The sequence below is a fragment of the Ursus americanus genome, chromosome 33, assembly GCF_024610735.1.
Source record: "Ursus americanus isolate L20-20 chromosome 33, mUrsAme1.1.p, whole genome shotgun sequence".
NCBI classification, from domain to species: domain Eukaryota; kingdom Metazoa; phylum Chordata; class Mammalia; order Carnivora; family Ursidae; genus Ursus; species Ursus americanus.
This window is the reverse complement of record NC_142159.1, coordinates 31748274-31885643: the sequence shown is the minus strand read 5'-3', so window position 1 is coordinate 31885643 and position 137370 is coordinate 31748274. Positions and strand designations below refer to the sequence as shown.

The following is a 137370-nucleotide window of genomic DNA, read 5'->3' as shown; positions in this document are numbered from 1 at the left end:
TGAGATTGGCTCTGTCACTATTTTTAGGGGATACTGAAGTTACCACGTAGTGTGATCTGAGATGTCTTCAGGCCTAGTTTGCTCTAAAAATTATTAACACCTTTCAATGGTTTAAACCACCTCTTGAAACTTTGAACTCTTCATCGTTTGCAGCACTTCTGCCGAGGCTACCAAGCTCTGTATATATTCAGTATATTTTGATGGTAACAACAGTTTGAAAAGAAAAATATGGAAAATAACTACATATATTTGGGTGAGAAAGATAACTCCAAGTTTAGACATATGAGACAGGCCTACGTTTCTCACCAATAGCATTTCATGATTGTCTACAGTTCCTGCCTGGCTTGAAGTCCCTTAATGTAAAATACTTATTTGGTTAGACAGTAGTGAGGCTCTTGCCTCCAGACTTATTTAGCAACTACCATAACTTTTACTCTCTTAGCATCATATTAGATTCTATGAGTGGTATAAAAAGTGCATAATGCAGTCTGTTTTTATGACGATCACAATTTTGTTTTCTGCAAGGAAAAAATAGAGATATCTGCATTTGCTTGAACATGTATTAGAAATTCTGAAACCTCATATTAGAAGTCTGAAACTTCATAGTGGGATTATATATTTGAGATCTAAATCTTGACTTAACTTTCCTAAAGATATCCATGGTTGGCAAAGCTGGGAAGTTGTGTTATGTAAAACCTTCCTGGTCTACTACTTTTGGGTTAAATTGAGAGTGTTATCACCCATCCTTGGAAAGAGAAAAGTTTCCTCCCCCCCCCCAGAAAAACCTGATTACTTTAACCTTTACAAATGTAAAATAATGCCACCTAAAGGAGCTTCACTGATACAAAACAGAGTTTAGCATGCAGAATCTACTTTCATGTGAAAAACAGAGCAAAGAAACTATAGTCTGAGTCCTTCACCACTACTTCCGTGGAATAATGGAAAGATCATAGGATTTTGAATGAGATAAATCTGCATTTGAGTCATGTTTGTGAATTAGCACAGGTTTCTTAGTTTCTCACCTACAGAATGGCCTTAATAATGTCTCCACAGAGCATTCTTGTGAAGATTAAATAAGAGGATGCATGTGAAAGCTCTCAGCAATTAGATTTTCAGTAAAAATGAAGTCTAGTCTTCTGTTGTTCTTATAGTTGTTTCCACAGAGTTTAACAGAAATTGTCTTTCATTTCATACATTAGCTTTGTCTTTCTATTGGGTTAACATATAATTGAGGAAATGGCCAAGAGTTACGTGGAAAAAAATCACTAACCATCAGGGAAATGCAAATCAAAACCACAATGAGATATTACTTCACATCTGTTAGAATGGCTGTCATCAAAAAGAAAAGAGGTAACAAGTGTTGGTGAGGATGTGGAGGAAAGGGAAGCCCCCCATACACTGTTGGCAGGAATGTAAATCGGTTCAAACACTATGGGAAACAGTTCAGAGTTTCCTCAAAAAACTAGAAATAGAACTACCATATGATCCAGCAATTCCACTTCTGGCATGCAGCCAAAGGAAATGAAATCTCTATCTTAAAGAGATATTTGCACCCTGTGTTCATAGCATCCTTATTTACAATAACCAAGATATAGAAACAGCCTAAGCAATGAGAGATGAATGGATAGAAAAATAGCAAATATACATATATATATTTATAGATTCCATATATATATTCCATATAAATAGATGAATGGATAGAAAAATAGCAAATATTCCATATATATGGAATATATATATACATATATATGGAATATATATATATATATTCCATATAAATTGACCAATGTGGAATATTATGCAAACATAAAAAGGAAAGAAATCTTGCCATGTATGACAACCTATATGGACTTTGAGGACATTATGCTAAGTAAAATAAATCAGACAGGGAAAAACAAATACTCACATGTGTAATCTGAAAAAGCCAAATTCAGAATCAGAGAATAGAATGGTGGTTGCCACAGGATGGGAAATGGGAAGAGTTGGTCAAGGAGTACAGACTTCTAGTTATAAGATTAATAAATTCTGGGCATCTAATGATGATTACAGTTAGCAACACTGTGTTATACACTTCAAAGTTGCTAAGAGAGTAGATCTTAAGTGTTCTCACCAAAAAAACAAAATGGTAATTATGTGAGATAATGGAGGTGTTAACTAACTTTAGTATAGTAGTCATTTCACAAAATATGTGTTCAAACAATCACCTTGTACATCTTAACCTTATACAATGTTATATGTCAATTATATCTCAATACAGTTGGAAAAAATATCCTTGAGGACAATAATAAGGTCTTAGTCTTCTCCTTAGTACCAGTTTTCAGTCAGTTATAACACTGTGGTCTGGAAATACTACTTACCAGTTTGAGAAATAGACTGGTTCTCTCATTGTTTCATTTATGCCTATCTGCCTATCTATCATCTATCTATCCATCCATCCATCCCAGATCTTCTATACCTGATATGGATACAAGTGACTTCAATATTTCTGTATTTATTGTTAAATTTGGTACTTTATTCCTTACATACTTGAACAAAATTATAGTAAGTGCTATATAAATAGTAGATGCCATTATTATAGCTCACTCAGTAAATACTTCATTTTACAATAATTCATTCAAAAAATTATAGGAGAAAAGATATAAATTTCTTCTGAAAACATGGTTAAAATCAAAACTCAAGTTCTAAGCTGATAAAATTCTTAGTAGTAACAATAAAGCTGACAATACTTACTCAACCAGAAAAGTAGTTGACTTATCCCAATCTTACTCAAAGATTTCTGTTAGGTGACTTTAAATATCTCTTCTCATATACAAAAATGTGTACCTCATTTAACTGAGATAAAGATGCTTTCAATTTCCGTTTATAAAATAATGGCCCTAAAGACTTTAAAACAAATAGTTAACACCAGTATGATTTATGGTGGGGATTTCAACAAAACTCCATCACAGATAAAGGTCAAAGTGATAAACTTATGTTCCTAATGACAGAGAGTTCCAGAAACAGAGGTAAATCCAAGGTCTGTATACATAATCATGGAATGATAATGTGCTAGAGAACACCTGCATTATAACTCTGGCAGAAACCCTGCATCCCAAATGGCTAAGCAGGGAGCAGAGAATGAAAAGATGTTGATCACAACATAGTTACCAACACTCCCTTCACTGCCCCCCCCAACAAAAAAAAGGAGTAATCCAGATTTATCAGGCAGTCATGGACATTTTTTTTAAAGGAAGTTTTTTGTTTTTAATTTATTTATATTGCATTTTCTTTTAATTTCTGGAAGGATGAATGCACTTACAATAAGTTTTAGCAAACGTATATGATATTTGTAATGAAATGGAAATAAGTAATCTTGACAGAATTGAGAAGATTTTTAATCAAAACTTCTAAGTTAGAAATAATACGTCTTGTTTCTGTGATAACATAACCTCTACTTATTCTCATTTTCTTTTCTGTCTTCTTTGTGTAGACCACTCATTATACACATTGGCATTAGCCAGGTGTGTCTTCTTCCCTTGACTACTTGTTTTTCCCATTCTGTGGATTTAACACTTTAGCCATGTGTGTGTGTGTGTGTGTGTGTGTGTGTGTGTGTGTATGTCTATACTTACAGATATAGAATATATCAGAATCCAGTGTCTCTGTAAGGTATCATTCACAATGTTGGATATAATCCCATATTATTAGCTATACAAAGAAACCTTAAAATGTAACTAATACTCAGAATAAAAGGCAATCAATGAACAACTCTATAAATATACTAAAAACCACTAAATTATAGACTTTAAATGATAAATTCTATCATATGAGTAATTTCTCAAACTATTTCAGCAATAACAAGCAATCACTGGGGTTTCTGAGATGATGCATATGTAATTAGCAGACAAGATTTTAAAAGCATTTATAATAACTAGGCTCAGTATGTAAATTAAAATACACACATAATGATTAAACACATAAATCTTAGCAGAAAAACTGAAATGTTCATTGAAGAACCAAATGGAAATTCTAGAAAAAAGTATAGATACATAGATCTTATGTATATGTATATTCCATGTACTTATATCTACATTTATAACTATCTCTAGTAAAGTTTTCAACCATAATCATTCTCTACTTGAGACTTCCGTAATAGACACAAGGGTCCAATGGCCATCTTCACTTTGTCTCATATGCACCTTGAAGTCAACACATTTAAAACTGAGCTTAACATCTTGTCTAAAACTCCACCTTCTGTATACCTCCACAGAAACAGCAGATTCCACCCATCCCATCCAATATGGAAACTGAGATTGACCTTTGATCTCACATTTTTCTTCTCCACTCACATCTAAACAATCACCCAGTGCACACAGAGTTTACTTTCTTAGTTTCCCTTTTCTTTCTTCTGCATCACTACTAGATCTATCATGGGTAATTGGGGGGAAATCTCCTTTGTTCTCTTCTGCCTCTGGTCTTATTTCTTTAAATCCATTCTCTAAACAAAGCATAGTTACAAACTGAAATATAACTATACTACGGTTATGATCAGGTATTTTCAATGACTCTACATATCCTTTGAATTAACTCCAATCTTCCTATATTATGTGCAAAAGAGAAGATACTTCCACATCCCCTTCTTCAACTGGAAGAAAAAGACGGGAAAGGGAAATTTTAACTTTAAATCAACTAGGAATCTTGACTATTTTATGGGACTGGGCATTTTAATAATTGACTGAAGGAACTGACTAGAAAAATCATGAGGGAAACTCCATCTGAGTTTCAGCTGGAGAAAAGAGAAATGATTAGCCTCATCAAATGAATATAAAGAATAATAAGAGGAGGATCAGAGTCATGTATACTTTCATTCCAAGGAGGATGGATTTGATACACTAGTTATATGTGCAATTTTTTATACTTGATACAAGCTCTGTACTTCATGTTCAATAAAAAAAAGAGAAAGAAAAGCTTTATCCTCAGTTTAGAATGCCCTATCTCCTCCTTCTGCCTTACTTGAATAATTACTCTTCATTCTTTAAAACACAAGTGGTGATTTTACTTAGCAATTCCTGATTATTCAAATCTTAGTTTGTATTCTGCATCCTTGTTCCCGTCATACCCCTTGATCTACACATGCCATCATCCTTACAGTATTGGATTTTGACCATGTGTTTTGGTTCTGACTATTCCATGAAATCTTTAAAGTCAGAGAATATGGCCCATTCATCTTTGTGTTTTCAAAACTGCAAACTGGACCTGAAATATTAGGTTATCGATAAATAAATGAAATGATGTTGCAGAGAAGGAGAGACAAACGGAACTATCAACAACAATAGAGAAGTAGGTATGATTATTTTTCAGAGGGGATGAAGAACTCCATCTGGGGAAGTTCATACTGGAATGGCAAAAGATCGTTTTTAAAAATAGAGCTTCCTACAGACCTAATAAGCACTAGTTGAAGTTAAAACAGCACAAAAAGCTAGTTAGCACAATATCATTGGGATGCTTTGAAATTGCACTCTCTTTAGATACAGGAATCTGAACTGGAAAGTCTGGGAGTTACAAAAAATAGAAGGTATGGTCCCTTCACTCCTTAACATCTCTGTAACCATGCACCACCTTTGGGGAATAATCCTCTTCTGAGAAGATCCATCTGATGACTGAGATACAGAGAATACAAGTGATACTCTCAATTGCTTAATAATGAAACTAAGACAAAACAAAAAACCTATCTTCTCTAAGGAAAATAACCCAATGCTTTGTGTGAGAGAATATAGAACTAAGGAATGATTTAGCTATAGAAAATGCAAGTATGATGATTAATTCAGTTCCTCTCAGAAGAAAGGAATGTCTTATGATACCACATACAGAAAACCCAAAAGACTACCAAAAATCTATTGGACTAATAAAGGAATTCAGTAAGATCACAGGATATAAAAATCAATATACAAAAATCCATTACATTTCTATACACAATAAAGCAGCAGAAAGAGAGATTGAGAAAATAATCCCATTTACAATTGCACCAAAAATAATAAAATATCTAGGACTAGGGACCCCTGGGTGACTCAGTCAGTTAAGCGTCTGTCTTTGGCTCAGGTCATGATCCCAGGGTCCTGAGATGGAGGCCCATATCGGGCTTCTTGCTCAGTGAGGAGCCTGCTTCTCCCTCTACCTCTGCTCCTCCCCCTTGTTTGTGCGCTCTCTCTGGCAAATAAATAAGTAAATCTTTAAAAAATATATCTAGGAAAAAACTTAACCAAAGTGATGAAAGTCTATACTCTGAAAACTAGAAAACATTGATAAAAGATATCAAAGACAACACAAACGGAAAGATATTCCATGCTCATGAATTGGAAGGACAAATATTGTTTAAATGTCCATACTACCCAAAGAAATCTACACATTAAGTGCAAACCCTATCAAAATACCAACAGCATTTTTTACAGAAGTAGAACAAACCAACCTAAAATTTGTATGGAACCACAAAAGACCCTGAATAGCCAAAGCAATCATGAAAAAGAAAAACAAAGAGGAAGTATCACAATCCCAGATTTCAAGTTATACTACGAAATTGTAGTAGTCAAAACAGTATGGTATCAGCATAAAAATAAACACATAGATCAATGGAACAGAATAGAGAGCCCAGAAATAAACCTGTAATTATATGGTCAATTAATCTTTGACAAAGGAGGCAAGAATAAGCAAAGGGGAAAAGAGAGTCTCTTCAACAAATGATGTTGGGAAATCTCTATGCAAAAGAATGAAACTGGACCACTTTTTTACTTGGTACACAAAAATAAACTCAAAATGGGTTAAAGACCTAAATGTGAAACCTGAAACATAAAAATTCTAGAAGAAAGCACAAGCAGTGATTTCTCTAACACTGGCCATAGCAACATTTTCTAGATATTTCTCCTAAGGCAAGGGAAATAAAAGCAAAAATAAACTATTGGAACTACATCAAAATGAAAAGCAAAGGAAATGACCAACAAAACTAAAAGACAACCTAATGACTGGGAGAAGATATTTACAAATGACATAATCAACAAAGGGCTAGAATCCAAGATATATAAAGAACTGATACAACTCAACACCAAAAAAAACAAATAATCCAATTAAAAATGGGCAGAAGACATGGGAGGTTACTCAAAAAATTAAAAATAGAACTACCATATGATGTAGTAATACAAAAACACCAATTCGGCTAGATATATGTACCCCTATGTTTATTGCAGCATTATTTACAATAGCCAAATATCGTCAAGTGTCCAACACTAGATGAATAGATAAAAAAGTGGGATATATATATACAATGGAATATTACTCAGCCATAGAAAAGAATGAAATCTTGCCATTTGCAACATGAATGGATCTAGAGAGTATAATGCTCAGTGCAATAAGTCAGAGAAAGACAAATACCATATGATTTCACTCATATGTGGAATTTAAGAAACAAAACAAAGGAAAAAAGTAACTAACCAAAAACAGACTCTTAACTACAGGGAACAAACTGATGGTTATCAGAAGGGAGTTGGGTGGGGGGATGGGTGAAATAGGTGACAAGGATTAAGAGTACATTTATCACAATGAGCACTGAGTAATGTATGGAATTGCTGAATCACTATATTGTACACCTGAAACTAATATAACACTGTATGTTAACTATATTGAATTAAAATAGAATAAAATAAAAAGTCACTTTCATATTAAAAGAAAGGGGATTTCTTAACATGGGTTTTAACTTTTTTTTACTTTATTTTTATTTTTTTAAAAGATTTTATTTATTTGAGAAAGAATGAGAGAGAGAGAAAGAGAGAATATGAGCAGCGGGAGTGGGAGAGGGTGAAGCAGACTCCCTGATGAGCAGAGAGACTGATGCAGGGCTCGATCCTGGGACTCCAGGATCATGACCTGAGCTTAAAGCAGATGCTTAACCAACTGAGCCACCCAGGTGCCCCTTAACTATTTCTTTTGAAAAAACTCTACAAAAAAACCTATTACCTTTTCGCCTAATATAAAAAAGTGAAAAATTACCATGTAAATAAAATTAGGTGCGTATGCTTCTATTTTCTTTTGAAAATATATCCCAGGCTAGAAAATGTTGCTTTAATAATGTTATGACTATCTATCATCTATCTATCTATCATTTTTGTGTATATATGTACACACATTATAGATCAAGGATTATCCCTTTTTTAAAAATTTTCTTATGCTACCCTTTAGTTACTTATTTTGAACATTAAGATACTAAATTTTGAAGAACTTCTTTTAATGAAAGGTTTCAAGTTTATTAATTTAGTTTTTCTAATAAAAATGAAGAAAACAAGGCATTTTACAGAACTATAATCACTGTTATATAGCCAATGGAAGGGAAAGGGGATAAAAAAAATGGAATTCACAATGGTTAATTAGTATTTCATGTTAAAGTAAAGGCATTGTTTAAAATAATATTAAATGGCTCAAGCAGCATAAAAATGCTACCAAGTTTGAGTAACAAAATCTAACAGATTGATTAGAGTTGGTTTGGGTCTTCAGAGTTCAACTCTAGAGGCCTTGTCTCTGCCACCTTACTTTTACAATGACATTTTCAGTGCACAGTGATTACTCATTGGGTTTTCCTTTCCCTCTGAATGGTTTATGGCAACAGGAGTCATCGGCCATGAAATTGTAGGAGGTCTCCGAATAAATACTATCACTGACTGAAGGGAAACAGCTGCACACATTTGTACAGATTTCTTTAACACCTAATGTAAAACAAGGCATCACACTGGACCTGGTGAGGTGGTTCTCCTCCCCCTCTTCCTCCTCCTCCTTCTTCCCCTCCTCCTTCTTCTTCTAATGGAAATATCCTGATTTAGGTGGGCAAAGGCTGGATATGTTTTCTTAAGTGAAAAGCAATGGAGACATCGTGGAACTGCTGCAAAGATTAAAACCCATTCATATGCACACCCATTTCCTATTCATTAAAGTAAAAAAAAAAAACTATAAATTAACTTACTGAAGAAAACCACAGGCAAGTATATGTATATGCAGATACATATATGCACATATATCTGCATATTTAATTTACCTATTTGAAATCTTTTCCCCCATTTAAATTCAAACAAGTCCCTTAATGAGTCTTCATCTGTCCCTTCATTTGTTCATTTGTCATGAGTCCCCAGAAATGAAAGACTCCATTTTATGAATGAAGGTAAAATGTTCCCTGAATAGTGAATCTTTCTTAATAAAAGGAGAATTCAGGTTAAAGAAAGGGGGATAATCAGTTCTTGAGGGCCTTGGGTTATTTTTTCTAAAGTTTTAATTCATTTATATCTTCACTAAAAAGAAAAATGTAAATTATTCTCTGGGTTTCCATTTAGCACACAAGTGAGTTCTAAGATATTATTTGAGGGAATTAACAGCCGAAATTATCCTAAGAGAAAATCAATAGTATTCAGTAATGTGTAATTGCATTTTATTTTAGTGAATGTTAGAATAACGACATATACGTGTTAAACCACAAGCATCTTACGGGCTTTAAAATATGTGGTTAGGGGATTTTCCAGCTGCCACATATCCTGCCAGATGCTTCGGGTTTTTGGTCTATTCCACAGATTCGGAATGAAGAAACTTGCTCTGCAGAAGTGCCAGGGCCTGCATTCAGATGCTTTCCTTGAAGATTCCTTGAATCTAGTTTCATGGTGTGATGAATAAAGCAGCACTGTCAATGAGATTAAGTCAAGCTGCCCCTAAAAATAACACTGATTGAGCAGTTATTTCATGATTCATCCTTTAGTTTTGTCTTCTTAAAAAATTTGTTATTAACAAGCTAAGTGCTCGTTAATAATAAATAAATGAATAATAATGAATGAATAAATGAAGGAATGTATAGCTCAAATATAATCTTCTCTAAAAAAACTCGGTGACTCTTTCCTAAGAGATTTCCAGAACCATGCACTTCTTGATTTATTCACACTTTCAGTATGGCTTTTCTAACTTTGCTTTAGTATTATGATCATGTGTTTTATTTCTCTGTGACTTTCTGGCGTGCAAAGAGCACATTTTCTGTTTGCCTTTTCATTCTCAACACAAAGTGTGGCATTTTGCATATTAAAGGTGATTAGGGAATGTTTGACAAAAGAATTAAGGAATGAAGCCATAGGCTTCCTAAGCTTAGTCTCACTCCCTTGACAGTATCAATTAGATCATTACAAACTCAAGCCTTTTATTTCATCCCTTCACGAATGTTGGTAGAGTGCTTAATATAAAGTAAATGCATCCATAGCTACCGATCAGCTTTCCATTGAAGATAACATCCATGAACGTAAATAAGGGAGAGGAGGGGAGAAATCCCCAATGGCACACAAAGCCGGAGGCTAAAGCTCTGGGGGCAGGAGATACGAAGTTACTATGGGCTCCAGAAAAAACTAGTTAGGGTGCTGTTGGCTGCTTAACCTTTCTGGTTATTGGTTCCTTCATTTGTATGATGAAGGGATCACCTTAATGATAAAAATTCCCTGTAGGTCTAACGTTTTATTTTTGTGATCGATAGCTGTACTGTTCAGGGACAAGCTCTGTAGGCTCCTCATCACATTGCTTGAAGTACAGGCATCAAATCATTCTAATGGGTATCAACAGGGGGAAACCAGACTTCTAAAATGATTCTATGTGCAAAAAGCAGCACAAACAGAGGCAATGAGAGGTCAAGTCCTGGTGGTGGTGTGTGGTGGGGAGAGAAAGCTTCAAGAGAAGTGTTACCAAAAAACATGGACACTAAACCTAGGCTTTTCAGGGTGAATTTTGCAGGGACACAGCAGGGGACGTAATGGGAATAGTCGTTCCAAATGTCAAAAACAACATGTGCAAAGAATAAAGGTTTGAAGCGGTGGGAACATAAAGGAAATTGAAAGTAGTTTGGTTTTGTTGGAGAATTAATCTGTGTGATGGAGACTGGAGTCACAGGCAATAGTCAGACCTAAAGGATCTTGGATTCCATGTCTAATGGTGTAGACATTCTTATTTGTGCGGTGATGGACCATTTGGAGGCGTTTTAACAACAGAGCGACATGACCGATCATTGTTTGCAAAGCTCATGAGGGCTGCTGTGTAAAGACTAACTCAAGGAAATAAAAGGAAAAGCAGTGGGTCTCTAAGAGGGAAGTGAGGTGAAACTGCAGGGGAGATGGTGAAGGGGTAAACTGGAAGAGGAGCAGTGACCTGGAAAGGGGCGCAGGACAAGAGAGATTTGTGAGGAAGAATCAGCAAATAAGATTTGTTAATAAACTAGATTTGGAATCAGGGAAGAATTACAGGGCAGAGTAGGAGATTCTTTTATTTCGGGCAACTGAGGGGAGATGATGTCATTAAATGAGATGGGCAACGTAGAAGCAGGAACATGCTGGTGGAAGAAAGATGGCGAATTTGGTTTTAAATATGTTAAATCTGAAGTGCCTTTGGAACATTCAGGAAGGAATAGCCTTTTGCAATTAGTCCAACAGTCCTGCCTTGAAAGTCTAACATCATGCTCTCACCCCTTCCTCATTTCCTACCTTTCTCTTCTTTCCTGCTCTAGCCAACACTACCATCTTTAGATTCCTTGAACATGCAACAGTTTTCTGCCCAGAGCTTTTGCATTTATTATTTACTCTACTTAAAATAATTTCTGAGGGGCACCTGGGTGGCTCAGTCGGTTAAGTATCTGCCTTCAGCTCAGGTCATGAATTTGAGGTCCTGGGATCAAGCCCCACGTCAGGCTTCCTGCTCAGCGGGGAGCATGCTTCTTCTTTTCCCTCTGTTTCTCCACCCTGCGGCTCGTGCTTGCTCTCTCTCTCTCAAATAAATAACAAATTATTTAAAAAATAATAATTTCTAAGGTGCCTGGGTGGCTCAGTCTGTTGAGTGTCTGACTCTAGATTTCAGCTCCGGTCATGATCTCAGGATCCTGGGATCCAGTCCCACATAGGGCTCCCAGCTGAGCAGAGAGTCAGCTTGAGATTCTTTCTCGCCCTCTGCCTCGGCCCCTCCTCCCCACTCACATGTGTGCTCACCCTCTCTCTCTAAAATTATTTCTCCTAAAATATTTATAGAAATGGTTTATGTTTATTATTATGTCTCAGAATATTTTCTTCTTAGAATCACCTTCTAGTTCTATCTCAGGTTGCTCATTACCCCAGTCATCTTTATCAATTCCTATTTTATTTCCTGCATTGCTGATATGACTATCTAAAATAGTCTTGGTTATTTATGTATTTACTTGCTAATTGGTTGTTCCCCTCTCCCCACCTGACAAAAAAGCTCTGTGGGAACATGGATTGTTATTCGCTGTTTCTACACCCACATCTAGAACAGAGCCTCATATGTACTAAATGCCCTGCCGAAATTTATTCAATGAATGACTGAACCTATGGCCGTAGAATTATGGAGAAAGGATGGGCTGATACTCAGTGCGGGGCACAAGAAGATTTACTGGGGAGTTTCAATTGTCCAAGCCCCTTCTACAGCTCTGGGAGAGCTGCTAGCAATGGGTTCACACAATCAGATTTTGTGTGTGTGTGAAATTCACAAAATAAGATATTTTAACCATGGTAAAAGTACTATCTTTTTTTAACTCTGACCTTTTCTACTCTACCCTCCTCATGTCAGGTGATGTTGAAAAAGGCATATTTGAAATCTGGCTTGAAAAGTTAAGTTGGGATACATTTAGTTTGGTTTTTAAAGGATGATATTATATAGTTCACAAAATAAAAAAACATAAATGCAGAATTACATACAGACAGGGACATTTACTTAGAATGAGAAAAGAAATAATAAATTACAAATTTTAAAAAACTAATACCTTAAACATCACAAAGTCCAGAGAAATAACGTATTTTTATGCTATTTATTTCTGACGTACTTCTGTAACACTTCTTTTCTGATATTTTTGGCTGGGTACTCTTTGACCTCCTCTTCAAATTCCAGTGCTTTGGTGATATAATTTTCTTTCTTTTCTTTCTTTCTTTCTTTCTTTCTTTCTTTCTTTCTTTCTTTCTTTCTTTCTTTCTTTTTCTTCCTTCCTTCCATCCTTCCTTCCTTCCCTCCTCCCTCCCTCCTTCCCTTCCCTTTTTCCTTCCTTTCCCTTTCCCTTGCCCCTTCCCCTTCCCTTTCCTTCCTTCTTTCCTTCCTCCTTCCCTCCCTCCCTCCCTGCCTTCCTTCTAGACTCCAGCCCAGCTAGAGCACAACACGAGCCTTGAACTCATGACCCTGAGATCAAGATCTGAGCTGAGATCAAAAATCAGACACTTAACCAACTAAGCCACCTTGATGCCTCAGTGTAATTTTCCATACAAATAATAAAAAGAAAATTCTACTTTTCCACTAGCATGGTTGATTTTTTTAAAACATTGGTTGTTTAAAAAAATATTTTTAGCATTATAACTTGTTAATGCAATATCATATAACTTTAAGGATTGTTTTCAAATTTGGGAAAAATCTCAAGTTTCCTTCACACAAGTTGTTACTTTCATACTCACTGACTTCACAGGTTTGTACCCTACAAACACAGGAATTCTGATAAATTCTATTTTGTGTAATTGCCACTAAAAAATAGTGTGCTTATCTTTGCATATACCCAAAAAGAAAGAACTTCTATTACTTGAGAACCAAATTCTCTAATTGCATGTTATTCATTGAACATTAGAAGAATTTTCAGTTATGTACATTTCAAAATTTATTTCTCCTCCATTCTTCATATGCTTCTGGTACTGAGTCACTCGGGGTACATTCACATTTTGATGAAATCTTTGGCCCTGCTGCTCTGTCACGCCATTAGATGAGTCAGTATTTGGGGTTGCCTAGGTGACCTACTAATAACTTAACTATATACCTACACAGCTATACGGACGTAGTTGATATATATACAAGATGGCCTAAGGGAAAGAGGAGATGGACAAGACAGGAATTCTCACATGAATTGTTTAGTAAAGAAGTCAGTAAAAGATTTAGGAAATAAATGGGCAGAGAGGAAGAATTATAACAGGTAAAGGCAAATATCATGGAAGAAAGGCAAGGAAAAATTTCATGTCTATAAATATGTTTAAACAATGTTTATACAGTACTAAACCACTAATCATTATGAACTGATTTTAAAGAATTAAAAATTAAGATAATATAAAATACTGGATTTTAGAATGGAAAGTTTTCATATAAAATTGGAACGAATATACTTGTATTACTTTCCTAAGGCTGTTGTAACAGATTACTGCAAACTGAGTGGGTTAGCCAACAGAAATTTATCTCAAGATAAAGATGTTGGCAAGTTTGGTTCCTTCTGAATGTCATGAGGGAAAGAATTGATCCAGGCCTTTCTTTTTGGCTTATAGACAGTTGTTTTCTCCCTAGGTCTTAATTTTTTCTTTTTCCTACGCATGTTTGTCTCTAGGTCTGAATTTTCCCTTTTTAAAAGGACATCATCGTACTGGATTAGGGACAGCCCTAACGATCTCATTTTAACTTGATTGCCTCTGTAAAGACCCCATCTCCAAATAAGGCTATATTCTGAGACATCAGGGGTTAGGACGAGAACATATCTTTTGGAGAGGACACAATTCAACCTGTAACACATTAAATTTAAAATTATATTTAGTGTTACTAAGTAATGAGTGAAACAATATGATGGTAAGCAAATGTCATGATTAAAAAATTGAGCTACCCTATGACCCAGCCATCGCACTACTGGGTCTTTACCTCAAAGATACAGACATAGTGAAGAGAAGGGCCATATGCACCCTAATGTTCATAGCAGCATTGTCTACAATAGCTAAATCGTGGAAGGAGCCGAGATGCCCTTCAACAGATGACTGGATTAAGAAGCTGTAGTCCATATATACAATAGAATATTACTCAGCTATCAGAAAGAACGAGTTCTCAACATTTGCTGCAACATGGACGGCACTGGAGGAGATAATGCTAAATGAAATAAGTCAAGCAGAGAAAGACAATTAGCATATGATTTCTCTCATCTATGGAACATAAGAAATAAGATGACCAGTAAGGGAAGAAAGGGATAAAGAAAGGGGGTGTAAGCAGAAGGGGGAATGAAACATGAGAGACTATGGACTATAAAAACAAACTTGAGGACCTCAGAGGGGAGGGGGGTGGGGGAATGGGATAGACCGGTGATGGGTAGTAAGGAGGGCACGTATTGCATGGTGCAGTGGGTGTTATACGCAACTAATGAATCATCGAACTTTATATTGGAAACCGGGGATGTACTGTATGGTGACTAACATAATATAATAAAAAATCATTAAAAAAAAAAAGACTGGTATGCAAGATCTACAAAGAACTTCTCAAACTCAATACAAGAGAAACAAATAAACAAATCATAAAATGGGCAGAAGATATGAACAGACACTTTTCTAATGAGGACATACAAATGGCTAACAGACACATGAAAAAATGTTCAAAATCCTTAGCCATCAGGGAAATTCAAATAGAAACCACACTAAGATACCACCTTACACCAGTTAGAATGGCAAAAATCAACAAGGCAGGAAACAGCAATTGCTGGAGAGGATGTGGAGAAAGGGGATCCCTCCTACATTGTTGGTGGGAATGCAAGTTGGTACAGCCACTCTGGAAAACAGTGTGGGGTCCCTTAAAAAGTTAAAAATGGAGCTACCCTATGACCCAGCCATTGCACTACTGGGTCTTTACCCCAAAGATACAGACGTAGTGAAGAGAAGGGCCATATGCACCCCAATGTTCATAGCAGCATTATCCACAATAGCTAAATCGCCGAAGGAACAAAGATGCCCTTCAACAGATGACTTGATTAAGAAGCTGTGGTCCATATATACAATGGAATATTACTCAGCTATCAGAAAGAACGAGTTCTCAACATTTGCTACAACATGGACGGCACTGGAGGAGATAATGCTAAGTGAAATAAGTCAAGCAGAGAAAGACAATTATCATATGATTTCTCTTATCTATGGAACATTAAGAACTAGGAAGATGGGTAGGGGAAGAAAGGGATAAAGAAAGGGGGGTAATCAGAAGGGGGAGTGAAGCATGGGAGACTATGGACTCAGAGAAACAAACTTGAGGGCCTCAGAGGGGAGGGGGGTGGGGGAATGGGATAGACTGGTGATGGGTAGTAAGGAGGGCACATATTGCATGGTGTACTGGGTGTTATACTCAACTAATGAATCATCGAACCTCGCATCAGAAACCAGGGATGTACTGTATGGTGACTAACATAATGTCATAAAAAACATTAAAAAAAATAAAAATAAAAAAATAAAGTCCTGTAGAAGGAAGCACTCTGTCAAAACAATCAGCCTTTGAAAATTATAGGAACATTATAGCTAGAAAACTGACAGCTATGAAGTTTCTAAGTGAACTTCTAAACTCTAAACCACTTTCCCTTGGTTCCGTGAAAGAAAACATTTTATTTCAAAAATTTACTTGACGCTTATTCTGTTGTTGTTGTTGCTGTTGATGACCGCTCTTCAGTTCCACCTGAAAAAGTATATTTCTCATTTTGATAAACCTAGCACATTAGGCATCGGCACCCACTGCCACCACTGCCTTCAAAGCTTCCACTTCAAGCTGCAGTCTCCTTACCAGCCTGCAAGTCTCTATTTCTTCATTCAGCCTAAACTAATTGTGCCCACAACTCTGTCTCTCATTTTCTGCTTCCCTCCTGGAATTCAGCTACCTCATCCTCAGCTTCCTGGAAGCTAATCAGAAATAAAGTGGGAAAGAGAACTATAGTAAAAACAAGGGTCCTCTTGGAGATGATCACAGAGCAACTCAGGAATCGTTGCCTGGGTTCTCTTGCTACTACTGTAAAATCTACTTCACAAACAACAACAAAACCAAATGTGCACGCACACAAAAGAAGGGAAGTCACGGGATCCAGAGAGCCCAGGATCTAAGACCAGGAACGGCTATAGTAACCCACAGGACTGTGGGCCTGAAAGCAGCTAACCCAGACTGGAGCAGTCAAGACTGAAGGAGCAGTACTCTCAAGATGAAATGATAAAGTTCCTGCTGTGCGTGAAGGTCCAGAGAAGAAATTTACACAGCTGGGGAGTATGGAGATAAAGGAGGAGGTAGAAAAATAAGCATTTTAAAAGAAAAAGAAGCATTTGAGCAAAAGAGCAATTAAGGACATCAAGAAAAACAAAACTTTATGCAAGAAATTATAGCAAACTCTGCAGCTACAGATACTTTTTACAAGGTCATAATAATATAAATGTGAACACGGATCTAACAAAATCATATTACTAAACTGGGAGGCTCCCAGGTCCTATATATATAGGCTTTCCATGAAAGAGTCATTCCAACCCCTCAGGAACACTGGTCCCATTAAAACCACGGGAAAGCACGTGTGTCTCCGCACATACCAGTTTGCTTCTCTTAAAGGCGGTTTCTGATGCTCGTGCAGGGGGAGCAGCGAGAAGGGACGCTATTCACGTGCTCCGTAACCTCAGCAAGCGGCCCTACTGGTTCCACTCGGAGTATCTGAAGAGTCCGAAGGCAGTTCACCTCGAGGCTGGCTGGTGGAAGCGATCTTATGCTGGAAGAGAGCACATCCGGCATGTGGAGTGTGTATCACAGACCCTACTTCATGTTAACCAGTGGGACCCTGAGGGCGAAGCTGATATCTTGAATTTGGTCGGCCTTATTACCAGAAAGATGTAGCCAAGACGATCATGAATTTAGCCGACTATCACCACCAACTCCGGGCACAAAGCTCAGAGGAGGTCCCTGCCCAGGACGCATCCACCCAGTGGTCCCCTGAGGCTGCCCGCGAGGCTGCGACCCCGCGGTCCCCTGAAGGCTGCCTGTGAGGCAGCCACCTGTAAGCCCCCCCCCTCACTGCCAGCAAGGCGGCCACTGGGAGCTACCCCCCACCCCCTGCCTGCCAGGAAGCTACCGGGAGCTACACCCTCCCACCCTGCACTGCCCGCCAGGAGGCTACCTGGAGCTCCCCCGCCCCGGCGCTGCCCCGGAGCCTGCGACCCAGAGCTCCCCCGGCGCTGCCCTCGAGGCTCCCCAACCCCACCCCCCACCCCCCCACCCCCCCCCCCCCCGCCAGCGAGGCTGCGACCCAGAGCTCGCCCCCGGCGCTTCCCCCAAGGCGGCCACCCGGAGCTCCCCCCAGCGAAGCCAAGACCCTGAGGCGGCGACCCAGAGTTCCCCCCCGGTGCTGCCTACGAGGCTCCCCTCAGCGCTGCCCCTGAGGCGGCCACCCGGAGCTCCCCCGACGCTGCCCGAGAGGCGGCCATCCAGGGCTACCCCCCCCACCCGCGCTGCCCGCGAGGCGGCCACCCAGAGCTACCCCCTCCCACCCCGCGCTGCCCGCCAGGAGGCTACCGGGAGCTACGCCCTCCCACCCCGTGCTGCCCGCCAGGAGGCTACCCGAAGCTTACCGCCGGCGCAGCCCACGAGGCGGCCACCCGGAGCTCTCCACCCTCCCCCCGCGCAGCTTTCCAGGAGGCTACCCGGAGCTCCCCCAGCCCCGATACTGCCAACGAGGCGGCCACCCGGAGCTCTCCCCCCACCCCCCCCCAGCGCAGCCTGCCAGGAGGCTACCCGGAGCTCCCCCCGCCCCGGCACTGCCCGCGAGGCGGCGACCCGAAAATCCCCCCAGTGAAGCCCGCGAGGCGGCAACCCGAAGCTCCCCCCAGCGAAGCCCGCGAGGCGGCGACCGGAAGCTCCCCCCAGCGAAGCCCGCAAAGAGGCGACCCGGAGTTCCCCCCGGTGCTGCCTGCGAGGCTCCCCTCAGTGCTGCCCGCGAGGCGGCCACCCGGAGCTCCCCCCTCCCACCCCGCGCTGCCCGCCAGGAGGCTACCCGGAGCTACCCCCTCCCACCCCGTGCTGCCCGCCAGGAGGCTACTGGAAGCTTACCGCCGGCGCAGCCCACGAGGCGGCCACCCGGAGCTCTCCCCCCTCCCCCCGCGCAGCCTTCCAGGAGGCTACCCGGAGCTCCCCCCGCCCCAGCGCTGCCCGCGAGGCGGCGACCCGAAGCTCCCCCCAGCGAAGCCCGCGAAGAGGCAACCCGGAGTTCCGCCCGGTGCTGCCTGCGAGGCTCCCCTCAGCGCTGCCCGGGAGGCGGCCACCCGGGGCTACCCCCCCCACCCGCGCTGCCCGCGAGGCAGCCACCCGGAGCTACCCCCTCTCACCCCACGCTGCCCGCCAGGAGGCTACCCGGAGCTTACCGCTGGCGCAGCCCATGAGGCAGCCACCCGGAGCTCTACCCCCTCCCCTCCCCCCCCCCAGAGCGCGCAGCCTGCCAGGAGGCTACCCGGAGCTCCCCCCCGCCCCGGCGCTGCCTGCGAGGCTGCGACCCGAAGCTCCCCCCAGCGAAGCCCGCGAAGAGGCGACCCGGAGTTCCCCCCGGTGCTGCCTAGAGGCTCCCCTCAGCGCTGTCGGGGAGGCGGCGACCCAGAGCTCCCCCCTGGCGCTGCCCAAGAGGCGGCCACCCGAGGCTACCCCCCCCACCTGCGCTGCCCACCAGGAGGCTACCCGGAGCTACCCCCTCCCACCCCGTGCTGCCCGCCAGGAGGCTACCCGAAGCTTACCGCTGGCGCAGCCCACGAGGCGGCCACCCGGAGCTCTCCCCCCTCCCCCCTCCCCCCCCTCACAGCCTGCCAGGAGGCTACCCGGAGCTACCCCCAGCGCAGCCCAAGAGGCGGCCACCCGGAGCTCCCTCCCCCCCCCCCCCCCCCCCCCGCAGCCTGCCAGGAGGCTAACGGGAGCTCCCCCAGGCGCAACCCGCCAGGAGGCTACCCGGAGCTCCCCCTGCCCCGGCGCTGCCCGCAAGTCGGCGACCCTAAGCTCCCCCCAGCGAAGCCCGCAAGGCGGCCACCAGGAGTTCCCCCCCCCCTGCGAGGCTCCCTTCAGCGCTGCCCCGGAGGCGGCAACCCGGAGCTACCCCCCCCCCACCCGTGCTGCCCGCGAGGCGGCCTCCCGGAGCTACCCCCCTCCCACCCCGTGATGCAGGCTACCCGGAGCTTACCGCTGGCGAAGCCCACAAGGCGGCAACCCGGAGCTCCTCCCTGGGCAGCCCACGAGGCGGCCACCCGGAGCTCTCCTCCCTCCCCCCTCCCCCCCTCGCCCCCCCCCCCCCCCCCCCGTGCAGCCCGCCAGGAGGCTACCCCGAGCTCCCCCCTGCACAGCCCGGGAGGCGGCTACCCGGAACTCCCCCCTGTGCAGCCCGCCAGGAGGCTACCCGGAGCTCCCCTGCGGCACAGCCGGCGAGGCGGCCACCTGGAGCTACCCTGCAGCAGCCCTGGAGGCAGCGACCCAGAGGTCCACCAACGCTACCCAGGACCCGGTTACCAGGTCATAAAAGCACTTCAGGCCCGGGAGCAGGAGCTAGGCAATGATAAAGTGGAAGACCTTGCTGCTACTCTATTCATCTAAGTCCCGCTTCTTCAGGCAGAAGCTGGGGAAAGAATGGTGTGGGTAGTTCTCAGTCCCTGTCCCCAGGTAAATGTTTGCAAACACTGATCTAAAGAGTTCTAACAAAGAATTGAATTTCCCTTAAAAATAAAATAGGTGATGGGGATTAAGGAGGACATGTGATGAGCACCAGGTGTTGAATAAGTGTTGAACCACTAAATTCTACACCTGAAACTAATATTACACTATACGTTAACTGAAATTTAAATAAAAACTTTAAAAAAGAGAAAGAAATGAGCTATCAAACAATGAAAAAACATGGAGGAACCTTAAATGCTATTACTAAGTGGAATAAACCAGTCTGGAAAGGCTACAAACCGTATGATTCCAACTATGACATTCTGGAAAGAGCAGAACTATGGAGACAATAAAAAGATTTATACAGGGTAAGAGGTAAAAAACGACCCACATAGAAGCATTTCCACCATGTTTCCCAAGATTCAAACTTTACCGCTTAGGTTTGATACATTCGGCAGGAGAATATCAGGGACAAGAAGGAAACCTTAAAAGTGTTCAAACAGCAAGATTAAAAATTCAAACAGTGAGTTGATGTGGCTGGCCATGCCTCCCTACCTTGGGCTGACCGAGTCTCTCCCTGGAGATTTACTTGGGGCTCAGGAGCCCGGCTCGGCGCTGCAGGACCGGAGGCCATTCCCCACGCCAAAGTGGACTCCAGAGCCAGGCGCCAGGCGGGGGGCGGGGAAGTCTGTGCCTGAGCATGCGCCTTATTGGCTCCTGCCCGGAAGCCGTTGGGGAGAGTGCACCTGCAGCCAGTTAGCTTGCAACCGTTGTGCATGTGCTCTTGGTGCTAGGGAGGCCTGCAGGCGCTGTGCTGCTTCCTTGTTTGTTACTAAGGCACTGTGATTGGCAGCCCTGGAGAGTCTACTTTTTCCAACTGTATTAAGGAGACCCAGGGGAAAAAAAATAACGCTTGCCAGGGGTGGAGGTGGAGGAAAGATTAACAGAGGACACAGGATTTTTAGGGCAGTGAGAATACCCTGTATGCTATTATAAGGATGGCTGGATCATTACATATTTGTCCAAAACCATGGAATGTACTCCAAGAGTGAACTTTAAGGTAAACTGTGGACTTTGGGTGCTTATGATGATGTCAATGTCCACTCATCCTTGGTAACAATGTACCATTCTGGTGAGTGGTCAGTAATGGGGGAGGCAATGGAGGAGTGTGTGTGTGTGTGTGTGTGTGTGTGTGTGTGTGTGTGTGCACTCACACAGGGGATATATGGGAAAATCTCTGTGCCTTCCTCTCAATTTTGTTGTAAACCTGAAACTGCTTTAAAAAAACGGATGTCTTAAAAAAAGAATGCTGTCAGATGTCTGTCAGAAGATATAGTAGGTATAAATACACACCCAAATAAAGTACAAAAAAGCTTAATAAAATATATGACACACCAGCACACTCATCATACATAAGAAACATAATATTGTGAGAAACAACAGATCAGTAAATAAAACTTCAATTTCAGAATAAACATCTTTGAGCATCCCAGAATCGAAAGCAAGAAAGGAAGCTAAATAAATTATAGTGTTCTAATTGTATAATGAGACAATATAAATCAGAGAAGCAAAATTTTACATAGCATGATACTTGGAAAAGAATTGATTCAATTGGGTTCCCCATGGTTTTATTTTAAAAATTATTTTACAACTTTCCTATAAAATACAATATGCAGCATAAAATGCACAAAACATATATGTAAAGTATAATAAATATACAGCAAACATCCAATAGCCACTACCAAAGACAAGTAGGGCATCGCAAGAACTCTGGAAGTCCCTTTGTTTTTATCACCCCTAATTCTCCCCCTAACTTCTCGTGTAAACTTCTTTGCTTTATACTTTTTATTCATCCACTAAAAAATAGATTTACCTGTTTTAAAACTTATGTAAGTGGAATCATCTTTAATATATTCTATTTTAAATGTATTTCTTTTTACTTTATATACAGTAAAATTCACTCTTTGAATTAATTTCACCTTGATCAGATTTTGCTTATCTATTTTGAAGCTCTGTTGTTGGGTACCTCCCACCTTTGGAACTGTTATATCTTCCGCAAGAAATGACCCCTTTTGGAAAAAAAAAAGAAAGAAAGAAAGAAAGAAAAGAAACGACCCCTTTTGAATCATGAGATGTCCTTCTCTCTGGTAATGTTCCTCATTCTGAAGTCTATTTTGTCTAATATAATGTAGCTACTCCAACTTTCTTTTGTTTAATGTTTGAATAGTATGTATTTTACTTTTTTAATTATTTTTTAGATTTTATTTTACTTATAGTCTTTTTTTTTTTTTTTAAGTAGACAGCATATTGTTGGGTCTTCCTTTTAGTTCTAATTTATAATCCCAGTCTCTTGGTTTCTTTAGATCATTTATATTGAATCCAATTTCTGATATGGTTAGATTAAAATTACCATTTTGCTAATTGCATTCTATTTATTCTATCTAATCAGTTCTTTTTCTGCCCCCTTTTGTGTTAGTTTTTATGAATCCATTTTAACTTCATCATTTCCCTATTATTTATATCTTTTTAAAATATTTTAAATTGTTGTTCTAGGATTAAAAACATTTAATCGAAGTCTAACTTCAAATAATTCCACTACCTGATGTGTCGTAAAAGAGATTTACACCAGTATATCCCCAATTCCTCACTCTCATCCTTTGGGTGATTTTTTTTTTGTCATAAATTCTACTTTTACTTATGCCATCAACAAAACATATTGCTACCATGCATATTTCTTTTATTCCATTCCCACTGCTTTTCATTTCTTTGGTGGATCCATGTGTCGGTCTGGTATCACACTACTTCTGCCTGAAAACATTAAACATTATTCATAGTGCAAGTCTACTTGGCAGTGAATTCCCTCGGTTTTGTTTTTATGAGAAAGTATATATTTCTCCTTCATTCTTCTTCCTGCTTTATTGAGGTATGATCGACAATAATTATATGTATTTAAGTTGTACAGTGAGTTTTTTGAAGTTATACAAGTTAATGATGCCTTAATATATGTATACATTGTGAGGAAATGAGTACCACCTCAAGTTGATTAACACATTTATCACCTTTCACAATTACACTTTTTGTGTGGTGAGAACACTTAGGATCTATTCTCTTGGCATATTTTAAGTATGCAATACAATACTATTAATTATAGTCACCATGCTACATATTAAAGCCCCAGAACTTATCATCTTACCAACATCTCCCCATTCAACCACCACCCGCATCCTTGGCCACCAGCCCCTGGCAGTCACCATGTTACTGTCTGGTTTGATGAATTCAACTTTTTTAGATTCCACATGTAAGTGAAATCACACAATATTTCTCTTTCTGTGTTTGGCTTATTTCACTTAGCATAATGTCCTCCAGTTTCATTCATGTTGTCACAAATAGAATTTCCTTCTTTCTTATGGCTGAACGGTATTCCATAGTTTTGGCTATTTGGGTCTTTTGTGGTTTCATACAAAATTCAAGGTTGTTTTATCTACTTCTGTGAAAAATGCCATTGGAATTTTGACAGGGATTGCATTAGATCTATAGATGACTTTTGGTAGTATGGACATTGTAATAATATTAATTCTCCTAATCCAGGAACAAGGTATCTTTCCATTTATTTGTGTCTTCAAGTTCTTTCATCAATGTCCTACAGTTTTCAGTGTACACATCTTTCACCTCCTTGATTCAATTTATTCCTAAGTACTTTTACTTTTTGATGCTTGGCAGCAGGAGTGTTCCCAGCCTGGGACTGAATTAAAGGGCCATATCAGGATCTACAGTTGGACCAAGCTCAGAGGGCCTGCCTCAGGGACATGGACAGATGTGTCTACCACCCGGTCCCTTGGCATACACAACTAGTGGCTAAAAGGGACCAGAATTGAGTCACAGGCCACTTCAAGGTCTGAGGTTCTCAGGACTGCTACCTGTGGCACAGTCGAGTGTGACTCTTAGTGGTCCTGGTGGATAGACGGTGTTGGTGGGGAGACCAAGACCAAATATGGTTTAGCCAAGTCCACAGGGAGACTACAGCCATTTCTGAATCTGTACCCAGACACTAGATCAGTGAGGTCTGCCACCTGGGCATGGGTCTGCCTACTCAAAATGGCCCTCATTGATCATGGGTTACACTGGGATTTTCACAATCTCTTAACTAGATCCCAAATCTCCCACAAAGGCACTATTGTCCATGGTTGGCTGCCAAATTATTGTTACTGAGGGAGGATATGAGGCCAGCATTACCAAAGCCAAAAAACACACCACAAGAAGCACCTGGGTGGCTCAGTCTGATGAGTGTCCAACTCTTGGTTTTGGCTCAAGCATGATCTCAGGGTCTTGGGATAGAGCTATGTGTTGAGCTCTGCGTTCAGTGTGGAGTCTGTTTGTCCTTCTCCTTTCCCCTGTGTCCCTCCCTCTCCTCTCTTCCTCACCCTCTAAAATAAGTAAAATCTTAAAAAAAAAAGACACTACATGAAAAGAAAACTACTGCCAATATCCCTGATGAATATACATGCAAACATTTTCAACAAAATATTAGGAACCAAATTCAACAGGAAATTACAAGGATCATATGTCATGATCAAGTGGGAATCACCCCTAGAATACAAGAAAAGTTCAACATATGTAAATCAATATATGTGAGACACTATATTTAAAAAATGAGGGATAAAAACCATATGATAATCTCAATAGATGTAGAAAAAGCATTTGCAAAATACAACACCCTTTCATGATTAAAAAAAAAAAACTCATAAAATGTGAGTGGAGAAGAAACATACTTCAACATAATAAAAGCCATATATGACAAGCCCACAGCAAACATCATACTCAATGGTAAAAGGTCAAAAGCTTTTCTGCTAAAGTCAGAAGCAAGGTCAGGGTGTCCATGCTTACCATTTCTATCAACATAGTACTGGAAGTCCTAGCCAGAGCAATCAGTCAAGAAAATAAATAAAAGGGATCAAATCAGAAAAAAAAAAAAGATAAATTGCTTTTGCAGATGACATATTCAATAAATGTCAATAAATGGTGCTGGGAAAATTGGACAGCTACATGCAAAAGAATGAAACTTGACCACTCTCTCACACCATACACAAAGATAAACTCCAAATGGATGAAAGACCTCAATGTGAGACAGGAATCCATCAAAATCCTGGAGGAAAACATAGGCAGCAACCTCTACGACATCGGCCAAAGCAACCTTTTTCATGACACATCTCCAAAGGCAAGAGAAACAAAAGATAAAATGAACTTGTGGGACTTCATCAAGATTAAAAGCTTCTGCACAGTCAAGGAAACAGTCAAAAGAACTAAGAGGCAGCCCACGGAATGGGAGAATATATTTGCAAATGATACTACAGATAAAAGACTGGTATCCAAGATCTACAAAGAACTTTTTTTTTTTTGGAAGAATATTTAACTTTTCTTTAAAAAAAAAATCTTAACCATGAGAGAAAGAAAATAAGAGTATACATTATTTTAACAGGAAAACAGTCATTTCCATCTCTATATTTTATATATATATTTATATTTATATATATATATGTATATATACACCTAGCACAGTGTGTCTATTCTGTCGGTCCGCAGGGAGGGGCCTGGCATGGGGTGAGCAACCGATGCTGCCGTGGCCCCTGGCGATGGTCCTGGGTTAATGCGGGGACTCCAGCATTCACACCCCCTGCCCCACCTCCTGGGCCTGGTTTTTAGGGCCGTACTGGATACACTGGTTTTTCTCTAGGGAGAGGGTGGGGAAGGGTGGACAGAGGTGGGGTCAGGAACTCCCGGAAGAGGACAAGTCCTAGGAGCAGGGAGAAGCTCTCTGCTCGGGCCACAGAGACTGGGCTCTCAAGCCACATGGGCTGGGACACCCTCCCACTCACGGGGACCCGGGTGCTCAGGTCTGGCTCCCCCCTCGGCCCTGACCCCGGAGCTGGCCTGTTAACTAGGAGATGCAAGCTGTCCCTCTGGGCCTGCCTCCGCCCCCGAGGAACAGAAACAAAACAGGTCAAAGTTATTTACAAAGCAAGACGCACATACAGCACGTATGTATTTATAGGAAACCGAAGTGACTATGAGGGGAGAAGCAGGGTGCCCACCTCAGCCCCGGGGTCCTGCGAAGAGGGGAGGGAGGAAGAAAGTGCATTTACACAGAGACTCCTCCTTTCACCTGCATGTCTGGGGGGGCCTTTCAGATGCAGTCAGCATGCTCAGGAGAGGCCTTGGGGGGCGGCTGGAGGAAAGGGGAGACTACTGACACTTGACCGGGACCTGAGCAGACCAAGCGACATGCGGGGCGCCCCCGGGGGTCTCAGCTAGACCCGTTCTCCATGGCCTCCACCGCGGGAAGGAGGTCTGGGCTCCCACTGCCCTGTGCCCCTGCCTCGGGCCGGTCCCCAGAGCACGAGTGGGCAGTTACAGTCCTGGGGAAGAGGCCGCAGGCGCCACGCTGTCTTCCGGGGGAGCATTGGAGCCGTCCTCCGAGCACGGCCATGGCTGGTGGCCGTCCCTGGAGTCGCAGGCCAGGGCTTCCCTGGCCGGAGGTGACAGGGAGCCGTCTGTCCATCTAGCCACCTCCGTGTGGAAACTGCCCACGGGTGTGGTGCCGCCCGACACCTCTCCCGCAAGGGACCTGAGCAGCTCTCTGTGGGCCAGCTCCATGTCCCTGAGCCTGTTGAGCTTGACCGTGAGCTGCTCGATGGTGCGGAAGATGCTGCCCACGTCCCTGAGGGCCAGGCTGGGCGGGGAGTGGCGAGGGCGCCTGTGACCTCCACTGGGTCCCCGAAGCCGCCAGGCAGGGATGCTCTCGGGCTGGGAGGGCTCGGTGCTGGAGTCCGGGGTCCGGCCGGCATGCTGACATAGAAGCAGTTCCCTTTTCTCACGACTTTGTAACTTCCTGCCGCCTCGTGCTTAAAGCCTCTTCTTCTGGGTTCCTGTCCAGCTCGGGAGACTCCCAGATCCCGGAATTCCTGGCCTGTGGGGGCAGCTGTTCCAGAGAACAGAGAGCCATGTCCTCCTGCTCTGGCCCTTCACCCCCGGGGGGCCGTGCCCTGGGGCACCAGCTGCTGCTCCTGAGAGAAGGCGCAGGCGTCAGGCCGTCGTCGGGCTCCCTGGCGGGCTGCGCTTCGGGGTGGCGACCGGGCAGCAGGCCACACAGAATCAGGTGCCGCAGGCTCTCCACGTCTTCCTGGGCTGAGTCGGCGAGCCCTTCCATGAACAGAGGACGGGAGATGGGCAGGAGGATAGGGTCTCTCATCCGGCCTCCCCTGTTCTCTCCATCCAGGGATGTGGAGGGGTGAGGCAGGGCACCCAGCTCCCCTTCGATGCTGTCTTCCTGCTCGGGATCGTCTAGGAGGCCCGCGTGCTTCCCCTCAACCCTCTGCTGGGGCCCAGTGCCTGCTCCGGGCAGCTCCCCGGGCTCTGGTTCACTGTGGAACACTTCTGAGCCATCCAGCCGGACCCTGCTGGGGGTGGGGCTCTGCTGCGCTGGCTCCCGGGCGCCCAGGGGTGGGGGATGGGCGAGCACTGGGGCAGCTCCGGGGCGCCGGGTGGCGTTCCAAATGGCCTCGTCCAAGAGCTCCATCCACGTGTTCTTGTCTAACGACGTCAGTGTCACCAGCTCGTAGATCTGGGGGGGGCCCAGCTCCGAGGTGCAGATGATGAAGAAGGCTCGTTTGTCTGTGGCCACGGAGCAGATGAGCACGGCATTGAGCTTGAGGACAGGGCTGAAGGTCTGCTTGCTGTCCGCGGAGCCTGCGGCGGTCTTGCTGTGACACTTGAGCAGCAGCTTCTTGTCCTGCTTCTGCAACAGCACCAGGAGATCCTCCAGCAGCAGCATGCGCTGGTCCAAGCTCTTATCCTTGCTGATCCTCCAGGTCAGGGGCCCCTCGTGGACCATCCTTCTGGCTGTGAGATCTAGGCTCTTGAACTCTGCTGCCAGGGGGTTGCTGGCCCTCTCCAGGGACGTGGTGTCCAGGTGTTTCTGGCAGCCCTCCAGCTGGTGCCGGTTCTCCGTCTGCTTCACCGCCTTGTTCACATACTTAAGGATTTCCCAGCACTGGTCCCATGCCCGGCAGAGCTTCTAGTGCTTGGCGGTGCCACCCTCCGTGTGCTTGAGGACGCTCTCCAGCAGCAGCGGGTACTTGGTGAGCCGTTGCATCTGACACGATGAGATCCCTGAACTGCAGCCGCCGGCACCGGGGGTGACTCTCAGCCTCCTGCATGAAGAGCTGGAAGCAGCTTTCCTTGCACTGCTTGGTCTTGATGAGCCCCAGGGCGATGGACTGATAGGAGCAGAACTGGGCAGCCACCTGCTGGAGCTCCTCCCGGCCAGGGCCGTCAAACCGAGCCAGCATGAGGTCACCGATGTCTCTGATAATGGGGCCCTCCTCTCGGAGCTTCCTCATGGCCTTGCACCAGGAATTACGGATCTCGATGAGCTCAGGCAGGTTGGGGAAGAGCCGGGCCAGCTCCTCCCGGGGCATCAGGTTCTCCTTCTTCATCCGCTGGTAGAAGATCAGGTCCAGGATCCGGAGCATGCGCAGATGGGAGGCTTCCATCACAAACAGCTCATTGATGACCTCCTGCCGGTCAATCTCCCTCTGGCTTAGACCGGCCACCACATCCTTGCCCACCGTGTGCTGCCAGTTCTGGGCGTCCGGCTCTGGCTCCAAGTCCAAGAGCTGGCCCAAATCGTCCTCTAGGAGGTGGGGGAGGAAGGCATCTGTGCAGAACCCCAGGCTGGGGGACTCGATGCTCCTGCAGCCCATTTTGGGGGTAAAGGGAGGGGTTGGGTTCTCCAGAGACCTTGTGGAGAGGCTGGAGGCAGAGGACAAGGCTGACTGGTGGAGGCGGGCAGCCTCCACGGCCGCATCCATGTCCACATCACTGCGAGAGCGGGGCACGTTCTCCACCTTCCGGGACCACTTCAGCTCCTCCCAGCCCTTCAGGCTCTCAGAGCGGCCCAGGCGGATCTCTGAGTGTGAGCTGTAGCTCTCCAGCAGGTCCTTGGGGTAGTTCCTGTGGAGAGCCGCTGCGTCCCAGGCTCCGGGTCGTCATACGGCTGGGTGTTCTCAAAGTGCTGAATGATGTTCCTCACGTTTCCTGGTTTGACTTCCACAGGGGACAAGGGAATATGAAATGTGCTCTGCAAAGAGCTTTTGGGCTTCCTGATATACTTGAGGATAGGGTTTCGCCTCTTGTCCTCCAAGGCATCCTTGTCTTTTTTGGAATTGCTGCTCTTCTTGGTCTTTGGGAAGAAGGGCAGCCACTTGTCCTTGTCAGGAGCTACCTGGGCCTTTTCAGCTGTGCCGGAAGGCCATGCCTCTCGGAGACGGAGCCCAGCGTAGCCCAAATAGGTATCGAGAGCGAAATCCATGGGGGCACTCCTGTCCTCCTCGTACTTGGACAGAATGCCTGCCAGGGCGGCTAGCTGCTTCTCGGCCACTTGGCGCTCTCGGACAGGGTCCCCATCCAGGTCCAGCAGGTCATTCTCACCGTACAGACTACCCAGCCCCAGGGTGTGCTTTGTTCTGTAGTCCTGGATCTGCCCCTGGATCTCGGGCATGGCTGCCTCCTGCACTTCCCAGAGTGTGGTGCGGACGTCCTCACTGCCGCGCAGACGCAAGTCAATTTCAGCCTGTAACACCTCCGGGACTTTCACTCTCAGCGGCGCATTTTTCTCTAAGAAAATATTCCAGATGTCTTTTCCTAAGCTTCAGGAGTCCTTGGGGTTTGTCTGCTGGTAAACTTCTGCACACAGGTAAAAAAGCAGCGGACTGGGGTCAGCCTGAGAGAAGATGTACCGCAGGAAAATGCCCAGGTGAGCGGGCCGTGCCTTCAGCTTCTCAAGGTCCTGGAAGATGATGTCGCCCACGTTGTTGAAATAACCCGGGTCATAATCTTCCTCTGGGCCAATAATTAAAGGCTTCGGGCTCTGGTCTGCGCCCTGCTCGCTGGTGCCAGGCCCTGGTGCGTCCGAGCCCTGCCGCCGGTGGTGCTGGGCCAGCCTGGCCATGATCACAGGTGAGGTTCGGGGACTGCCCAGCCCAGGGTCTGACAGTGCCAAGTTCCAATTCATCAGCGCCTCACTGAGAGAGGGGAAGTGCTCCGTTCCAGCATCCAAGCCGCTGCCCCCCTCCTGGCAGTCCAGAGAGAGCTGGCCTTCTGATGCTTTCTGGCTGTTGTCACCATATGGGGGGGTATGTCCACGAAGCCACCTGTCTCCTGCTGGATCTTCAGCTGGAGCTGAGTGACACGCCTCTGGGCACCTTCGATCTGCTCCTCCAGCAGGCTGGCAGGATTCCGGCTGTATACCTCACAAATACACTGTAACTCCTTTTCCTCCTGCCTCAGCATATTGCAAAGGATCTGGGTGGCATGTTTTTGGAATTCGGGATCCTGCAGTGGTTTGCCCCCCCCATGCGCTGCGGGGGGGGGGGCAGAGGTGGGGGCCGAGGCAGCGGTGGGACCACAGGGGCGACTGGGGGGGCTCCGGCGGGGGCAGGGTCCTGCTGCAGCCCAGAGACACTGATGGACGAGGGGGAAGAGCCCAGGAGGGTCAGTGCGACATAGGCGCCAGATCTGATAAGGTTTACCACCTCCAGGTGTGAGCTGTTGGTCACCATGGTGCCGTTGACTTTGATGATCCGGTCTCCCTCTTTGACACCAGCTCTCATGGCTGCCCCTCCGGGCCACACAGCCTGCACCAGAACGATACGGTCCCCACTGACCGTGAAGCCGAAGCCATGCTGGTCCTTCTGGATGATGACACAGCGCTGAACAAGAACCTGCTGTCTCGGAGGTGTCGGAGGGCTGGCGGAGGTGGGAAGGGGACCTGTGTTCAGACGCCGGAACTCCCAAAGACAGGCCGCTTAACCTGTCTATGATCTGGGGTAACCTCACAGTCATGGTTTCTCAGTGTCTCCGCAGAACAAGGATCCTGCAGTTTTGATGTCTTGATCCGGGCTGAGTCAGCTGCAATTTTTAAGAAAGGTGGGAGGAGGGCCTCCCAACCTCAAGGTCGGATGCTCGGATGCTCAAATGCTCTCTGCTGGCTCTCAGGACCCTGGGAACTGAGGCTCCGCTCTACTTGTACCAGCGAGCATGGTGTCCATTCTCAGCCCCTGGCCCCTCCCCCGTCGGAGAAAAAAACCAAAAGAAAAAGAGGAAAAACTATGACCTTCTTAGAAACCAAAAACCCAACCACAAATCTCTTCAAGGTTAGCGCTATGGGCTAAGACATGAATCACAGAAATAATGTGCCTTCAAAATATCAGTCTTCACTGCAAGATACAGATGAAGCCCATGCTCGAGACGCCGTTCCCGCAGCTGTCCTCCCGCAGGTGGGCGCCCGGTGGCCGGCAGGGCCGTGCTGGGTCCCCCCGCACTCAGCACGAGGGCGACGCTGACACCAGGGCAGGGGTGGCGAAGGGCCGGTCCGAACCGGCACCGGGGCAGGCCCCAGGCCGGCGCGCTAGGCCGGGAAATAAATGAAAGCATACAACAGGACGTGCACCGCCGCAGCCCTTCAAGTCGGGGCAGCCCTGCGACCACGGTTATGGAGCTCATTAAAACACAGCAACAAAAATGGCTTTTACGCGAAAGGTCTGGAAACCCTTCAAGGAGCCGAAGGCACCGAGCAGAAGCGCGGCGCCCCCGCCTCACGCCGGCCAGGCCCTGGCCTCCCCGGGCCCCGAGCTCACCGCCCCGGCCGCCGTCAGCCGCGGACGCTGCTCGCCTCCCCGCGCTGCCCGACCCGCAGCCTCCTCCGCGCTGGCCTGCGGGGGCCCTGCCGCGGCTACCCTCCACCCCGCCCGGCCCGCTCGCCGGCCGCCTCACGCCCGCCAGGCCATGGCCTCCCCGCGCCCCGCACTCACCGTCCCGGCTGCCATCAACGGCGGACGCTGCTCGAGTCCCCGCGCTGCCCGACCCCGGGCCTCCTCTGCGCCGGCCTGCGGGGGCCGGGCCCCAGCTACCCTCCACCCCGCCGGGCCCGCTGGCCCGCTGGCCCGCCGCCGCCTCCGCTCTGGCCCAGCGCGCGGGGCTCCTCCGGTTGCAGGCCTGGCGGGCCACTGGTGCCCGCGCTGCCCCCTCCAGCCCCGCTCCAGCAGCGCGCTACAAAGAACTTCTCAAACTCAATACAAGAGAAACAAACAAATCATAAAATGGGCAGAAGATATGAACAGTTTTCCAATGATGACATACAAATGGCTAACAGACACATGAAAAAATGTTCAAAATCATTAGCCATCAGGGAAATTCAAATAGAAACCACACTAAGATACCACCTTACGCCAGTTAGAATGGCAAAAATTAACAAGGTAGGAAACAGCAATTGCTGGAGAAGATGTGGAGAAAGGGGATCCCTCCTACATTGTTGGTGGGAATGCAGTTTGGTGCAGCCACTCTGGAAAACAGTGTGGAGGTCCCTTAAAAAGTTAAAAATGGAGCTACCCTATGACCCAGCCATTGCACTACTGGATATTTACCCCAAAGATACAGACGCAGTGGAGAGAAGGGCCATATGCACCCCAAAGTTCATAGCAGCATTGTCCACAATAGCTAAATCACGGAAGGAACTGAGATGCCCTTCAACAGATGACTGGATTAAGAAGCTGTGGTCCATATATACAACGGAATATTACTCAGCTATCAGAGAGAACGAGTTCTCAACATTTGCTGCAACATGGACGGCACTGGAGGAGAGAATGCTAAGTGAAATAAGTCAAGCAGAGAAAGACAATTATCATGATTTCTCTCATCTATGGAACATAAGAACTAGGAAGATCGGTAGGGGAAGAAAGGCATAAAGAAACGGGAGGTAATCAGAAGGGGGAATGAAGCATGAGAGACTGTGGACTCTGAGAAACAAACTGAGGGCTTCAGAGGGGAGGGGGGTGGGGGAATGGGATAGACAGGTGATGGGTAGTAAGGAGGGCACGTATTGCATGGTGCACTGGGTGTTATATGCAACTAATGAATCATCGAACTTTACATCAGAAACCAGGGATGTACTGTATGGTGACTAACATAATATAATAAAAAATCATTAAAAAAATAAAAATAAAAAAAATAAAATGGATTGAAAGAAGGATAAATAGGGGTGGATTGATGGTTTGTGGTAAGCAAATCTAGCAAATGCTAATGGTAGAATCTAGGCGGCAGTATATAGGTATTCACTTTAAAGTATTTCTACTTTATTGTATGTGTGAAAATATTTGTAATAAAATTTGGAACAAAAATAAAAAAAAAAAGGAGGGCACGTATCGCATGGTGCACTGGGTATTATACGCAACTAATGAATCATCGAACTTTACATCAAAAAAATAAATAAAAATTAAAAAAAAAGAAAAAAGAAAAAATAGGTCAAAATAACTATTTCCAGACATTATACTACAGGCAGTGCAAGACTGTGATCACTGGGAGAAGCTAAATTCAGCCAGTAGCACCTTCCAGACCATGGAGCATGAAAAGGAGCCTCCGACAGCACTTGCGAGTCTAAGTGAACACAGCAGATAAAGAATGGAGTTTGGAGCTACCACACTGAATCCAATCTGTAAGGCAGCGTTCCAGAGGGAACTGCGGCAGAGAAGGAGCTATAAAAATCTGCAGAGATGAGCCTGGGGTCTTCAGCACCCCCCCCCACATGCACGCACGCACGCACGCACGTGTGCAGGTATTCTGCAGGGCCGAGAACAGGAAGACTATTGGGGAAAACTGCCTGAGCTTGGAGAGGGTTTGGAATGTTAGAATTCTACCCCATCGGAGTGGAAAGATGTCAATGAGCACTCGGAGCTCTCCTAGGAGATCCCAGAAAGACCCTATCTTAAAGTAGGACTAATCTAACCCCAAAGTAAAAGCTATTCTAAACCATATCGTCTAAGAGTTAAAAAGAAGCCTTAAAAGATTAAGCTGATCCACAAAAAAAATAAACCATATCCCAGAACAAAACTCAATACCCTATTAGGGGAAGATAACAAAACTTCCTAACTCAACTCCATAATGTTGAACATATAATCTAAAGTGTTAGAAAAAAAATAGTAAAAAAAATTTTAAAAAGGAATGTATATGTTTCTTACTCTCAAAAACTCTTTAGAGGGTTATCAGTTAGATGAATTAGAGTGAATCCAATTTATATAACTGCCTAACAACAACTAATGGGATATATCAGTTTGCTTCATCACATTACCATACCACTACCATATAGTAGCGCAATTCAGAGAGCAATTACCTAATAATGTGGGTTCAACTAACTTTTTTTGAATTACAAATCAAGCAAATCTTCTACAAGTCATTTAAATTATTGCAGCCCTAGTTTCTTTAGCTGTAGTATGCATAGAATGATGCCTACCTCTCAGTGCCCTGGTGATGGCTAAAAATGGCAAGAGATGGGAATATGTTTAGTTTGGTACTTGACTAATAACAGGACTTCACTATTATTTATTCATTAGATTTTTAATGACAGAAAGATACATATTGTGAAAATTAAAGCTCGCTGATTTCCCTTACTGACAACAGTATGATCTACCATAAAAAGTTTAGGGAAGATGCTAGAAAGTGTAAAGAAATGAGCCATATTTTCATCTTTATCCATCTGGGGCACACTTTATACTACTATCACCATTATCATAAAAAAAAACCCTCTTTGGCATTTGTTATCCTCAGAATTATATTAAGACTAATTCATAGGCTTATGTCCTCCTTATTAAAATTTTATAATCAAAGATAGGAAAATTGAATTGACATTTAAGTTAAGAACTAACTAGATACAAAATATGAACGGGAAAAAAAAGCATTTTTATTTTTACAGCCTTTAATTTTTAATTTTTTAAAACATTTATTTATTTTGAGAGAGAGAGAGTACAGGAGTGAGCAAAAGTGGGGGGGGGCAGAGGGAGTAGGATAGATAATCTCAAGAGGACTCCACACTTGGCACGGAACCCACCGCGGGGCTCCATCTCAGGACCCTGAGATCATCGTCTGAGCAGAAACCAACAGCCAGAGGTTTAACCGACGGCACCACCCAGGTTCCCCTATTTTTACTGATTTTTCAAGTAAGTGAATTACAGAAGCAATTTCAGCAACTAATTGTGTGACAGACACAAAAGCCAAAAATGTTAGGTAAATTCACTGAACACTGAAGTTTTGTCTTTATTATTCTTACATTCCCAAAGCTTTTTCAAAGGCCTAAAATAAAACAGAGACTCAGTAGAAACATGTTTGATAAACGAAGGAGGTTTTTATATGTTCTTTCATCAATGTGGTAAGGATTAAGGAAGAGATATTTCAGAGCTGTTTTCTTTTCCCTTACTTGGAAAGATAACTTGTAAATTTTTCATTGAGAACTAGGAAATACTTTGAGACGTGTCACAAAGGCAATATTTTACGAAAAGAAAAAAAAATAGACACATCACAACACCTATGCCTATACCACTGTTATTGTCAGAGAAGTCAGAAATGTCAAAATTAAGCAGTTAATTAAGTAATCAAATTCACAACACAAACAACTATAAAGCACGTGATTTCTTCTATTGATACTATAGAATCAGAAAAGTCTATATTTGAATTCTTAGTACTTTAATAACAGCATTACGAAGAGAGGAGGTATTTGAGGGTCAAAATTCAGCAAAATTAAGGCAGTATTAAAGACACAATCCAGTTTAGTTTCCACTAGAGATTAATATAGAGAGGCTCTCAGGTGCTGCTAGAAATTTCCTACAAATCAATGATGCATGGAAAAAGTGATGCTTGGGAATTTAAACTATTCAATATTTTGTAGTAGAAGGAGAAGATAAAAATTAATATAAAATCAGTGTTCTGAGAAAATATAAAGAAACAGACAAACTAAATTTTTTTTTAAGATTTTATTTATTTATTTGACAGAGAGAGAGACAGCCAGCGAGAAAGGGAACACAAGCAGGGGGAGTGGGAGAGGAAGAAGCAGGCTCCCAGCAGAGGAGCCCGATGCGGGGCTCGATCCCAGAACGCCGGGATCACGCCCTGAGCCGAAGGCAGACGTTTAACGACTGCGCCACCCAGGCGCCCCCAGACAAACTAAATTCTATAGGATAAATGAAAATATGCATCTAAGTATAAATATAAAACTTTCTAGAAATTCAAGAAAACAGGCATATTAAACAAAAAAAGGATTGCTTCTGTGTATTTTTTTTTTGCTTTTTTTTGCTTCTGTGTATTTAAACAAATACTGAAATTGTTCACAATACTAGCAATTTTAAATTGCTTCTTTTCTTATCCTTTTCAAAGGCTGCTTTCATTTCAACATAACATTAAATTCTATGAGAAACCTACCATGACTGATAATTTGAATCTAAAATCCGGTATCTAACGCTCTTATTCAAATAAAATATGACAGCTCAGATTTGAAACAAAAATTCTTACCCAGTAGTGGATAACATGGTAATTCTATTTTCAATTTTTTGAGGAACCTCCACACTGTTCTCTCCAGTCACTGCACAATCTCATTCCCACCAACAGTGCCTGAGGGTTCCTTTTTGTCCACACCTTCATCAACACCTGTTATTTCTTGTCTTTTGATTTTAACCATTCTGACAGGTATGAGGTGGTATCTCATCCTGGTTTTGACCTGCATTTCCCCAAAAATGGTCCTCTCCCCATTTTTAATGGGAGAATTTGTTTGTTTGTTTTCTGGTGTTGAATTGTGTAAGTTCTTTACATATTTTGGATATTAACTCCTTATCAGATACATCATTCAGAAATGTTTTCTCCCACTGAATAGCTGGCCTTTTGTTTTGTTCGTGGTTTCCTTCACTGTACAAAAAACTTTTTGTTCTGATGTAGTCCTAATAGTTTAATTTTGCTTTTGTTTCCCTTGCCTTTGGAGACATATCTAGAAAAATGTTGCTATAGCCAGTGTCAAAGAAATTACTGCCTATGTTCTCTTCTGGGATTTTTATGGTTTCAGGTCTCACATTTAGGACTTTAATCCACTCTGAGTTTATTTTTGTGTATGGTGTGAGAAAGCAGTCCAATTTCATTTTTTTGCATGGAGCTATTATGGAGCTGTTTAGTTTTCCCAGTACCATTTGTTGAAAAGATGGTCTTTTCCCCATTGTATAGTCTTGCCCTTTTCCTAGATTAATTGACCATAAATGTGTGGGTTTATTTCTGGATTCTTTGTTCTATTCCATTGATTTATATATCTCTTTTTGTGCAAGGCTTATACTGTTTTGATTACTACACCTTTGTGGTATATCCTGAAATCTGGGATTGTGATATGTCCAGCTTCACTCTTCTCTCTCAAAATTGCTTTGGCGATTGAGGGCCTTTTCAGGTTATGCAAAGAAAACAAAAACACAAATTTGAAAATATATATGCACCCATATACGTACTGTAGCATTATTTACAATAGCCAAGATACAGAAGCAACCTAAGCATGTCCATCCATAGATGAATGGATAATGAAGATGTGTTTGTGTGTGTGTGTCTGCATGTACATATTACTCAACCATAAAAGAGAATGAGATCTTGTCATTTGCAACAACATGAATGGATCTAGAGGGTATAATGCTATGTGAAGTGAGTCAGACAAAGACCAATACCACATTTCACTCATATGTGGGATTTAAAAAACAAAACCAAGAAAATAAACACAGACAAAAAAACCAGGCTCTTAAATACAGAAAATAGGTGGTTACCGGAGGGAAGGTGGGTGGGGAATGGTGAAATAGATAAAGGGGATTAAGAGTACATTTATCCTGATGAGCACTGAGTAATGCATACAATTATAGAATTATTCTATTGTAAACCTAAAACCAACACAACACTGTATGTTAAGTATACTTCCATCATAAAAATAATTCTAACCCATGTTGACAGTATTCTTCAGTTCATAATGAAATCACAAATGATCCCTAAAATTTCATTGTCTTAACCCAACAAGTATTTATTCTTCGTTCACACCAAACTACAGATATAGGTGCAGATCAGCAGTCGGTCTCTGCCCCACCTCTACTCGGGATTCTATTATCTCTAGGGTAGGGAAAAGACAGGTGCTGAATCTCACACTACCTCTTGAATCTCCACTTACTGCATTGGCCAATTCAATTATACCAATAAGTACAATTATTTGAATAAAATTTCCTGAACACCACAACTATTCAAGGTGGTAAGGTGAGATCTATTAAAACTGTTGAATCTATTCTTAAAATCATTCCCGCAAAAAAATTCACATAGTGAATTCTGCAAATGCATAAGGAGGAAACTCTGTGAAAAATGGAAAACAGGTGTTGTCTTTTTATGCCACCAGCTTATCTTTAATTCCAAAACATGACAATGAGATTATAATAAAATTAATTTCACCTATGAACATGAAAGTAATAATCCTTAGTAAAATATTAGCAGAATGAATCTAACTTGTATTATTCCAGGTATGAAAGGCTGGTTTGATACTCAAAAATTAATTTATATAATTAACCATTTTTATATACTGATAGATGTAGGAAAACATCTGACAGAATTCAACACCAATTCATTAAAAAACTTGTAAACTACCAACAACATAGAATCTTGTACTAGGAAATGATCTGATAAAGAGTATTTACACAAATACTTAAAATATATAAAATAAATAATAAATATTATAGTCACCTTGACAAAGGGAAATGCAGAAGAATGCCGGGTATTACCACTTTAATGCAACACTGTTTTTGAGGATCAGATGGTGTAATGAGGCAAGAAAAATTAATAAAATGGAGTAAGAATTGGAAGGGGGGAAAAAAACCTAAATACTATCCAGCACCAACTGCTGTCACTGGCATATTCTACTAAACACTGAAAGATAAGTGATACCAATTCTTCTTAACATGTTCCAAAGGGGGGAAAAATCAACAGGAGGGAACACTTCCACCTTATTTTACCAGGCCAGAATTATTTTGGTACCACAGCTAAATAAGTACACTGTAAGAAAAATAGAGTACAGGCCAACATCCCTAGGATATGTAAAAATTATGAACAAAGTATCAGCAAACCCAACTCAACTCCACATTAAAAGGATCATATACCGTGAGCAAACAGGAATTTTCCCTGGGATGGAATGTTTCAAAATATGCAAATCAACAAATATGATACACCTTCTATACAAAATGATAGATAAAAATCATATAACATCTCCATAGATGCAGAAAAGCATTTGAAAAAATAAAATACCTTTTCATGACTAAAACAACAAAAACAACAAATTAGTATAGAAGAAACCAATCTCAACATAATTAAGACTACCTAGGACAGTCCCACCGTTAACATCACAATCAAAGTAAAAGGTTGAAAGCTTACCATCTCAGATAAGGAACAACATCAACATATGTTCTATGTTCTATGTTCAACATAGAACTGGAACACCAAGCCGGAGCAATCAGGCAAGAAAAAGAAAACAAAGGCATCCAAAACAGAAAAGAGAAAGTAAAACTGTCTTTGTTTGCAAATGGTATCATCTTATACAAAGAAAATCCAAAAGACTCAACCAAAAAAGTGCTAGGAAAAAAATCAACAAATTCAGAAATATTGCAGGATACAAAATCAACACATATAAATCAGTGGCATTTCTATACACTACAGCCAAACATCTAAAAAAGAAATAAAGGAAACAATCCCATTCACAATAGCGTAAAAACCAACAGATCACTTAAGAATAAATTTGATCAAAGGAGGTAAAAGACCTGTTCACTGAAAGCCACGAGACTCTGATGATGGAAACTGAAAAAGACACAAATGGCATGACATCTTGTGTTCACAGAATGGAAGAATTAATATTGTTAAAATGCCCATACTATCCAAAGACTTCTTTGGAAGTCTTGATGTAATGTAAACTTGATGTAATTCCTATCAATATCACAAGAGTAATTTTTCAAGGAATTGAAAAAACAATCACAAAATTTGTATGAAACCTCAGAAAACTGAATACCCGAAGAAATTCTGAAAAAGAAAAACAACACTGGAGGAATTGTACTTTCTGACTCAAAGCTATAGTAATCAAAATGGGATGGTTATTGTCATAAAAACAGATATATAGACCAATGGGATAGAACTGAAAGCTAAGAAATAGTCTCTCCTGGTTCTGGGAAACAAACTGAGGGCTTTAGAGGGGAGGGGGGTGGGGGATCGGGATAGGCTGGTGATGGGTATTAAGGAGGGCACGTATTGCATGATGCACTGGGTGTTATACACAAGTAATGAATCATGGAACTTTACATCAAAAACTTGGGATGTACTGTATGGTGACTAACACAACCTAATAAAAATTTTTTATTAAAAAAAAGAAAGCTAAGAAATAAACCCTCACATATACAGGTAACTAGTATTTGACAAGAGAGTGAACACAATACTCAATGGGGAGAGAACAGTCCCTTCAATAAATGGTGCTGGAAAACTGGATAACCACACACAGAAGAATGAAATTAGACGCCTGTTTTATAACACTCACAAAAAATTAACTTGAAATGGGTTAAAGACTCAAACATAATACCCGAATTCATAAAATTCCTAGAAGAAAGCACAGGGAAAAATCCCTTGACAGTGATCTTAGCAACAAGTTTTGGATATGATACCGAAAGCATAAGCTACAACAGTAAAAATCAAAATGTGGGACATCATCAAACAGCTTCTACACAACAAAAGAAACAACAAAATGAAAAGGCAACCGATAGGATAGGACAAAATATGTGCAAATCATATATCTGTTAAGAAGTTAATATCCAAGGGGCACCTGGGTGGCTCGGTTGGTTAAGCATCTGCCATGTGCTCAGGTCATGATCTCTGGGTCCTGGGTTGGAGCCCTACATCGGGCTCCCTGCGCAGTGGGGAGTTTGCTTCTCCCTCTCCCTCTGCCCTTCCCCCTGCTCATGTGCAAGCTCGCTCACTCTCTCTCTCTGCCTCTCAAATAAAGTCTTTAAAAAAAAGTTAATATCCAAACCATATACGGAACTCATACAACTCAATAGCAATCAATCAATTAATCAATAAACAATCTAACTTAGAAATAGGCAGAGAAACTGAATAGAATTTTTCCAGAGAGGACATTCAACTGGCCAGCAGGTACATGAAACGGTACCTCATATCACTAATCATCAGGGAAATTAAATTAAAATCACAATGAGCTATCGCCTCACACAGGTTAGAATGATGAAGGTCATCAAAAAGACAAGAGGTAAGTATTGATGAGGATGTGGAGAAAAGGGAATCCTTGAGTCCTTGCGCGCAGTTGGTGGGAATACGAACTGGTGCAGCCACTAAGGAAAAGACTACAAAAAAAAAATTAAAAATGGAACTACCATAGGATCAAGCAATCCCACTTCTTCGTATATATAAAAAGAAAGAAAGAAAGAAAGAAAGAAAGAAAGAAAGAAAGAAAGAAAGAAAGAAAGAAAGAAAGAAAGAAAAATGTCAGAGATACCTGCACTCCCAATGGGTTCAATGCAGCATTGTTCACAATCACCAAGATACGGAAACAGCCTAAATATCTGTCAACAGGTAACTCAATAATGAAAATGTCAGATACAGATATAGACACACACACACACACACACACACACACACACACACACACTGGAATACTCCATTCAGCCATGAGAATACAGGAAATCTTGCCATTTGTGACAATACGGATGGACCTTGAGGGCACTACACTAAGTGAAATAAGTCACAGAAAGACAAATACTGTATGATATCACTTATATGTGGCACCTAAAAATGTAACCTTACAGCAGGTAAAAACAGAATGTTATTTACCAGGGGCTTGGGTTTGGGAGAACTCAGAAAAATTAGTCAAAGGGTATAACTTTCAGTTATAAGACAAGTTAGTTTAGGGGACCTAATGTACAGCCTGAGATTATATTTAATAATAATGTATTATATATTTTAAGATTGCTGAGAGTGTAGATATTAAGCATTCTAACCACAAAAAAAATGTTAATTCTGTGATGGGATGAAGGTGTTAACTAACAAACAAACAAAATCATTTGGGAAAATATCTCCATGAAATCAATGCATTTTATACCTAAAACTTACACAACACCGTATGTCAATTATATCTCAATAAAGCTGGAAAAAAAGATACATTGATGACTCTACAGAGAGAGCAAAATAAAATTCTAAATATTCAAGTAGGCCCCGGACAGCAGGAAAAAGAAGAGAGAGAAAGGAAAAATGATGAAACAAGCATACAATAAAAAATATACGGGAAGACTCAGACTTAACATATCAACATTTCATTAAAGAATTTAAATTCGCCAATTTAAGGAGACAAGTTGGTAAGGGAAAATGGCCCTGTAATGCCATCGATAAGAAACTTAATTCAAACATAATGATACAGTAGTTGAAAATTAATTAGATATACCATGCAAACAGCCAAAGAAGCTAGAATAATAATATATATAATAATAATAATATTAATATCAGAGCAAAGAAAATTACCAGATACAGAGAAGGACATTACACAGTGAAAAGGGGGACAGTCCAATAAGAATAGCAATCCTATGTGTAGATACACCAAACAAGAGAACTGCAAAATATGTGAAGAAAACACTGATAGGGCTGAGAGATAAAATAGACAAATTCACAATTATATTTAGACACTTCAACACCCCTTTTCTCAACAACTGATAGAACAACTAGACAGAAATTCAGTATATAGCATATAGAAGAATCTGACTATACCACCAACTGACTGAACCTAATCGACATTTATTAGAATACACCACCCAACTCCAGGAGAATACACAGTCTTTTCAAATACAAAACAATTACCAAAACGGACTGTATCTGGGGCCATAAAATAACCTCAAAAAATTTAAAACAATTAAAATTGTACAAAGGTTGTTCTCTAACTACGGTTCACTCAAACTGGAAAGAAAGAATAGAAAGATAACTGGGTATTTCCAAATAGCTGGAAATGAGACAAGACACTTTTAAATAATCCATGAGTCACCGCAGGAATTTCAAGTACAATAAAAAATATATTGGAGTGAAAAAATGTAAAATAGACTGAATGAAGATGAAAACACAACATATCAAAATTCACGAGACAAAGTAAATGAACACTGAAAGGGAAATTTATACCATGAAGGGCTTATATTAGAAAAAAAGAAAAGTCTCAAATCAATTATATAAGTTCCCACATTGAGAACCTGGAAAAATAAGACCAAAATAAATCCAAAGCAAGCAAAAGTACATAATAAAGAGAAGAGGAGGAATCAAGATTGAAAGCAGGAAAACAGAGAAAATCACGATCTAAAAAGTTGGCTCTTTTTTAGATCAATAAAATACATAAATCCCTAGCAAGACTGAGGGGAAAAAGAAAGAGATAGGACATAAATCACCAATGTCAGGAATAAAATGAATATCACGACATAACTTGCAGATATCCATAAAATAAGGGAATACTGCCAATAACTCTACACATACAAATTTGACAGCTTAGACAAAATGGTCCTTGTTCCCAAAAAGCACAAACTAGCCTAACTCACCCAATCTGAAACAGATAATTTAAATAGCCCGGTATTCTCAAAGAAATTCCAAGCCAGGTATCTGAAAAATTACCTATCTCTGGAATAGGTAAAGAATTCTCGCAGCTCCACAAGGGGGAATAAATCTAGTTAGAAACGGAATAGAGGGGCGCCTGGGTGGCTCAGTCATTAAGCGTCTGCCTTCGGCTCAGGGCATGATCCTGGCGTTCTGGGATCGAGCCCCACATCAGGCTCCTCCTCTGGGAGCCTGCTTCTTCCTCTCCCACTCCCCCTGCTTGTGTTCCCTCTCTCACTGGCTGTCTCTCTCTGTCAAATAAATAAATAAAATATTGAAAAAAAAAAAGAAACGGAATAGAAATACCTCACTGAGGTATATACATGATCGCACATACTTGAAAAGATGTTCAGCATCACTGGTCTTCAGGGAAATTCACACTAAGACCATGATGGGCTACTACTACATGCCTGGTAAAACAGCTGAAATTTAAAAAACAGTGAGACTACTAAATACTGGTGAAGATGTGGATGAGCTGGATCTCTCATACGTTTCAATGGAAATGTAAAATGGTCCAGGCCCTCCGGAAAATAATTTGACAGTTACTTAATGGACTGTGTACACAGTTGCCATATATCCTAGCAACAGCACTCCCGGACATTTCTCTCAGAGGAGAGAATTTACATCAACACACTGGACACAAATGTTTGGCACCTTTATTTGTATTGATCAAAACCTTGAAACAACCAAAATGTCCCTCAGTCAGTGTGTGATTAAACAAACTGTACAATAGCCAAACCATGGAATATTACTCAGATGGACCACTGACACTGCAACAACTTGAGTGCATCACAAGAGCATTATCCTAAATGAGAAAAACTCAATCTCAAAAGACACCATGTTGCTTGATCTCATTTACATAACATTTTACAAATGACAAAATTATAAATATAAAAACCACAAAGGACCTTTCTGCACCATATTTACAATATCTGCAAATCCGTATTTAAAAATACAACGTTTTAAAAGTCTATTGTATTTTTATACACCGGCAATACAAAAATTGAAAATGTTATTAAAAGCAAAGCACTAAAACTATGATGCATGGAATAGCACCAAAAACAAAAGAAAAGTAAAAGATAAAAACAGTTGTTTATTTAATTCAACGAATTTAGAAAATTGGATGAAATTCACCACCCACTTATGATGAAACTCCCTAGGAAAATGAAAATAGCAGGAAATAATAACCTTAATCTTAGAGTGGATATCAACAAAGACCTACTGGAAACACCCTACTTCATGTGAATTTTTATTTTTTTTTCATTATTTTTTAAAGACTTATGAGAGAGAATGAGGAGTGGGGGGGGTTGGAAGGGACAGAAGGAGAGGGTGAGGGAGAATCTCAAGCCGACTCCCTGCTGAGTGTGAAGCCTGATGCAGGGCTTGATCCCAGATACCCTGAGATCATGACCTGAGCAACAATCAAGAGTCAGCTGTTTAACCAACTGAGCCATCCATGTGCCCCTTCATGTGCATTTTTTAATAATATTTTTTATTATATTATGTTAGTCAATATACAGTACATCCCTAGTTTTTGATGTAAATTCCATGATTCATTACTTGTGTATAACACCCAGTGCACTATGCAATACGTGCCCTCCTTAATACCCATCACCAGCCTATCCCATTCCCCCACCCCCCTACCCTCTGAAGCCCTCAGTTTGTTTCCCAGAGTCCATAGTCTCTCACGGTTCATTCCCCCTTCATGTGAATTTTTTAAAAGCTTTTTCCATGATATGGGAAATGAGCCCAGGATTCCAAATATAATGATCAGTGAGGGTCTGACTCTTGATTTTGGCTCAGGTCATAATCTCAGGGTCATGAGATCTAGCCCCATGTTGGGCTCCAAGCTCAGTGAGGAGTCAGCTTGTGATTCTCTTTCCCCCTGTCTGCCCCACCCTTCCCCCTCCAAAGCTTGTAGGCTCCTGTGCATACATACACCCAGACTCTCTCTAAAAAGAAATAAATAACTCTTAACAAAAATGTGTTACAAATCACCATGAGGAAGACACTCCAGAAAATTATAAACTTTATCTTATGCTTTTCATATGTGCAAGGCCTTGGTGGTATGGGATCAGAACTTAGGGAGATTTTTATTCTGACCTTTAGTTTGAAGTGTTTCTTTTAGTTTATCTGCTAATGAAGCAGATGTACAATGTACGCTGGGGCAGAAACTGAGTCTATGCTCTGAAGTCTGTTAAGCCATTTTGATCTTGGTAAATGTTAAAGTACAGCTTCCCTGGGAGCCCAGGAGCAGGGCCCAGGAACTTTGAAGTTAGATTTTCTTTATCAAATATTTAAACCTGGGGAGGAAGTGTTTCTTAAACAGAAGCAGAGAATCCGAAGTGTCACTTCCTTAGTCAAGATCCTCTGGGCCCTCCTAATGGAGGAAGGAGGCAAAACCAGGAAGCCCAATGGATGGACATATATTTCCTCCTATGAAAGTCTCCCTAAACTTTTCTTCTTCAAACTGCATCTGAGATCGGTTTGGAGGAAGATCAAGGAGGAAGAGATTAAAAAAAAAAAGTTTCCCCATGGATAGGAATGGAATTTTACATCAAACGGAAATCCTTAAATTTGGGGGCTCCCCTTTGAGAATTCAGCATTTAGAAGTTACATTAAAAGATTCTTTACACAAAATAATTTCATTTAGAAGATATTTAGATATTGATGTTAAAAAAATATATTGATACCTCACAGAGAATTAAAAAAGGAAGCAGCTGATCTCTTAATGACTGCAGGTAAAGAAGAATATTTAAGAGGCCTTCAACTTCACAGCAACATCCCAGTGACTGACTCTCTGTCCATAAACAACACATTTTATGAGGTCACAGTTTTTGATTTAATATATCCTCACGATGTATTTCTCAGAATGCATCCTGGATAATTAAGACAGACTTCTCACCTAAGCAAATCCTTGTAACCAAGCCTTAAGAGCAACTATTCCTGTGGATGGATAATGTCAACAATTATCCAGGGGTTCTCAGTCATGACTGTGAATTAGAATTACCTGAAGCAGCTTACTGTAAAAGCACATTTCTGGGATGCATTCCCAGAATTCTAGTTCAGCAAAGCAAGGATGGATTCAGGATCTTTGCAGTCTGAAAAGCATCCCAGGTGATTTTCATGTAGGCAGTCTTCAAATTATACTTCGAAAAACACTGTATGCTCTATTTTGTTTACCTTATTTCAAAATAGGAAGGTGAGTTTCATAAACACTTCCTCAAAACTCAAAGAAGATTCTCTATTAAAAACCTATGGTGCAAGGGAAGCCTGGGTGGCTCAGTTGGTTAACTGTCAGACTCCTGATTTCAGCTCGGGTCTCAATTTCAGAGTCTTAGCTTCGAGCCTTGCATTGGGCTATATGCTGAGCATGAAGCCTACTTTAAAAAAAAAATCTACGGTGGAATTTAAAAACAGAAAGTGGGGGGACAGACTGAGAAGCAGACTCTTCGCTATAGAGAAGAGATTTACCAGAGGGGAGGTGGTTGGGGAGGATGGGTTAAATAGATGATGGAAATTAAGGAGTGCACTTGTGATGAGCACTGGTTGTTGCATGGAAGTGTCAAATCACTATATTGTACACCTGAAACTAATATTACACTGTATGTTAACTAACTGGAATTTTTAAATTTTTAAATTTATTTATTTAAGGGGGGGGAGAGAGAGAGGGCAAGCACACAAGCTGAGGGACTGGCAGAAGGAGAGGAAGAAGCAGGCTCCCCGCTGAACTGGGGCTCCATCCCAGGACCCTGCGATCATGACCTTAGCTGAAGGCAGATGATTAACGCACCGAGCCATCCAGGCACCCAACTAACTGGAATTTAAATAAAAACCTAAAATACAATCTATAGCCCCCTGGGCACTGACAATGACAAATTCCCTACAAAAGCCCATGGCTGGGGAAAACCGGTGACTTTGCTCACTCAAGTTTCACTAACAACTCAAACAGGCATGTTTATCCACTCCAGACAATTAAAATCCAGGGATTTCTGCATCTAAAGTGATGGTGCAAGAGGTCCACATCCATTTCATGGAGCTGGCCAAAGCAAGACAGAGAGCTGAGCAGAGACTGGGGATGAGACAAGAGCCATGGATACTTCTAAAAAGCCAGAAACACTTATGGGATCTAGCATCTACTTCAGCATTTACTACAGGACTGGTTCTGAGCTAAAAATGCTGTGTGTGTGTGTGTGTGTGTGTGTGTGTGTGTGTGTGTGTGTGTAATAACAGGACAAATATAGAATCCTCAGAAATGAGAGAAAACTTGAAGTAATAAGGTAAGCCTTCCCTAACCATGAGGACTGGATTAAGTTTCCCTCTCCTACCCTCTCAGATACCATGTTTATCTCGATCATCGCTCTCATCTGACAGCATATTTTATAACCCTTTCCTTGCTTTTATTCCACTACACAGACAATGGGTGTTCTTAAACACTCTGTCCACTACTAGCTCTGTTCATGTAATCCGAAATACGGCAGGTGCTTGATATTTATGAATTGAATAAACAAATGTATAAAGGGTATTAGACATATCTTGATTAAAATGGCTATGTCTAAAGTCTACAAAGTCAAAAATCAGTATTACACCAATAAAAACTAAAGAAATTAATCCTAAGGCACATAGATTTCCTTTTCGATTCTCTCTTTTCTATACCCCCCCCCCCCATGTTATAGGCACTATGGAAGCACTGCAGAATCTGAAATGACAACGCTAGGATGCTTCTACCAAAAGAATGCAGTCTCAATTGAAATAGAAGACACTAAAAGACTGGCCCCTTCTCTGAATCTTGTTCTCAGGAACTCTCTGGAAGCCCTGAATTTTGGCTTTTTAATTAGGACGACCTATAAACAGTACTAGTCACCCCCGCACTGAATAACCACAACTTATTTCCCCAGTCATTTTTGGGGCCGGACTGACCACAACTGCCGTCTGGCCCCCACACAACTCCAAAATCACTGCCATGTCACTGACACACGGTTGCCCAAGGTTAGGACAAAGTTCGGGAATACAAAGTACTCATTCTCTACACATATCTACTGTGAAAAGATCCCCACAATACAGGCCCCAACTACATGGCCGGTTGAAGGGGGGGCTATACCAGAACCCTATCCAGAGAACACTCAAGACCAGCCATTATGGGGGGCCGTCAAGGGCATGCCTTGCAGGAACAGCACACAAAGAGGGGACACCGCAGGAGGAGAACCCGGGGACCACGATCTTCCACAACCAGACCCCGAACTAAGACGCGATCCCGATCTTCTCCATGACCCGGCACTGCCTCTACCCCCGCCACTGACGGCCCACCTACCTGATGTTGATCCAGTGTCCCCAATGAGTGGCTGGTGACATCTCCGGAGTCCTCAACAGGAAGCAGGCCATGCCTTGCGGGAGTCCCCGCCGGCAAGCACACCCACGTTCCTCGGGAAGGCCTCGCCGCCCTTCAAGGAGTCCACGCCCACCCGAGGTCTCACACAGGCAGCAGGCTTGCTCGGCGTGTGCTCCACCAGTGGCACACCTTGCCCGAGGCCCTCTGGACACCACCAGCCGCCCCAGCCCAGTGGAGCAGGAAACGGCAAGCACAGAGGCCTGCAGGAAATCAAGCCAGCGCCGCACCACGTAGTTTGTTGGCGGCCCTCCCGGCAGCCCCTGCGGCACCTGCCTCACTCCCTGCTGCACCTGCGCTTCTCCTGCCCAGGATCCACCACAGCCTGGAACCCTGCATGTTCAGCTCGCCTGGGGCGGTGCACAGTGATGCTCAGCAGACAGGTTTCTGGGGCACGCTCCCTGCCTTAGCTCAACATTGACTCTTGATGCTGTTCCTTCTGAGGTTTATTTCAAGATTTCAGAGGCAGCAGAAATGGCCTCCCAGCTGGGCCTTATTGGGCTGGAGGGCGGGGGAGAGGGATCGGGATACCCAACACTTTTTTCCCATTTGTTCAGAGGGAAACTCAAAAGTCCCCGCAAAATTTTAAAATAAAGGCATTAAGAGGAAAACATGAAATAGACTCCCATAGAAATGATGCTCATTTATAACAGGATTTAACCTGTTATAAAGGCAATATATTTTCCTCCTTTTTTATTTCAATGTATTCTAGCATGCTTATAAATACAACTTTTAACCTTCATATTTTAAGCCTTCTTTTGCTCTCTTCAACAATTTAAGAGAAGAGTAAGGTATCTTCGTCCTAAAAGCTATTTTGGTATCCACTCTTTTTTTTTAATTGAAGTATAATTGACACACAATATTCTATTAGTTTCAGGTATCACATTAGAGTGATTCAATGTTTTTATGCTTTATGAAATGATCCCCTCAGGAAGTCTAGATACTGTCAACTTACAAAGTTATTACTCTATTATTGACTATATCCCCTATGCTGTGCATCACATCCCTGAGAATTATTTATTTTATACTGGAAGTTTGTATCTCTTAATACCCTTCACCTACTTTGCCCATCTCCACCCTGCTCCCATCTGACAAACACCAGTTTGTTCTCTATATCTGTATGTCTGTTTCTCTTTAGTTTGTTTCTTTTGTTTTTTTAGACTCCACATAGAAGTAAAATCATATGGGATTTGTCTTTCTCTGACTTACTTCACTTATGATACCCTCTAAGTCCAGTCATTTTATATATCCATTCATCTCCACTTGGACACAGGTTACATCCATATATTGGCTATTGTAAATAATGCTGCAGTGAAAATAGAGTGGACCTTTTAAGCTCTTTAATGTTCGCATATATGGGTGCAATTGGTCATAAAATTTGACAAGTCCAACGTCTATAAAATCAAACACAGTATTATTGCAGTAGCAAGTAAGAGGACTCCTGAGAAATTTATCCCAAGGCAGTTTTGAATCTGTGTTCTTTTAGTGTTTATTAAAATATATGAGATTACAGTCATAAGTGAAGCCAGAAGTACCCAGGAACATGCTTCTCCTTATTGAAAACATTGTCCAAAATTATTGGAAGTTTCATCCAGCTACTGAAGTAATCCAATCATTGCCCAGTTCTCTCCTTTTGTTTGATGTTTCAGAATCAACGTACAAGAAAATTGAATTCTTTGACCATTCGTTTAGTTGATACAAAACTTAACTCGTGTTTATGATTGTGTTTTTAGGAATCAAAGACATTTAATAAGATAAGATCTCGGGATAAGATCTGATTCTGTAGTACTCAAATACACTTCCTAATCGATGACTCCCCAAGGGACAGAATCAACTTAGTAAGATACAACGTAGATGTAGTGTTTATTTTAAGTCTGTGGGTTAAAATTTATTAATTTCCTACTCCAGTGTATTTTAAATAGTAACACAGTAGCTTATTTACACCATGAAATACTGAGCCATAAAATACTTATTTTCCCCATGTGGAAATTAACTTCTATAATTGAATTTAACTGGCATACATTCATTTTTTCAATAAAAAGTTTAAGCATAATACACATTCCCAAGAAAAAGTACACTTTTTAAAATCAATAGTATCTTGAAATAGTGTCTTTTTTCTCCTCTCAGATTTTCAAAACCAGGAGAAAGATTCATAGGGCATTTTATGCTCACACTAGCTTCCTTCCGCTGAATGTCTCATGTCTTGAATGCTTAGGAACTGACAGCTCTTGCTGTATTGAACTATGATTAGGAAATTAAAATTCATTTTCTATAAATATTGTAGGCAAAATAAATGAGGAAGAGAAATCTGGTTTAACAAAGACATTTAGAAAATTGCCATGTCCCATCACAATGCCGGATTTCGAGCTGTACTACAGTGATCACAAAGATCAGCATGGTACTGGCACAAAAACAGACACATAGACCAATGGAACAGAATAGAGAGCCCAGAAATGGACCCTCAGCTCCTTGACCAACTAATCTTTGATAAAGCAGGAAAAAAACATCCGGTGGAAAAAAGACAGTCTCTTCAATAAATGGTGCTGGGAAAATTGGACAGCTACATGCAAAAGAATGAAACTTGATCACTCTCTCACACCATACACAAAAATAAACTCCAAACGGATGAAAGACCTTGATGTGAGACAGGAATCCATCAAAATCCTAGAGGAGAACATAGGCAGCAACCTCTACGACATCGGCCAAAGCAGCCTTTTTCATGACACATCCCCAAAGGCAAGAGAAACAAAAGATAAAATGAATTTATGGGACTTCATCAAGATTAAAAGTTTCTGCACGGCCAAGGAAACAGTCAGAAAAACTAAGAGGCAGCCCATGGAATGGGAGAATATATTTGCAAATGACACTACAGATAAAGGACTGGTATCCAAGATCTACAAAGAACTTCTCAAACTCAATACATGAGAAACAAATAAACAAACCAAAGATTTTTATTTTTAGGTAATCTCTACATTCAGCCTGGGGCTCGAACTTAACAACCCTGAGATCAAGAGTTGCATGCTTGGGGCTCCTGGGTGGCTCAATCGTTAAGTGTCTGCCTTTGGCCCAGGGGGTGATCCCAGGGTCCTGAGATCAAGCCCTGCATTGGGCTCCCTGCTCCACTGGAAGCCTGCTTCTTCCTCTCCCACTCCCCCTGCTTGTGTTCCCTCTCTTGCTGGCTGTCTCTCTCTCTGTCAAATAAATAAATAAAATCTTTTTTTAAAAAAAAAGCTGCATGCTCAAAAAAAATCGCATACTCTACCAGTTGCACTGAATTTTTAATTTTATTTAATTTTAACTAAGTTTAAATAGCCACGTAAAGCTGGGGGCTTCAGTGTTAGCACAGCTCTGGACAGATCCATTAAACTACCAGGTTATCGCTTCCTCATCTATAAAATGAGAGCATCAGACCAGTTGATCTGCAGAGCTCCTGCTGTCTTTAGAAACACATGATTTGTGCCTTCTGAAATTGTGATTCAGTTAGAGCTTGGCACCTCGAATTTCTGCAGAATGGTCTTGATTCACATTTTCTCTAATTTCATTGTTAATTGGGTGACCAGGAAGGATATCCAGGATGAAATGGATTGGAAGGAAAATCAGTATTTGAGTGTGTCTGCTCAGTCCTGGTGTCTGGATAGAGACATTGCCGGAGAAGAATACAGATTCCAAATAGAAGTGACCCTGTCTGGCTTTATCTTTTGTATCTATACAGAGAATAATGATTTTTAACCTTGTGTTGTGCCTGGCTTGCTTTTAAGATGAGTAGGACAGACTGATCAGATGGCGTGGTCTTTTCTGCGTGGGTGAAATAGACTGAAGAAGTCATGTGAACGTTCTCAGCAGGCGTCTTCCATTTTGCGTGTCTCGAGCTCATGGGAAGCAGTTTTATTAGTTTCCCGAAACCTTTATTCCCTGGTTAGCAGTTGAAGCATTCTTCTGAGCTGTTGCATAGTCCAATTTTGTTGAGTTAACATTTCAAAAAATCCTAAATCCTCTGCTTTTAGAATACTGTCTGGTAAATGTAGTTTTGTCTTAAAAGGAGGGAGCACATCTTTGTTAAGTAGAATTTTCTGAAAACCACTATCAAAGAGACTTAATCTCATGCGTCATTTTTGCCTTCTAAATGGACCAGCCCCAGTGTCTTAGATTTGTTTAACTGTTTTAATACCAGAGAAGCTCAAAACTTGACTTTTGTACTAACCTAGGATTTCTTTTATTATTCTGCGTCAAGGCTTCTCCCTGAAATGGCCCTATGCTCTAGTCTGCTCTCACCGTGGCCATTTGAACTGATGCATTAATAGTTCATAGTCTGTAGCCAGAGAGTTTGCTTTAAGAAATTGGATGGAGTGAACAGGTGAGTTTTAATAGGTCTGTTCTTAGTTGGCACTGTGAATGCTTTTTGTTCCCTGTTTTTTGTTCGTTCTTTTTCTCACTATTCGGATGTAGGAATGTTCTATAGTTCTGTTATCATTTCTCTTAGTACCATTGTTAGTGAAATAAAAGCACTCTGGCTAGGAGTCCGATAAGATCTTTCCTTTAAGCTCTGATGCTAGAATCTCCGGGTCATCAGAACCAGTACGCAAAATAAGGTGGTGCCCTCGTACCTGCCAGGGCAGCCCAGCTCTTCTGCAAGGTAGTGTTTTCCAGTCTTTTTCAAGTCATGACACCCAGAGAAGATTGCAGTTCTTTAAGGGCGCACTGCAAGAAAATTGGCTGCTGATGGCTGGAAATACTGGTGCCACCAAGGCTCAGGGTCACTTTCTGGCCGCACCCATGTTGCAGGCACTAGGCAGCTCTCCCGGAGGGACGAGAAAGGAAGCCTGGGTTTGCTGGGCAGGCCTCCGTCTCACAGCCTACAGCAGTCTCCAGTGGCCTGCAGTGATGTGGCTGCTTCTCTCGGAGTTATCCTCCACCTTCTTGCCAAAAATAACCTTATCTTTCAATGAAAATGAAAATTTTGGTCTTCTATTTTGGTCCTTTGTTAAATCCAAGATTGGGAATTTTTCTCTCTTGAATTCTTCCTTTTACCCACTAGTCTCCAACTGAAATTTAGTGCTTTGTATGCTTTCTCCGTCCAGAAAAGCCCTTTAGGCTAAGTTGCAGCCCGCCCCACCTCCAAGAGTTCGTGAGCCGAGAGGTCAGTGACTTGTATAAAGTCACGCACCCTTTTAATCGCAGAGCTGGAGTTAGAACCCACGCCTGCAACTCCTGGTCCGCTTTGCCTTGGTGTGCTTGGGATTCAGATGGGAACATTCATTTTTATGGATACCTTTATAAAATGTTCTAGTCTGGCTTCAATACTGTCTGGAATTTGGGAACCGCATAATTGGCTTTGTCTTCGTGGGTTCAGAATTTAGATTGAAGGATTTGGGGCCCTGTCTTATAGTATTGTAAGACATTTTTAAAAACCTTGAATGTCTCTCTTACCTTTCTGCTTCTTTCTTTCAGGTTCACTTTTTGATTTCCCCTGGATGAGAGCTTTAGAGATGGCAACTCGGACACGTGGATTTTCTTCGGATTTACACTTCCCTCCCGACTCTGATTTGGGATGGAGGTGGAGAGCCCAGAGAAGCCCCCGTGCTTCCATGTTAGAGCGGCTCTGTCGTGAGCATTTGTCAGCATGACCTCTGCTTCCCATTAAGTGTAGCCTTTTTGCCTTCCAAATTAAAAAACCCCATGCCACTCCTTCCTGTGCCTCTGGCTCGCTCTCTCTCTCTTTTTTTAATTCTTTATTGGTATTAAAATCCTTCTTTCCCTTCAGTCCTCTGCAGAGCTCTTTAGGAGTTGATAACTTGCAACTATGAATCTACTTCCATGTTTTCATTACGTGTATCTGAAGTTAACGACAAAAGGCAGTGCTGACAACCCTGGGAAATGACAGTCCTTTGTCTTTTCCCTGAGGCTGGTAATCCTTTACTAATCCTTCACTCGTTACAGGTGGTTCTGTGCTTATGACACAGTGCATTCCAGGAACTGCATCATTAAGCACTTTGTTAGAAATTGCACCGAGCGGGTGCTGCCATTTTCATCTGTTTCAGCTTGCTTTAGTGGTGAAAAGTGAAATATGTAATATGCAGTGTCAGCCGAGTGCAAAAAGTGAGGGTCGTGTATATGTCTGTTGATAGAAAATGGTCCTCTCCAAACCACTTGCACAAATATTCTCTGATTTGTTCTTGCAACTGTCTTGGGGGTTCTAATACTCATTAGATATGTGAAGACACTGAAGATCGGATTTGTCACTTGCTTAAGATCACAAGTCCCGACGCAGCTTGTGTAGAGCAGTGGATCTGCTGGCCGAAGTCTAGGCGTATTTATATGTATCATGCTAGCAGCCCTGTTTCCATCTTTGGTGCTATATATAGGACCTAAGTTACGCGGAGAATCCCACTATTTAAACTCAGCTGACTACCGAGATGATGAGTCGTGCTCTGGACGTTCTCCCAACCTGGCTGCACATTCAAATCGCTCGGGGAACTTAAAAGTGAAAGCTCAATGCCCAGGTCACATCCCAGACCAATTAAATAAAATTCTTCGAGGGAGGCATCTGTACTTACTTTGTAAAGCCAGCCAGCTGATCTCATGTGCCGCCAGGCCGAGGAGCCCTGCTCCGGGTTCTTGGTCCTCAGAATGGAGTTCACGGATGAGCAGAATCACCTAGGGACTTAGCTGAAAAGCAGACTCTCAAGCCCTCACCCCAGCCCCTCCTGAAGCAGTCTTTCGTGGTCCCGTGTGATTCATGTGCGTGTTCAAGTTTGAGAAGCACCGAGCTGGAGCAATGGTTCTCGTATTTTGGTGTATCTCACAGTTCTAGGGATTCAAGTTCACGAAAATTATGATTGAGCAATGTCATTTGCTCTAAATCATATGCAGGTATAGCTTTGTCAGGAGGCTTCTAGATTATTTTTAGTTACGATTGATAAACAGGTATTTTGAATAAAAAAAGTGAACTTTGAGGCAAATCGGTTGTAAACTGGGAACAAGAATTTTGTCAAGGAAGGGGCACCTGGGTGGCTCAGTTAACATTTAAGCATCTGAGTCTGGGTTTCCGCTCAGGTCGTGATCTCAGCGTTGTGGGATCAGTCCCTGCATTCGGGCTCCGTGCTGGGGGGGAGGGGTGGGAGGGTCTACTTGGCATTCTCTCTCCCTGTCCCTCGCCCTCTGCCCCTCCCCCTGCTCTCACTCAAATCAATCAATCAATCTAAAAAAAGAATTTTATCAAGGAAAACATTACAATTTTCAGAGCCTTTAATATACAGGTTTTGTTCATGTATTCCAATGATCTTGAGATAACGTGGGGCAGATAGCAAGTTCCCATTTATCAGATTATCTATTGTCTCAGAGATAATTTACTCAAGCCAGTGAAGATCAACGGGAAACATTCATCTTTGCAGTGTCTTTTCACCATTTGCCACAGGACGAAAAGCCTCTAGAATGCTTTTGGAGTTTTGACTTTAAATTTAGTTAAAAGCTCATTTTACAAGTGACTCATTTGTTTCTAGGCTGCTGTTGACTTGCTCAGTGGTTCTCAACTCTGTATATACAGAAGAATTAGCTGTGGAACTATTCCTTGAAGCTTAAAAGAATGTTATTACCCCCATTCCACTCCCATAATTGAGTTTCTGGTTCTTTGGTGTTTTTTGTTTTTGTTTTGTTTTTTGTTTTTTTAGCTGAAGTAGCTGAAGACATGGTAGATGAGAGGCACTGAACCAGAATAGGTAATCTGCTCATTAGATGCCTCTTCCTATTTCTGGACCTTTCTTAATACCGACCAGCTGTGTGGTGGTGATGCCTCTCATGGGCCTTCCCCATGGGTGCTCCATACAGCATGTCGAACGAGTGGATTTTGAGTACCACGGTACATACACAGAGTAGCAGCATTTCCTGCTGCCTCTGGCTCAACACCTTTTATGAGCTGGGTGTATTTTTATTTTCTGTGCTCTTTCGTGGGGCCGGAAGCCTTTGGCCACCACCACTGTACATAGTCTGTGCCCTGCCATTCTCTGCAGCGGTGGGAAGCCCGGCCCGAGCGCCTCCTGCCCACACGTTTCCTGTCCCCTATCACGTGGAAACCATCTCTTGTGTTTTCTTCTCTTAGCAGCCGATACCTTTGGCCTCTTTGATCATACCCTTTCATCTCGGGCTTCAAAATACTTTTGTTATGATAGTTGGAAAATCCGCGGTGGAGGGTCATGGAGGCCCATTCCCTGGTTGTGGAGGCCCAGAGAGCTAGCACGGCCGGTTACCAGAGGCTCGGAGTGGCGAGACTGACGTTTGAGTGCTGTATGACCTTGGAACTACATTTAATTTTTACACATTTACCAAATATCAAAAGTGGGTGTCTCCTGTGGGGGCAGGCAGCACTTCCCAGAACAAGGGCTCTTAGATGAGGAAATGAGAAAAGAGTGGGAGGAAGCTTCTGAAGAGCAAAATTAAAACACATTTTATTTGCTTACATTGAGTTAATAAGAGGGCCCCAGCTTATTGCAAAACTTCTGTCAGTGGGATGAAAAAGAGGTATATTTTCCAGCCCCCCCCCCCAGGCAGCCTGGTGTTGCAGAAAGCATTTTGCAAAGCATTTTGCTTGATGGAAAGTGTTGGTTTAAGAATCTGTTCTGCCATTTATTGTTTGTATTGACCTTTTGTGCTGCCTCTAAAATTTAGCAAATAGGGGCACCTGAGTGGCTCAGTGGGTTAAGCGTCCGTCTTTGAGCCTGGGGTCCTGGGATCAAGCCCTGCCTGGGGCTCCCTGCTCAGTGGGGAGTCTGCTTCACCTTTTCCCTCTGCCCCTCCCCACCGCATATGCGCGCTCTCTCTCAAATAAATAAATAAGTCTTTAAAAAAATTTCAAATAATTAGGCACCAAGGTACTGCAGTCCATAGTGCATGGGGTTATAAAAGATACGGCACGGCCCTGGCTGTCCAGGAGTGCGTGAGCTAGCATTGAGTGTCTACCATGTGTCCAGAATGGCAGGAAGTGCCCGCCTGCTATTTCTGTTTCCCTATAAATCCCCTGTGGTCGGAAAGTGGTATTCCTTTCCAGAGGAGGAAATGGAAATTCAGTTTGCAAGTGTTAGGGTCTGAATCTTATTTCTGTCTTATTCCAAAGCATTTGGATTAGGCGTTGAATGCGACAAACAGTAAACTAATAAGCATGGGGATAATAATACTTCACACGTTGTCCCAACAAAATGTGAGAGTACCTTGTTGATGTAATCGCTCCACAGATTATCAGTACTCTCACGGCAGTGATCAGAAATGCTGAGAACCATCTCGCACATACTGATTTTCTCCCTCAGCAGCACGTCCAGCTTTGGGCTACAGGACTATGGCGGCCAGTGGTGGGCCTTTCTCTTTCCCCAGGGGAGAGAGACGTTGCTAGGAGTCCTCTTTCGGGTCAGCTGTTCAGGCTTGCTCTGCTTTTTTAAATAACAGGGGTGAACAACTTTGGTTTTAACTTTTTATTATTGGAATTCTCTCTCTCTCTCTCTCTCTCTCTCTCACACACACACACACACACACACACACACACACACACACACACACGCCAGACTAGTCAAATAAACTCCCAGATGCCCAACACTCAGCTTCAACAATTAGCAACATTTCCCCGCAATCTAGTTTCAGGCTATTACTTAGTAAGACCCATCTGGAGGGAGAACACCTTCTTTCTAGGACTCCATTACTTAGTGGGAAAATATCTGAGTGCCTACTCTGTGCCAGGTACTAGAGATGTGGAGGTGATCAGAACAGCCCAGGCGCCTCTGCCTGAGTCTTACATCCCAGCTGGGAAGAGAGCCAGGTTAGCACGGACAGAGAACGGTGGTGTTCTATGGGGAGTGGAGGAAATCCACAGTCTGACGGGGTTGTTAAGTGGAGCTAGGGAGGGAGCTTCTCAGAAGCTGTGGTCAGGAAAGCCCTTTCTGAGACCGTGGCCTTTAGGCTGAGATCGGACCACTGAGAGAGCCGAGGCCCGCCGGCCTAGTCACCACTTTGCTAATGAGTTGCCACGTGAGTGAGGAATGGAGTCTGCACGTGCGGAGAAGTATTGCCTCAGGGGACTGACAACAGCTAAAGGGGCAGGCCTCTGCCTTGCCTTCTAGTCTGATCCTCAAGGGGGACCAAGGAGGTGCAAACAGTCACAGAAGAGGGGAAGAGGGAAGGGACAGCCAGGCAGAATATGAGACTCTGGTCTTGGCTGAGTCCAGAGACCGCAGGCCTTTCCCGCTCTTTCCTCTCTGATGGCAGCATCTGGAACTGGGTGGTACTGGGTGTCCACTGCGCTTCGTGCAAAACCGGGGGCTTTGAATTTAGTGCTGTTGCGGCCCTAGTGCCCCGTGATCCCAAGCAAGCCACTTCACTTGCTTCCTCCTGTGTGAGAGGGGGAGATCCTACTCGGCCTCCTGCTTAGGTTTTCCATGGAGATAATGCTTGCTTTGGTGAACAGGCCGTTGTTCGGAACAGATTCTAGATAGGGATGCTGGCCACCCTGTTGCTTGGTAAAGCACCGGAGTAACGGGTGAGCAAGGAGAAGTGAGGACACCCTAGAGTTTGCTAAAAATAGTGTCTTGAGGTCTCTGCTGGAGAGACGTCCTTTTTAAGGTTAACCCAGTTTCCCCTGATCAAGGCTGGAAGCATGAAATGGAGACCAGTTGCTCACCACTTTCTAAACCACATTCCTTCATCTACTTAAACTCTCTTAAGTCCTGCCAGCCTTGTCTTACATTTATAGGCTCTTCCCCTAATATTTTCTTTTCTCCTCCTTGTCCGAATTGTGTTTGGGTGGTTCAGGGAAAGGGAAGACAGGCACTCTGCTCTCCCTCAGTGGGATTTTTGAAAGGGGGGGGGATCTCTGCCTACTGTCTCTGGGATGGAAACATGCTCCCATTTCCAGAGCAAACAGGAAGACTGGGCTCTTTCCTGAGGTGGTGAAAGCCCCCTGGAGCCACTTAGGTGTTCTGGCTTGTGAGAAGATGGCCACCCGAGAAGGTGGCCCACTGGAGGGTGCTGCAGAGGTCTGCCTTACGCTTTCAGACCTTGTGTTCTGCGGGGTCTCCTGGGAACCTTTCTGAGGACAGAGAGGCCCCAGAGGCTGAGAGGGGAGATAAGAACCAAAAGTGCTCGGGGTGGGGGTGCTCTGGGGCTGGGAGTGGTGGCTACTGTCAGAAATTGGGCCGTAGCCTTGCCATTGTCTCTGGCAGGCTCTCCGTGGAGCTCTCCTGGAAGCTGGGGGCCACAGAGGGAGGAAGCAAGCGTGCCTGCTGGTGCGGTGAGAAGCTCCTGGGGCCATGCTGAAGGGAAAGGGGTCACCTGCTGTGGGAAACAGCACACACTAGTGGGGCCTGGGAGCCTGGAGCTGGCCAGGGGCTGGCCTCCGGCAGCGTGGTGGGCCAGCCTGACGGTCAGCGTGTGGGCTCACGGTCCCTTTTCCCAGGTGTTTCCTTGAACATGTGTGCTTACTGAGCTTGGACACCCTTATCCCTTCGATGGTATCGAGAAGCTGGCGGGCTACGTTGTATTGTATCCACATCATGGATGAAAAATTAGGACTCCAATGTTGAACACTAGTGGGGGGCGGTTCTCCTGACTCCTCCTGAGGACTCGTCCCCCAAATCTGGTAACGGAAACGCCATCATGCAAATACAGTAATTGACACGTCTCTTTCATGCCTACATACTCACTGGACTGTTAGCTCCTTGAGGACAGAAACTGTATTTAATAGGAACAGTACTTTATTGAGATCAAATTTACATACGCTAAAATGCACACGTCTTAGGTGTCCATTTTAACACATTTTGACCTGAGTATACGCCCACGTAACCATCACTCAGAACAAGATACAGATAATTTCCACCACCCTGAAACTCCCCTCATGCCCTTTTCCAGTCGATCCTTTTACCCCAGAGGCATCCACTGTTGTCATTTCTATCACTGGTGATTAGTTTTGCCTCATCTTGAACTTCATCGATGTGGAGACATACAGTTGGACAGAGACAGTCCCGAGAGCCTGGCACGGGTCTGGCACGTGGCAGGAATGCAACGTGAAAGAAAGTCCTGGTTCTTAAACTACCCTACGAGAGACAGCATTGATCTCATTGGGAAACTGAGGCTGTGGGCAGTTAGTGACCTGCCCAGGGCAACAAGGCCAGGGCAGGGGTAGACCCAGGCTCCCCATTCTGAATGCACATCTCTCTCTCAGCCTCCCCCTAGCTACCCCCCCACCCCAGCGCTCTATGAGCGAGCCTGATGACGCAGGGCAGGTAGTGACCCCTGCTGCTTGCGGGGCCTGACCCGGGGACCCACTTCCCTGTATGGGAGGTGCTAGGATCACCAAGCTCTGGCAAAGGGCAGGGGCTCCGTTCGCAGAAGGAAAGTCACCTGCCCTTTTATTTTCCTCTGAAGGAGATTTTTCCAATTTTGGGGGGCTTTCCTTCCCCCAGAATAAACAGACTAAGGGGAAGAGGCCTTTTTGGTGGAGCGCAGCTGCCCCCAGCTGGGCGGCGGGGGACACTTCCACCGAGCGGGACGCGTCAACACGGCGCGTTTTGCGCGTTTCGGGTTCTGGTCTTGGTTCTGTGGCTCCTTCCTTGGCGCTTGGCCTCCTGCCTCCCGGGCTACTGGTCTCCGAGAAGCAGAGGTCTCTCAGGGCCGTCTCCCGGTGCTTCGGCCTCCGCCTGGAGTGAGGGTCTTCCTCGGAGAACCAGCCGGTCCCAGCTGTGTGTGTGTGTGTGTGTGTGTGTGTGTGTGTGTGTGTGTGTGTGTGTTGGGGGGCAGTTGGGGCCCCACACCTGGGGGAGGCTGGGCCGGACGGAAGCTTTGAGGGCCAGTATTAAGCGAATATTTAAACAGGTGTGGTCAAGGTTTGATCCGAGGGCTCCGTTCAGAGGCGGGGCGGAGGCGGGGTGGCGGAGGCTTCTCTGCAGGGGGTTCGCAGCACCTTCCCCGCCTGCTGCTGGGTGCCTGCCAGCGCCCCCCCCCCCAGCTCCCCGTCTTCCTGTCGCACCTGTGGTCAGTAGCGGTATAATGGCCAGCCAGCCTGGCCCAGGCACGTGGCCTGGGGCGATGCTATCTCTAACTCAGTATTTTTAACTCCCCTTTGCAGAGGATGTGGCTTCTGCGGGAGAGCTTCAAAGGGTGCCCCACTTGCCCCTCGGGGCAACCATGACGTCATGGAAATGGGGAGGGGAGGCCCTAAGCCCCCAAACACCTGGCGAGAAGTGGGAGCCTTTTTCCACTTCCTGTCCTACTTCTGGCTACTGACTCAATGTCTGACCTGTTTATTAATTTCAAAATACAGCTCTCCATGTGATACTCAGAGGAAAGCTTACGCATGTGTGTGTCTGGGTGAAATGAGGTCTGGAAACCAGGTGGCCTTCCACAAAGTCCTCAGGGGTCAGGGCGCTTAACAGAGTGACCACACCCGGCCCCACCTGGCTGCTCCCCAGGCCCGCCCTCCATCCAGGAAGTAGGCTGGGTCTTAATGTGGGGAAAGTGAGGCGGTCAGTAATGTGACCTTTGGCCCCTGACCTTGGAATGGTGGTGCAGTGACCCGAGTTCTGACTCCCTGGCGCCTGGAGTACCATCCTCCAGACTCTCTTGGATGATTGCCCACCTGGGGGCTTCACTGGCCAATGGGCCATCACTCAGGTTTTGCTTTTCCTGATAGTTCTTGACAGGTCACTCTTAGCTCTTGGCAAAACAGTGAAATAGTGGCTCACCCAGCCGACTCCTCTCTTCATCTCCATTTTCCTTTCTCTTAGGCTCACCCCACGGCCCCCACCAACTTGGCTTCCTTCCCAGTGCCTAATGGCACTGAGTACTTATTTGTTCCTTTGCTAGTTAAGTGTATATTAAGCATCTGTGGTGTGCCAGCCACGCGCTGGGTGTTGCAGACCCACGGATGAACAAGATACGCCGCCCATCCCGAGGAGTGCAGAGTTGAGTGGAATTTCCTGCCAAGATATTACCTGGTAACTAAGGTGATATCTGTTAAGGCTTTCCATGTGACCCAGGGGAACGGGATTTTAATGGGCAAACCGAGAAGACAAATAGTCCTTCAAGACTCAGATGGTTGCCTCTCCAATGGTGGCTCATAGCAGAGGGGGGGGTCACTCGGTTGGAGATAAAGACCCCACCCCACTTCAGGGTGTTCCTGAAGCGCATACTGGCTTAGCCCCCTTCTCTTGAGGGGACAGTGATTCCAGTTACATTAAGCGGGCAGGTCTCTGGGTGAAGTGTCAGAGAATCCTCTAGAATCTTAGAACCGGGGTCTTGAGAAGTCATTCGGTTCATTCTTTTGCCTCCAGGGCTGGCCTGTGCTTAAGCTCTTTGGGACAGGAGGGTATCTGTCCAGACAAATCCATTCTCCAACTGGCCTTGGTGACACATTCCTTAGTGGGACAGAGGCCTTGTCTCCTTGAGGCTGTCTCTGTTCTTGGGGCCTGGGGCTCTCCAGGGCTGGGCCTTTGTGTGGATGTGATGGCTGTGTCTCCGGGTTTCCTCAGCAGCCTCTTCCTTCCAGGCTGAGAAGTGCCTGGGCCCTTACTGCCCTGAGGGGCTCTGCTGTAGTGACCCCAGGCCCAGTGCTGACCTCCAAGGGGGTACAGGAACCCTTTGTCTGGGCCTCCTCGTAAGCGTATTTTAATCCCCTCTGACACCCTAGGTGGGGCCTGGGGCCAGACGTGAGAACAGAGTGGATGAAGATGAGTGGGGTCTCTGTATCACCCTCTCAGCACACCCACTTGCTCTTGGTCTGCCCTCTGACTCGGCTCTAATTGGCTTTAGGCTTAACCGCCTTAGACTTGACGGAATGTTCTTGCTGGGATCGAGGAGCCCTGCTTTGAGGTGGAAATGTCTCAGGGGGTGTGCCGACCCTGCTTTCCAGATGGCCCCTACGTGCCTGAAGCCTTGTCACCCTTGGCTCAGGCCGGGCCCGGAAGGAGGAACCCTTGCTCCCTCCGTGGGTCTGGGTGGATCCCCAGCCACTGCCCATCACCTCATAGGCCCTTGGGTGGCCTTAGGGGTCCATGACTTCAGGGCCCTAGGACCCTGGGCTGGTGTGACTCCATAGGCTGCCCTGGCCTTCTCCCAGGTTCTTGGAGGGGTCTGTCTTTAGCCCCTTCACTGCCTCCCAGGGTTCTTGCTCCTGTCCCCTGCTGTAAGCCCCCACGTCCCCCTCAGCCTCAGCACCTTTGCCACCAACTCTCAGGAGCAGGGCTGCCTCCCCGCCACCCACACACCCCTTGCTTGGATCTTTTGTATACAGACCGAAGTGAATGACTATTTTAGGAGGAAAAAAAGATAAACTAATTTGCCTTAGGTTTTTAGCGGTTGATAAAGGCTTGCTCTATTAACCCTCCCAGGGGCATTTTCGTTTAAAGGGGGAGGAGAATGCTTTAATTAAAAGGAATTCCCAGTGGTGGGCTCTCTGGCGCTGTGTCAGATCCATGAGGAGGCGGTTTTCGGTTCTCCACAGGTGGCAGAACCTCACCTTTGGGAAGGTGGTACCTGTCCTGTGTGTGTGAGAGGGACCCGCTCTGACAGGGTGTCCTCTGTGGCTGTCCCCTCTAGTGATCTTTAAAAGGACTTGCATATAGGTTACGGATGAGGGGGCTCAGTGAGAACTGAGGATTCCGTGGCTGCCCTCCTCCATAGAGGCCACAGAATCAGAGGTGCGTGGAGCTGGAGGCAGCCCCCTAGTCTTAGATGACATTTTACAGGCAGTGACCCTGGAGCTCATGGAAGGGAGGGATATGCTCAGGTCCCTTGTTGAGCTGGTGGCTCTATCCCCGTGAAAAGAACAGGCCTGAATTGTAGCTGGAGGGATTTGCATGTTTCTGGCTGATGCGGTCAGAGGCACACGCGTGAACCATAGAGGTGTCTGGGGATAGGACCCTCTCCTCCCACTGGGACTCGTAAGCCCTGGGCTTGATAGCAATAATTGTGAGGAGCATGGCTGCATGTCCAAAGGGTGTTCCCATCAGTGTCCATGACCCCAGGAAAGGCACTCAAGCTCAGAAGAATACCAGGGATCCCAGGGAGCCCCACCTCCTGTCCTCTAGGTAAGAGCATAAGACATCCACTGTCCTTGGCAGAGTCCCTGAGCTTGAGGGGAGAGGATTCGTTTCTTACATCCAGGCGGGGGTGGGGAGAGTAGAAAGTCTGGCTAATCTTCACCCCCTTCCCCTGCTCTTAGACTGGGCACCCCAACCAGGCAGTGGAGTGGTGGGTGGTCCCCAGCCATGAATCTGTGAGGGCAATGCACGGTTTCAGTGGGAATCCAGCCTGAAAGGAAAGGCAAGGGAAATGGTCCCGGAGGGCAGGAGACAGTGGGTGGCATTTTGGGGATACTTGCTGTGTGGTCCCTGTCTGCCAGATTTCAACTGCCAGTCCTGATCGGTCATGGACATGGGCCTCCCGCTATGGGTGGCCCAGTGGTGTGGCGGGAACATGGAAGAGCAGGGACCTCAACTTTTAAGTGGGTTTGCCTGGCCCCCAGCACAGCCTTCTAAGTGGAATTTTCTTTAGAGGTTGTTCCAGGAAGAGGTTGACTTCAGCAGCTTGCTGAGTTAGGCTCCCCAGACAACATCGGGACAAACGCCTTGGTTTCTGCCCGGGCAGGGATCAACAGCAAGCTGAACGTGACCCTGACCAAATCCAGTCAAACAGGAGCACCGTCCCGGCTCTTCCAAATTGCCTCTAATGAAGCCACGGGTAGCAGAATACACAACAGGGCTCAGATACACAGCATAGCGGGGCCTCCGTAATCATTTGCCCACATCTTGGGGGGAAGGGTGGTACATATGCCTGTATGAACACTACTTAAAAAATACAAACTCTTCACAACGTTCTCCAGGAGCCAGAGCCCAAGAAGACCCACTGGGGATCCCTCGTGGGGGTGGGGAGCGCAAGAGGCAATCTCAGGGGAGGGGCAGGGCGTCCAGCAGCCCCCTGCCTTTGCTGGGAGTGCCTGACAGGCCGCAGTGAGGGACCGAGGCGGTGGAGGCAGTGCTCGGGGGCTCTTCAGATCTTGATCACGAATATCTGGTGGCATCCGGTTGGTGTCTGTTGCCAGTGGGGCCCGAGAGGCCGAGAGGCCCAGGGAGCCTTCTCCTCCATGGGGGCTGAGAGTCTGCCTCTGCTTGAAGGGGGGAGGAGGCACGGTGGGGCGGCAGGAGTGAGGGAGTGCCAGGCCCGCTCACGGTCCTGGTGACCTGGGATGAGGAAGAACAGTGGTTAGGCCGGCTACCGAGGAGACAGACTCAGGACAGTTAGGGGTGTGGGTGGAGATGCCTCTATCTGTAGAGTTCTAGGAGCACAAGGACACTGGAGTTCTTGCTGATGGTGATGGAACAGGGTGCCCTTGTCAGTAGGGTGACCAGGGACACCGGGACAGAAGGATATGTCGATGCGGGCTGGGATTAGGGGATAATAGGAGACTAATATCTTCGCATCGTACTGGGCGCAGAGGACATGAGGAAAGGACCTGGGGGCCCCTCTAGGTTTTGCAGTGAAAGGAGTACAATAGAAGGCGTGGGCATAAATGACTCTGGGTCCTGAGGTTTTCTTCTTTTTCCACTCGTTAGTGGGGGGCCCTTGCTGGGACTTGGCCTCAACGTCTTTCTTTCCAAAAGGAGGAGAATAACAGCTGTTCTTCATACTTTGTAGGGGAGACATGGCTCAACCGAGGTGCCTCTTGTCACCTGAGGAGTCCTACCAATGTTCTAGGCCACTGTTATTAGCAATAGGAACCCCTCACTGGAAAAAGGGGAGGAGTTTGGTGGGCCCCACTTAAGGACCTAAAAGCAAGACCTTGGCGGGGGAGGTTTGCTTTCTGAGCCTGGGGACCTGCCTTGAGACCGTCACAGCCGCACTCCCCCCGAGATGCCTGCTCACCTCAGCGGGACCACAGGCGCAGTGTCATGAACAGGTCAAACCCGGCCACTTTCAGGAGGAGGACGCGCAGCCCGATCACCAGCAGGTTGCGGGTGTTTAGGTTCATATCTGCAAAGCCGAGAGGTTACTGGCATGTACCCTGGAGGTCCGCACAGCCCCCGTGACCCGCCCGTGGTTTCCCCAAAAGGGGACTGGGGGGGGGGTTAGTTCCTGGCCCACCTCTCCCTTTGAGCTTGGGTGCACATCCCTTCGTAAGCATATTTATATATTCCTCCAGGGCCACCAGTATTCCGTGTCAAAGGAAAACACCAACTGCACTCGGTCCTTATTTTATGTCTGCATCCCTCAGGAGCGGGGATGGGCTGGGGCTCAGAACTCATTGTAATCCCTTGGGTCTGGGCCCCTGAGTGAGAAGGTGGTGCCTGGACCCCAAGGGGACCATTCAATGAAAATGGCTCCGATGGAAATGGACGGGCCCAGGGCAGGCGCCCGGGAGTGGTGGGGATCCTGAGAGCCAAGACCCCTGCCTATGTGAATTCTGCTGCTTTTCTTGAAAGAAGGCAGAAGCCCAGCTACCGCTACAGAGGGAACAGGCCCTTGGGAGGAGCTGGGGAGCTCGGGGCTCCACATAAGCCAGTCGGAAATATCGCAGCTGGGCCACTGAGAAACTCTCTTTGGTTCTCCAGAGCCCTAGGAGTGAGTCATGGGGTCTAGGGAAACTAGAGACTCAGCCTGAAAGTCCTTGGAGGGGGAAAGAACATTAGAGATGGTGAGAGGAGCCTGGGAATTCGAGAATGTTCCCGTTCTTCCTAACTTCATTCCAGATCCACATATCCCTTCCCACCTCTCCTATCTAGTCAGGGTGATTGTGGATATATCTCGAAACTGGGATAGACCCCTCTCTTACCTGTTTCAAATTTTTTCTTTATCAAAGTGGCATTACAGGAAAAGTCTAAAAGGAGAAACAAAGACATGTTCTTAGAGTTGCATGTGCTGACTCTCCCACATCAAACCTCCAAGGATTTGGGCGGATGAACCTCTGTCTACAGGCTTTCCGCGCTCTCTCCTGGAGAGATCTGGAGGCGACTTGTCGCCTGTGGACACCTGCTGGGGGAGCCACTGGCCCTGGCTTCTGGGTACCACTCCCTTCACTTCACAAACACTGGTCGTGCCAAGTACCTGTCACCCGACACAAGGCCACAAGGAACCATCAGACACAGACCCTGTGCTTGGGTCCGGAGGCTGAAAGAGGCGGTAAGACACCACACAGCGACAAGTGCCATAAGGGGTATAGATGCTTTCCTTTGTCCCACAGAGTCTCCATCCCTGCACTCCAAATTTGTTCCTTTGCTGTCACCAACCCAGGCAATGGTGCTGTTGTTGACTCAGCGGCTTGGGCAGAAAATCCAGCCGCCTTCCTTGATCTCCTTTTTCCTTCGCACCCCTGCATAGTTCTTCCTTTGAATCTGAAATCGTGTTGGCCACTCAATTCCCCTGCCCCCCGTCCAGGCCTCCATCATCTGTCTGCGGCAACAGCTTCCTTTCTGCTTCTACTCTTGGCTCCTACAGTCCATTTTCCACGCAGCACTTGGAGTGCTCTTTTACAGAAGTAAATTGGATGTCATTCTCCTACTTAAACCAATCGATAGCTTCTCATTGTACTTAGGAGAGTGGCTGCGCTCTCCTGACCTAGGGGGCCTGTGACGTGGCCCTTCCCCACTTGGTCCATCTCCCGTGCTGCTGCTGTTCCCCTTCCTCGCCGTGCCCCCGTGTCAGGCCTCCACAGCCTCCCCCTCTACCCTCGGCACGGCCGCTCCCTTCTTAGCCTTTAATGCTCATCTCACCTAGAATTTCCCCGGAGAGCCCTTCCCGGACTCTCTGTCCCCAAGTTGGCTGTTTCCTCCACCCCCACGTTACAGCACGTGTTCCAATCTGAAGTTCTCTAGATTCCCGCTTGCTGATGGATGGCTTCCTCAGGGCAGACCCCTCACCGGACTTATTTACTCCTGCAGTCCAGCACCTGGCACCTTGTAGATGCACAGTCCGTGTTTGTTGAGTGAATGAACGACTGGGTGAAGTTGGATCTTTGGCAGAGAGACAGAACCAAGGGGAGGTATCTCGGAGAAAGGCATCAGACGGGGGCCTTGCAGAGCAGTGAGGGGCAAAGAGCCTGAGCAGAGGCAGGGAGGCAGGACCTCGGGCCAGCTGAGAAGCCAGTGGCCTTCCCGCCACCTTCTCCCCATCCTCTCTTTGCCTAGGACGTGCTGCGACCCTCCAGGATGGAGCTCACTGGTGCTCGGTAACAAGAGCGGAGGGGCTTTGCTGACAATGGATGAGGCGGAGACAACCCATCAGAACAGCTTTTAGGTGCCATCCCCCCGAGCTCCGGGAAGAACCAGGTGTCCCAGGGTGGGGAGACTCAGCTGGCACAGGCACCGAGGCTGCACTCACCTGAGCTGGAGTAGAATTCCTCGTTGAAGGTACTGTTGCATTTAAACTCCGTGCTGTTGCTCCAGGCCAGGACCCCGTTGCTCTTGGAATCCATCACCCTCATGTCCAGCACAGTTGTGTTCGGCCTGATCACTGTGCCCTCCTGGGATTGTGGCACGTCGAAGTGAGAATCAAAATCGGTGAACAGGCAGACAGACGTCTTACTGGATTTAGGGCTTTTCAGCTGGTACACGGCGGGATCAGGGTCCGTGATATCTGTGGGCCCAAAGAACCCAGGTTAGGGGATGCTCATTTCCCTCCTTGCCCCAACCCAGGTCTGAGTCCAGATGCCAGTGATGGGCAAGAGCAGGGCTCTGTGGGGCTGGCAAGTCACATTCGCAGGCTTCAGGTGGGAAAGAACATTCTAGAAACCTGTTGCTCTAAGTGGACTGGAAGTCAGGGCCAGGCATAAGCCACGAGTCCTGGCCAAGAGGCCAGCTCTCAGTGAAGGCTCTCTGCCTGACCCTGCCTGCCATTCAAGGAAACCAGAAACTCAGGGCTCCTTAATGATCCTGTTCATTCTTTTACTTTATAACAACTTCTTCAAAAGCACAGCGGGACTGCTGTGCAATAACATCGCTCTGGCAGGACAAGGCAAGCCTAGAATAGAAGCCCAGCAAAGCAGACCATCCGTCTTGGAATCAGGGGTGCCCCCCCCCGCCAATTAGGCTGGGTATTGACAGGAATTGGAGGTTTCTTATTGGCTGGCACTAAGTTGGAAGACCAGTCATATCACCAGGAGATTTCTCATTGATAAAAGTTCTAGATGATAAGTCAGAACACCTGCATCCCGGTCCTGGTTTTACCACTCATTAGATACAAGGCCTTGAGCAAGTCACCTCAGCCCCCGAAGGGTCGGGAGTTTCATCTGTAAGATGGAGATATTGCCGCCTCCGCCTTCGTAACCAGGCTATTCTGAAAATCAAAGGGGGAGTTTCTCTCTATAAAATGATGTGTAACAAACTATAAAGTACGGAATAAGTGAGAGCTCTTGAGGATACCAGGATATTGCCATGATAATGTGCTACCGAGTGTTACACAGTCCGTTTCTACTCTTCAGCCCCAGGAAGCAGGGGCTGCTGGAGGCTTCTCCTTAGTGGTGAGAATCATTCTTCAGTATTTCTGTAGGATTTTGCGTTTTTAATGTAACTCTCATTGTTTATTCTTTCAGACCTCCTGCCTTTAGAAGAGGAATCAGAGGTTTGCTGGGAGGGTTAACACATTGGGGCCACCCGGAGAGTTTACAGCAGGGTTGGGACTAGAGTTTCCTGCCCCTGTGGTTCTCTGCTCCCACAGCTCCCCACCCTGCATGCAAGGTTTTTCAGACCAGGGGTACACCCCACTTGTGAGGCCAGCCAGGGTGGCCTCGGCAATGCGGACTTCCAGCTGGACCTGAAACTAGGGACATCCGCCTTTGGCATGGCCTTGGGTTGCTGAGTCAAGGCATGCCAAGGGTGTCAAGTCAAGGGTGTGGGGCTGTCCCTGGAGCAGCAGAACAGGGATGGGTCCATGGTCCCATGTGAGGGACATCCAAAGCTCTGGCCCTGCGGGATTCTGCCTGTTCCTCTCCAATGTCCCCGTTTCTGGGGGAGGGGAGGGTCTGACATCACTGTGGGTTAAGACCCTAGGGCATAAATCTTTTATAGGGAGGGGAGAGGCGGGAAGCCATTATGTGCCATCAACATACCCCAATGGGTTTGTTAGTCCTCAGTGGGAGTCACCAGTGGGACTGAGAAGGGGGATGTGGAAGGGCATGGAGGTGCTGAGAGAATGCGGCCTTGAGGAGAAGGCAGAGGGTAAGGTGCCACCAGCACAGTTTGGGCTTGGGGGGGAGAAGGGGTTGCGGTGGGGGCCCGATGGCCAACTCTGAGTCCTGGTTAAACACTCACTCAAGTCCTCGAGCCAGTTAGTGTCAGGCTGGAGAAGGTCTAGACCACACTGTCCAACGTGATAGACTTCAGCTACATGTGGCTATTTAAGTTAAAACAAACCCTAAGGAAAGCAAATTAAAATTCAATTAAAAATTAAAACTTCATTTTAAGAGCGTCGTACCTGCCATATTGGACAGTGCAGGTCCAATGGAGATATTGGTATCTCCATTGGAGATGACACACTTGATAACACACTTCCATTGTCCCAGAAAGTTCTCTTGGACAGCGTTGGTCTGGAGAGAGCTATGCCACAGAACATGAGATTTTTGAGGAAATGTACCGAGGGCTGATTGTGGGCCTTAAAAACCATCTTTAAGTCTGTGTGTGGGGAGGGCGACCCCATCGGGGACAGGCCAATTTTTGCTTCAACTTCACTAGCGAGAGATCAACATGAAATAGCGATCAATGAAGTCAGAAGACTCGAGGTGATTCTCGCTGCTCTCAAGTCTTGTTTTTATCAAGACTTCATTCGTTTGGGGCTTCCCTAGCTGCATATTTGCTGTTGTTTCTCCTGTCCAGCTTCCTTACCTCTGATTTCCTCTCTTGCTCCCCTGCTCTCCCCGCCCCCTCCATCCCCCATTCTCTTTTTCGAGCTTATCTTCCAAAGTACTTGTCTAAAACCTAGAGCTGATTGCATCATTTTTCGTTCAGAATAATTCGGGGACTCCCTTAGTGCCCATAGAATAATGCTCAAATTTCCTGGCATGACATTCAGGGGCTGCCATGATCTGGAGAGCTTGAATTTTTTCTCTCAAGTCCTTTATGTGCCCTAGACGAGGAGAACTGGCCCTGAAAAGTCTTCGTGTTGGCATGCTGGAATGTAAGTTCCATGACAGCAGAGGCCCTCTCTGGTTTACTGCCGTATCTCTAGTGTCTGCATATAGGAGGCACTCAAGAAACAACTGTTGGATAAACAAATGGCCTAATAACCATCAGATTTGCAAAATTCCTGCTTATCAGAACTTCTTGGTAAAAAAAGCTGGGTACTTATCCTTAAACTTGATTTTTTTTTTTGTAGCCCCTTTTACTTCCACTCCCATGTACCTCTAGCGTAACCTTCTCTTTTTGTCTGACGACAAGAAATGAGTCACTTTTAATTCGGAGGCCTTGAGGGGTCCGTCTGCCAGACCCTGCGAGGAGAGGCATTCTATTCCACGTTAGCAGCACACATCCCACCATGGATGACATCTCAGAAGTTGGCCTCAGCAAGACTGGATCAAGTTTTCAATGCAGAAGTTCAGCTGTGCTAGATCCTAACCCTTCATTTTAATTCAAAACTGACCACGGAGGCACATGTCCGAATGCTCTAGTGCTCCGCGTGCATCGGGGCACAACGGTGATTGAAGGCTTCCTTCCCATGAAATCTGTGCTTTGTAGTTAGGTACTAAGAACCCAGAAGTGCTCCCACTTAGCAACTGTGACTCTGGGTCCCACTGAGCCTCTGGTGAACATCGGAAGCAGTGAGCCTGGGCGGACTTACCAGGAGTTACGGAAACTCTGGTTCCCTTGCCAAATTTCAACTGAGAGGCAACACCTTCATGCCACCCCTGAAATCTCCACTACAGAAACCCTTAGTTTTCTCCCCCTCTGAGAGATGGGGCAACCTACCTTGTAGAGCCCACCGAAGAAGGAGAGGGGAGGTCCCTAGGACATGGGGCGTCCACGGAAGGAGCTGGCCCCCTCTCACGTTCACATCGGGTCTACATTTCTAAATTGGATCCCTGGTTTCCCAGTGGCTGGCCTTGGCCCTAATTGTATTCTCTTGAAGGCTCTAGAATTCCTTTTCTCTATTGTCTAAAAAAACATTTTATTTGCTTTTCCCTGCATCCAATTTATTATCAGATGTGTTTACTTAGGCCAAAATGCACATGCCTTGTTCACACCCAAGGTCATGCCTTCTTTCTTATTGTTCCTTATGCCTGAAAGTCCCCTTCTCTCCAATCTTTGCCCATAGAGATCTTACCTATCCTTCAGGCCCAATGTAAATGTACCCTTTCTACTGCATAAAACCGTATCTGTCTAGGCCGCAAACTTATTCCTCTGAATCTCTATTGTGCCTATTGATGTCATCAATTTATTAATACTAAAATAGTTTTCAGCTTGCTATATTTGCAATAGTTATGTCCCTTTAGCTAGTTTTTATCCAATTTGGGAATAGGTCAGTCATCTATCTTAGACTTCTTTGCAGTCAGTCTAACATTTTTTAGAGTGATGGCCACATAGAAGGCATTAGAAAATATCCATTGAACGATTAAAGTCAAATTTTAATGTGTTTGACCTAGAGAAACACAGATTTTCAAAATTGATAGTGATGCCTTTTCCTTCCACAGAGGCCTCTGTAAGACAGTTCATTGTAACACCCGCAGTTAGCCTCACCATAGTGAGACTGATATCCCCAAGGTAAGGAATAGAGACACTCCCTGGCCCATGGGATTGCAAATGGTGCCACCTGGGATGACTCACCAGCTATTACAGACACTTGGGTTCCTGTTCCAAATGTGAGTTTGCCCACAGTTCCTCCAGTATTCACACTGCAGGTGACACCATTGCAGAAACTCACTAAACTCACTAAATCTCCCTCCTTCTCCAGTAGGAGAAGTACTGGTCTCCTCCAGGGGACCAGAGAATCACGCTTTCTAGAGTTAGGCCTTCTGCTCTTTTGTGTTGAGAATATGGTTGTTCATCCGTTTCCCTCCTGCCCTAGCCTGCGGTAGTAGCCTGGGTTAGAGGTTGTGATTTCAATAAACCAAGAATTCCGTAGAGCATAACCCCTGTTCAGGGCAACAGTAGCTTGGATCTTCTCACGGAGGTTCCAGGACGACGTGCTTATCCCTTGCTGCATGATTCCTAAAGTCTCAGCCTAAAGATGTTTCCCGAGCACTGAGTGCTGGACGGAGAATTTTCTGGGGATGGGTGGAAAGAACCATTTGGGATCCTACAGAAGAAAATACCTGGGGTCAATTTAGCATCCTGGATGGAGTAGACTTAATTGCCAATGTCGACCCTCGCCCCACTTTACTTACTTGCCTGGACACTCAGTCTGGTCCCTGCTCCAAAGATTAGCATGGTACTCTGCTGTATCCCCACTGCAGCTAAGGCCTTTGTAATATCCTTCTTGACCTTAATCTACCGGAACCCACCAGGCTCTGAAAGCACCATCCTAAAAGTCTCCCGAGGTCTTCGTTTCTTAGATGTTCTTTTTCCCAGGGAAGCTCTTCCCCCTCCCCTTTACGATAATGTAAACCTTTTATAGCAAGGCCTTGATGAAGATGGGGAGAATAATAATGATAATGAAATTATTATTAGAAAGGCTACCATTTATTAATGACTTGCCTATCTGCTGGGCATTGTCTTATAGTGTTATGATGTGGTTCTTGGCATTTTGCTATTGAGGAAGTAGAGACTTTCTTAGTTAGAGACAGTAGAGCCAGAATTTTCCCCAGATCTGCCAGCCTCTCAAGTTTGCTATGAACCCCATACCCTCGTGCCTCTGTGCCTTGATACGTCACATCATATAATTGCCATTCAGATAGGGGTCGGGGTCATTTTTACCCTGGGAGAGGTTCAAAACTCTACTAAACTCCAGAAAGGAAGATTCTGGGAGCAGGTGTCCCCATACTGTGTCATTAGCCGAAACAAGGAGTGCCACTGCTACCTGAGGCAATAGGCAATAAGAGAGAATTTGGGTTTGCCATTAAGTCATTCCTTTCCCCCAAGGGCACGTCGCTAATTTCCTGAATGTTCAGATTATCTGGTGCTGATATTATCGGCTTCGCTTGAGAGCACTGAGTATCTGGAACTCTTTTTATGTTTCCGTAAATTATTCTGCTCAGGCTTTCGTTTGCTCAATTGGCCCTTGGCACTTCTGTCCTTAATATGAGAAATGGGAACATTTTAAGTCACCGAGAGAGCTCGTAGGAAATGGAAAACAAGTGTTTAATATTCCCTCGAGTTTGCCATACATCACCGCCTGTTTTCTCATAGACAAGCCAACAGGTACTTTTGCCCTGGACACGTTCGTGGTCATACTCACGCGGGTGCACAGCCAGCCTGGTCCCGGCTCCAAAGGTCAGCTGACCGTAGCTACGAGACAACACACCACAGCGAGGTGCTTTACAAGAACTCGAACTCGGGCGGGGTGAGCCTTCCGGGGGCAGCAACGTCTCCTGTCCCTGTGCTAGACTCCTCCAAATCACTGTTTCTCTCGCACAGGAGAAAGATCTGGCCCACCGAGTCCCAGTTCCTCAGCTTTCAGTGGAATAAGCCCACAGACCTTTCCTTCACAGCCAGCCTTGGGCTGGTCTGGCCTTCCTGGAGAGCGGACACCCTTTCTGGGTTCCACACTGAAAGTGAAGGAGGAAAATTGGAAGAGTCTGAAGAAGAGCCAGGAATTGATTGGGAAATGAATCTCGATGGGGGAATTCAGAGCCCTGGCAACAGATGGCAGGCCTAGGGGAGGACGAAATCCTGGAATGCAGGCCCATACAAGGCTCTTTTAGAAAGTGGTTCTGCTATTCCTTGAGGGCAGAGAAAGAGAGAGGCTAACATTGCCATGAGATAGTCACATAAAAGGCACAGTGAGGACTGCTTAACTCTAATGGTTGTGAGAATCAGGAGTGAGTTATATACAGGGCCCCAGAATCTTTTTCTCCAGAGGTCTCCAAGATTTTAGGGTTGACATCCATACGGGGAAAAAAAAAATCTCCGAAGTTTGAGAGTGGTTTAGACCAGTACTTCTTGGTGAGAGTCTCACAGAACTCTAGTCCTTCTAAATTTTTCTACAAAAAAGAATCTAAGCTCAAATTAGTTTGGAAAGTGCTGTTATACTGTATACTGACAAGGCATATTAGCTAATTTTAAAGGCTCTGAGAAGTCCCGCAGTAAAGAAATCCAGAGCTTCTCAAACTTATTTGATCTAGTAATCTTTTTTTCTTAAAACACTATTAAGATCTGTGGAATGTGTGTGGGTTTATATATAAATGTAAATATATTCCTTAGAAGTCCCTTTTCTAGTTCCAAGAATTTAAAACTCCATCCAAATTTTAGCTTAATTTTAATCCTTCGGTTTTCTGGGTTCCGAATCTGTTCTCTTGCCTACTCCTGTGGACACGATTAGGGATCGCATTGATTCTGATTATTTCTTTCTAATTATCACAAAACAGTTTCATTCTATTCGGGGAATTGCTGAACATGTAGTCAGCTGTAGAGTGAATTCTCCTGCCACTACCAGAAATAGCTCGAGGCTGGGTACAGATGAAATCAACATGCAGGAACCACAACACTTCAACACTTTGCAAGGTTTACTTTCTAGAAACAATGGCAACTTTAAAACCTTTTCCAAATGTGAATTTCTCAGTCTTCCTTCCACCCACCTTCCTCCACTCCTTGGAGCTCTGTACTTCAAAGAAGATTCTGGTCCTAACGAGAAAAGTTTCCTGGGTGGTCTCTCAAGTGGAGACATAGACTCCCTATATTAATCAGCAGATGTTTTCCTTTTTCCTGTTAAAACCCATTTGTGCTTCTTCCGTATCACAGGCATTATAGTTTTTACATGCGTCTGAAATCTGGTTCTTGAGAAATATGGTGGGTTCCAGGCTTTCCAAATGCAGCCTGAACAGACGCATGGGAGGGAAGAGGCTTTGCTAACGCGCCCAAATGAACAAGTAAAGACGGAGGAAGTTTTCCCCAGAGAGAAGGGCTTTCTCTCACCACGTGCAGTTGGATGGATTCTCTAATCTCCCGTTTCCAAGTCTTTGACAACGCTTTCTATTGGGGAATACTGGCCACTGTCTAAAGGAACATGTTTTGAACAGTTACTTCCCCTGCACTCAGGCCTTCCTGACTCCCCTAGCCAGAAGGCATGTTTTCAACAATCCTGTTTGGTGACACTTCTGTGCCAGGCCTGGGGCTGGGCTGTGGAGGTGTAAGGATGAAGGAGAGAGGGTCCTGGCCTCACCCGAGCTTACGGTGCAGTGCAGGATGCTTGGAAGTACCAGGCAGCTAAGACAGGAGGCTGGCCATGCCTTCCTCTCTGTTCGCATTGCAACCTGTATGGATCTCCTCTACGACATGCTGGTGACCCCGTCCGAATTGTCTGTTTACACGCGTGTTTACCGGCTGGGAGATTCTGGACGGCAGAGACTCCGCCATATTTCCTCCTTCTCTCCCATCTAGCATAGTGCTTAGAGTGTAATAGTTGCTTAGTAAATATTTGTTGAATAGAAAAGACTTCTAAATATTTTAATTCATGTTTGATGCAGTCCTGCTCTCTTTGACCAGGACTAGTTCATTTCTCTCTTGAATTCTGTATGGTTCTATTTTCTAAGGTTTTTATTGTTTTTATTGCATGATTTAGGCTTTAAGCCCCTCCTCTACCTCGCAGTTAGAGACGGAGTTTTGTGAGAGTGTGTCCAATGGCCAGCGTCTTTGGGAAGTTTAATTTCCCACCTTTCATGAAAACTTGATGATAACAAAAATATATTTTTGGCATAGTCAGTCATAGTTTCTTTTCTGATAAAGATCTTTTGTCTCAAAAGGATCTAGAAACAGCAAAAGAGTCTGTCTCAGTAATGATGAAAAGCCAATCCCCATGGGCAATTTCTAGCATTAGAAAAGAAACCGCTATTGAGCCAGTGGCTGAAAATTAAAATTTCAAAACATTCAAGCCTCATGAAGAAACATGAGAAACGGGCTCAGGAAGTGCAGACTCGTCATCCAAGAATGCAGAGTAGGGACTTTCCGTCTTGGCTAGAGTCTCGGGGCGGGCACTTACTTGGATGCGCTTGGAGTCTTGTTCCACTCCCCAAAGTGAGCGCTCTGCCACCGGTCCATGCCGTGGTAGGGTCCGGTACAAATACGTGCCCTCTGCCACCGGGTGGCTGTCCGCTCCCCTCACAGGCTTCCAGCATTCCCTCTTGGAATCGGAGCTTTTAAACAGCCTGTTTCAGGGGTGCCTGGGTGGCTCACTCGGCTGAGAGTCCACCTCTTGATTTCAGCTCAGGTCAGGATCTCAGGGTGGTGGGATCAAGCCCCGCTGAGCGTGGAGTCTGCTTGGGGTTCTCTTTCTCCCTCTGCCCCTCCCCCCATGCCCACTCACTCTCTCTCTCCCCTCTCTTTCTCTAAATAAATAAATACATAAAACCTCGAAAAGATTAAACAGTCTGTTCCATGGTTTCGAGGATCAATTTCTCTTTCCGTGTCACTTCATTCCCAAAAAACAGCGCTAGGTTTCTACTTCCCTCCCCGCCATCCCTGCATCCTGCCAACCCAATTCAATGACTTTACTGATCTCTTCAGAAGTGCCGAGCCCTGGCATCAGGGCTGCCATGATCACCATGGCAAGAAGGCTCAGGATGGGCACACTGAAGACCAAATAGTGGCCTCCGAGGTCTGGGGTCTTCCTTCTCAGAGTGGGAGGGGTGGCACTGGCAGAGAGTGGCATGGACAACAAGAAGACAGTAGTCAAATAGAAGAGTCAAGCTCCACTCTAACTCTCTCATTCCTAGCTGTGCGATCTTGGGCACATTACTTACGGGAAGCCTCTGTTTCCTTCTCTGTAAAGTGGGCCTGATGCCAGCTACCTAACAGCAGGATGGAAGTGAACGTTGAATGAGAACTTCACGAAGGCCAGAGAGTAGTCACTGGTACATGTCAGGCCTTCAGTCAATAGTAGCCAATGACGTAATGATTCAACAATGCTTTACACTAAGGGCAAGACATGAGGCTTCCTGCAGCTCGAGGAGACCCATCCCTGCCCCATACGCCCCTCCAACACCCCTGGGTGCCCCCACCCTGGCTGGGGGCGTAGGTATTTCATGGATCCAGGGGGAGGTGTGAGAGAGAGTCTCAGCCATTGGGGTGAGGGGCGGGGTAGACCCCTTCGCTGCCAAGGAGAAAGTTCAGCTTCCAAAACTGAACCAAGAGTGAACTGTTTTTTTTTTCTCAAAACTTGAGGATCTGTCTTCTGAAAGCACTGGGCAAAATCCTTATTCAGCAGAGCCTCAACCATTTCATTAGATCCAACACCCTGATCACTTACTCCCAGACAACCAAGGATTCTTAACGACGGAGCAGACAGCATCACAAGCTCTCGTTATTACCGTGTCCTTCCATAATCTATTCCTGTCTACAAAACTTCCCTTATCGGAATGATAATTTCTATAATACTCACAGGGGTGAACAACAAGCCTGGTCCCTCTTCCAAATGTAGGTCTGTAGTTTCCTCCTGATACACACAGTGAGGAAAGCCTTTGATAAAACCTGTCTTATGGGACCACCCTCTACCGACTGCCCCAGTGGTGTTGGGGCAACAGTCCAGGGAAAACCCACTGGTGGAAGCTCTGAGAGTTGCATGAAATCTTCCGTGGGCGCCCTCCCCCAGTGTTGGAGCCAAGGAGAGGGGGGGGACGGGAGACGGTGGTGGGGGCTGGAGAATGCCTCACCCTCCTTTATCCAGGAGAACACCCCCACTCCTGTCAGCAGAGAAGGGGGGAGTGACTTCTCAGGACCACCACCACCCTGGCTGCTTTGCCAGCACGAACGGTCTGACCCCATCCCTCTTTTGTCAGATACAAGGGGCTTCAGAAAGTCTCCGAGGCTGGAGGGCCAGGGGGTTTGATGCTTTGTCGCGCTGAAGCCTGTCTACCTCCTTTTCCTGAAATGCTCCTGTTCTGTCTTCCCCCTTCCTTAGCTCTTCAGAGCTACCCGTTCCTAGGCTTCTTCCTGTGCGATGCCCAGGGGTTTGGTCCCTGCATTTGCCTGGTTCTAGGACAGACTCCAAGCAGGATCCAGGCCCTTCCAGGGACTGGGGCTTTTCTCCTTCCCTCTTCACCACCTGGAAGTAAGCCAAAGCATCCAAGGCTCGATTCCCTTTTCTTTTCTTTCTTTTTTTTCTACTTTCTTTTCTTTTTTTTCTTCTTTCTTTTTTTCTTTCTTTTTTCTTTCTTTTTTTCTTTCTTTTTTTCTTTCTTTCTTTCTTTCTTTCTTTCCTTTCTTTCCTTTCTTTCCTTTCTTTCTTTCTCTATGTGCAATGTGGGGTTTGAACTCATGACCCTCGGAGTAAGAATTGCATGCTCTACAGACTGAGCCAGCCAGGAGCCCCTGATTCCTTTATTTCTAATGACCTTGATTCAGCAGGGCCTGGCTTTTATGAAAACAGAGGACAGAGAAAAAAAAACACACATAAGAATTTCCATACAATCTTTGAAAGATGGGAGAACCAGGGACCATGCTCCCTACTTCAGAGATGTGAAAACTAAGCTCCCAGAAGGCATGGCTTGGGCCAAGATCCTGAACTGAGGTGGGAGCTCGGCCCTCAGCTCCTGGCTGGTGTGTGCTGCCCGCCCTCGGCTTCCCGCACTCTGGGCTTGAGGACCGTGTTAGCAAAGAGCTGTGTGGCTCTGCTGAGCTCCGGGGTAGGAGTGAGGGGCTGGGGCCTTGCCCCTGCCCTGCACTGCCTGTCCAGCGTGGCCCGGGACAGACGCTTGGACCCTGGGCCTCTGGATTCCCCTACAACAAGGGCAAGATGTCCCCAAGGGCACTTCCAGCTCTCATTGTCAGTGGGTCTTTGTTCAATTTGAAATACAGCCTCAGGCAAGAGCAGGGCAGACTTTCTCTGAGGCTGGGAGCATGGTCAGTGGAGATGCTGAGAGAAGCAGAGGGCCAAAGAAACAAGGGACAGGCAAAGTTTTGGGACAGTGACTGTCTAAGAATCTTAGGTGTGGCATTGATGAATGACATCATGTGTCTTCCCGCCCCCGCCCCCCCCCCCGCCCGCCAGAAGAAGTTGTCCAGCCCTGGGGTAGGCACAGTGATTGGGGGTGGCTCGAAGAGGGTCATTCGTACAGGAGGGCCCCAGCTCACTTACTTGGTGTGACCATCACTTGGGTCCCCTTCCCAAAAGTGAGTCTGTTGTTCCCATAGTCGCACTCTGGGTAAGTGCATTACAAAAAGGTCCTGGGGTTGTGCACCCTCTCATGGAGGACATACAGCCTTCTCTGGAGCGCTACCGGCTGGGCCCCGGGAAAGGTTTTCCCTGCGATGCCAGCTCTGAGCATACCTAACGGGTTTCGCAGCAGCTGTTGAGAAACACAGCCTCTAGCTATTTCTTCTCTGGGAAAAACAAAGCCTTCACAAAAGTTTGTGAAAAACCTGCCTCCTACCAGGCCGGTGGGTGTACTTCTAAAGATACCAGGCCAGGGCTGGGGGGAGGGGGAGCATTTTCTCACCTCAGCTGCCACGACTGAGAAGAAGGTACCAGTTTTTTGGGGGACATAGGCAAAAATGTACTTTTCACTTTGCCAGAAAGAGTAGGAGCAAGGGCATTTCCAGCACGCCATGCTGGGGCACTGCTGAAACCATGCCTAGGCGGGACTCAGTCACCTCTTCCTCTCTGGGGCTGAGCGAGAGTCCTGGCGACTCATGCCTGACTCATTGCCGTTTCTGTCCTCACCTCACTCAAGGATTCTGCCAAGGGGGGGCCTTCTGTCCTCAAGAAAGTCAAACATCTCAGCAGATAACAGACATAAATCCTTTTCCAGAAACACACAGGTGGAATCATGCTCAGTCTCTATCAGGGAATGTGGATGGACCCTTGTCCCCGCTGTCCTGTCCCCAGCCAGCGGGGTCCCTGCCAGGCCCCAGGCTGTGTGCATGAACAGTTGCAGCAGCCATCTTGGCACACTCACATCTGCATTGTTATTGGACTTTTAATATGTAAGTGTTGTTTCTCTGATGAGACCGGAAGTTCTTGAGAGCAGGGCCATGCTTATGCTTCTTTTTTTGTTTCTTTCCTTTTTTAAAACCAACTGTGGTCCCTGGCTTATTGATGACACCCAGTAATCATTCAGTGAGTTGAACTGATTTTTACTGGGGATGATTGTTGGGACAAGGAGGCCAATTTTGGGAGAGGTTAAAAGCAAAGTATACTCTGGGTAAATGTGAGCTTCAAAATCTAAGTGCTTAGGCCAGAAAAAATCAAGCAAGCATTTCTAAGACAGATAATAAGGAGGCAGTATAAAACCCCAGACACTGTGAGGTTCGTACTGACTCTCAGCAGACAAGGGACAACTGAATGAACAAGCAAGTTACTTGATTCCCTAGGAAATTCCAACATTTTTCTCTTGATATCTCGACACTGATTCTCCTTAAAGGGTAAAAAAAATAACTTGGCCGAAAATATATATTCTGAGCTAGCAGCATTGTTATGACCAATAATAACAAAACAGTAGTAGTGGTAATATTGATATTCCATTACAGACCATGCTAAATGCTACATGTAAAAATGTAAACCCAATACTGGAGGTGGGTTTACACATTTCTGGAGATCTGACTTACTTGGGCTGATCAAAAGTTGGGTGCCAGTTCCAAATACGAGCTTCTGATAGCCTGTGCTCACACTCTGACATAACGCCATACAAAATGGTACCCTGTAACTGAACCCTAGTCTGGGATTCCTATGTCACACAGAGATCAGGCTGAAATCCTCACCTGGATCCTCTGTGTGGTTGGCCCATCCTCACTTAATACTGCTCCTCCATCCCTAGCCTCAATCCCACTTCCCTCTTGTACATTCCTCACAGCACCTGCTATTACATGAAAGCGTGTGCTTCTGTCTAAAGCTTACAGTAGAAGCCATGAGAAAGGGATCTTGTTTATTTTGTTCAAGGCCGCTTGCCCTGAGACTAGAAGAACGCCTGGCAAATTCATATATTCGTTCACCGTATGTTTAAAGCATCTACTAGTGCCAGGCACTGACCCGGGCAGAGATCGGGAAGCGGAAATTCCCTCTCCTCGTGGAGCTTCCATTCAAGTACCATAAAGACAATGACTATGATGGAGCGCTTTCTTTGGAGAAACTCCACAACACTGAATCCTAACAGCAACTCTGAGACAGGTAGGATTATAATCCTTGCATTACAGGCAAGGAAACCTGGACCCAAGAGGTCAAGTGACTTGCCTAAGGAGAAGGGGCAGGGTTAAGATGCGCACCCAGGGAGTCTGGCCCTAGAGCTCAGTGTCTTACTAATCTGCTAGAACGCCTCTTGCTTACATACCCACAGTATGTGTGCAATAAGTATTGTTGGAAAATGGCTGGAAGCCTACGGAGAACCAAAGGAAGACAAGGACATCATTATGGAGGTACAGGGTAGATGATGTGGGCTGAGGGGGAGGTTAAGGAGCTTCATAGAGAAAGGGACATGGCCGATTCTTGAAGGCCTGGAGTGCAAAGGGTGGGAATACAGGGAGGGTGTGAATGCAAACAACAGACACAGCAACACTTAGTGTGACTGGACCATAAGGGGGTTGGAGAGAGGGCACCAAATTCATATAGTGATGGTAAAGAGCCTCGTACGCCCTGTTAGATAGTTTGAACTTGGTCCCGAAAGTACTCAACACAGAGACCTGAGGTGGCTGAAATGGAATCGCCGAGAAGCTCAGATTTAAAAGACCACGGACAAACCAGGAGCAAAAGGTGTTAAGCCAGAACCAGAATAAAGGAGCGCCATATTCTCTTCCAACTGTGTGATTTCTTTACAGATCTCAGCACCTCTATAACTGTGGATTAAACGAAGTTCTCAAATCCCCTCTTCCACTTACGCATGACCTCAGGGACCTCAATAAGATCTAACGGCACTGAATTCATGATGACGTTCCAAGGTTTGAGATGATTACCTCATTAAGCTTTTGGACACGTTTTCGAGAAGATGGCTTTTCTTCTTATCACAGAGACAGAAAACAAGCAGATCAAGATCCTTCCCCAGATGGTAGGTAAGTGGTGATCTCACAAAAGAAGGGGAGGATTGGGAGTGTCTCCAGGGCTCCAAGGAAAGCACTTAGGGAGGTGAGACTGCAACTTGTATGGAAACTTTCTTCATCAGCAAGACCGGATCTGTCTGTGCTAGGACCAGGGCCTTGGCTATAGAACACCCAGCACCGTGCTGACAGCTGCTACATGCTCACTAAATGGGGGGGTACCTCGATTTATGCGGTAAACCTGCACTAACGCACGATTCTGCCAACAGAAGCAACCTCTGGTTCAGAGTTTTTGTGTGGGGCGAGGACTTGCAGAACTTTCTACATCTGTCCTACTAAGGTCTTTTCCCCAAAGAACCAACTGTGTATTTTCTTTTTAAGGACCTGTCTCCAATGTCACAGCCAAGAAGAAGGTATCTTTTCCCCTCAGATGTAAAGACAGAAACCACCAAAAGAGGACATCCAAATAAAGGCCTGAACCTCAACCCTGGCGGGAGGTTCAGAACCAAGACAACTTACCACTGTGATGCAAAACCACCGGGGAGATGACAGGGTGGACCATTCTTGTGCCTATCTCACTGGAACCGGCGGCGAAGACGCAGAGGTCAGACGCGTTGCATCCTACCCGCCAGGCCAAGGAATGTGAGCCAAGAAGAACCGTCTGTAAAACAAGTACAGCTTTGAGTTCAGGTCTTAGGGATTGCACTCTGGGAGACACAGAGTCACCCCCAAACGGAAAGTGTGCTCCACACTGCCAGCAGGGAGTGCAGGCTCAAAGAGGTCAAAATCACAGGGTCGCACAAGCTGGGAAAGAGTTAGGATTGCTGCGAGCAGACCTTAAACTAATGCATGGTTGGCGGTTTGGCTACCAGGTGTTCCATGATGTCTATTTCAGACCAAAGCAGGAGGATGGGGTCCTGGAGGTGGCCCAGAGGTCAGTGATCATTTGCAACTACTGACAAAAGTCCAACGTTCATGCTGCTCCCAGAACCTAAACAGAAGATGTGCATCAACCCTATTTCAACTACATTTTGCAGGACTATCTTAGCAATGCTTACTCCTCCTGGAATCTTCTTTCACATTGGAAGTGTGTTCTCATTCATCAACCCCTGGATCTTCCATTATATGGAACTGAAACAGGAGATGTGCATAAACCCTACCTCCTCCATGTCTTTTCAACTCTATGTGAGTGACTCTCTCAGTCTTTCTTCCTTCTTTCACAACTCTATTTTTAATAGCATCTTAGCAGTATTTCATTCTTAAAGAGAAATCGGTGAGGTTCAACAGGCAAATTGCATTAACACTTGTTGAAAGTAAGCCCTGATCTTTGCCATCTCTAAAGTCTCTATTTGGCTGAAATCGGCCTGGGGTCTTTTCTTGTGAAGATTTGCCTCTCACAGACACCTGAAGTCAAAACACTCATCACCACAAAATGCAAATTTAAACTTCGGAGGAGATTTAAAGGGGTTTAAATCCTAACCAGCATTTATGATACTGACCCAAGGTGCAAGCACTCGAACCACCAGCTTCTAGGGGATTCCAAGATTACTTTGGGTGGCGTTCCGATAGGATTTGCCCAATCAGAAAACACTGTCAGTGTCAAAAGTGATGTCTCCAACCTAACTTGCAAGATAAATGGTTTCATAGCTGAAGGGGACCCATTTTGAGGCACAGAAATATCAGGCGTGTTTGCAGTGTGTGCTAATCCAGATGGGTGATGCCTTTCAGTTACACGGATCTGTGATTGTTTCTTAGATGAAAGAAGGCCGCAGCGATCATCGCACACTTGCTGGCTTAGCATCTACTCTTTCTTTTTTTTTCATTTATTTTTATTACGATGATATATGAGTCACCATACAGTACATCATTAGCTTCTGATGTAGTGTCCCATGATTCACTGATTGTGTATAACACCCAGTGCTCCACACAACACGTGCCCTCCTGAATACCCTTCACCCGGCTAGCCCATCCCCCCACCCCCTTCCTCTCTAAAACCCTCAGTTTGTTTCCCTGGGTCCAGAGTCTCTCATGGTTCCTCTCTCCCTCTGTTATCCGTCCCCCTTCCTCTTTCCCTTCCTTCTCCTAATCATCTCCCTGCTACTCCTTGTGTTCCACAAATAAGGGAAACCATGTAATTGTCTTTCTCTGCTTGACTGACTTCACATAGCATCTATTCTAACTAAGCTCAGCAAGAACAGTAATGGACCGTATACATTTGTAAACCTTGCTTTGCCAGAACTTTTCGTAAGGAATCTTCTAGATTGAACTGGCAATCGTGTCTTGAGGCCAGAGGCCAAGCCAAATACTCACCACAGACTTGCCTGCAGTACCTGTAGATTCGGGTCAATTCTTCTTTTTGAGATCCCCAAACTATCCTGAGGTTCCGATACCTGCCGGGAAGTAACCCTCTTTACTCATCTGGCAAGGCTCCTGAGAACTCTGTAAGCAAGGTTATCAGGCCAATATGTCCAAGGGGCTCCATCAAGTCAACCTGATATCCTTCAACTTGTCTGGTCATATCAGGGTCTATATGCATGTCTCTCTCTCTCCAACAGGACACTTCATTCAACGCCTTGGTAAAATAACTAAAGTTTCCAGGAGTGACCTGTTGCAAGGAAAACAGACTTGTGTTGAACTTTGGCAAATAATCAAACTTACCTTGAAAGAAGGAATACTCACTGAGAGCTGCTGAATTCTGGAGGATTCGGGTAGGGAGAAAAGTGAAATGTTTCCACTTGTTCACAAAAACATATTTTATCCGATCTCCCTATATCATGCATATTTTAACATAAAGTTTCCTTAAATCTGGAAGAACACATATTAAAGAACCAGCAATGTTTCAAACAAGAGTCACAAAACTATCATCATCGTCCTCAACTCTTTCTGCCCCATAGTATTAATTCTTGTTCTGTTTGAATGCAACAAAACCGGCTCCATTAGTTCTGGAAATTCTTACCCAGTTGAGTTTTAGGATTTTAAAGAGCACAACTTATAGTTGTCAAAAATTCCTTTCATGAATCTCCTTGAGGATGAAACACATTCGACAAGGGCATAAATGACACAAGAATCACAAATGTACATGGTTCAAGATCTGATGAGAGCTCATTACAACGCACTTGACAAGGAAATCCCGTTACTTCTGTGACACAGAACATTTCCATAATTAGCACAGCGAGTGAGGACCTTATACTGAGACATATTAAAGCTTGAGGAATTCACATAATTCCTACAACAATTATAACATTTACCCATACAACAGAACCCATGGTTTCCCAATCATTTATTTCACAATGCTTCCCAAGTGACTTAACATACCAAAGAAGCCTAAGTAGTAAAATGAAAAGAACAGAAAAGCAAAGTCTCCACTTACAATTTAAATCCCAGGCAATTTGTTTAAAAATTCAGAATGGTTTAAAGCATAGGCCTAAATAGATATATGGATCATGACAAAACTCACTACTTAAACTGAACCAAGGAGGCCAAAAGACATTTTAGGGAAGATTGTGCAGTCTTTAGCAAAACTTAGCTTCTTTCAAACTGAGACATTTCAGTCCTCTTAAGTCATCAAAAACCTGATAAAGACAAAACATAGAAACTTTGCTTTTCTGCAAAGGTAAAGAAAACACATAATAATAATAGTAATAACATCTTTGTTTACAACTCCCTCTTTTTAATCTTTCATCTTTTTTTTTTTTTTTTTACGATATGGTAGTCACCATACCGTACATCATTCACTTTTGATGTACTGTCCCATGATTCATTGTTTGCATATAACAACCAGTGCTCCATGCAATACCTGCCCTTCTTAACACCCTTCACCGGTCTAACCCATTTCCCCACCGCCCTCCCCTCTACAACCCTCCTTTGCTTCCCTGGGTCCATGGTCTTTCACTTATTTGTGGAACATAAGGAATAGCAGGGAGATCCTTAGGAGAAGGAAGGGAAAAATGAAGGGGGGGGGGCACCAGAGGGGGAGATGAACCATGAGAGACTATGGACTCCGGGATACAACTCTTTCACATCAAGAGCAGACCAACAATCCAGGAAAATTTTGTCCTTTTAACAGAGAGAAAAAAAGCAGAATTTCAGACTTATACCATCGTACCTATAAAATCCATTCATTTCGATCTTAGTCCTGACCATAAATAAAAGTTTTTTCCGAAGTTGCGCTTCACAAACTTCCTACACCTTTCTTTTTCATTCAGATTTTGTCCTGAGACTTTTCTCTCTGAATAAACAGTCTTTATTTAGTACAAAATAACAAAATTGCCTTTTTTCTTTCCTGAACAAAAATGTATTCTCATTCCTTATAGTGCCCTTATAAAAATACAGCTTAACCTTTCTTGCATACACAGTTGCTTCACCTATCATTTCCAGCAATCTCAATGTACACTTAGCAGAATTTTAACTTTTACAAACCTTTGCCTCCACTGAAAACTAAGCAGTAACCAATCCCGAACTGTTCTACCAGAATTCTTTAGATTGGCATTGTATTATTAAAAGAACATATTAAAGGGGAACAATGAAGCAAAGAGAGAGTCCAGAAGGACAAAGATCAGAAAGGAACGGAGCCAATATACAGAAACAGGGACTTTACAAGCAATACAATGGCAGTAAATTCACAGCTCTCAGTAGTTACTCTGAATGTAAAAAGGCGCAATGGCCCAATCCAAAGACAGGAGCCTATCAGATTAGATGAAAGGCAAGACCCATCAACATGCCTTCTTTTTTTTTTAAATAATGATATTTTTTATTATATTATGTTAGTCACCATACAGTACACCCCTAGCTTTTGATGTAATGTTCCAGGATTCATTACTTGCCTCTAACACCCAGTGCACCATGCAATACAGGCTCCTCCTGTGGACTGGGCTGTGGTTTGCCAAGCCCTGATCTCCATCAGAGACCTCACCGGCCCCACCTTGCAGGTGTTCCCAGGCCTGCTCGCTCACTGCAAGACCCAGTGACCTGCCTGGGATGTTCCTGGAAACCTCTGCCCCTTAAATTCTCAGATTGTGATCGTAGCGTAAACCAAATCGGACAATGTGCTGTGCTCCGGATTTCAAAATGTTTTCTCAGAAGAGCCATTTTTATCATTCTCTGTCCCCATCAACCCCATATTTTGTAAGATCTTATCCACTTAGATTCAGAGTCACTCAAAGGCAACAGCAAATTCACAAACCACATTTAGTGGTGCTTGTTCTGGGCATCATGAGAGACAGTCATCAGCAGAGACTACTCAGGAGGCCAGGACAAGTACACATGATGGGGGGTTGGGAGGGAGAAGACGAACAGGGCAGGGGGAGAACGGGCTTCGGTCCCTGTGTTTTCATGTCACAGGTTAGATACGCAAATATTTCCAAAACCTCATTACTAATTTAAAACAAAAACAAAGACAAAAAATGTAGGACGCTTTCCAGCACTACGGAACTCTAAACAGATGATGGGACTGACCCAAGGTACAATTTCTTAGCTAAAAGGGCCTAGGTTGTTCCAGAACAAAATGTTGACCACAGTTCTCTTTCAGGGTGAGGGCTCTGAACCAGCGTAGTGGATTTTGATTTGGACGGTGGTACATTTACCTAAAAGCCTACGAGCAGGAAGCGGTTGGCAGTGAAGTCTTGGCGTGGTTGGTGTGCGGCAGTCTGGACTTCTTTGTCTAAGCAGGTGCCGGGGCCCTCCACCTCTGGTTTTTCTGTGGACGTCTGGGTGGACAGGCCCCCACTGGAGGGACCAGTTCTGGCTTGAGGTGTCCTGAGCTGATTGTGCTGGGGACAACAGGAGTCTGCAGACGGCTTCCCCACCCACTTCTCACTTACACCTCAAAACAGCTTAGTGTGGTATTATAAAAAATTAACAAATTGGAGAGCAGCAGCAATCCTCCCAAGACGACACGGCTAGGTCACAGCCCACCCGCTTCAATTCACGTCGGTGACCAGCGCCCAGGATGCCCGGAGAGGATAGGCACTGGGGAGGGGGGCAGTCAGCCTGGATGCCCTGGCATCATTTTCCTCTTCTGTTTGAGAAGATACACTGTGTGCGTGGTGACAAATTCAGACCGTGCCAAGGCTGGAGGTAACCAATGTTACCGAGTTCTTGTCCATCGTTCCAGAGGTGGTCTTTACACATCCTGAGTGTGTGTGTGTGTATGTGTGCATTTACACACATGTGTGCACACACTGGACAGGGCACCCTTCTTTTTCCTCCTAAGGGCATAACTTGAGGCTTGCTCTGTGCCTACTGATGTTACTTCAGCTCACACGTTCAAACAGCTGTGTAGGTTCCAGCGTGTGGACACGGCAGATTTCATTTCCTGTCTCGGGGGGACTGGGGACATCCGTGCTACAGGTGGCACTGGGCCAGAAGGGCCTTGTGTCCAGGCCCACGCGGGAGCCGCGTGGCCCTACTGAGGTGGATGATGAACCTCTCTAGCAGACATGTCCATGGAGGCCTTCTGAGGGGCTTGTTTGGGTCTCTGTCTGGCTTCTGTCACACCTCATCTCTGGAGCAGCCAGTCCCTAATCTTTTGGCCCTGAACGTTCTTGGAAAAAATGTTCCCTAAGACAGAGGGAGCACAGGACTCCCAGCTGTAGGCTCTGGGCTTCGCCCAGCGGAATGTGATTTTGTTCTTGGGCTCTCCTTAGGGACCCCAATGGGCCCCCCAAGTCATCAGGGTGATTATGACGTCTGCTGGATGTCTCAAAAATATGCATTTTTTACCTGGCTCCCATTCAACTCCATAACGTAGTGCTTTGCTCAATGACTGTAGAGTATGGTCTCATCTGAGGAGAAGCAGGACATTTTAAGACCGCAGAGCCCAAAATTAACAGCCTGGAATTTTGGCCCATGCTCTCTGTTGACTGACTTAAGCCATTACACGGAAAGACACTTTGGCAAATCCTGAACTACTTGTACAAGAGAAGCCACAGACATGACCAGACCATTTAACAAGAGGCATCTGGCCAACCGAACATTTTAGGAAATGGTCTCTACCATTAGTAGGATTGCAAACCCTTCCACACAACCCAAACACAGTGACTGAGAACAGTTCCACCTCGACACAGAACCAAACCCTTAAAACCCACTACGAACATCACAGAAGCTGGCAACCACTGCATCAAATTACGGTTTTCTGGGTTAACACGCGGAGGCCTTGTCACCAACCTCCAAACCTCTTCTCGCTTTGCCTTTTCATGGTGCTGTGGGGCTTGGTGCCTGAGGTAAGAACCAGGGTGAACAGAGCCTGGGCAGAATCACCTCAGATGCTCAGGAGGTGGAGGCCAAGGGGTCAAGGGTCAGCTCAGGCCCTCTGGCTTCTCTCTCCTACAGGCAGACGTCCCGTAAGGTGCACTGGCGGGGCTGACAGGGGACGCCCCGGCCTGCTGGTCGGGGTCAGAGCTGCGGCTGTGAGCGGGAGGGCCAACAAGCTGGAAGGTGAGTGGGCAGGAAGGATCTGGCTCGGAGTGCTCATGGGCATGAGTCAACACCAAATACTCTGGCAGGGTGCACGTAGCAATGCTGACCTCCAGAGCTGGGCCCCCAACAGGCTGTGGCCATTTAGAATCAGTTTATGATTTTCAATGAGTTTTTTCCTTTTTTTTTTTTTTCCCCCCAAAATACCTCAATTTACAAAAAGCACACATTGGGCTTCCATCCATAGCTGACAGCAAATAAGCGACTGCCTTGGTTGAAGAATCTTTTCTGGAACGACCCACCGTTTGTCTTATCCATAAGCCCTGTGCCACCATCTTTCTGCTGAGCCCAGGCAGCAGTGTGGGTGCTACTCCCCGGCCTGAGGGCTCTAACCCGGGCTGGGCTCCTGAAGCCTCTGCAGCCCCACAAGCTGGACCCTTTTGGGATGCCACACTGCCATCCCTCAGAGCTCAGTCCCTAGAGCGAGGAGGGTCACCCCCCTGCCCTCAGGTGCAAGAAGCAGGGTTCTCCGCCGCATGGAGGTTTAGGGTCTCAGGCTAGCCTATGCCAATGGAACTCATGCACAGAACCACCGGAGCTTGCCCCGTTCGCAGGAACAGTTTGGGAAACTGACAAAAAACAGGCGATCTCTCAGAAGGCAAGCAGAGATGCTTCCAGCTTGCCCGTCTGCAGCTGGAGACTCACGCTGCCAGGAGGCAGCAGCCACACCACCCCCGGGGCCTAGGCTGGGCACTTGTGGCCTGGCAAGCTGCCATGTAGTGTGTGGCCTTGAGGAGAGATGATGCCGCAGAGGCGGTGAGGGCGCAGGTGTGCAGGGAAAGGCAGCCAATGCGTGAACGACCCCTCTGCATAATCTTGGCCAGGGGACGCAGCTCTGCTCAGAGGCGCTTTTGCAAGGGTTGCGCCAGAGGCTCAAGCCCCCAAGAGGGGCTCGGGTCCCCATTATCCTGTGGATGGGGTACCAGTGAAGGAGAAGAGGACCCAGAGCCCCAGGTTCCTTCAGTGGAATCCTAACTGGTAGAGACGTAGGGCCCCACCGTTCCTGTGCCCACTGATGTTCACTCTGGGCCTTCTGAGGCTGGGCGCTGTAGGACTCAGGGTGCAGGAATCCCCCAGTGTGTTGTGTTCCTCTCCTGCCCCTTCCCTGACCCCAGTGCTGTCCTCAAGGAGTAAGGAACTGCATTCAGGACTCCGAGGCTGGGACTCTCACCCATGCTGCTTTTCCAGCCTGGGGCAGTTCACCTGGCTGGTGAGCCGAGTCTCATTGCCAGGCAGCGGGCATGAACATGGCGCTCTGCGCGCTGACCACATTGTGCAGGTGTGGCCTTGCCTCCCTATGTGCCACTACCTTGTACCTGTACCGGGCTTGCCCGCCCACGGCCTGCTGCTTCCACAAGTTGTAGTAAGTAGGGTGAGGAGTAGTGGCGCCTGGAGCTTAGCAGCCTCGACGACAAGCACCTCCATGGGCACACTAGCCGGGCTCTCACCAGTGATGTCGTACGCCATCCGGATGAGCTCATAGTGCCGCTATTTCTTCACACCTACAGGTGGAAGGAAACAGGGGTCAGCTGGCCCAGGACCACCTCCCTCTCTTGGAACCACACCGAGGGGCTGCGGGGCAGGCCGTGGGTGTCACCAGAGGGTCGCTGGAACGTTCTCCTCCTCCTTCCCTGACCCCAACGTAACAGCCACCCTGCGCTGCAGTGCACCCCTCCCACTCTCCGCTCACGGGAAAGGTGGCAGCAGGCCACCTATAAGGCCACCTTAACTAACACTTCAATAAAAATCTGAAAAGAAATAACAAAGAAAAACCTTACGGACAATACATTTACAGCAACGTCTCTTTACTGAAAAAACCCACGTAATAAGCAGACTGCCCAGTTCAGACCCACGTTGGCCAAGCGTCCACTGCAATACTGGAAATCCTAGCCAGAGCAATTACACAAGAAAACTAAATCAATAAAAGGCATCCAAACTGGAAACCAAGAAGTGAAGGTCACTCTTTTCAGATGACATGATATTATATGTAGAAAACCCTAAACACAACCACAAAAACAACTATTGAACAAATTCAGTAAAGTGGCAGGGTACAAAATGCATAAAAATCTGTGCTCCCTCGTTTCAAACTCTATTACAAAGCTCTACTGATTGCTGGCATATTGGCATCAAAGCAGACACACAGATCAACAGAACAGAAGACAGAGCCCAGAAGGAAACCCACACTTCTACGGTCCGGTACTTTATGACCAAGGAGCCAAGAATATGCAAGGGGGAAAGGACAGTCCCTTTACTGAGCGGTGCTGGAAAAACCGAACAGACCCATGCAAAAGAATGAATCCGTACCACTATCTTACACTCGACACAAACATTAACTCAAAATGAATTCAAGACCTGAAACCTTACAACTCTTAGCAGGAAACATAGGGACAAAGCTGCCCTACGTACTACTCAGGCGTGAATTTTTTTTTTGGATCATGTTCCAAAAGCCAAGGCAGTAAAAGCAAAAGTAAATAAGCGAAGCTACAAGAAACTAAAAAGCTCCTGCCCAACCATGAAAATCACCAACTAAATAAAGAGGCAACCTACCGCCTGGGAGAAAAGACTTGCTACTCATAAATCTCATAAAAGGTGACTTTCCAATATATAGAATGAATTCCTACAACTCAATCACAACAACAACAAAAAACAAAGTGGAAGGATTTTCCAAACGGACATTATGCAGAGAAGACACAGAGACGTCAACAGTTCCGTGAAAAGATGCTCCACATCAATAATCATCAGGGAAATGCAAATCGAAACAACACTGAGGTATCGCCTCACACTGCTTAGAAGGTTCGGTATCAAAAAGACAGAAATAACAAACGTTAGCTAAGATGTGAAGGAAAGGGATCCCTGGTGCACTGTTGGTGGGTACAGAAGTAGGTGCACACGCTGTGGAAAACCGTATGCAGCCTCCGCCAACAAAAGAAAAATTAAAAAGAGAACTATCCTACAATCCAGTAACTTCTCTTCTTAGCTTTCAACGGAACAAAATGAAAACACCTATTTGAAAACATATTTATACCTGCATCTTCATTGCAGCATTAACCATATGTAACTAATTTAACATATAAAGCATCATATTCAAGTATACAATATATAAAACATCTATAAAATAAATTATAATACAAAACTGTATATACATAACTTAGAGGACCCAAGAGAGAAGAATAACCTACAAGACCATGTCCGTGGAGAAACAGAACCAGAAAGAGCCCCTTCCAACCCAACCCATCTCCCCACCACCCAAGCAACAGCCTTTCCTGCTGTGGCCACCGCTGAACATACCGCCCACGCCCTCTCCCATCTCTGCCTGGGACCATACGGCTGCTGCCCTCGCCACCCATGACAACTCACAATCCTCGCCCTCACCGCCGCCTGGGACTCAGAGCCCTAACCAACCATGCCATCCTCTTCCCCGCCAGGGAACCCACGACTCCACGGCCCTTGACGTCACTGCACACCTACAATGCAGGTGCCGCTGCCACCAGGGCCCCTGACCTCACTGACGCGCAACCACCGTCGCCACGGAAATCAACACCCGCGCCACAGCACGACCACGGAACTCCCCGCCGCTGCCCTCACCACCCTCACCGCCCCTTGCGTCGCAGCCCATGCCACTTGGGAACTCACCGTCGCCCTCGTTGCCGCTGCCTCCACAGCCGCCGCAGCCACCTCCAGCGCCGAGGCCGAATCTGTGGATGCCGCCTCCAGCGATGCCTCTAGCGACGCCACCTTCAATGCCGGAGGCGGCGCACCACTGACGTCAAAGGGAGGCGCCGCCGCCAGCGCCGCCGAGGCTGGGGCTGCCTCCAACACCGAGACCTCTTCAGTCGACGCCCCTCCAATAAAGCAGCCTCTGCTGCCTCCAGGGACGCCGCCGCTCTCGCTGACTCCCTCGAAGCCCAAGACACCTCCAATGCTGCCGCCGATGACACGATCAACGCTGCCGAAGACTCCACCGCTGCCAACACGTCCGCACTGGAGTCCGCGCAGCACCGAAGTGAGAAGCGACCAGCGTGCGGGGCTCCGCCCCCAGCCTGCGGGGCTCCGCCCCCAGCCTGCGGGGCTCCGCCCCCAGCCTGCGGGGCTCCGCCCCCAGCCTGCGGGGCTCCGCCCCCAGCCTGCGGGGCTTCCATAGTCGCCCCTGCTGCTTCCTGTGCCAGGGGCACTGCCTCCAGAAACAGCGGTGCCCCGGGAGCTTCCAGCAGGGGCGCTGCAGCGGGCACCTCTGGCAGGCACGCTGCATCTTGTGGTCGCCCCTGCTGCCTCCAGCGAGAAGGGCGCCTCCTCCACTGCGGCGGGCGCCGGTCCCAGGAAGGATGCTGATGCACGAGCCGCCTCCAGTAAAAGCAAAGCCTCCTGCAGCTCCTGCAAGGGAGCCGCCTCCATTGTTGTCTCAGTGGTCGCTGTAGGCCTCCAGCCCAGTGGGCACTGCCGCTGGTGCCTGCAGCAGGGGCGCTGCATCCGTGGACGACCCTGCTGTCTCCAGTGGGGGGGGGTGGGACTCGGACCCACCTCCAGCAGGGGGGCACTCCCTGCATGTCCCTGCTCCCTGCACTACTGCGGAGGCCGACCCCAGCCTGCAGGTGCTGCCTCTTGCATGTGGGCTCCGCCTCCAGCAAGTCGCCGCCACCACTTTTAACTCTCATTTTAAGTTGCAAACAGTCTCAACTCAGCAGACAATGAACAGTATGAAAATGCTTTTTTTTCTTTCCTAACCAAGCTGTGGTTAAATATGTGAAGAGATTGTTGATTTTCTTTTTCCATGCTTATTTCCCCTTCACTACAAAATGCCATTTTCACATTCCTGGTAAAAGCCTGGAGAGGGACCGGAGGTAGGGATACAAGAAAGTTCTTTATTGACTGCTATTTTTCATTCTGATTTGTGATCTCAGGGCCTGACCAAAATGTAAATCTGTCTCCCCTAAGGTCTTCAGAGAACTTAACAATACCGTTGGTCTTTTCACTGTTACTCCCCTAGAACAGGATGTATGCGGTTTTTATATCTATTTGTTGGTGATTGTCCCTCAGGATCAGATGATCACCAGTCAAGCTCGACCTAAGTGATTCCCACGTAGTGCCTTCCTCTCCCCCGGAGGTTGTCTTTGGACCGTAGGAACCTCTAAGGCAAACTTTACCTTACATTCCGCGGAAGTTCAGTTACTTCACAACAAAGTCTTGTGCCCCTCCCCCCTTCTATCTGTGTATCTTTCCTGCTGCCTGAGGAAACAGGCTCTTGCCTTCAGGCTCCTCAGCCATATGTCAGATGCGAGTATGCCCCCCAAAATCCAAAGGATATATATTCAGCTCTTCTATTGATCCCGCGGAAACCCAACCTCTTATCTTGGAGACAAGAGCATCCTACCCATTCCCCTTGCTTTTGTTGGAAGGTTGGATAGGCAAGTATTAATGAACATAAAGAGGATTCAGACAATCCTCTTTACAAATTCTATTTCCCCTTAGTTTCAGGGTGAAGGATCCCCCTCCTCTGGGCTCTCTGACGATCTTACGTCCTACGTGTGTTAGTTTAACAAGTATTGCATGGACTTTCATTCCCCCCATCCCTGGAGATAAACCAGACCATCAATGATTTCATTTAATTTCAAATCCCCGTATCGACTTTCAATAAAGTTCTACAATTCTGACACCAGTTGCAATGTGTTTCTTCCACGTGACAAGCAAGTCTTTGACACCACCCGCATGTCCTTTTCTGACACGACCTATCTGGAGATAGTGTCAGCTTGCACAGCTCAGTCCCACCACACTGGACCCCCAGCACCCTTCAGATGCCCATCACAAGTCCAGTTTGCCACCTGTGCTTGACTAGCCACAGATGGAAGGTTCCAACCACTGCCTCCTTAGGCTCAATTAATTTGTTACAGTGGCTCACAAAATTCAGACAAACATTTCACTTACAAACCTACCGGTTTATTATAAAAGGATACAACTCAGGAAGAGTAAGAGAGAAGATCTGCGTAGGGCCAAGTACGGGGAAAGGGGTATGGATTGAGTTTCCATGCCCCGTTCCAGAGCGCCACTCTCCCAGCACCTCCAATGTTCACCAACCCAGAAGCTCTCAGAACCCGTCCTTCAGGGTATTTGTGGAGGCTTCATCACATGGGCATGATTTTATGATTTCATGACAATCATTGTTCTCCAGCCCCTTCTCCCCTCCCAGGAGGTGGAGGGCGGGCCTGAAAGTTCCCACCCAATAATCAAGTGGTTGGTTCCACTGGCAGGCAACCAGCCCCCTCCTCAGTCCCAAAGTCTCTCATTAACACAGCAAACAAAAGATACCCCATCACCCTCCACACTTAGGAATTCCAAGGGCTTTAAGGAGCTTTGCTGCAGAAACGGGGTAAGATCACATCTATGTTATAAATCACAACACCGCAAGTTCATAACTCAGTGCTGGACAGTAATACAGCATGGATATTTAAATGATAGGTTCATTTTTATGTTGATAACCGAAAAGGAGCTTCTCAAAGAGCAAATGTTTAGAATTCATCAAATGAAATGACTTTCTGAAAACCAAAATCTTTTACTAAAGTTTTTTTCCATTTACAGAACAGTTTCTGCAGCTCTGAACCTAATTCTTACCAAAAAGGGGATTAATAAATGTTGGGATCTGGGGGGAAAAGTGACCTCCTAATGTTAGAGCTCAGGGATAGCACTGGAAGGAAGATGAGTCAATGCTCAGATGTATTCCTTGGCCTAGACTTCAGGAAGGCAGAATATACAAGGAGAAAAGAAAACAGACAGGTAGAAGAGTCTCTCAGAGCCTGCATTTCCAAACGGGAAGGCCCTTTCCTACATGGATTCCTTGGTTTCATCAACAAGTATTTATCAAGTGTCCAACTAATCACCAGCGAGGATATTTATAAACAATTACACGATGGAGTCCCTCTTTTCGGACGTTCCTAGTCTAGTGGGGAAGACAGACATTCCAAGAGCCCTTTGGAGAAAATGGGGAGGCTCTATTAACCAGCAGAGCTTCTTTTTCCCTCGGGAATTCTGGGCCCTTGGCTGAAATCCTCACCTGGATCCTCTGTGTGGTTGGCCCATCCGCACTTAATACTGCTCCTCCATCCCTAGCCTCAATCCCACTTCCCTCTTGTACATTCCTCACAGCACCTGCTATTACATGAAAGCGTGTGCTTCTGTCTAAAGCTTACAGTAGAAGCCATGAGAAAGGGATCTTGTTTATTTTGTTCAAGGCCGCTTGCCCTGAGACTAGAAGAATGCCTGGCAAATTCATATATTCGTTCACCGTATGTTTAAAGCATCTACTAGTGCCAGGCACTGACCCGGGCAGAGATCGGGAAGCGGAAATTCCCTCTCCTCGTGGAGCTTCCATTCAAGTACCATAAAGACAATGACTATGATGGAGCGCTTTCTTTGGAGAAACTCCACAACACTGAATCCTAACAGCAACTCTGAGACAGGTAGGATTATAATCCTTGCATTACAGGCAAGGAAACCTGGACCCAAGAGGTCAAGTGACTTGCCTAAGGAGAAGGGGCAGGGTTAAGATGCGCACCCAGGGAGTCTGGCCCTAGAGCTCAGTGTCTTACTAATCTGCTAGAACGCCTCTTGCTTACATACCCACAGTATGTGTGCAATAAGTATTGTTGGAAAATGGCTGGAAGCCTACGGAGAACCAAAGGAAGACAAGGACATCATTATGGAGGTACAGGGTAGATGATGTGGGCTGAGGGGGAGGTTAAGGAGCTTCATAGAGAAAGGGACATGGCCGATTCTTGAAGGCCTGGAGTGCAAAGGGTGGGAATACAGGGAGGGTGTGAATGCAAACAACAGACACAGCAACACTTAGTGTGACTGGACCATAAGGGGGTTGGAGAGAGGGCACCAAATTCATATAGTGATGGTAAAGAGCCTCGTACGCCCTGTTAGATGGTTTGAACTTGGTCCCGAAAGTACTCAACACAGAGACCTGAGGTGGCTGAAATGGAATCGCCGAGAAGCTCAGATTTAAAAGACCACGGACAAACCAGGAGCAAAAGGTGTTAAGCCAGAACCAGAATAAAGGAGCGCCATATTCTCTTCCAACTGTGTGATTTCTTTACAGATCTCAGCACCTCTGTAACTGTGGATTAAACGAAGTTCTCAAATCCCCTCTTCCACTTACGCATGACCTCAGGGACCTCAATAAGATCTAACGGCACTGAATTCATGATGACGTTCCAAGGTTTGAGATGATTACCTCATTAAGCTTTTGGACACGTTTTCGAGAAGATGGCTTTTCTTCTTATCACAGAGACAGAAAACAAGCAGATCAAGATCCTTCCCCAGATGGTAGGTAAGTGGTGATCTCACAAAAGAAGGGGAGGATTGGGAGTGTCTCCAGGGCTCCAAGGAAAGCACTTAGGGAGGTGAGACTGCAACTTGTATGGAAACTTTCTTCATCAGCAAGACCGGATCTGTCTGTGCTAGGACCAGGGCCTTGGCTATAGAACACCCAGCACCGTGCTGACAGCTGCTACATGCTCACTAAATGGGGGGGTACCTCGATTTATGCGGTAAACCTGCACTAACGCACGATTCTGCCAACAGAAGCAACCTCTGGTTCAGAGTTTTTGTGTGGGGCGAGGACTTGCAGAACTTTCTACATCTGTCCTACTAAGGTCTTTTCCCCAAAGAACCAACTGTGTATTTTCTTTTTAAGGACCTGTCTCCAATGTCACAGCCAAGAAGAAGGTATCTTTTCCCCTCAGATGTAAAGACAGAAACCACCAAAAGAGGACATCCAAATAAAGGCCTGAACCTCAACCCTGGCGGGAGGTTCAGAACCAAGACAACTTACCACTGTGATGCAAAACCACCGGGGAGATGACAGGGTGGACCATTCTTGTGCCTATCTCACTGGAACCGGCGGCGAAGACGCAGAGGTCAGACGCGTTGCATCCTACCCGCCAGGCCAAGGAATGTGAGCCAAGAAGAACCGTCTGTAAAACAAGTACAGCTTTGAGTTCAGGTCTTAGGGATTGCACTCTGGGAGACACAGAGTCACCCCCAAACGGAAAGTGTGCTCCACACTGCCAGCAGGGAGTGCAGGCTCAAAGAGGTCAAAATCACAGGGTCGCACAAGCTGGGAAAGAGTTAGGATTGCTGCGAGCAGACCTTAAACTAATGCATGGTTGGCGGTTTGGCTACCAGGTGTTCCATGATGTCTATTTCAGACCAAAGCAGGAGGATGGGGTCCTGGAGGTGGCCCAGAGGTCAGTGATCATTTGCAACTACTGACAAAAGTCCAACGTTCATGCTGCTCCCAGAACCTAAACAGAAGATGTGCATCAACCCTATTTCAACTACATTTTGCAGGACTATCTTAGCAATGCTTACTCCTCCTGGAATCTTCTTTCACATTGGAAGTGTGTTCTCATTCATCAACCCCTGGATCTTCCATTATATGGAACTGAAACAGGAGATGTGCATAAACCCTACCTCCTCCATGCCTTTTCAACTCTATGGGAGTGACTCTCTCAGTCTTTCTTCCTTCTTTCACAACTCTATTTTTAATAGCATCTTAGCAGTATTTCATTCTTAAAGAGAAATCGGTGAGGTTCAACAGGCAAATTGCATTAACACTTGTTGAAAGTAAGCCCTGATCTTTGCCATCTCTAAAGTCTCTATTTGGCTGAAATCGGCCTGGGGTCTTTTCTTGTGAAGATTTGCCTCTCACAGACACCTGAAGTCAAAACACTCATCACCACAAAATGCAAATTTAAACTTCGGAGGAGATTTAAAGGGGTTTAAATCCTAACCAGCATTTATGATACTGACCCAAGGTGCAAGCACTCGAACCACCAGCTTCTAGGGGATTCCAAGATTACTTTGGGTGGCGTTCCGATAGGATTTGCCCAATCAGAAAACACTGTCAGTGTCAAAAGTGATGTCTCCAACCTAACTTGCAAGATAAATGGTTTCATAGCTGAAGGGGACCCATTTTGAGGCACAGAAATATCAGGCGTGTTTGCAGTGTGTGCTAATCCAGATGGGTGATGCCTTTCAGTTACACGGATCTGTGATTGTTTCTTAGATGAAAGAAGGCCGCAGCGATCATCGCACACTTGCTGGCTTAGCATCTACTCTTTCTTTTTTTTTCATTTATTTTTATTACGATGATATATGAGTCACCATACAGTACATCATTAGCTTCTGATGTAGTGTCCCATGATTCACTGATTGTGTATAACACCCAGTGCTCCACACAACACGTGCCCTCCTGAATACCCTTCACCCGGCTAGCCCATCCCCCCACCCCCTTCCTCTCTAAAACCCTCAGTTTGTTTCCCTGGGTCCAGAGTCTCTCATGGTTCCTCTCTCCCTCTGTTATCCGTCCCCCTTCCTCTTTCCCTTCCTTCTCCTAATCATCTCCCTGCTACTCCTTGTGTTCCACAAATAAGGGAAACCATGTAATTGTCTTTCTCTGCTTGACTGACTTCACATAGCATCTATTCTAACTAAGCTCAGCAAGAACAGTAATGGACCGTATACATTTGTAAACCTTGCTTTGCCAGAACTTTTCGTAAGGAATCTTCTAGATTGAACTGGCAATCGTGTCTTGAGGCCAGAGGCCAAGCCAAATACTCACCACAGACTTGCCTGCAGTACCTGTAGATTCGGGTCAATTCTTCTTTTTGAGATCCCCAAACTATCCTGAGGTTCCGATACCTGCCGGGAAGTAACCCTCTTTACTCATCTGGCAAGGCTCCTGAGAACTCTGTAAGCAAGGTTATCAGGCCAATATGTCCAAGGGGCTCCATCAAGTCAACCTGATATCCTTCAACTTGTCTGGTCATATCAGGGTCTATATGCATGTCTCTCTCTCTCCAACAGGACACTTCATTCAACGCCTTGGTAAAATAACTAAAGTTTCCAGGAGTGACCTGTTGCAAGGAAAACAGACTTGTGTTGAACTTTGGCAAATAATCAAACTTACCTTGAAAGAAGGAATACTCACTGAGAGCTGCTGAATTCTGGAGGATTCGGGTAGGGAGAAAAGTGAAATGTTTCCACTTGTTCACAAAAACATATTTTATCCGATCTCCCTATATCATGCATATTTTAACATAAAGTTTCCTTAAATCTGGAAGAACACATATTAAAGAACCAGCAATGTTTCAAACAAGAGTCACAAAACTATCATCATCGTCCTCAACTCTTTCTGCCCCATAGTATTAATTCTTGTTCTGTTTGAATGCAACAAAACCGGCTCCATTAGTTCTGGAAATTCTTACCCAGTTGAGTTTTAGGATTTTAAAGAGCACAACTTATAGTTGTCAAAAATTCCTTTCATGAATCTCCTTGAGGATGAAACACATTCGACAAGGGCATAAATGACACAAGAATCACAAATGTACATGGTTCAAGATCTGATGAGAGCTCATTACAACGCACTTGACAAGGAAATCCCGTTACTTCTGTGACACAGAACATTTCCATAATTAGCACAGCGAGTGAGGACCTTATACTGAGACATATTAAAGCTTGAGGAATTCACATAATTCCTACAACAATTATAACATTTACCCATACAACAGAACCCATGGTTTCCCAATCATTTATTTCACAATGCTTCCCAAGTGACTTAACATACCAAAGAAGCCTAAGTAGTAAAATGAAAAGAACAGAAAAGCAAAGTCTCCACTTACAATTTAAATCCCAGGCAATTTGTTTAAAAATTCAGAATGGTTTAAAGCATAGGCCTAAATAGATATATGGATCATGACAAAACTCACTACTTAAACTGAACCAAGGAGGCCAAAAGACATTTTAGGGAAGATTGTGCAGTCTTTAGCAAAACTTAGCTTCTTTCAAACTGAGACATTTCAGTCCTCTTAAGTCATCAAAAACCTGATAAAGACAAAACATAGAAACTTTGCTTTTCTGCAAAGGTAAAGAAAACACATAATAATAATAGTAATAACATCTTTGTTTACAACTCCCTCTTTTTAATCTTTCATCTTTTTTTTTTTTTTTTTACGATATGGTAGTCACCATACCGTACATCATTCACTTTTGATGTACTGTCCCATGATTCATTGTTTGCATATAACAACCAGTGCTCCATGCAATACCTGCCCTTCTTAACACCCTTCACCGGTCTAACCCATTTCCCCACCGCCCTCCCCTCTACAACCCTCCTTTGCTTCCCTGGGTCCATGGTCTTTCACTTATTTGTGGAACATAAGGAATAGCAGGGAGATCCTTAGGAGAAGGAAGGGAAAAATGAAGGGGGGGGGGCACCAGAGGGGGAGATGAACCATGAGAGACTATGGACTCCGGGATACAACTCTTTCACATCAAGAGCAGACCAACAATCCAGGAAAATTTTGTCCTTTTAACAGAGAGAAAAAAAGCAGAATTTCAGACTTATACCATCGTACCTATAAAATCCATTCATTTCGATCTTAGTCCTGACCATAAATAAAAGTTTTTTCCGAAGTTGCGCTTCACAAACTTCCTACACCTTTCTTTTTCATTCAGATTTTGTCCTGAGACTTTTCTCTCTGAATAAACAGTCTTTATTTAGTACAAAATAACAAAATTGCCTTTTTTCTTTCCTGAACAAAAATGTATTCTCATTCCTTATAGTGCCCTTATAAAAATACAGCTTAACCTTTCTTGCATACACAGTTGCTTCACCTATCATTTCCAGCAATCTCAATGTACACTTAGCAGAATTTTAACTTTTACAAACCTTTGCCTCCACTGAAAACTAAGCAGTAACCAATCCCGAACTGTTCTACCAGAATTCTTTAGATTGGCATTGTATTATTAAAAGAACATATTAAAGGGGAACAATGAAGCAAAGAGAGAGTCCAGAAGGACAAAGATCAGAAAGGAACGGAGCCAATATACAGAAACAGGGACTTTACAAGCAATACAATGGCAGTAAATTCACAGCTCTCAGTAGTTACTCTGAATGTAAAAAGGCGCAATGGCCCAATCCAAAGACAGGAGCCTATCAGATTAGATGAAAGGCAAGACCCATCAACATGCCTTCTTTTTTTTTTAAATAATGATATTTTTTATTATATTATGTTAGTCACCATACAGTACACCCCTAGCTTTTGATGTAATGTTCCAGGATTCATTACTTGCCTCTAACACCCAGTGCACCATGCAATACAGGCTCCTCCTGTGGACTGGGCTGTGGTTTGCCAAGCCCTGATCTCCATCAGAGACCTCACCGGCCCCACCTTGCAGGTGTTCCCAGGCCTGCTCGCTCACTGCAAGACCCAGTGACCTGCCTGGGATGTTCCTGGAAACCTCTGCCCCTTAAATTCTCAGATTGTGATCGTAGCGTAAACCAAATCGGACAATGTGCTGTGCTCCGGATTTCAAAATGTTTTCTCAGAAGAGCCATTTTTATCATTCTCTGTCCCCATCAACCCCATATTTTGTAAGATCTTATCCACTTAGATTCAGAGTCACTCAAAGGCAACAGCAAATTCACAAACCACATTTAGTGGTGCTTGTTCTGGGCATCATGAGAGACAGTCATCAGCAGAGACTACTCAGGAGGCCAGGACAAGTACACATGATGGGGGGTTGGGAGGGAGAAGACGAACAGGGCAGGGGGAGAACGGGCTTCGGTCCCTGTGTTTTCATGTCACAGGTTAGATACGCAAATATTTCCAAAACCTCATTACTAATTTAAAACAAAAAGAAAGACAAAAAATGTAGGACGCTTTCCAGCACTACGGAACTCTAAACAGATGATGGGACTGACCCAAGGTACAATTTCTTAGCTAAAAGGGCCTAGGTTGTTCCAGAACAAAATGTTGACCACAGTTCTCTTTCAGGGTGAGGGCTCTGAACCAGCGTAGTGGATTTTGATTTGGACGGTGGTACATTTACCTAAAAGCCTACGAGCAGGAAGCGGTTGGCAGTGAAGTCTTGGCGTGGTTGGTGTGCGGCAGTCTGGACTTCTTTGTCTAAGCAGGTGCCGGGGCCCTCCACCTCTGGTTTTTCTGTGGACGTCTGGGTGGACAGGCCCCCACTGGAGGGACCAGTTCTGGCTTGAGGTGTCCTGAGCTGATTGTGCTGGGGACAACAGGAGTCTGCAGACGGCTTCCCCACCCACTTCTCACTTACACCTCAAAACAGCTTAGTGTGGTATTATAAAAAATTAACAAATTGGAGAGCAGCAGCAATCCTCCCAAGACGACACGGCTAGGTCACAGCCCACCCGCTTCAATTCACGTCGGTGACCAGCGCCCAGGATGCCCGGAGAGGATAGGCACTGGGGAGGGGGGCAGTCAGCCTGGATGCCCTGGCATCATTTTCCTCTTCTGTTTGAGAAGATACACTGTGTGCGTGGTGACAAATTCAGACCGTGCCAAGGCTGGAGGTAACCAATGTTACCGAGTTCTTGTCCATCGTTCCAGAGGTGGTCTTTACACATCCTGAGTGTGTGTGTGTGTATGTGTGCATTTACACACATGTGTGCACACACTGGACAGGGCACCCTTCTTTTTCCTCCTAAGGGCATAACTTGAGGCTTGCTCTGTGCCTACTGATGTTACTTCAGCTCACACGTTCAAACAGCTGTGTAGGTTCCAGCGTGTGGACACGGCAGATTTCATTTCCTGTCTCGGGGGGACTGGGGACATCCGTGCTACAGGTGGCACTGGGCCAGAAGGGCCTTGTGTCCAGGCCCACGCGGGAGCCGCGTGGCCCTACTGAGGTGGATGATGAACCTCTCTAGCAGACATGTCCATGGAGGCCTTCTGAGGGGCTTGTTTGGGTCTCTGTCTGGCTTCTGTCACACCTCATCTCTGGAGCAGCCAGTCCCTAATCTTTTGGCCCTGAACGTTCTTGGAAAAAATGTTCCCTAAGACAGAGGGAGCACAGGACTCCCAGCTGTAGGCTCTGGGCTTCGCCCAGCGGAATGTGATTTTGTTCTTGGGCTCTCCTTAGGGACCCCAATGGGCCCCCCAAGTCATCAGGGTGATTATGACGTCCGCTGGATGTCTCAAAAATATGCATTTTTTACCTGGCTCCCATTCAACTCCATAACGTAGTGCTTTGCTCAATGACTGTAGAGTATGGTCTCATCTGAGGAGAAGCAGGACATTTTAAGACCGCAGAGCCCAAAATTAACAGCCTGGAATTTTGGCCCATGCTCTCTGTTGACTGACTTAAGCCATTACACGGAAAGACACTTTGGCAAATCCTGAACTACTTGTACAAGAGAAGCCACAGACATGACCAGACCATTTAACAAGAGGCATCTGGCCAACCGAACATTTTAGGAAATGGTCTCTACCATTAGTAGGATTGCAAACCCTTCCACACAACCCAAACACAGTGACTGAGAACAGTTCCACCTCGACACAGAACCAAACCCTTAAAACCCACTACGAACATCACAGAAGCTGGCAACCACTGCATCAAATTACGGTTTTCTGGGTTAACACGCGGAGGCCTTGTCACCAACCTCCAAACCTCTTCTCGCTTTGCCTTTTCATGGTGCTGTGGGGCTTGGTGCCTGAGGTAAGAACCAGGGTGAACAGAGCCTGGGCAGAATCACCTCAGATGCTCAGGAGGTGGAGGCCAAGGGGTCAAGGGTCAGCTCAGGCCCTCTGGCTTCTCTCTCCTACAGGCAGACGTCCCGTAAGGTGCACTGGCGGGGCTGACAGGGGACGCCCCGGCCTGCTGGTCGGGGTCAGAGCTGCGGCTGTGAGCGGGAGGGCCAACAAGCTGGAAGGTGAGTGGGCAGGAAGGCTCTGGCTCGGAGTGCTCATGGGCATGAGTCAACACCAAATACTCTGGCAGGGTGCACGTAGCAATGCTGACCTCCAGAGCTGGGCCCCCAACAGGCTGTGGCCATTTAGAATCAGTTTATGATTTTCAATGAGTTTTTTCCTTTTTTTTTTTTTTTCCCCCCAAAATACCTCAATTTACAAAAAGCACACATTGGGCTTCCATCCATAGCTGACAGCAAATAAGCGACTGCCTTGGTTGAAGAATCTTTTCTGGAACGACCCACCGTTTGTCTTATCCATAAGCCCTGTGCCACCATCTTTCTGCTGAGCCCAGGCAGCAGTGTGGGTGCTACTCCCCGGCCTGAGGGCTCTAACCCGGGCTGGGCTCCTGAAGCCTCTGCAGCCCCACAAGCTGGACCCTTTTGGGATGCCACACTGCCATCCCTCAGAGCTCAGTCCCTAGAGCGAGGAGGGTCACCCCCCTGCCCTCAGGTGCAAGAAGCAGGGTTCTCCGCCGCATGGAGGTTTAGGGTCTCAGGCTAGCCTATGCCAATGGAACTCATGCACAGAACCACCGGAGCTTGCCCCGTTCGCAGGAACAGTTTGGGAAACTGACAAAAAACAGGCGATCTCTCAGAAGGCAAGCAGAGATGCTTCCAGCTTGCCCGTCTGCAGCTGGAGACTCACGCTGCCAGGAGGCAGCAGCCACACCACCCCCGGGGCCTAGGCTGGGCACTTGTGGCCTGGCAAGCTGCCATGTAGTGTGTGGCCTTGAGGAGAGATGATGCCGCAGAGGCGGTGAGGGCGCAGGTGTGCAGGGAAAGGCAGCCAATGCGTGAACGACCCCTCTGCATAATCTTGGCCAGGGGACGCAGCTCTGCTCAGAGGCGCTTTTGCAAGGGTTGCGCCAGAGGCTCAAGCCCCCAAGAGGGGCTCGGGTCCCCATTATCCTGTGGATGGGGTACCAGTGAAGGAGAAGAGGACGCAGAGCCCCAGGTTCCTTCAGTGGAATCCTAACTGGTAGAGACGTAGGGCCCCACCGTTCCTGTGCCCACTGATGTTCACTCTGGGCCTTCTGAGGCTGGGCGCTGTAGGACTCAGGGTGCAGGAATCCCCCAGTGTGTTGTGTTCCTCTCCTGCCCCTTCCCTGACCCCAGTGCTGTCCTCAAGGAGTAAGGAACTGCATTCAGGACTCCGAGGCTGGGACTCTCACCCATGCTGCTTTTCCAGCCTGGGGCAGTTCACCTGGCTGGTGAGCCGAGTCTCATTGCCAGGCAGCGGGCATGAACATGGCGCTCTGCGCGCTGACCACATTGTGCAGGTGTGGCCTTGCCTCCCTATGTGCCACTACCTTGTACCTGTACCGGGCTTGCCCGCCCACGGCCTGCTGCTTCCACAAGTTGTAGTAAGTAGGGTGAGGAGTAGTGGCGCCTGGAGCTTAGCAGCCTCGACGACAAGCACCTCCATGGGCACACTAGCCGGGCTCTCACCAGTGATGTCGTACGCCATCCGGATGAGCTCATAGTGCCGCTATTTCTTCACACCTACAGGTGGAAGGAAACAGGGGTCAGCTGGCCCAGGACCACCTCCCTCTCTTGGAACCACACCGAGGGGCTGCGGGGCAGGCCGTGGGTGTCACCAGAGGGTCGCTGGAACGTTCTCCTCCTCCTTCCCTGACCCCAACGTAACAGCCACCCTGCGCTGCAGTGCACCCCTCCCACTCTCCGCTCACGGGAAAGGTGGCAGCAGGCCACCTATAAGGCCACCTTAACTAACACTTCAATAAAAATCTGAAAAGAAATAACAAAGAAAAACCTTACGGACAATACATTTACAGCAACGTCTCTTTACTGAAAAAACCCACGTAATAAGCAGACTGCCCAGTTCAGACCCACGTTGGCCAAGCGTCCACTGCAATACTGGAAATCCTAGCCAGAGCAATTACACAAGAAAACTAAATCAATAAAAGGCATCCAAACTGGAAACCAAGAAGTGAAGGTCACTCTTTTCAGATGACATGATATTATATGTAGAAAACCCTAAACACAACCACAAAAACAACTATTGAACAAATTCAGTAAAGTGGCAGGGTACAAAATGCATAAAAATCTGTGCTCCCTCGTTTCAAACTCTATTACAAAGCTCTACTGATTGCTGGCATATTGGCATCAAAGCAGACACACAGATCAACAGAACAGAAGACAGAGCCCAGAAGGAAACCCACACTTCTACGGTCCGGTACTTTATGACCAAGGAGCCAAGAATATGCAAGGGGGAAAGGACAGTCCCTTTACTGAGCGGTGCTGGAAAAACCGAACAGACCCATGCAAAAGAATGAATCCGTACCACTATCTTACACTCGACACAAACATTAACTCAAAATGAATTCAAGACCTGAAACCTTACAACTCTTAGCAGGAAACATAGGGACAAAGCTGCCCTACGTACTACTCAGGCGTGAATTTTTTTTTTGGATCATGTTCCAAAAGCCAAGGCAGTAAAAGCAAAAGTAAATAAGCGAAGCTACAAGAAACTAAAAAGCTCCTGCCCAACCATGAAAATCACCAACTAAATAAAGAGGCAACCTACCGCCTGGGAGAAAAGACTTGCTACTCATAAATCTCATAAAAGGTGACTTTCCAATATATAGAATGAATTCCTACAACTCAATCACAACAACAACAAAAAACAAAGTGGAAGGATTTTCCAAACGGACATTATGCAGAGAAGACACAGAGACGTCAACAGTTCCGTGAAAAGATGCTCCACATCAATAATCATCAGGGAAATGCAAATCGAAACAACACTGAGGTATCGCCTCACACTGCTTAGAAGGTTCGGTATCAAAAAGACAGAAATAACAAACGTTAGCTAAGATGTGAAGGAAAGGGATCCCTGGTGCACTGTTGGTGGGTACAGAAGTAGGTGCACACGCTGTGGAAAACCGTATGCAGCCTCCGCCAACAAAAGAAAAATTAAAAAGAGAACTATCCTACAATCCAGTAACTTCTCTTCTTAGCTTTCAACGGAACAAAATGAAAACACCTATTTGAAAACATATTTATACCTGCATCTTCATTGCAGCATTAACCATATGTAACTAATTTAACATATAAAGCATCATATTCAAGTATACAATATATAAAACATCTATAAAATAAATTATAATACAAAACTGTATATACATAACTTAGAGGACCCAAGAGAGAAGAATAACCTACAAGACCATGTCCGTGGAGAAACAGAACCAGAAAGAGCCCCTTCCAACCCAACCCATCTCCCCACCACCCAAGCAACAGCCTTTCCTGCTGTGGCCACCGCTGAACATACCGCCCACGCCCTCTCCCATCTCTGCCTGGGACCATACGGCTGCTGCCCTCGCCACCCATGACAACTCACAATCCTCGCCCTCACCGCCGCCTGGGACTCAGAGCCCTAACCAACCATGCCATCCTCTTCCCCGCCAGGGAACCCACGACTCCACGGCCCTTGACGTCACTGCACACCTACAATGCAGGTGCCGCTGCCACCAGGGCCCCTGACCTCACTGACGCGCAACCACCGTCGCCACGGAAATCAACACCCGCGCCACAGCACGACCACGGAACTCCCCGCCGCTGCCCTCACCACCCTCACCGCCCCTTGCGTCGCAGCCCATGCCACTTGGGAACTCACCGTCGCCCTCGTTGCCGCTGCCTCCACAGCCGCCGCAGCCACCTCCAGCGCCGAGGCCGAATCTGTGGATGCCGCCTCCAGCGATGCCTCTAGCGACGCCACCTTCAATGCCGGAGGCGGCGCACCACTGACGTCAAAGGGAGGCGCCGCCGCCAGCGCCGCCGAGGCTGGGGCTGCCTCCAACACCGAGACCTCTTCAGTCGACGCCCCTCCAATAAAGCAGCCTCTGCTGCCTCCAGGGACGCCGCCGCTCTCGCTGACTCCCTCGAAGCCCAAGACACCTCCAATGCTGCCGCCGATGACACGATCAACGCTGCCGAAGACTCCACCGCTGCCAACACGTCCGCACTGGAGTCCGCGCAGCACCGAAGTGAGAAGCGACCAGCGTGCGGGGCTCCGCCCCCAGCCTGCGGGGCTCCGCCCCCAGCCCGCGGGGCTCCGCCCCCAGCCCGCGGGGCTCCGCCCCCAGCCTGCGGGGCTCCGCCCCCAGCCTGCGGGGCTCCGCCCCCAGCCTGCGGGGCTCCGCCCCCAGCCTGCGGGGCTCCGCCCCCAGCCTGCGGGGCTCCGCCCCCAGCCTGCGGGGCTTCCATAGTCGCCCCTGCTGCTTCCTGTGCCAGGGGCACTGCCTCCAGAAACAGCGGTGCCCCGGGAGCTTCCAGCAGGGGCGCTGCAGCGGGCACCTCTGGCAGGCACGCTGCATCTTGTGGTCGCCCCTGCTGCCTCCAGCGAGAAGGGCGCCTCCTCCACTGCGGCGGGCGCCGGTCCCAGGAAGGATGCTGATGCACGAGCCGCCTCCAGTAAAAGCAAAGCCTCCTGCAGCTCCTGCAAGGGAGCCGCCTCCATTGTTGTCTCAGTGGTCGCTGTAGGCCTCCAGCCCAGTGGGCACTGCCGCTGGTGCCTGCAGCAGGGGCGCTGCATCCGTGGACGACCCTGCTGTCTCCAGTGGGGGGGGGTGGGACTCGGACCCACCTCCAGCAGGGGGGCACTCCCTGCATGTCCCTGCTCCCTGCACTACTGCGGAGGCCGACCCCAGCCTGCAGGTGCTGCCTCTTGCATGTGGGCTCCGCCTCCAGCAAGTCGCCGCCACCACTTTTAACTCTCATTTTAAGTTGCAAACAGTCTCAACTCAGCAGACAATGAACAGTATGAAAATGCTTTTTTTTCTTTCCTAACCAAGCTGTGGTTAAATATGTGAAGAGATTGTTGATTTTCTTTTTCCATGCTTATTTCCCCTTCACTACAAAATGCCATTTTCACATTCCTGGTAAAAGCCTGGAGAGGGACCGGAGGTAGGGATACAAGAAAGTTCTTTATTGACTGCTATTTTTCATTCTGATTTGTGATCTCAGGGCCTGACCAAAATGTAAATCTGTCTCCCCTAAGGTCTTCAGAGAACTTAACAATACCGTTGGTCTTTTCACTGTTACTCCCCTAGAACAGGATGTATGCGGTTTTTATATCTATTTGTTGGTGATTGTCCCTCAGGATCAGATGATCACCAGTCAAGCTCGACCTAAGTGATTCCCACGTAGTGCCTTCCTCTCCCCCGGAGGTTGTCTTTGGACCGTAGGAACCTCTAAGGCAAACTTTACCTTACATTCCGCGGAAGTTCAGTTACTTCACAACAAAGTCTTGTGCCCCTCCCCCCTTCTATCTGTGTATCTTTCCTGCTGCCTGAGGAAACAGGCTCTTGCCTTCAGGCTCCTCAGCCATATGTCAGATGCGAGTATGCCCCCCAAAATCCAAAGGATATATATTCAGCTCTTCTATTGATCCCGCGGAAACCCAACCTCTTATCTTGGAGACAAGAGCATCCTACCCATTCCCCTTGCTTTTGTTGGAAGGTTGGATAGGCAAGTATTAATGAACATAAAGAGGATTCAGACAATCCTCTTTACAAATTCTATTTCCCCTTAGTTTCAGGGTGAAGGATCCCCCTCCTCTGGGCTCTCTGACGATCTTACGTCCTACGTGTGTTAGTTTAACAAGTATTGCATGGACTTTCATTCCCCCCATCCCTGGAGATAAACCAGACCATCAATGATTTCATTTAATTTCAAATCCCCGTATCGACTTTCAATAAAGTTCTACAATTCTGACACCAGTTGCAATGTGTTTCTTCCACGTGACAAGCAAGTCTTTGACACCACCCGCATGTCCTTTTCTGACACGACCTATCTGGAGATAGTGTCAGCTTGCACAGCTCAGTCCCACCACACTGGACCCCCAGCACCCTTCAGATGCCCATCACAAGTCCAGTTTGCCACCTGTGCTTGACTAGCCACAGATGGAAGGTTCCAACCACTGCCTCCTTAGGCTCAATTAATTTGTTACAGTGGCTCACAAAATTCAGACAAACATTTCACTTACAAACCTACCGGTTTATTATAAAAGGATACAACTCAGGAAGAGTAAGAGAGAAGATCTGCGTAGGGCCAAGTACGGGGAAAGGGGTATGGATCGAGTTTCCATGCCCCGTTCCAGAGCGCCACTCTCCCAGCACCTCCAATGTTCACCAACCCAGAAGCTCTCAGAACCCGTCCTTCAGGGTATTTGTGGAGGCTTCATCACATGGGCATGATTTTATGATTTCATGACAATCATTGTTCTCCAGCCCCTTCTCCCCTCCCAGGAGGTGGAGGGCGGGCCTGAAAGTTCCCACCCAATAATCAAGTGGTTGGTTCCACTGGCAGGCAACCAGCCCCCTCCTCAGTCCCAAAGTCTCTCATTAACACAGCAAACAAAAGATACCCCATCACCCTCCACACTTAGGAATTCCAAGGGCTTTAAGGAGCTTTGCTGCAGAAACGGGGTAAGATCACATCTATGTTATAAATCACAACACCGCAAGTTCATAACTCAGTGCTGGACAGTAATACAGCATGGATATTTAAATGATAGGTTCATTTTTATGTTGATAACCGAAAAGGAGCTTCTCAAAGAGCAAATGTTTAGAATTCATCAAATGAAATGACTTTCTGAAAACCAAAATCTTTTACTAAAGTTTTTTTCCATTTACAGAACAGTTTCTGCAGCTCTGAACCTAATTCTTACCAAAAAGGGGATTAATAAATGTTGGGATCTGGGGGGAAAAGTGACCTCCTAATGTTAGAGCTCAGGGATAGCACTGGAAGGAAGATGAGTCAATGCTCAGATGTATTCCTTGGCCTAGACTTCAGGAAGGCAGAATATACAAGGAGAAAAGAAAACAGACAGGTAGAAGAGTCTCTCAGAGCCTGCATTTCCAAACGGGAAGGCCCTTTCCTACATGGATTCCTTGGTTTCATCAACAAGTATTTATCAAGTGTCCAACTAATCACCAGCGAGGATATTTATAAACAATTACACGATGGAGTCCCTCTTTTCGGACGTTCCTAGTCTAGTGGGGAAGACAGACATTCCAAGAGCCCTTTGGAGAAAATGGGGAGGCTCTATTAACCAGCAGAGCTTCTTTTTCCCTCGGGAATTCTGGGCCCTTGGCTGAAATCCTCACCTGGATCCTCTGTGTGGTTGGCCCATCCGCACTTAATACTGCTCCTCCATCCCTAGCCTCAATCCCACTTCCCTCTTGTACATTCCTCACAGCACCTGCTATTACATGAAAGCGTGTGCTTCTGTCTAAAGCTTACAGTAGAAGCCATGAGAAAGGGATCTTGTTTATTTTGTTCAAGGCCGCTTGCCCTGAGACTAGAAGAACGCCTGGCAAATTCATATATTCGTTCACCGTATGTTTAAAGCATCTACTAGTGCCAGGCACTGACCCGGGCAGAGATCGGGAAGCGGAAATTCCCTCTCCTCGTGGAGCTTCCATTCAAGTACCATAAAGACAATGACTATGATGGAGCGCTTTCTTTGGAGAAACTCCACAACACTGAATCCTAACAGCAACTCTGAGACAGGTAGGATTATAATCCTTGCATTACAGGCAAGGAAACCTGGACCCAAGAGGTCAAGTGACTTGCCTAAGGAGAAGGGGCAGGGTTAAGATGCGCACCCAGGGAGTCTGGCCCTAGAGCTCAGTGTCTTACTAATCTGCTAGAACGCCTCTTGCTTACATACCCACAGTATGTGTGCAATAAGTATTGTTGGAAAATGGCTGGAAGCCTACGGAGAACCAAAGGAAGACAAGGACATCATTATGGAGGTACAGGGTAGATGATGTGGGCTGAGGGGGAGGTTAAGGAGCTTCATAGAGAAAGGGACATGGCCGATTCTTGAAGGCCTGGAGTGCAAAGGGTGGGAATACAGGGAGGGTGTGAATGCAAACAACAGACACAGCAACACTTAGTGTGACTGGACCATAAGGGGGTTGGAGAGAGGGCACCAAATTCATATAGTGATGGTAAAGAGCCTCGTACGCCCTGTTAGATGGTTTGAACTTGGTCCCGAAAGTACTCAACACAGAGACCTGAGGTGGCTGAAATGGAATCGCCGAGAAGCTCAGATTTAAAAGACCACGGACAAACCAGGAGCAAAAGGTGTTAAGCCAGAACCAGAATAAAGGAGCGCCATATTCTCTTCCAACTGTGTGATTTCTTTACAGATCTCAGCACCTCTGTAACTGTGGATTAAACGAAGTTCTCAAATCCCCTCTTCCACTTACGCATGACCTCAGGGACCTCAATAAGATCTAACGGCACTGAATTCATGATGACGTTCCAAGGTTTGAGATGATTACCTCATTAAGCTTTTGGACACGTTTTCGAGAAGATGGCTTTTCTTCTTATCACAGAGACAGAAAACAAGCAGATCAAGATCCTTCCCCAGATGGTAGGTAAGTGGTGATCTCACAAAAGAAGGGGAGGATTGGGAGTGTCTCCAGGGCTCCAAGGAAAGCACTTAGGGAGGTGAGACTGCAACTTGTATGGAAACTTTCTTCATCAGCAAGACCGGATCTGTCTGTGCTAGGACCAGGGCCTTGGCTATAGAACACCCAGCACCGTGCTGACAGCTGCTACATGCTCACTAAATGGGGGGGGTACCTCGATTTATGCGGTAAACCTGCACTAACGCACGATTCTGCCAACAGAAGCAACCTCTGGTTCAGAGTTTTTGTGTGGGGCGAGGACTTGCAGAACTTTCTACATCTGTCCTACTAAGGTCTTTTCCCCAAAGAACCAACTGTGTATTTTCTTTTTAAGGACCTGTCTCCAATGTCACAGCCAAGAAGAAGGTATCTTTTCCCCTCAGATGTAAAGACAGAAACCACCAAAAGAGGACATCCAAATAAAGGCCTGAACCTCAACCCTGGCGGGAGGTTCAGAACCAAGACAACTTACCACTGTGATGCAAAACCACCGGGGAGATGACAGGGTGGACCATTCTTGTGCCTATCTCACTGGAACCGGCGGCGAAGACGCAGAGGTCAGACGCGTTGCATCCTACCCGCCAGGCCAAGGAATGTGAGCCAAGAAGAACCGTCTGTAAAACAAGTACAGCTTTGAGTTCAGGTCTTAGGGATTGCACTCTGGGAGACACAGAGTCACCCCCAAACGGAAAGTGTGCTCCACACTGCCAGCAGGGAGTGCAGGCTCAAAGAGGTCAAAATCACAGGGTCGCACAAGCTGGGAAAGAGTTAGGATTGCTGCGAGCAGACCTTAAACTAATGCATGGTTGGCGGTTTGGCTACCAGGTGTTCCATGATGTCTATTTCAGACCAAAGCAGGAGGATGGGGTCCTGGAGGTGGCCCAGAGGTCAGTGATCATTTGCAACTACTGACAAAAGTCCAACGTTCATGCTGCTCCCAGAACCTAAACAGAAGATGTGCATCAACCCTATTTCAACTACATTTTGCAGGACTATCTTAGCAATGCTTACTCCTCCTGGAATCTTCTTTCACATTGGAAGTGTGTTCTCATTCATCAACCCCTGGATCTTCCATTATATGGAACTGAAACAGGAGATGTGCATAAACCCTACCTCCTCCATGTCTTTTCAACTCTATGGGAGTGACTCTCTCAGTCTTTCTTCCTTCTTTCACAACTCTATTTTTAATAGCATCTTAGCAGTATTTCATTCTTAAAGAGAAATCGGTGAGGTTCAACAGGCAAATTGCATTAACACTTGTTGAAAGTAAGCCCTGATCTTTGCCATCTCTAAAGTCTCTATTTGGCTGAAATCGGCCTGGGGTCTTTTCTTGTGAAGATTTGCCTCTCACAGACACCTGAAGTCAAAACACTCATCACCACAAAATGCAAATTTAAACTTCGGAGGAGATTTAAAGGGGTTTAAATCCTAACCAGCATTTATGATACTGACCCAAGGTGCAAGCACTCGAACCACCAGCTTCTAGGGGATTCCAAGATTACTTTGGGTGGCGTTCCGATAGGATTTGCCCAATCAGAAAACACTGTCAGTGTCAAAAGTGATGTCTCCAACCTAACTTGCAAGATAAATGGTTTCATAGCTGAAGGGGACCCATTTTGAGGCACAGAAATATCAGGCGTGTTTGCAGTGTGTGCTAATCCAGATGGGTGATGCCTTTCAGTTACACGGATCTGTGATTGTTTCTTAGATGAAAGAAGGCCGCAGCGATCATCGCACACTTGCTGGCTTAGCATCTACTCTTTCTTTTTTTTTCATTTATTTTTATTACGATGATATATGAGTCACCATACAGTACATCATTAGCTTCTGATGTAGTGTCCCATGATTCACTGATTGTGTATAACACCCAGTGCTCCACACAACACGTGCCCTCCTGAATACCCTTCACCCGGCTAGCCCATCCCCCCACCCCCTTCCTCTCTAAAACCCTCAGTTTGTTTCCCTGGGTCCAGAGTCTCTCATGGTTCCTCTCTCCCTCTGTTATCCGTCCCCCTTCCTCTTTCCCTTCCTTCTCCTAATCATCTCCCTGCTACTCCTTGTGTTCCACAAATAAGGGAAACCATGTAATTGTCTTTCTCTGCTTGACTGACTTCACATAGCATCTATTCTAACTAAGCTCAGCAAGAACAGTAATGGACCGTATACATTTGTAAACCTTGCTTTGCCAGAACTTTTCGTAAGGAATCTTCTAGATTGAACTGGCAATCGTGTCTTGAGGCCAGAGGCCAAGCCAAATACTCACCACAGACTTGCCTGCAGTACCTGTAGATTCGGGTCAATTCTTCTTTTTGAGATCCCCAAACTATCCTGAGGTTCCGATACCTGCCGGGAAGTAACCCTCTTTACTCATCTGGCAAGGCTCCTGAGAACTCTGTAAGCAAGGTTATCAGGCCAATATGTCCAAGGGGCTCCATCAAGTCAACCTGATATCCTTCAACTTGTCTGGTCATATCAGGGTCTATATGCATGTCTCTCTCTCTCCAACAGGACACTTCATTCAACGCCTTGGTAAAATAACTAAAGTTTCCAGGAGTGACCTGTTGCAAGGAAAACAGACTTGTGTTGAACTTTGGCAAATAATCAAACTTACCTTGAAAGAAGGAATACTCACTGAGAGCTGCTGAATTCTGGAGGATTCGGGTAGGGAGAAAAGTGAAATGTTTCCACTTGTTCACAAAAACATATTTTATCCGATCTCCCTATATCATGCATATTTTAACATAAAGTTTCCTTAAATCTGGAAGAACACATATTAAAGAACCAGCAATGTTTCAAACAAGAGTCACAAAACTATCATCATCGTCCTCAACTCTTTCTGCCCCATAGTATTAATTCTTGTTCTGTTTGAATGCAACAAAACCGGCTCCATTAGTTCTGGAAATTCTTACCCAGTTGAGTTTTAGGATTTTAAAGAGCACAACTTATAGTTGTCAAAAATTCCTTTCATGAATCTCCTTGAGGATGAAACACATTCGACAAGGGCATAAATGACACAAGAATCACAAATGTACATGGTTCAAGATCTGATGAGAGCTCATTACAACGCACTTGACAAGGAAATCCCGTTACTTCTGTGACACAGAACATTTCCATAATTAGCACAGCGAGTGAGGACCTTATACTGAGACATATTAAAGCTTGAGGAATTCACATAATTCCTACAACAATTATAACATTTACCCATACAACAGAACCCATGGTTTCCCAATCATTTATTTCACAATGCTTCCCAAGTGACTTAACATACCAAAGAAGCCTAAGTAGTAAAATGAAAAGAACAGAAAAGCAAAGTCTCCACTTACAATTTAAATCCCAGGCAATTTGTTTAAAAATTCAGAATGGTTTAAAGCATAGGCCTAAATAGATATATGGATCATGACAAAACTCACTACTTAAACTGAACCAAGGAGGCCAAAAGACATTTTAGGGAAGATTGTGCAGTCTTTAGCAAAACTTAGCTTCTTTCAAACTGAGACATTTCAGTCCTCTTAAGTCATCAAAAACCTGATAAAGACAAAACATAGAAACTTTGCTTTTCTGCAAAGGTAAAGAAAACACATAATAATAATAGTAATAACATCTTTGTTTACAACTCCCTCTTTTTAATCTTTCATCTTTTTTTTTTTTTTACGATATGGTAGTCACCATACCGTACATCATTCACTTTTGATGTACTGTCCCATGATTCATTGTTTGCATATAACAACCAGTGCTCCATGCAATACCTGCCCTTCTTAACACCCTTCACCGGTCTAACCCATTTCCCCACCGCCCTCCCCTCTACAACCCTCCTTTGCTTCCCTGGGTCCATGGTCTTTCACTTATTTGTGGAACATAAGGAATAGCAGGGAGATCCTTAGGAGAAGGAAGGGAAAAATGAAGGGGGGGGGGCACCAGAGGGGGAGATGAACCATGAGAGACTATGGACTCCGGGATACAACTCTTTCACATCAAGAGCAGACCAACAATCCAGGAAAATTTTGTCCTTTTAACAGAGAGAAAAAAAGCAGAATTTCAGACTTATACCATCGTACCTATAAAATCCATTCATTTCGATCTTAGTCCTGACCATAAATAAAAGTTTTTTCCGAAGTTGCGCTTCACAAACTTCCTACACCTTTCTTTTTCATTCAGATTTTGTCCTGAGACTTTTCTCTCTGAATAAACAGTCTTTATTTAGTACAAAATAACAAAATTGCCTTTTTTCTTTCCTGAACAAAAATGTATTCTCATTCCTTATAGTGCCCTTATAAAAATACAGCTTAACCTTTCTTGCATACACAGTTGCTTCACCTATCATTTCCAGCAATCTCAATGTACACTTAGCAGAATTTTAACTTTTACAAACCTTTGCCTCCACTGAAAACTAAGCAGTAACCAATCCCGAACTGTTCTACCAGAATTCTTTAGATTGGCATTGTATTATTAAAAGAACATATTAAAGGGGAACAATGAAGCAAAGAGAGAGTCCAGAAGGACAAAGATCAGAAAGGAACGGAGCCAATATACAGAAACAGGGACTTTACAAGCAATACAATGGCAGTAAATTCACAGCTCTCAGTAGTTACTCTGAATGTAAAAAGGCGCAATGGCCCAATCCAAAGACAGGAGCCTATCAGATTAGATGAAAGGCAAGACCCATCAACATGCCTTCTTTTTTTTTTAAATAATGATATTTTTTATTATATTATGTTAGTCACCATACAGTACACCCCTAGCTTTTGATGTAATGTTCCAGGATTCATTACTTGCCTCTAACACCCAGTGCACCATGCAATACAGGCTCCTCCTGTGGACTGGGCTGTGGTTTGCCAAGCCCTGATCTCCATCAGAGACCTCACCGGCCCCACCTTGCAGGTGTTCCCAGGCCTGCTCGCTCACTGCAAGACCCAGTGACCTGCCTGGGATGTTCCTGGAAACCTCTGCCCCTTAAATTCTCAGATTGTGATCGTAGCGTAAACCAAATCGGACAATGTGCTGTGCTCCGGATTTCAAAATGTTTTCTCAGAAGAGCCATTTTTATCATTCTCTGTCCCCATCAACCCCATATTTTGTAAGATCTTATCCACTTAGATTCAGAGTCACTCAAAGGCAACAGCAAATTCACAAACCACATTTAGTGGTGCTTGTTCTGGGCATCATGAGAGACAGTCATCAGCAGAGACTACTCAGGAGGCCAGGACAAGTACACATGATGGGGGGTTGGGAGGGAGAAGACGAACAGGGCAGGGGGAGAACGGGCTTCGGTCCCTGTGTTTTCATGTCACAGGTTAGATACGCAAATATTTCCAAAACCTCATTACTAATTTAAAACAAAAAGAAAGACAAAAAATGTAGGACGCTTTCCAGCACTACGGAACTCTAAACAGATGATGGGACTGACCCAAGGTACAATTTCTTAGCTAAAAGGGCCTAGGTTGTTCCAGAACAAAATGTTGACCACAGTTCTCTTTCAGGGTGAGGGCTCTGAACCAGCGTAGTGGATTTTGATTTGGACGGTGGTACATTTACCTAAAAGCCTACGAGCAGGAAGCGGTTGGCAGTGAAGTCTTGGCGTGGTTGGTGTGCGGCAGTCTGGACTTCTTTGTCTAAGCAGGTGCCGGGGCCCTCCACCTCTGGTTTTTCTGTGGACGTCTGGGTGGACAGGCCCCCACTGGAGGGACCAGTTCTGGCTTGAGGTGTCCTGAGCTGATTGTGCTGGGGACAACAGGAGTCTGCAGACGGCTTCCCCACCCACTTCTCACTTACACCTCAAAACAGCTTAGTGTGGTATTATAAAAAATTAACAAATTGGAGAGCAGCAGCAATCCTCCCAAGACGACACGGCTAGGTCACAGCCCACCCGCTTCAATTCACGTCGGTGACCAGCGCCCAGGATGCCCGGAGAGGATAGGCACTGGGGAGGGGGGCAGTCAGCCTGGATGCCCTGGCATCATTTTCCTCTTCTGTTTGAGAAGATACACTGTGTGCGTGGTGACAAATTCAGACCGTGCCAAGGCTGGAGGTAACCAATGTTACCGAGTTCTTGTCCATCGTTCCAGAGGTGGTCTTTACACATCCTGAGTGTGTGTGTGTGTATGTGTGCATTTACACACATGTGTGCACACACTGGACAGGGCACCCTTCTTTTTCCTCCTAAGGGCATAACTTGAGGCTTGCTCTGTGCCTACTGATGTTACTTCAGCTCACACGTTCAAACAGCTGTGTAGGTTCCAGCGTGTGGACACGGCAGATTTCATTTCCTGTCTCGGGGGGACTGGGGACATCCGTGCTACAGGTGGCACTGGGCCAGAAGGGCCTTGTGTCCAGGCCCACGCGGGAGCCGCGTGGCCCTACTGAGGTGGATGATGAACCTCTCTAGCAGACATGTCCATGGAGGCCTTCTGAGGGGCTTGTTTGGGTCTCTGTCTGGCTTCTGTCACACCTCATCTCTGGAGCAGCCAGTCCCTAATCTTTTGGCCCTGAACGTTCTTGGAAAAAATGTTCCCTAAGACAGAGGGAGCACAGGACTCCCAGCTGTAGGCTCTGGGCTTCGCCCAGCGGAATGTGATTTTGTTCTTGGGCTCTCCTTAGGGACCCCAATGGGCCCCCCAAGTCATCAGGGTGATTATGACGTCCGCTGGATGTCTCAAAAATATGCATTTTTTACCTGGCTCCCATTCAACTCCATAACGTAGTGCTTTGCTCAATGACTGTAGAGTATGGTCTCATCTGAGGAGAAGCAGGACATTTTAAGACCGCAGAGCCCAAAATTAACAGCCTGGAATTTTGGCCCATGCTCTCTGTTGACTGACTTAAGCCATTACACGGAAAGACACTTTGGCAAATCCTGAACTACTTGTACAAGAGAAGCCACAGACATGACCAGACCATTTAACAAGAGGCATCTGGCCAACCGAACATTTTAGGAAATGGTCTCTACCATTAGTAGGATTGCAAACCCTTCCACACAACCCAAACACAGTGACTGAGAACAGTTCCACCTCGACACAGAACCAAACCCTTAAAACCCACTACGAACATCACAGAAGCTGGCAACCACTGCATCAAATTACGGTTTTCTGGGTTAACACGCTGAGGCCTTGTCACCAACCTCCAAACCTCTTCTCGCTTTGCCTTTTCATGGTGCTGTGGGGCTTGGTGCCTGAGGTAAGAACCAGGGTGAACAGAGCCTGGGCAGAATCACCTCAGATGCTCAGGAGGTGGAGGCCAAGGGGTCAAGGGTCAGCTCAGGCCCTCTGGCTTCTCTCTCCTACAGGCAGACGTCCCGTAAGGTGCACTGGCGGGGCTGACAGGGGACGCCCCGGCCTGCTGGTCGGGGTCAGAGCTGCGGCTGTGAGCGGGAGGGCCAACAAGCTGGAAGGTGAGTGGGCAGGAAGGCCCTGGCTCGGAGTGCTCATGGGCATGAGTCAACACCAAATACTCTGGCAGGGTGCACGTAGCAATGCTGACCTCCAGAGCTGGGCCCCCAACAGGCTGTGGCCATTTAGAATCAGTTTATGATTTTCAATGAGTTTTTTCCTTTTTTTTTTTCCCCCCAAAATACCTCAATTTACAAAAAGCACACATTGGGCTTCCATCCATAGCTGACAGCAAATAAGCGACTGCCTTGGTTGGAGAATCTTTTCTGGAACGACCCACCGTTTGTCTTATCCATAAGCCCTGTGCCACCATCTTTCTGCTGAGCCCAGGCAGCAGTGTGGGTGCTACTCCCCGGCCTGAGGGCTCTAACCCGGGCTGGGCTCCTGAAGCCTCTGCAGCCCCACAAGCTGGACCCATTTGGGATGCCACACTGCCATCCCTCAGAGCTCAGTCCCTAGAGCGAGGAGGGTCACCCCCCTGCCCTCAGGTGCAAGAAGCAGGGTTCTCCGCCGCATGGAGGTTTAGGGTCTCAGGCTAGCCTATGCAAATGGAACTCATGCACAGAACCACCGGAGCTTGCCCCGTTCGCAGGAACAGTTTGGGAAACTGACAAAAAAACAGGCGATCTCTCAGAAGGCAAGCAGAGATGCTTCCAGCTTGCCCGTCTGCAGCTGGAGACTCACGCTGCCAGGAGGCAGCAGCCACACCACCCCCGGGGCCTAGGCTGGGCACTTGTGGCCTGGCAAGCTGCCATGTAGCGTGTGGCCTTGAGGAGAGATGATGCCGCAGAGGCGGTGAGGGCGCAGGTGTGCAGGGAAAGGCAGCCAATGCGTGAACGACCCCTCTGCATAATCTTGGCCAGGGGACGCAGCTCTGCTCAGAGGCGCTTTTGCAAGGGTTGCGCCAGAGGCTCAAGCCCCCAAGAGGGGCTCGGGTCCCCATTATCCTGTGGATGGGGTACCAGTGAAGGAGAAGAGGACGCAGAGCCCCAGGTTCCTTCAGTGGAATCCTAACTGGTAGAGACGTAGGGCCCCACCGTTCCTGTGCCCACTGATGTTCACTCTGGGCCTTCTGAGGCTGGGCGCTGTAGGACTCAGGGTGCAGGAATCCCCCAGTGTGTTGTGTTCCTCTCCTGCCCCTTCCCTGACCCCAGTGCTGTCCTCAAGGAGTAAGGAACTGCATTCAGGACTCCGAGGCTGGGACTCTCACCCATGCTGCTTTTCCAGCCTGGGGCAGTTCACCTGGCTGGTGAGCCGAGTCTCATTGCCAGGCAGCGGGCATGAACATGGCGCTCTGCGCGCTGACCACATTGTGCAGGTGTGGCCTTGCCTCCCTATGTGCCACTACCTTGTACCTGTACCGGGCTTGCCCGCCCACGGCCTGCTGCTTCCACAAGTTGTAGTAAGTAGGGTGAGGAGTAGTGGCGCCTGGAGCTTAGCAGCCTCGACGACAAGCACCTCCATGGGCACACTAGCCGGGCTCTCACCAGTGATGTCGTACGCCATCCGGATGAGCTCATAGTGCCGCTATTTCTTCACACCTACAGGTGGAAGGAAACAGGGGTCAGCTGGCCCAGGACCACCTCCCTCTCTTGGAACCACACCGAGGGGCTGCGGGGCAGGCCGTGGGTGTCACCAGAGGGTCGCTGGAACGTTCTCCTCCTCCTTCCCTGACCCCAACGTAACAGCCACCCTGCGCTGCAGTGCACCCCTCCCACTCTCCGCTCACGGGAAAGGTGGCAGCAGGCCACCTATAAGGCCACCTTAACTAACACTTCAATAAAAATCTGAAAAGAAATAACAAAGAAAAACCTTACGGACAATACATTTACAGCAACGTCTCTTTACTGAAAAAACCCACGTAATAAGCAGACTGCCCAGTTCAGACCCACGTTGGCCAAGCGTCCACTGCAATACTGGAAATCCTAGCCAGAGCAATTACACAAGAAAACTAAATCAATAAAAGGCATCCAAACTGGAAACCAAGAAGTGAAGGTCACTCTTTTCAGATGACATGATATTATATGTAGAAAACCCTAAACACAACCACAAAAACAACTATTGAACAAATTCAGTAAAGTGGCAGGGTACAAAATGCATAAAAATCTGTGCTCCCTCGTTTCAAACTCTATTACAAAGCTCTACTGATTGCTGGCATATTGGCATCAAAGCAGACACACAGATCAACAGAACAGAAGACAGAGCCCAGAAGGAAACCCACACTTCTACGGTCCGGTACTTTATGACCAAGGAGCCAAGAATATGCAAGGGGGAAAGGACAGTCCCTTTACTGAGCGGTGCTGGAAAAACCGAACAGACCCATGCAAAAGAATGAATCCGTACCACTATCTTACACTCGACACAAACATTAACTCAAAATGAATTCAAGACCTGAAACCTTACAACTCTTAGCAGGAAACATAGGGACAAAGCTGCCCTACGTACTACTCAGGCGTGAATTTTTTTTTTGGATCATGTTCCAAAAGCCAAGGCAGTAAAAGCAAAAGTAAATAAGCGAAGCTACAAGAAACTAAAAAGCTCCTGCCCAACCATGAAAATCACCAACTAAATAAAGAGGCAACCTACCGCCTGGGAGAAAAGACTTGCTACTCATAAATCTCATAAAAGGTGACTTTCCAATATATAGAATGAATTCCTACAACTCAATCACAACAACAACAAAAAACAAAGTGGAAGGATTTTCCAAACGGACATTATGCAGAGAAGACACAGAGACGTCAACAGTTCCGTGAAAAGATGCTCCACATCAATAATCATCAGGGAAATGCAAATCGAAACAACACTGAGGTATCGCCTCACACTGCTTAGAAGGTTCGGTATCAAAAAGACAGAAATAACAAACGTTAGCTAAGATGTGAAGGAAAGGGATCCCTGGTGCACTGTTGGTGGGTACAGAAGTAGGTGCACACGCTGTGGAAAACCGTATGCAGCCTCCGCCAACAAAAGAAAAATTAAAAAGAGAACTATCCTACAATCCAGTAACTTCTCTTCTTAGCTTTCAACGGAACAAAATGAAAACACCTATTTGAAAACATATTTATACCTGCATCTTCATTGCAGCATTAACCATATGTAACTAATTTAACATATAAAGCATCATATTCAAGTATACAATATATAAAACATCTATAAAATAAATTATAATACAAAACTGTATATACATAACTTAGAGGACCCAAGAGAGAAGAATAACCTACAAGACCATGTCCGTGGAGAAACAGAACCAGAAAGAGCCCCTTCCAACCCAACCCATCTCCCCACCACCCAAGCAACAGCCTTTCCTGCTGTGGCCACCGCTGAACATACCGCCCACGCCCTCTCCCATCTCTGCCTGGGACCATACGGCTGCTGCCCTCGCCACCCATGACAACTCACAATCCTCGCCCTCACCGCCGCCTGGGACTCAGAGCCCTAACCAACCATGCCATCCTCTTCCCCGCCAGGGAACCCACGACTCCACGGCCCTTGACGTCACTGCACACCTACAATGCAGGTGCCGCTGCCACCAGGGCCCCTGACCTCACTGACGCGCAACCACCGTCGCCACGGAAATCAACACCCGCGCCACAGCACGACCACGGAACTCCCCGCCGCTGCCCTCACCACCCTCACCGCCCCTTGCGTCGCAGCCCATGCCACTTGGGAACTCACCGTCGCCCTCGTTGCCGCTGCCTCCACAGCCGCCGCAGCCACCTCCAGCGCCGAGGCCGAATCTGTGGATGCCGCCTCCAGCGATGCCTCTAGCGACGCCACCTTCAATGCCGGAGGCGGCGCACCACTGACGTCAAAGGGAGGCGCCGCCGCCAGCGCCGCCGAGGCTGGGGCTGCCTCCAACACCGAGACCTCTTCAGTCGACGCCCCTCCAATAAAGCAGCCTCTGCTGCCTCCAGGGACGCCGCCGCTCTCGCTGACTCCCTCGAAGCCCAAGACACCTCCAATGCTGCCGCCGATGACACGATCAACGCTGCCGAAGACTCCACCGCTGCCAACACGTCCGCACTGGAGTCCGCGCAGCACCGAAGTGAGAAGCGACCAGCGTGCGGGGCTCCGCCCCCAGCCTGCGGGGCTCCGCCCCCAGCCTGCGGGGCTCCGCCCCCAGCCTGCGGGGCTCCGCCCCCAGCCTGCGGGGCTCCGCCCCCAGCCTGCGGGGCTTCCATAGTCGCCCCTGCTGCTTCCTGTGCCAGGGGCACTGCCTCCAGAAACAGCGGTGCCCCGGGAGCTTCCAGCAGGGGCGCTGCAGCGGGCACCTCTGGCAGGCACGCTGCATCTTGTGGTCGCCCCTGCTGCCTCCAGCGAGAAGGGCGCCTCCTCCACTGCGGCGGGCGCCGGTCCCAGGAAGGATGCTGATGCACGAGCCGCCTCCAGTAAAAGCAAAGCCTCCTGCAGCTCCTGCAAGGGAGCCACCTCCATTGTTGTCTCAGTGGTCGCTGTAGGCCTCCAGCCCAGTGGGCACTGCCGCTGGTGCCTGCAGCAGGGGCGCTGCATCCGTGGACGACCCTGCTGTCTCCAGTGGGGGGGGGTGGGACTCGGACCCACCTCCAGCAGGGGGGCACTCCCTGCATGTCCCTGCTCCCTGCACTACTGCGGAGGCCGACCCCAGCCTGCAGGTGCTGCCTCTTGCATGTGGGCTCCGCCTCCAGCAAGTCGCCGCCACCACTTTTAACTCTCATTTTAAGTTGCAAACAGTCTCAACTCAGCAGACAATGAACAGTATGAAAATGCTTTTTTTTCTTTCCTAACCAAGCTGTGGTTAAATATGTGAAGAGATTGTTGATTTTCTTTTTCCATGCTTATTTCCCCTTCACTACAAAATGCCATTTTCACATTCCTGGTAAAAGCCTGGAGAGGGACCGGAGGTAGGGATACAAGAAAGTTCTTTATTGACTGCTATTTTTCATTCTGATTTGTGATCTCAGGGCCTGACCAAAATGTAAATCTGTCTCCCCTAAGGTCTTCAGAGAACTTAACAATACCGTTGGTCTTTTCACTGTTACTCCCCTAGAACAGGATGTATGCGGTTTTTATATCTATTTGTTGGTGATTGTCCCTCAGGATCAGATGATCACCAGTCAAGCTCGACCTAAGTGATTCCCACGTAGTGCCTTCCTCTCCCCCGGAGGTTGTCTTTGGACCGTAGGAACCTCTAAGGCAAACTTTACCTTACATTCCGCGGAAGTTCAGTTACTTCACAACAAAGTCTTGTGCCCCTCCCCCCTTCTATCTGTGTATCTTTCCTGCTGCCTGAGGAAACAGGCTCTTGCCTTCAGGCTCCTCAGCCATATGTCAGATGCGAGTATGCCCCCCAAAATCCAAAGGATATATATTCAGCTCTTCTATTGATCCCGCGGAAACCCAACCTCTTATCTTGGAGACAAGAGCATCCTACCCATTCCCCTTGCTTTTGTTGGAAGGTTGGATAGGCAAGTATTAATGAACATAAAGAGGATTCAGACAATCCTCTTTACAAATTCTATTTCCCCTTAGTTTCAGGGTGAAGGATCCCCCTCCTCTGGGCTCTCTGACGATCTTACGTCCTACGTGTGTTAGTTTAACAAGTATTGCATGGACTTTCATTCCCCCCATCCCTGGAGATAAACCAGACCATCAATGATTTCATTTAATTTCAAATCCCCGTATCGACTTTCAATAAAGTTCTACAATTCTGACACCAGTTGCAATGTGTTTCTTCCACGTGACAAGCAAGTCTTTGACACCACCCGCATGTCCTTTTCTGACACGACCTATCTGGAGATAGTGTCAGCTTGCACAGCTCAGTCCCACCACACTGGACCCCCAGCACCCTTCAGATGCCCATCACAAGTCCAGTTTGCCACCTGTGCTTGACTAGCCACAGATGGAAGGTTCCAACCACTGCCTCCTTAGGCTCAATTAATTTGTTACAGTGGCTCACAAAATTCAGACAAACATTTCACTTACAAACCTACCGGTTTATTATAAAAGGATACAACTCAGGAAGAGTAAGAGAGAAGATCTGCGTAGGGCCAAGTACGGGGAAAGGGGTATGGATCGAGTTTCCATGCCCCGTTCCAGAGCGCCACTCTCCCAGCACCTCCAATGTTCACCAACCCAGAAGCTCTCAGAACCCGTCCTTCAGGGTATTTGTGGAGGCTTCATCACATGGGCATGATTTTATGATTTCATGACAATCATTGTTCTCCAGCCCCTTCTCCCCTCCCAGGAGGTGGAGGGCGGGCCTGAAAGTTCCCACCCAATAATCAAGTGGTTGGTTCCACTGGCAGGCAACCAGCCCCCTCCTCAGTCCCAAAGTCTCTCATTAACACAGCAAACAAAAGATACCCCATCACCCTCCACACTTAGGAATTCCAAGGGCTTTAAGGAGCTTTGCTGCAGAAACGGGGTAAGATCACATCTATGTTATAAATCACAACACCGCAAGTTCATAACTCAGTGCTGGACAGTAATACAGCATGGATATTTAAATGATAGGTTCATTTTTATGTTGATAACCGAAAAGGAGCTTCTCAAAGAGCAAATGTTTAGAATTCATCAAATGAAATGACTTTCTGAAAACCAAAATCTTTTACTAAAGTTTTTTTCCATTTACAGAACAGTTTCTGCAGCTCTGAACCTAATTCTTACCAAAAAGGGGATTAATAAATGTTGGGATCTGGGGGGAAAAGTGACCTCCTAATGTTAGAGCTCAGGGATAGCACTGGAAGGAAGATGAGTCAATGCTCAGATGTATTCCTTGGCCTAGACTTCAGGAAGGCAGAATATACAAGGAGAAAAGAAAACAGACAGGTAGAAGAGTCTCTCAGAGCCTGCATTTCCAAACGGGAAGGCCCTTTCCTACATGGATTCCTTGGTTTCATCAACAAGTATTTATCAAGTGTCCAACTAATCACCAGCGAGGATATTTATAAACAATTACACGATGGAGTCCCTCTTTTCGGACGTTCCTAGTCTAGTGGGGAAGACAGACATTCCAAGAGCCCTTTGGAGAAAATGGGGAGGCTCTATTAACCAGCAGAGCTTCTTTTTCCCTCGGGAATTCTGGGCCCTTGGCTGAAATCCTCACCTGGATCCTCTGTGTGGTTGGCCCATCCGCACTTAATACTGCTCCTCCATCCCTAGCCTCAATCCCACTTCCCTCTTGTACATTCCTCACAGCACCTGCTATTACATGAAAGCGTGTGCTTCTGTCTAAAGCTTACAGTAGAAGCCATGAGAAAGGGATCTTGTTTATTTTGTTCAAGGCCGCTTGCCCTGAGACTAGAAGAACGCCTGGCAAATTCATATATTCGTTCACCGTATGTTTAAAGCATCTACTAGTGCCAGGCACTGACCCGGGCAGAGATCGGGAAGCGGAAATTCCCTCTCCTCGTGGAGCTTCCATTCAAGTACCATAAAGACAATGACTATGATGGAGCGCTTTCTTTGGAGAAACTCCACAACACTGAATCCTAACAGCAACTCTGAGACAGGTAGGATTATAATCCTTGCATTACAGGCAAGGAAACCTGGACCCAAGAGGTCAAGTGACTTGCCTAAGGAGAAGGGGCAGGGTTAAGATGCGCACCCAGGGAGTCTGGCCCTAGAGCTCAGTGTCTTACTAATCTGCTAGAACGCCTCTTGCTTACATACCCACAGTATGTGTGCAATAAGTATTGTTGGAAAATGGCTGGAAGCCTACGGAGAACCAAAGGAAGACAAGGACATCATTATGGAGGTACAGGGTAGATGATGTGGGCTGAGGGGGAGGTTAAGGAGCTTCATAGAGAAAGGGACATGGCCGATTCTTGAAGGCCTGGAGTGCAAAGGGTGGGAATACAGGGAGGGTGTGAATGCAAACAACAGACACAGCAACACTTAGTGTGACTGGACCATAAGGGGGTTGGAGAGAGGGCACCAAATTCATATAGTGATGGTAAAGAGCCTCGTACGCCCTGTTAGATGGTTTGAACTTGGTCCCGAAAGTACTCAACACAGAGACCTGAGGTGGCTGAAATGGAATCGCCGAGAAGCTCAGATTTAAAAGACCACGGACAAACCAGGAGCAAAAGGTGTTAAGCCAGAACCAGAATAAAGGAGCGCCATATTCTCTTCCAACTGTGTGATTTCTTTACAGATCTCAGCACCTCTGTAACTGTGGATTAAACGAAGTTCTCAAATCCCCTCTTCCACTTACGCATGACCTCAGGGACCTCAATAAGATCTAACGGCACTGAATTCATGATGACGTTCCAAGGTTTGAGATGATTACCTCATTAAGCTTTTGGACACGTTTTCGAGAAGATGGCTTTTCTTCTTATCACAGAGACAGAAAACAAGCAGATCAAGATCCTTCCCCAGATGGTAGGTAAGTGGTGATCTCACAAAAGAAGGGGAGGATTGGGAGTGTCTCCAGGGCTCCAAGGAAAGCACTTAGGGAGGTGAGACTGCAACTTGTATGGAAACTTTCTTCATCAGCAAGACCGGATCTGTCTGTGCTAGGACCAGGGCCTTGGCTATAGAACACCCAGCACCGTGCTGACAGCTGCTACATGCTCACTAAATGGGGGGGGTACCTCGATTTATGCGGTAAACCTGCACTAACGCACGATTCTGCCAACAGAAGCAACCTCTGGTTCAGAGTTTTTGTGTGGGGCGAGGACTTGCAGAACTTTCTACATCTGTCCTACTAAGGTCTTTTCCCCAAAGAACCAACTGTGTATTTTCTTTTTAAGGACCTGTCTCCAATGTCACAGCCAAGAAGAAGGTATCTTTTCCCCTCAGATGTAAAGACAGAAACCACCAAAAGAGGACATCCAAATAAAGGCCTGAACCTCAACCCTGGCGGGAGGTTCAGAACCAAGACAACTTACCACTGTGATGCAAAACCACCGGGGAGATGACAGGGTGGACCATTCTTGTGCCTATCTCACTGGAACCGGCGGCGAAGACGCAGAGGTCAGACGCGTTGCATCCTACCCGCCAGGCCAAGGAATGTGAGCCAAGAAGAACCGTCTGTAAAACAAGTACAGCTTTGAGTTCAGGTCTTAGGGATTGCACTCTGGGAGACACAGAGTCACCCCCAAACGGAAAGTGTGCTCCACACTGCCAGCAGGGAGTGCAGGCTCAAAGAGGTCAAAATCACAGGGTCGCACAAGCTGGGAAAGAGTTAGGATTGCTGCGAGCAGACCTTAAACTAATGCATGGTTGGCGGTTTGGCTACCAGGTGTTCCATGATGTCTATTTCAGACCAAAGCAGGAGGATGGGGTCCTGGAGGTGGCCCAGAGGTCAGTGATCATTTGCAACTACTGACAAAAGTCCAACGTTCATGCTGCTCCCAGAACCTAAACAGAAGATGTGCATCAACCCTATTTCAACTACATTTTGCAGGACTATCTTAGCAATGCTTACTCCTCCTGGAATCTTCTTTCACATTGGAAGTGTGTTCTCATTCATCAACCCCTGGATCTTCCATTATATGGAACTGAAACAGGAGATGTGCATAAACCCTACCTCCTCCATGTCTTTTCAACTCTATGGGAGTGACTCTCTCAGTCTTTCTTCCTTCTTTCACAACTCTATTTTTAATAGCATCTTAGCAGTATTTCATTCTTAAAGAGAAATCGGTGAGGTTCAACAGGCAAATTGCATTAACACTTGTTGAAAGTAAGCCCTGATCTTTGCCATCTCTAAAGTCTCTATTTGGCTGAAATCGGCCTGGGGTCTTTTCTTGTGAAGATTTGCCTCTCACAGACACCTGAAGTCAAAACACTCATCACCACAAAATGCAAATTTAAACTTCGGAGGAGATTTAAAGGGGTTTAAATCCTAACCAGCATTTATGATACTGACCCAAGGTGCAAGCACTCGAACCACCAGCTTCTAGGGGATTCCAAGATTACTTTGGGTGGCGTTCCGATAGGATTTGCCCAATCAGAAAACACTGTCAGTGTCAAAAGTGATGTCTCCAACCTAACTTGCAAGATAAATGGTTTCATAGCTGAAGGGGACCCATTTTGAGGCACAGAAATATCAGGCGTGTTTGCAGTGTGTGCTAATCCAGATGGGTGATGCCTTTCAGTTACACGGATCTGTGATTGTTTCTTAGATGAAAGAAGGCCGCAGCGATCATCGCACACTTGCTGGCTTAGCATCTAGTCTTTCTTTTTTTTTTCATTTATTTTTATTACGATGATATATGAGTCATCATACAGTACATCATTAGCTTCTGATGTAGTGTCCCATGATCAAAATCCAAAAGACTCAACCAAAAAAGTGCTAGGAAAAAAATCAACAAATTCAGAAATACTGCAGGATACAAAATCAACACACCTATATCAGTGGCATTTCTATACACTACAGCCAAACATCTAAAAAAGAAATAAAGGAAACAATCCCATTCACAATAGCGTAAAAACCAACAGATCACTTAAGAATAAATTTGATCAACGGAGGTAAAAGACCTGTTCACTGAAAGCCACGAGACTCTGATGATGGAAACTGAAAAAGACACAAATGGCATGACATCTTGTGTTCACAGAATGGAAGAATTAATATTGTTAAAATGCCCATACTATCCAAAGACTTCTATATACTTGATGTAATTCCTATCAATATCACAAGAGTAATTTTTCAAGGAATTGAAAAAACAATCACAAAATTTGTATGAAACCACAGAAAACTGAATACCCAAAGAAATTCTGAAAAAGAAAAACAACACTGGAGGAATTGTACTTTCTGACTCAAAGCTATAGTAATCAAAATGGGATGGTTATTGTCATAAAAACAGATATATAGACCAATGGGATAGAACTGAAAGCTAAGAAATAGTCTCTCCTGGTTCTGGGAAACAAACTGAGGGCTTTAGAGGGGAGGGGGGTGGGGGATCGGGATAGGCTGGTGATGGGTATTAAGGAGGGCATGTATTGCATGATGCACTGGGTGTTATATGCAAGTAATGAATCATGGAACTTTACATCAAAAACTTGGGATGTACTGTATGGTAACTAACATAACCTAATAAAATTTTTTTATTTTAAAAAAAGAAAGCTAAGAAATAAACCCTCACATATACAGGTAACTAGTATTTGACAAGAGAGCGAACACAATACTCAATGGGGAAAGAATAGTCCCTTCAATAAATGGTGGTGGAAAACTGGATAACCACACACAGAAGAATGAAATTAGACGCCGTTTTATAACACTCACAAAAAATTAACTTGAAATGGGTTAAAGACTTAAACATAATACCCGAATTCATAAAATTCCTAGAAGAAAGCACAGGGAAAAATCCCTTGACAGTGATCTTAGCAACAAGTTTTGGATATGATACCGAAAGCATAAGCTACAACAGTAAAAATCAAAATGTGGGACATCGTCAAACAGCTTCTACACAACAAAAGAAACAACAAAATGAAAAGGCAACCTATAGGATAGGACAAAATATGTCCAAATCATATATCTGTTAAGAAGTTAATATCCAAGGGGCACCTGGGTGGCTCGGTTGGTTAAGCATCTGCCATGTGCTCAGGTCATGATCTCTGGGTCCTGGGTTGGAGCCCTACATCGGGCTCCCTGCTCAGTGGGGAGTTTGCTTCTCCCTCTCCCTCTTCCCTTCCCCCTGCTCATGTGCAAGCTCGCTCACTCTCTCTCTCTGCCTCTCAAATAAAGTCTTTAAAAAAAAGTTAATATCCAAACCATATACGGAACTCATACAACTCAATAGCAATCAATCAATTAATCCATAAACAATCTAACTTAGAAATAGGCAGAGAAACTGAATAGAATTTTTCCAGAGAGGACATTCAACTGGCCAGCAGGTACATGAAACGGTACCTCATATCACTAATCATCAGGGAAATTAAATTAAAATCACAATGAGCTATCGCCTCACACAGGTTAGAATGATGAAGGTCATCAAAAAGACAAGAGGTAAGTATTGATGAGGACGTGGAGAAAAGGGAATCCTTGAGTCCTTGCGCGCAGTTGGTGGGAATACGAACTGGTGCAGCCACTAAGGAAAAGACTACAAAAAAAAATTAAAAATGGAACTACCATAGGATCAAGCAATCCCACTTCTTCGTATATATAAAAAGAAAGAAAGAAAGAAAGAAAGAAAGAAAGAAAGAAAGAAAGAAAGAAAGAAGAAAAGAAAGATGTCAGAGATACCTGCACTCCCAATGGGTTCAATGGAGCATTGTTCACAATCACCAAGATACGGAAACAGCCTAAATATCTGTCAACAGGTAACTCAATAATGAAAATGTCAGATACAGATACACACACACACACACACTGGAATACTCCATTCAGCCATGAGAATACAGGAAATCTTGCCATTTGTGACAATACGGATGGACCTTGAGGGCACTACACTAAGTGAAATAAGTCACAGAAAGACAAATACTGTATGATATCACTTATATGTGGCACCTAAAAATGTAACCTTACAGCAGGTAAAAACAGAATGTTATTTACCAGGGGCTTGGGTTTGGGAGAACTCAGAAAAATTAGTCAAAGGGTATAACTTTCAGTTATAAGACAAGTTAGTTTAGGGGACCTAATGTACAGCCTGAGATTATATTTAATAATAATGTATTATATATTTTAAGATTGCTGAGAGTGTAGATATTAAGCATTCTAACCACAAAAAAAAAAATGTTAATTCTGTGATGGGATGAAGGTGTTAACTAACAAACTAACACTAGAGTGGTAATCATTTGGGAAAATATCTCCATGAAATCAATGCATTTTATACCTAAAACTTACACAACACCGTATGTCAATTATATCTCAATAAAGCTGGAAAAAAAGATACATTGATGACTCTACAGAGAGAGCAAAATAAAATTCTAAATATTCAAGTAGGCCCCGGACAGCAGGAAAAAGAAGAGAGAGAAAGGAAAAATGATGAAACAAGCATACAATAAAAAATATACGGGAAGACTCAGACTTAACATATCAACATTTCATTAAAGAATTTAAATTCACCAATTTAAGGAGACAAGTTGGTAAGGAAAAATGGCCCTGTAATGCCATCGATAAGAAACTTAATTCAAACATAATGATACAGTAGTTGAAAATTAATTAGATATACCATGCAAACAACTGAAGAAGCTAGAATAATAATATATATAATAATAACATTAATATCAGAGCAAAGAAAATTACCAGATACAGAGAAGGACATTACACAGTGAAAAGGGGGACAGTCCAATAAGAATAGCAATCCTATGTGTAGATACACCAAACAAGAGAACTGCAAAATATGTGAAGAAAACACTGATAGGGCTGAGAGATAAAATAGACAAATTCACAATTATATTTAGACACTTCAACACCCCTTTTCTCAACAACTGATAGAACAAATAGACAGAAATTCAGTATATAGCATATACAAGAATCTGACTATACCACCAACTGACAGAACCTAATTGACATTTATTAGAATACACCACCCAACTCCAGGAGAATACACAGTCTTTTCAAATACAAAACAATTACCAAAACGGACTGTATCTGGGGCCATAAAATAACCTCAAAAAATTTAAAACAATTAAAATTGTACAAAGGTTGTTCTCTAACTACGGTTCACTCAAACTGGAAAGAAAGAATAGAAAGATAACTGGGTATTTCCAAATAGCTGGAAACGAGACAAGACACTTTTAAATAATCCATGAGTCACCGCAGGAATTTCAAGTACAATAAAAAATATATTGGAGTGAAAAAATGTAAAATGGACTGAATGAAGATGAAAACACAACATATCAAAATTCAAGAGACAAAGTAAATGAACACTGAAAGGGAAATTTATACTATGAAGGGCTTATATTAGAAAAAAAGAAAAGTCTCAAATCAATTATA

At 45.9% G+C, this 137370-nt stretch overlaps 1 long non-coding RNA gene, 2 pseudogenes and 1 gene segment (V, D, J or C); 1 reads left to right on the top strand and 3 right to left on the bottom strand.

Moving 5' to 3' along the window:
* Nucleotides 1-8975: 8975 nt before the first annotated feature.
* On the bottom strand, nucleotides 8976-21184 carry LOC148107270 (uncharacterized). Its single transcript, XR_015722687.1, has 3 exons — nucleotides 20995-21184; nucleotides 17358-17530; nucleotides 8976-9713 (listed from the first exon to the last, which is right to left on the bottom strand). It is a non-coding gene; the product is annotated as an uncharacterized LOC148107270 (long non-coding RNA).
* On the top strand, nucleotides 17667-20382 carry LOC148107271 (uncharacterized; annotated as a pseudogene).
* Nucleotides 21185-26844: 5660 nt separating the features above from the next.
* LOC148107269 (rho guanine nucleotide exchange factor 11 pseudogene) lies at nucleotides 26845-31338 on the bottom strand (annotated as a pseudogene).
* A 33821-nt stretch (nucleotides 31339-65159) lies between these two features.
* On the bottom strand, nucleotides 65160-120575 carry LOC148107268 (T-cell receptor alpha chain constant-like). The segment is given in 9 exon segments: nucleotides 65160-66579; nucleotides 67262-67369; nucleotides 68169-68213; nucleotides 69713-69967; nucleotides 84955-86825; nucleotides 86927-87040; nucleotides 100736-100877; nucleotides 102527-102821; nucleotides 116603-120575. Coding segments are annotated over 4 exon segments (450 nt in total).
* Between the last annotated feature and the right edge of the window lie 16795 nt (nucleotides 120576-137370).